The 144,179-nt window shown below is 41.0% G+C and overlaps 2 protein-coding genes across 21 annotated transcripts; one reads left to right on the top strand and one right to left on the bottom strand.

The window, feature by feature from the left end:
* The first annotated feature begins 13,504 nt into the window (after positions 1–13,504).
* LOXL4 (lysyl oxidase like 4) lies at positions 13,505–34,165 on the top strand. Of its 4 annotated transcripts, XM_045361331.2 has the most exons (16): positions 14,022–14,085; positions 17,386–17,771; positions 19,097–19,405; positions 19,936–20,114; positions 20,985–21,190; positions 22,693–22,731; positions 22,874–23,093; positions 23,821–24,004; positions 24,182–24,336; positions 25,033–25,200; positions 26,243–26,405; positions 28,174–28,417; positions 29,504–29,619; positions 30,265–30,401; positions 30,784–30,895; positions 32,979–34,165. In XM_045361331.2, the coding sequence occupies exons 3-16, from the start codon at positions 19,129–19,131 to the stop codon at positions 33,047–33,049; spliced, it is 2,271 nt and encodes a 756-aa protein (XP_045217266.2). In that variant the 5' UTR covers positions 14,022–14,085; positions 17,386–17,771; positions 19,097–19,128; the 3' UTR covers positions 33,050–34,165. The 4 variants fall into 4 exon arrangements, 3 of the variants coding, with proteins under 3 accessions (XP_045217267.2, XP_045217266.2, XP_045217265.2); XM_045361332.2 differs by lacking the exons at positions 14,022–14,085; positions 17,386–17,771 and adding an exon at positions 13,505–13,659; XR_012418050.1 differs by lacking the exon at positions 17,386–17,771 and having other exon boundaries at positions 27,854–28,417.
* Positions 34,166–37,032: 2,867 nt separating this feature from the next.
* Positions 37,033–138,910, bottom strand: R3HCC1L (R3H domain and coiled-coil containing 1 like). 17 transcript variants are annotated; one of them, XM_065521241.1, is made up of 11 exons: positions 138,862–138,910; positions 111,456–111,564; positions 88,134–88,230; positions 86,667–86,758; positions 64,518–66,316; positions 63,070–63,111; positions 50,348–50,523; positions 47,428–47,498; positions 46,429–46,524; positions 45,786–45,926; positions 37,033–37,837 (listed from the first exon to the last, which is right to left on the bottom strand). In XM_065521241.1, the coding sequence occupies exons 5-11, from the start codon at positions 66,300–66,302 to the stop codon at positions 37,770–37,772; spliced, it is 2,379 nt and encodes a 792-aa protein (XP_065377313.1). In that variant the 5' UTR covers positions 66,303–66,316; positions 86,667–86,758; positions 88,134–88,230; positions 111,456–111,564; positions 138,862–138,910; the 3' UTR covers positions 37,033–37,769. The 17 variants fall into 17 exon arrangements, 15 of the variants coding, with proteins under 15 accessions (XP_065377313.1, XP_073858491.1, XP_073858494.1 ...); XM_074002390.1 differs by lacking the exon at positions 138,862–138,910 and adding an exon at positions 115,547–115,597; XM_074002393.1 differs by lacking the exons at positions 63,070–63,111; positions 86,667–86,758 and adding an exon at positions 115,547–115,993.
* Positions 138,911–144,179: the final 5,269 nt, after the last annotated feature.

Here is a 144,179-nt window from a genome sequence, read left to right as displayed (position 1 = left end):
GACCAGCCTGACCAGCATGGCAAAAACCCCGTCTCTACTAAAAATACAAAAATTAGCCAGGTGTGGTGGTGCACAACTGTAATCCCAGCTACTCAGGTGGCTGAGGCAGGAGAATTGCTCCAACCCACAAGGCAGAGGTTGCAGTGAGCCAAGATCACACCACCGTACTCGAGCCTGGGTGACAGAGCGAGACTCCGTCTAAAAAAAAAAAAAGAAAAAGAAAAAAGAAAAATAAGTAACTCAAAAAATCCTAGATATAGTAAAGAAATTCACAGTAAAAAATCTTCCAACAGAGAGAACCACAGGCTCAGGTGGCCTCACTGGAAAATTCTACCGAACATTTAAGGAACCATAATACCAATCCTACATAAACCCTTCAGAAAATAAATGAGGAGGAAACATTTCTGCCTCTGGGAGGATGAAATAGAAGTACTTTTTTCTGTCTCTCTGGGAATTTAAGTATTAATACAACTGAAAATCTTGGGCATTATATATAAAATAAACATAAGGAGACCTTTAAAGGTGGAAAGAATAAGGCAACCCAGCTAGAGACCCTGGGGCCCAAGGAACGAATGATGGTGAGTTCTCTGGGTGTTATGTTTGCCTCATGTATATCCTAGACTTAGTGCTGAAGAGGCAAGCAACCTGGCTGCACCAATGTGCATAGAAAAGAAAAGCAAAGTGGTCAAACAAAAACCTGCTCTCTCCAGCTAAAAGATCAGGAAAAGGGCAGCTTAGCAAGACAGAAAATGTCCAGATAATGACTGCTGTACTCTAGCCAGACATCACAGAAAAAACTATGACTCTGTCCCCTACCCCCACCACTGGCCAACACACATGTGTACACACACACACACACACACACACACACACACACACACACACCAGCAAAGACCAGGCATGGAGTCTGGACCTCCATTCTTTCCCAGCTATAACAGGCACTCAGTCCCTCCACCACAGTGGTATCAGAAAAGGCTGAGTAGGGAGCTGGGACTTCCATTCCCAGCAGGTGGTAATGAGCCTCTCGCCACCACTGATACCCTTGACAGTATCAGTGGAGCCTAATTTCCACTCCTACCCAGCAGTAATAAGGCACTCCTTCCCCTCCTCACCAGTGTGGTGTCAAATAAGGGCTAGTGGAGAATCAGGACCTTCACTACCACTGAGTAATAATGAGGCCACCCCCTTCCTGTGGGGTCAGTGAAGGCCATGTAAGGAATAGTGACAAGAACTCCTACTCATCCCAGTCAGGGAAGCGTCAGGGAAGGCACAGTAGAAAGCCAACCAGCCATTCCTACCCAGGAGTAATGAGAAGCTCTCCCCCTCATGCATCAAGGGAGGCTGAATTGGGAACCTGGACTTATACCTCCACCTAGCAGTAACAAATGATGCCACTCTTCCCCAGATGGAGCAGTATCAGAGAAAGCTAGTTAAAACAAAAGGTTTAAACAATATCCAGAGTGTCATAACACCCAAAATGTCTAGGTTTTGATGAAAAATCACTCATCATGCCGAGAACCATGAAGCTCTCCAATTGAATGAAAAGGACCATCAGGAGATACTAACACTGAAATATCACAGACGTTAGAATTTTCTGACAAAGATTTTAAAGCAGCCGTCATAAAAATGTCTCAACAAATGACTACAAACACAGTTGAAACAAATAAAAAAGAAAACAGTCTTATCAAAGAAATAAAAAGCCTCAGAGGAAGAAAAATAGAAAATATAAAGAAGAACCAAAAGGAAATTTTAGAACATAAAAATACAATAACTAAAATTTGAAAACTCAATGGATGAGCTCAAGAACAGTATATAGGACACGAAGGAAAGAATCAATGCATTAAGAGATAGAGAAATAGACATTAACTAATCTAAACAATATACAGAAGGTAGACTTTAAAAAAAGAAGAAGAACGAGTAAAGCCTCAGGGAACTGTAGGACTATAACAAAAGATCTAACATTCACCATTCTTGTCATCAGAGTCCTGGAAGCAGAGGGGAAAATGGGGCCAAACTGAAAAAGCACTTGAAGAAATAGTTGCTGAAATTTTTGTAGGCAAAATACATAAACCTCTAAATTCAAGAAGATGAATAAATCCCAAATATGATAAACCCAAGTACCTCCATACCAAGATAAATCATAGTCAAAGTTCTGAAAACCAAAAACAAGGAAAATTATTGAAAGCAATGAGAGAGAAATGATACCTTACCTATAGGGGAAAACAATTTGAATGACAAAGGATTTCTCATCAGAAATCATGGAGACCAGTAAGAAATGGCACATTCTCAAGACAGAAAATAACTAAAAGAAAAAACTGTCAACTCTAAGTTCTATATCAGTCAAAAAATTCCTTCAGGAATGGAGGGATAATCAAGATATTTTCAAGTGAAGTAAAACAGAGAATTTGTTGCCAGAGGACCTATCCTAAAAGAATGGCTAGCAGAAATTTTCTAAACAGGCAGAAAACAATGAAAAGAAGAAATTTTGGAATGTCAGAAAAAAAGAAAAAGAAACAGAAAAGTAAAGAGATTAATAAATACCCATTTTCCTTCTGTTCTTGAGCTCATGCATTGAGATTTCAAATTTTGATTACTGTATTTTTATGTTCTGAAATTTCCTTTTGGTTCTTCTTTGTATTTTCTAATTTTTTCTCTGAAGCTTTTTATGTCTTTGCTAAGACTGTTTTCTTTTTCATTTGTTTCAACTGCGTAATCATTTGTTGAGACATTTTTATAATGGCTGCTTTAAAATCTTTCTCAGAAAATTATAACATCTGTGATATTTCAGTGTTAGTATCTCTTGATGGTCTTTTTCATTCAGTTTGAGGGCTTCCTGGTTCTCAGTATAATGAGTGATTCATCAAAGCCTAAAAATTTGGGGTACTATGTTATAACACTCTGGATACTGTTTAAACCTTTTGTTTTAACTGGCTTTCTCTGATACTGCTCCATCAGGGAAAGAGTGGCATCATTTGTTACTGCTAGGTGGGGGTATAAGTCCAGGTTCCCCATCCAACAAAACACTGCTGTGGTTATAAATATTTAAGACAATTATATAAATGGGGGAGGGGAAAGAGACATAAAAGGAGATTTGTTTCCCCAGTTCACTGTAACTGGGAAAATGGCAATACCAGTAGATTATAATGAATTAGATATATATAATATAATACCTAAAGCAACCACTTAAAATAGCTTTGCAAACAGATACACTGAAAAACTGTATAGATTAATCAACACTGAATTCTAAAACATGTTCAATTAGCCCATAAAAAGACAGGAAACAAATGTATAAGCAAAAAACAGAGAGAACAGAAAACAAAAATAAAATGACAGACTTAAGATGTATCAATAATTACATTAAATGTAAATGGTCTAAATATATCAATTAAATTGCTCACTTGGAAATTAAACAACACACTTCTAAATAATTCATGGGTCACAGAAGAAGTCTCAAGGGAAATTTTAAAATGCTTTGAACTGAATGAAAATGAAAATACAACATATCAAAACTTGTGAGACAGAGATAAAGCAGTGTTGAAAGGAAAATGTATAGCACTAAATGCTTACATTAAAAAAGAGGGAAAGTCTCAAATTAATCATCTAATTTCCCACTTTAAGCACCTAAAAACAAAAAATAAACAATAAACATAGTTTTAACAGAAGAAAGAAATAATAAAGATAGGAGCAGAAATCAATGAAATTGAAAACAAAAACAATAGAGAAAATCAATAAAACAAAAAGTCAATTCTTCCAAAAGATCATAAAATTGACAGTCCTCTATCAAGACTGACAAAGAAAAAGAAGACGCAAATTACTGGTATCAGGAACGAAGCAAGGGATATAACTAAAGACCCTGCATGCATCAAAAGGATAATGAAAGAGTGCTATAAATAACCCTACACACATAAATTTGACAACTGAAGTGAAATGGACCTGCAGGTAACATACATATATAATGGTAAAACACTGAAAGCTTTTCCCGTAAGATTGAGAGCAAGGCGGGGATGTTCGCTGTCCTTCCTTCTCATCTTTATACTGCAGGGCCTAGAAAGTGCAATTAGCCAAGGAAAAGACATGAAAGGCACACGAGTGGGAAAAGTGAAATAAAACTGTTTCTAGTCACAGATAACATGCTTTTCTATGTAGAAAAGTTCAAGGAAAATACAAGTTACTAGAAATGAATTTGGCAATTTCACAGAAAATATATAGTCAATACAAAAAAAGTCGATTGTATTTTTATGTACTAGCAATAACCAATCGGAAATTAAAAAAAATTTTAAGCACCATTTGCAATCTTACCAAAATATGTAACACTCAAGCATAAGTCTAAAAAATTATGTTACATGTGGGATCTTTATGCTGAAAACTACAAATCACCGATTAAAGAAATCAGAGACCAAACTTTGTTTGTGAATTGAAAGACTCAGTTTTCTTAAAATGTCATCTCTCCTCACACTCATCTATAAAATCAGTGCAATCCCAATGAAAATCCCAGCAGGCTTTTTTTTTTTTTTTTTTTAAAGAAATTGACAGGCTGAAATATGTATATGGAAAGACATTCTAAAATGTATATGGAGGCTGGGTGTGGTGACTCACACCTGTAATCCCAGCACTTTGGGAGGCTGAGGTGAGCAGAACACTTTGGGTCAAGAGTTCAAGACCAGCCTGGTCAACATAGCAAAGTCCCATCTCTACTAAAAATACAAAAACCAGCTGGGCACGGTGGCGCACACCTGTTGCCCCAGCTACTCAGGAGGCTGAGGCAGGAGAATTGCTTGAACTCAAGAGGCGGAGGTTGCAGTGAGCTGAGGTCGCACCATTGCACTCTAGCCTGGGCGACAGAGTGAGACTTTGTCTTAAAAATAAATAAATAAATAAATAAATAAAATATATATGGAAAGGCAAAGGAGCTAGAATAAACAAAGCAATTTTGAAAAAGAACCAAGTTGGAGGACTCACACTATCTGATGTAAGACTTACATGGAACTATAATAACCAACATGGTGTGATATTGGTGAAAAAACAGGCCATAGGCCAGTGGAACAGAATAGAGTACAGATGGCACACTGCAAGCACAGGGTGGAGTCAGGCACTTTCCTCATTACGGAGGAAACGTAGCACCATTCCATGCCTTGAGAGGTGAGGTGGCAGCTTTAGGAGCTGCTAACACCCTGGCATGGACAGCAGCAATTTTTTGCAGTGGGCACTAGCCACAAATACTTGAAGTTTTTTTACAAAGCTTCTCAGGTAATGAACATCAAGGGTTGGGGAGGGAAGTGTGCAAAGCTGGGTGGGAAGATTATGGAAGATGCTGCAATCTAACCGTGGCTTACAGCCTGCTTTATGAGTACATGTTGGCCGCCTTTGAAAACTCCTAGATGCAAACTGAGTGAGAATTTGATTGGAGCAGGGGGTTGGGGGGCATGGTGCTGGAAGTGCTCTCTGAATAGTAGAGACACAAACCCAGGAAATATGGCCATTATCATTAGTGTGACCCCAGCACTGTCCTGGAGCCTGAGAAACATAGGTTATGTTGACTTTTCTAGACCCCCAAAGTGGCTACATAAATCATGGGTGCTCAATAAATATGTGCTGAATGAATAAGTGAATGAATGATCTCATCTATACAAATAGATTTCACTGGTTTATGTAATTCATATAGTGATATGAACATAATCCATGACTTAAATCGAGGGAAGGAACTGGGTCTTTCCCTCTTGGTGTCCCCATAGTGCCTAGTAAAGTGTTTTCTGTACAGATACAATGGCTCCATGCCCAAGACTTAGCACAGAGCAACACCCACCTTGAATGAGACACATTCACCTATTAGCTCTGATGTAAGAATCATTGCCAGAGGCCTAAGGCGTTACCCCAAGTTCCCATCACACCACCTCACCACAGTGACAGCAATTCAGAGTGCTGGCGGGCAGAAGCTTGTGTTCATTAATTGGTAATGAAGAGGAAATTATTTCTCCTCCGAAGTTATGTTTCTGCTGATATCTTGGTGAAATTCCTTCTCTCCCACCTTGTTTATTAGTATGAAATGCTAAAAAGAGACATCATTTATCTACATTTTTTTCTGGATGATCAGTCAACACTTTAGAGGTCAAGCTGTCCTAGGAAAAGTGGTTTTCAGTTAATGGCTAGGAAATGAAGCTTTTCTTGTCCTTTCTGAGCAGTTTTCCTCCTTTTTTTTTTTGTAAACAAATCAACAACCTTGAAGCTATTTAACTCTTTTTTGGCCACAAAGATGTATCCAGAATGGTCTATGACGAAGAATGATATATCCAGAATGGCCCAAGACTAAGAATTATCTCTGCAACTCTGGATCCACTGTGAATTATGAAAGCCAGAACCAACTCCAAGAAGAAAGAGAAGGCATTTGTAGCAGGCTCCAGGTCTCTTCTGCCTGCCCAGAGCTGGGCATCAATGACACCTTTTGGTCAGCTGGTCTCCGGGAAGATCTCAGCCTTCAGTCTGATGTTCACAGTGGCACTGACTTTTCTGGTGTTGAATAGATGTTGAAATTCCCATCATGCAGGAAGATTCTGTCAGAATCTAGATGCTGGCCTGACCTCCCCTTCCTGATCCAGCACAGGTAGGGCCCCCTGAAGACAACAAGAGGAATTCCCACCACCACAGTGATGGGCTCCTTGGGGACATGGAGGTCCTTACAGAACTCTAAGCAGGACATGGCTCTCCCACTCCACCATGAAGAGGTTGGAATCCGTTTGGAAATAACTGGGATGTAGAAGGCTGTACTTCCCTAAAACTCAGCCTGACATCTGTGGAAGAGCTTCCTCAGAATGCAAGAGGGCACCTGCCTGCCAGACGGGTCTGGGGCTCCAAGGAGAATGGCACCTGCAGGGCTCCAGACGCTGTCAGACCAAACAGTGTCTAAAGGTGTGGTCTAGACAAGAGGTTCTCAAATGGTAGCAGGAGTTAGAATTATCTGGAGGATGTGTTAGAACACAGATGCTGGGCCCCATTGCCACCAGGTTTCTGATTCAGTGACTCTGTGGTGGGGCCTAAGAATTGGCATTTCAAACACAGTCCTGGGCCATGCTGATGTTGCTGACCCAGGACTACACTCGAAGAGCCTCTGGACTAGAAGTGGGGGTTGCCTGCCTCCTGCTCTGTCTGGTGGCATCTGAACAGGCTCGTCAGACTCAGCCCTGGCTTCTGACAGGGCTTGTCCTTCTCCCCTCCACCCTCGGTCCTGACTTCTGGCTTGGTCTTTGATAACACTTTGATGTCAATGGCTCTACATCTCGCTCCTGGCTCTCTGGCTCTGGTCTTGGCTCAGGTCCTGCTTGATCCAGGGATCTCCCTTGACCTCTGTGGCAGGTCCCCTGCCTCTCTGCCCCTCCAAGCCAGGTCAAGGGAATTCCCCACCAGGACAGCTCTTGGCTGTCCCTTCCTGGTTCCTGGAAGCTACAGATGAGCTGTTTACATGAAAATTAACCCTTTGGAATCTGTCAGTCCCAGTCTTGAAGGCTCATACATTCTAGCTGGTAGATAAAACCAATTCCTAACAAAGAGTCTTTAAAATGTTCACAAAGCTCTACATCAACAAACCAAAATGCAAGATAATACAAGACTGGGCCAGGCATAGTGGCTCATGCCTGTAATCCCAGCACTTTGGGAGGTCGAGGCGGGTGGATCACTTGATGTCAGGAGTTCAACACTAGCCTGGCCAACATGGTGAAAACCCATCTCTACTAATAATACAAAAATTAGCCGGACACAGTGGCATATGCCTGTAATCCCAACTACTCAGGAGGCTGCGGCAGAAGAATCGCTTGAACCCGGGAGGCAAAGTTTGCAGTAAGCCAAGATCACACCACCGCACTCCAGCCTGGGCAACAGAGCAAGACTTCATCTCAAAAAAAAGAAAAAAAAGAAAAAAAAAAAGAAAAAGAAAAGAGAAGAAAAACTAAGATAATACAAGACTGAAGATATCTGCGTTAAGTTCACGTGTCACTCTCTTTAATCAATACCTCTGTTCCTGAAATTACTTCCCATGGAATATCTCAATTAATTCCAGACATAATTCACCAATAGTGGATCTGGGGTTGGGAGTGGTTCCTAACACTTAAGCATTCAGTTTGGCTATGCCCCCAAATAGTCAGTGATCTTCCCAAAGGGGCCAAGAAGAAGCAAAGCCCTGGGCTAGGAAGAACACTGTTCCCCTGCGAAGAGAACATTGTAGCCTGCAAAGTTCCCAGGCTAGTCCACTAAGGCCTGTTGATCTCATCCGCCATGGGCCATGGGAGATGCAACACAGTTACTACACCAGTCGCTTTAAAGCACCCAGGAAAACAGCATAGAATAAGAAATGTCTTTTAATTTAACTTGTCTGGTGTTGCTTAAGGAAAAAGGGGTTCAATTACTGGCAGGTGAGAAGGTCAGTGCAGACTTGCATGAGCTCCTGAAGGGGCCTCTGGGGCTGCGTGGCTGTGGCACTGAGTCTTCATTCCACCTCATTTCCTCCCAGAACTTATGACTGTAATTTACCTGAATAGAAGCCCATCCAGGCGCTGCGCCTGTGTCCAGCTGCTGAGACAGGGAAAGCGGGGCTCTGCAGGTGGCACTGGGGGTGGAGGGGAAAGAGGGAGATTGGCTGGGGGAGATATATTTTTAAGGGAACTGGAGAGGGGTTGGAGGTGAGTTTAGAAAGGGTGTGTGGCCAGGAGGGAGACGGGGGAAGAAGAGAGAGGGTGGGGAAGGCAGCAGGGCAGGAAGAGGTCCTGAGGGGAGAGAGGAAGAGGAGGAGGAGGGGAGGAGAGCCAGGACACCGAGCTTCCCTGAGTGAGGAGGAGTTACATATGAGAAATGGGGTGACAGCGTGTGTCTTCCTGAGGCGCAGGAAGAGGCTCTGGGGAAGAAATGCGCGTTGAGCAATTGATCTTACAGAGCTCAAACATCTCTGGGAATTCAGGGCATTTGTGCCAGGATTCCTGGAGGTGGAAGTGGGGAATCTGAGTCCTATTCTCTGCCTTTCAGTAGCTCACAGCTTGTTAAACACCTTCCCATCCCCTCACCCCAACCCCCTTATCAGTTCCTCTCCCCCCACCTCCTACAAAAAGGTATGACTGTGAAGCGTTAAACCAGCTCAGGGCAGTACCTGGCAAGATTAAGGTTCCTGTAGCCCAACTCTAACCAAATCCCACCCCTGCCCCAACCCTTTGGGAAAGCTGCAGCGGCCCCTCCTACCTGCCCAGCTAAGGCCCCTGCTCAGGTGGCCCACAGCTCTCTAAAGGTAACCTGGCTGGGCTGCTCCCTCTTCAACCCTCTCCCTGCCAGGATCTTCCACCTGAGCCCAGACCAAATGCCTCTGCCTTCCTCTCCCGCCTCGCCCACGCCCCGCACTGGGGCCATCCTCTCCCGCCTCGCCCACGCCCCGCACTGGAGCCATCCTCTCCTCTCTTTCAGCCGCGGAGCATTGTGTGTGACTCTAAGGAGGGTGAGTGACTGAGTAGCCCCCTCACTCTCCCCCAGGGCCCACCTCTGAGCCACATTCCCACCTTCATGTCACATCCTCTCCCTTGCCCCATACACACATACACACAATCCCACTTCCATGCTGCCCTTAGACCTGGGCAAGGGTCCCTGCTCTGGTCCTCCTGCTATAGAGGGCATCACCATGGCCCTTGTCAATTACATCCCCCTCCCCCCTGCCAGTCACAGGGCAAGGAACTTCCACTGGATTTCCAAACCCATGCTCTTGGAATTCTTTGCCCAGGAGGCCGGAGCCCACTTCTAGCCCTTCCTCTTGAGTGCGGCCTGTGCCTGTGCCAAAGTGTGCACCCAGGCATGGGGCAGTCACAAGACAGCTGTCTGTGGGAGTTCTGCACAGAGCCGAGGGTGCTGCATGTCTTTGTCGCAGCAGAAGGCCCCTTGCTGTGTGGGATGGGGCAGGATATGTTGCGAAGGAGCACACCAGGGTGCAAGGCCAGAGGCAGACACTCTTGTCATAGCGTGTTCCATACAGAACTCCGAGGAGTGGAGAGTTCTGAATGCAAACCTGACCTTCCAGGTCTTTCCAAAGGTGTATTTGTCAAGGTAGGAGGATAGACCATGACTGACTTAACAACAGGTTCATTTGGTTGATGGCTTTAAAATACTTGACTCATGGCATGAAGCCTCCCTTGAGTCTTGCCCTAGGCCCTGCAAATGCTGGGGTGGGCCTGTCCAGCTCCAAACTTGATTGACTTATGCAGGGTTTCTGAAGCTTTCACAGGAGAATAGGGGAGAGGGTGACTTTGCCTATCACAAACCCAAACTTCCTAGAATTTCTTTTTAACTAGCTCTGCTCTTCCTCCGAATTTCCTCTCCTTACTGCAGCCAGCCCATCTCTCCTTTCTCCCTAGAAACCATATCCTTGACTAGCCCCTCCAGCCTTCCTAGATCCACCCTCCCCACTCCCCCAACTTCATGATCTTACAAAACCCCCTCAGCTCCCATCTTCTGCCTGAACAAAAGCCCTGTTCCTCGCTAAACAGCTCTCAATAAAGGAGAAGCCTGTCCTTGGCCAAAATGGCTTGTTCTCCCCTTTTGTCCTACTTTCTGTTATCTCAATCCACGTTCCATCAAGCTATGTCTTTGAGTCATCTCTCTCACTAGGCAGTGAGCTCCTTGAGGACAAACACTGTATCTGGTTTGGCTTTATGACTTTTCCAGCACCTTCTACTTTGAGAGCATTCATGCAAGTTTTCATGGGAGAAATCGTGGAGAAGTTGGAATCTGAGTTAGGCCTGAAGGGTAGGTAGAATATGGAAAATGAAGTGAGTAGAGGCAACAGGAGATTCCTCCTTTCCTGCAGGCAGTAGTGAGCAATTGAAGATTCTTGATGTAGAGCAAGACGCTTTAGAAAGACTGATGTCAGGAAGAGTGAGACGCAGGGAAAAACTGAGAGCAGTGTGGGGGCTACTGCCACAGCTCTGAATGTTAGAGGGGGCAGGAATGCAACGGCAGGACAAATAGATGCAGGACAAATAGATTTCACCTTAGGCTCAGTGAAATAACTTACCTGAGGCCACACAATTCAGAAGCACAACTAGAACTCAGGTTGCCCAGTTTTAAAGCTATACAATTTCCTCCATACTGAGTCACAAAGGAGGTGAGGCTGGAACTGAGTCCTGAAGGCTGCTGAGGAGGAAGTTTGCAGCAGGCGTGGGCACTGGGCACTCCACCAGGTTCACTACTAGGTTCACCCAGATGCACCTTGGAGGCCACCGCTTTCTGCAGGAGATTCTGGCCTTCCCACTTGGGAGGAAAGTAGAGACCCTGGCTTAGGCAGGAAGGGAGGGTTGAGAAGCAGCCCATGGGGAAGAGATTCACGTTAGCTCCTTTCCCTGGGAGGAGGCAGGGAGAGGTGATGTTACACACCCAAGTCCCTGGGTACTAGCTGAGGGATGAGGGGAGCTGCGGTAACTCCAGACACCTGCATGATGCTTCACGGCTTCCGCAGCATCGTCAAGTGTTATTCCTGACCACCCCACTTTCCCACCTCTCTACCCAGTGTATCCGATCCACCTTTCAAGGCACTTCTGGGAAGACTTCAACCCTCAGACTTCCCTGCTCGGCATCCACGCAGCCCCGTGCTTTCGATGTCATTGATCACTTGCTCCCCTCTGCAGATTACAGCTGTGTGATGTTGGCCAAGTCACTTAACCCCTTTGTGTCCCAGTTTCACTGTGTAAACAGGAGGTGATGAAAGCATTGTCCACGGGTTTTTGACCCCAGCCAGCCATGATGATGATAATGGTGATGATGCTTTGTCCTGCTGGTTGATTGTGGCTCTGTCTCCCCCACCACTCTGCAAATTCCTTGAGGACAAGATAGGAATCACCTCTGGCTTGTCTGTATCTCCTTGGGGACCAGAAACCGGCACACACTACTAGGTCCATTTATTCAATCCGTGAGCACTTCTGGAACACTTGCTATGTGCCAAGCCCTGTGACAGGATCTGGGTTTAGAGGCAAATAAGAAGCTGGGGGGAGGGGGTGGGCAGAGTTAAGGCAGACACAGACCATTATACAAAGAGCGTGGAGAGGGTCACAGGTGCTGGGCTGAGGCTGGGTGAGCATAGCCAGGTGGGAGGGAAGAAGAGGGCGTTCTCAATCAAATCAAAGCTGATTGAGATGAATCCAGTGGTCCCATCTGACCCCTACAGCAATCACATTTAAGGATGAGGAGATGACGACTCAGCTGAGAAAATCCCACTGCTAGTCTGCCATGGGCTGGGGCTGGGACCAGAGCCCCTCACTTCTTAGGGTTGGGGGCTCACAGCGCATGCCTTAGAGATCCCCACTTCCACTGCTTCCCAGCCTTGGCCTCTGCCCAGAGTTGTGCAAATTAAAGGACTTCAGGGCAACATCCATTCATTCCCTGGTCTTTATCCTCTGCTGGCCCCTGTGCTCCAGGGTTATTTTTAGTTCTGGGCAGCCAGGCCTGGTGAGCGATTGGCAGCAGGCAGAGCCCACGTTTCTGAGCCCTCTGTGTTGCTTCTGGCTCAGCATGAGAGGTGGCTGAGCTCTAGGAGGGGGCTTAGGCATACCTGGCACCCAAGCCCACAGCTGCCTCATTGTCCCTGGGGGAGGAGCTGGGCTGCTGCCACTGACCCGAGGCTGGGAGCATTCTTTCCTGTTGATTCATCACAGGGAATGTTTTGGCCCAGCTGGGGTGGGGCAGGGGCACTAGGGGGACGGACATCTTGGACATGGGCGGCCAGGAGTGGATGGCAGGTCCCTGGCAGCAGGGTCATTAAGACCTGGCTGTCACCCAGGATCGAAAAAGTCCATCTCGACATCCTAGCTCTATCACACTCTGCCTGTCCAGGCTTATTCTTATTTGCACATCTGCCTTCTCCACCAGACTGGGAAGGCCCCCTCCCATCGTCTAGCACTCCAGGACCCTGTCTAGCATGTAGGAGAAAATCAATAAAGGCTTGTGGAATGAATGAACCTTTGGAAGGACATTCAGGCAAGGTGGGGGCAAGAGGGGAGACCAGGTGGGGCAGTTCTGGGCCTACGGAGGAAACCAGGAGGCTAGAACCCTCTGTCCATTTTACAGATGGGGCCACTGAGGCTCAGGGTAGGACCAGGTCTAGGGTAAAGAAACTGGGGGCTGGGACTGGGGTTCAGGCACCTAAGTGCTCAGATCAGCTGATGGGACTCCTCTCCGTCAGCCATGTCCACATTTCTTCAATTCCACAGTCCCTGCTCCCTGCACTAACACCCTCCTCCCGTGAGTCTGACAAGGGCCAGGACTACATCATTCAGCTCCGTGAAGCGGTTCTCGCATTCACTGTGTATTTGCTGATCACAAACCCAAACTTCCTAGAATTACGTCGCCTGGGGCTCAGTGTTCCCAACTGCACAATGGGCAGCGCGGAGTTTCACACAGAGGGCGGGGGACGGTATTCAGTACAGTAAACTTCGGGGGGAATCGCGTGTTCCTGCAGTAGGGCACGGCTGCACCGCGCCACCTCGACCTCTCTGAACTGAGCCCCGGGCCTCCCCGAAAGAGCGTCCACATTGTCCTAAGAAACCGCGCTCGTGGGATTCGGCCCCTGTGACAGCCGGGCGCACCCGCGCGAAGGGCGCTGTGCCGGGGGCCCTGGCACTCAGCAGGACTCACGGACTGGGACTCTAGGTGAGCGTCACTACCTCGTTCGGCAAAAGAGGCAACTGTGCCTGGGAGAGGGACTCCCGAGGCCGCAGCGGCCCTCCCTGCAAAACAGCCGCAGGCCCCGCGCCGCCCTTTCCCGGGAACTCCGCTCCCCCCACCCCTGCGGCTCCCGCCCCCGGGACTTCCCGGCCCAGCCGGCTGCGGCTGGGCGCCCCCGCCACCTGGCCCGTGTCCCGACGGGGGGCGCCGCGCGGGAGGCCGGGCGGGGCGCCCGCGGACTCCACGCCCGCCCGGGGCGGGGCCTGCGGGGCCTCCTCCGCGGCCAGCTGGGGGCTGGGGGGCCGCGGGCGGCAGGCGGATAAAAAGGCCCCAGGGCGCCCAGGGAGGGAGCCCGTTAGCGCTGCTCCGCCGCGGCGCCCGCCCAGCCCCGGACCGTCCGCGCTCCAGCTGGTGAGCCCCCGCCTGGCCTGGCCCTGGCCCCTGGCCCCTGGCCCCTGGCCCCGCGTCTGCCTCTTGGTCTGCCTCTTGCTGTCCCGTCTGTCCTTCTGTCTTTCTGTGGGTCTGCAGGCCTCTGAGGGTTCGTGGAGACTGGGCCTAGGGGGTCCCATGGACCCTCAGCCCAGCCCTCCAGTCGCTCACCAACCTGCTTCCAACTGGACAAGTAACCACGTTTGGGAGCTTGGCCCAAGGCCCGCCCTGAGTGGTGCGCCCAGGCCTCAGGGGTGCTTGCATGTCTTGTTTGTGGCCGTGTGTAACCATTGCTCCACCTTCTCCCAGGGAGGAGACAGGGAAGGGGCAAGGCGGGTTCAGATGTCACACTTATGACTTGGGGGACAAAGAGCCAGGGCTGATCTGGGCTCTCCAGCTATCCAGACCGGAGCTGATTATGTTGGGGGTCGGCGTGTGACAGAAACACGGCAGGGAAGGGGACAGAAGACTTTGAGCCCCCCCTTTCCTAGCCCGGACAGGTACAGCTCAGAGACCATTTGTTGACACTGCTTCAGGTCCACAGAGTCGGTAACCCCGGGGAGGCCACAGGGCTGAGAGGAGGCTGCTGAGAAGAGCTGCCGAACTGCAGAGAAGAGATGAGCCATCCCAAAGTTGCTGCGCCCTCAGGACAGCACCCCCCATGCTCTCTCTTGAATACAGGCATTTGCTGTCTTCCAGCCCTCCCTACCTGTGCTAGGTGAGGCTAGGTCCCAGCATCTCCTGGCACACCTGGAGCAGGTGCCTCTGTGCCTCAAGCTGGCAAGGTCTTGGATCTGTCACTCGATGGCATTCAGCAAAGAGCACCCTGCGCAGTGCCCTCACATCAGGGCCTGGGTCATAAATCCTCCAGAACACGGTGGAATTTCAGTCTGCTCCCTGCCTTCCTTTCCTCTTTCCCCTCTTCCAACATTCATTCTTGGTGGTTTTGAGAGCCCGGCGTCTAGCCAGGCTGCCTGGGTTTGAATCCTGACTGGGCAAGTTACCTGACTTCCCTGGACCTTATCTTCTTGTCTGTAAAATGGAGATAAGTATTTAATCTGTATTTTTAAATGTGTAATTATTATCCTCACTTCCCTCCCCTCCTCTTTCCCCTCCACCTTCTTTCCCTCCTGTCCTCTTCTCCTTCATTTGGGAAAGTAACGGCCACTTTTCAGGCTGCTTCCTTCTCTGAGGGAGGATGCACAGCTTGGTTCTCTGTGCTCAGTGCTAGGGGAACAGATACGTGCAGTCTGGTTGTGGCATCAGGAAGCAAACACACAATGTGCTTTGTGGAAGGCTTTGTGGGAGGGCTTAATGGAGGGGGTGGCATTTGAGCTGGTGCCGCGGGATGTGTAGGAGTTTAACAATCTTAGAGGGAAAGGAACAGAGAGAGCAAAGGCTTGGAGGCTGGGAGATGAAGGCTATAGTTTGGTGTGAGCAAAAGCTCTGGGGGGCCTATAGTGGGCAGGAAGGCCGATAAGAGGGGCTCTCCCTGCATCTGACTCTTGGTTCCCTCTGCCATCCCCCCACCTTCCAGCAGCGTTCATGGAAGGCAGCTTCCCTGGCCCAGACCCCAGGGTCCTACAGCGGAAGCCCTCCCGTGCCCTCAGGTTGGTCCCTTGGAGAGGAAGGAGCTGCTGGCCTGGGGCTGTCCACAGCCTGTAATAAGACCTCCTCAGCGTGGCGCGGACTTCAGCCACGAGTCAAACAGCAGACCTGCCCAGCCTACGCTGGGCCCCATCAGAGCATGTCGTATAGAGGGGCCCTCGAGTGCCACCTCCTTATTTTATAGGTTTTGCAGCTGAGACTCAGAGAAAGGAAAACAATTGACACCAGACACAATTTGGTGGCAGAGATAGGAGCTTCCTGACTCCTGGGGGTAGCAGAGGAGGTGTGGTCATCACTCAGCCGAGACCCAGTGTGACCACTGGGTCCTAACAGCTGAGGGACCTGAGCCCGATCCATCCCATCCTTTCTTGCCATCTGGGGAGTGGTTTGGCTCAGTCCCTGGCTATCTACCTCCTCTTCCGGGGAGCACGGAGGAGGGAATGGGAAACAATGGAGAGCACTCTGCTCGTGGGACAGCCAGCTGGGAGCCCCCACAGGCCCTGACATGCAGAAGACAGTGTTTCAGTCTGGAAAGGAAGCGTGGGAGGGGTCAGAGGGGGACAGCTGCAGAGGTGAGAATGGGAAGGCAGCCCCTACACAGTCTCAGGGAGTGGAGAGGGGAGCATCTAGGCTCTGTAGTGTGCGTGGAGGGAAAAAGGGCAAATCTAGAGAATGCCGCAGAGAGGACTACCAAAGACTTGCAGTTGAGATCGGACGTGGCCTCCATTTCCTTCTTTGTATAGAGAGGAGGTGGGACCAATCTAGACCAATGGTTCTATCATAGCTCTCACAGTAGCTGTTAATAATAGTTCATTGTTGGCCGGTGCGGTGGCTCACGCTGGTAATCCCAGCACTTTGGGAGGCCAAGGTGGGTGGATCACCTGAGGTCAGGAGTTCAAGAGCCGACATGGTGAAACCCTGTCTCTACTAAAAATACAAATAAATTAGCTGGGCGTGCTGGCGAATGCCTGTAATCCCAGCTACTTGGGAGGTTGAGACAAGATAATCCCTTGAACCCGAGGGGCGGAGGTTGCAGTGAGGCAAGTTTGTGCTATTGCACTGCAGCCTGGGTGACAAGCAAAAATCCATCTCAATAATAATAATAATAATTCATTGTTACTGAATGCTTGCTCTTCTAAGGGTTTAATGTTTCTTCATTTAATCTTTACAAAAATCCTATGAGATAGTTGCTATTATTATCCCCACTTTTCAGAGGGAGATACTGAGGCAGGGAGAAACTAAATCGCTGGCCCAAGATCACTTAGAAGTGAACTGGTGGAGGCAGGATTTGAACCCCAGCAGTCTGACCGTCCAGCCTGTGCTCTCAAGCACTGTGCTGCCACCTCCCACCAATGCAACCACAGATATGAATGAGTGCCACCTACACACCTGACACTATTTTGGACACTGGGGACACAGCACATCCCCACTCCCGTGGAGCTTCATTCCCAGAACTTGTCTAGTGCACTTTTAGGAGCCCACTCCATCCGGCCCTGCTGGCCAAGGCTGTTGAGAGGGAGTGGGGCAGATGCCATGCATGGAAGTGAGAGTGGCAGGGGCCTGTGAGAGCCTTCCCACTCAAGCGGATGAGCTGCATGATTCCCCCATGGCCGTGGAAGAGGCAGGTCTCATCAGAATGAGCTTTCTTAGCCCGTCTTCTCCATCCCGGTCCAGGTTGGCCTCAGCTCCCCTCGGCAGCAGAGCCTCGGGGTGAAGGAGCTTCAGCTTTGGTGGCTCCAGAGGTCTCGGACAGCTCTAACCAGCTGTGACTCTCTCCTCTACGCCCTTCTCCACCTGCTGGTCCCAGGACCAAGGCTGCTCTGTGAGGGGGAGAGGAACTGCCCCCAGCCTCATCCTCTCTCTAAGGACCCAAAGAACATCTGATTACAGCCTCCTGGAGACAGAGGCCCTCTCTGTTTACTGCCTGAAACCCTCCGCTGGCGCCTCATTTCCTACAGGATGAAGGCAAACCCTCTGTGTGGTACACAAGGCCCTTGATCATTGGCCCCAGCTCATCCCTCCATCTCTTTCTCCTCCAAGCCCCCACACTGTAGTCTGGGGTAAGAGAAGGGCACTTCCTGCTCTTGCACAAACTCACCTCTTTCCCTCTTTCCTAGTCCTCTTCTCTCTACCTTGAATGCCCCTGTTCTCACCTGGGAGAATCTTATTCGCCCAATAAGGCTCAGGTTAAGTGTCCCTTCTTTGAAAGGCTTCCCTAATTCTTCTTGCTTGAGCTTCATGAAGGTAGGGAGGGTGTTTGATGTCTTCATTTCTGTGTCCCAGCACCTGGCCTGAAGCAAGTATTCAAAAAATGTGTATTGAATCTGCATGAATCATACACCTAGATGGATGCGAGGCTATCATAGGCTATCCAAGCTGCAGGAGGGATCAGATGATATGTGGTTCCATCTCCTCACTTTAGAAATAAAGAGTCAGGGCCGGGTGCGCTGGCTCACGCCTGTAATCCCAGCACTTTGGGAGGCTGAGGCGGGTGGATCACGAGGTCAAGAGTTCAAGACCAGCCTGGCCAAGATGGTGAAACCCCCGTCTCTACTACAAATACAAAAAAATTAGCTGGGCATGGTGGTGGGCACCTGTAATCCCAGCTACTCAGGAGGCTGAGGCAGAGAATTGCTTAAACCTGGGAGGCAGAGGTTGCAGTGAGCCGAGATTGCACCACTGCACTCCAGCCTGAGCAACAGAGCGAGAGACAGTCAGGACTTAGAGAGGTGAAGAGATTTGCCCAACCCACACAGCCAATGAGTGGTGGAGTCCTCGATGCCCCTCAGCCCTTTCTGCTCCAGCCTTCCATGTGCCTTCTGGGGTGAAGGCGACATTTCACACATTTGATTAGGGTGCTAGGAACATCAGAAGGTGGTGGCAGTGCCCCTGGGGTAGATAGTCTTGACCTGAGGGCACTCTGGGGGCTCCCCCATGACTCAAAGGGTGGGTGACCTCGTCTACCTACACATAAGACTTTAGGTATGTAAGAGCGGCTGTTTATTGTGTACTTGCCATCGCTAGGACTTTGCTAAGCACTTTCCCTACGGTGTTTTATTTAACACTCAACAACACTGTGAGATGGAGATTACTATCCCCATTTTACAGATGAGGAGACTGAGACTCAGTGAGGTTAAGCTTAAACTTCCTCAGGGTCGCATGGCGAATGTGGTGGATTTGAACCAAATCAGCTAAACTGGCCCAGACTCAATTAATGCCACTATGCATGCACACACACACACACTCTCTCTCTCTTCCTCTTTCTTTCTCTCTCTGTCTCTCTCGGGGGGTCTTTCGTTTGTCTTGCCAGGAGCTGCCAAATTGCTGAAGAGGCCTGAGATCTGGGTAGAGGTGGTGATCACTGTCATGTTTACTCATTCCTCAGGTATCTTGGCCTCAGCTGTCCTTGAAGTCACCATGGCGTGGTCCCCACCAGCCACCTTCTCCCTGTTCCTGCTGCTGCTAGGCCAGCCGCCTCCCAGCAGGCCACAGTCACTGGGCACCACCAAGCTCCGGCTGGTGGGCCCAGAGAGCAAGCCAGAGGAGGGCCGCCTGGAGGTGCTGCACCAAGGCCAGTGGGGCACCGTGTGTGATGACAGCTTTGCTCTCCAGGAGGCCACGGTGGCTTGCCGCCAGCTGGGCTTCGAAGCTGCCTTGACCTGGGCCCACAGTGCCAAGTATGGCCAAGGGGAGGGTGAGTGACTGGTGCCGCCCAGCGGGGTGGCAAGGAAATGGTGACAGTCTTCTCTTGGGTTGGGCTCGCTGACACTCACCCATCCTTTGATACCCTGCTCACGTGACCTCCTCCACAAGGCATTTCCTGAATGCCTCAGCTGCACAGAGCCGCTGCTCCCACCCTCCCATTCTCTCCTGTGATAAGGCCACCGCCGTCACCACCACTAAACTCCAAGTTCCTTGAACATAGCAATTGCACACAGTGGGTGCTTAGAGAATGTTGAATGAAAAAATGGGCAAATGGGTAGGTCTGATTCCTACAGCTACCTGGCATTTTCCAAAAACAGATTCTCTAAGACCCAGTGCCCAAAGGAGGTAGCAGGCAGGGTTATAAATACGAATTCCCCAGGAGACCCAACCTTCCTCCTCTCTGCCACTTTCTCCCAGGGTTTGGAAGAGGTAACTTGGTAAGTGTGGGATCCTATGCAGGAGGCAGAGCCTGTGACCTGCCTCTCTGTGCCATCTTTGAGCATCACCCCCACTCCACAGGACCCATCTGGCTGGACAATGTGCGCTGTGTGGGCACGGAGAGCTCCCTGGACCAGTGCGGGTCTAATGGCTGGGGTGTCAGTGACTGCAGTCACTCTGAAGACGTAGGGGTGATATGCCACCCCAGGCGCCATCGTGGCTACCTTTCTGAAACCGTCTCCAATGCCCTTGGGCCCCAGGTGAGGGGGCTGTTCAGGCTCTGGTCTGAGCCAAGGGCTGGGTCAGAGGACAGAGAGCCTCCCAGAAGGTGGGCCTACAGGAGCAAGGGGAAAAGGTGCAGTTTGCACTGAGCATCATCCCTGGGGCCCCGATTCCTGAGTGTGCCCTGCAGCAGGTGCATAAATAGAGGGCCCCAGCCTGAGGCAAGGCAGGCCAGAGGACCAGAGCTGACCCCACTGGGAATCACAGAAGCTGCTCCCATAAGGGAGACAGCAGTGGGGTAAGGGGCTCCCTCATCCACGAGGCCTGGCCACAATTGCTGCCTCTTCCCAGCACAAACAACCCTGAGCTAAAAACAGCCCAAGCCAAACAGGAGCGGGCAGGGCTCTGCTGCCAGGCAGCCTCCAGCCTCAGGACAGCTGGTCACTGAAACACGTTGTGAAGGGGACTCTGTACTGGTCTAAGTCATCCCAGGGCTAGGGCTGGGGGGTCTTGTGGGCCAAAGGATCCTGCTATGGTCTCAAGTGGCTGGTCTATGCCCATCTCAGCGCTCTCAGGGTGGCACAGAGAAGGCCCTTCCATGCCCAGCAGAAGCCTCCCAAACTCCAAGGGCTCCCATCCTGATCCCAGGGAGGGCTGGATCTGCCTAGTTCTCTCCAGTTGGACAGATTCAAGGAACTGAGGGAAAGGGCTTAGACAAGCTGAGGTTCTGCCTTGCACTTACTCTGTGGCCTTTGATAATGCCTCCCCCTCTCTGGGCCTCAGTTTCCTGGCCTGTTCAATGATGGGGCTGGGTGGGATGGTCTCTACAAGCTCCAAGCCCCAGCCTTTCTGCATGAAGATCTGCAGCAGGGAGTCCCGAGGCCCACAGGTGACTGTGCACCCTGCAGGGCCGGCGGCTGGAGGAGGTGCGGCTCAAGCCCATCCTTGCCAGTGCCAAGCAGCATAGCCCAGTGACCGAGGGAGCCGTGGAGGTGAAGTATGAGGGCCACTGGCGGCAGGTGTGTGACCAGGGTTGGACCATGAACAACAGCAGGGTGGTGTGCGGGATGCTGGGCTTCCCCAGCGAGGTGCCTGTCGACAGCCACTACTACAGGTAGGAGCGCGGCTGGTGTAAGCCCCACAGGAGGCAGGGTTGTGGGGCAGGGACTGAGTGCGTGTGCATGTGCCTGCATGCGATGTAGGGTGTGTGCATGAGCCTGAGTGTGGACTCATGTAAGGGGCAAGTAAGTGTGCACACAGGTGAGTGTGTGATGTGTGTGGCATGTGGGACCTCGCAGAGTTCAGTGAGGACTGAGTGGCAGTGGTGTTGTCTGTGGCAGGACATCCAGCAGGTGTTGGGACTCGGGGAGAGAAAACAGGCCCTACTGAGGAATGTGCCCAGATTTCCTGCTTCATGGGGGCCTCAGAATAATAAATAGGAAAGTGAATGAGGAGGACCTTTAGGATCCTGGGAAATACCTAGAAACAGTCAGAAAGTAAACCCTGCACTGTTGAATTATGTAAACAGAACTGACTAGGTACAGAATGCGCGCCCCCTCCCGGCCCCGTGAAAACAATCGAACATAAAACTGAATGTCCCTGGTTAAAACCCTAGACTTCCCTGCAGATACTTTCAGTGACACCCACATGTAGAGTTTAGACAAACTGTTCTGGCCTCAGTTCAGCCAGTGGCTGGTTTTAGGGCTTTGGGGAGGGCCTCTGGGCCTCCATCCTCAATTCCACTGTGAATATCCCAACTCTTCCCTCATGAATTTCCTCAGCTCTGGTCCAAGCCAGGCTGTGACTGGGTTGCGTGTAAGCGAGGCATGGGGTGGGGGCCTGGAGAGAGGAGACATAAAAATATTGTCAGAAACATGGCTGAACTGTCACAGCTGATTCCATCAACCAGTAAACGACAGCCACAGTCACGGTTCTGCCAGATCCGTGTCAGGGAAGACTTGTGTTTCTCATCAAGGGAGAAATCTCCCATAGTACATGTGAGTCATCTGCTTCATCCACCCCAATCAGTTTGATCCTGCTTCCCTAAAGGGTTAGAAGGCCCTTGTTGCAGTGTCCTTGTGTCTTTGACTTAGAGGACCCCTGTCCTGAGGAAACATGGGTGGTGGCCAGTCCCTGGCTCCATCCTTGGGGATCCTGGGATGCAGCCCGACTCCCCCTGCCTGGTAATTGCACGCCTAGGTCTCGCTGACTCGCCTGCCACCCATGAGGAGGGCAGGCCTGATGATAGCCTGGGTGTCTCTGGGGCCGCCCCCACTAGCAAGGCCTTCACCTCCCACCTGTCCCCAGAGGGCCCCTTCTCTTGGGCCCTCCCTAAATGCTCCCCTTCCTCTGGATTTGGGAGAGGGCAAGCTTGATCCGCCTGTCCCCACTCTAGGCCTGGCTGAGGGACCTTGCTTGCCTTCCTTGTAAAATTGTTATTTGTGAGGTGGCCACCCCATCAGGGCTGCTGTGAAACTCAGTATTGAAATAAGATTTATGAACAAGTTTACAAACGTAAAGTCCTGTGCAAACTTAAGGACAACTATGAGGAACCAGGTGGCAGGGGGTGGGACTTCCACACCCCTTCCATCTCCTATCTGTTTTCTCCCATAACAGGAAAGTCTGGGATCTGAAGATGAGGGACCCTAAATCTAGGTGAGGAGCAGCACCCTAGGGGGAGGAAGCAACAGGGTGTGGCATGAAGGGCCTCTATCCCCTCCTTTCTACCTTGGCCTGCCTTAGTCCTGAAGCTCTTCCCTCAGCCCTTCCTCCACCTTCAATCTCCGTTGTCTTCTAGGCTGAAGAGCCTGACGAATAAGAACTCCTTCTGGATCCACCAGGTCACCTGCCTGGGGACAGAGCCCCACATGGCCAACTGCCAGGTGCAGGTGGCTCCAGTCCGGGGCAAGCTGCAGCCAGCCTGCCCAGGTGGCATGCACGCTGTGGTCAGCTGTGTGGCAGGGCCTCGCTTCCGCCCACCGAAGACAAAGCCACAACGCAAAGGGTCCCGGGCAGAGGTGAGCCCTGGGGGCCCTGCACTCACACCACAGCTTGGAGGCACGGGCGGGACCCTGCCTGGTGAGGGGTGCAGGGAGGTCCAGGACATGCAGGCGAGAGGAACCAGACTGGGAGGAGGAGAGTGAATCACAGAACTGTAGAACCTTGGAATGTATTTAAAAGGATCATATATAGCCCTACCATAAATGGAAAGCTGACATCACCCGCCTTGAATAGAAGGTGACTGTAAAAACAGTAATTAAATCTTAACTACATCCCGCTGAGGGCCAGTACTGAGCCTGAGCCTGCTCCTCTGTTATAAAGAGGAGATCAGCAAGTGCTTGTGAGGCAGTACAGACGCCTCAGCACCACACTGGGGTGGCCTCGTGAGGTGGTACAGACGCCTCAGCGCCACACTGGGGTGGCCTCGTGAGGTGGTACAGATGCCTCAGCGCCACACTGGGGTGGCCTCGTGAGGTGGTACAGACGCCTCAGCGCCACACTTGAGACGACATCCTTGATGAGGCTGTGGTGGTGATTGGTTATTGAAGAAATGGAGCTCAAAAAAAACAGCTTATTCAGGGTGACAGCTATAGGAAGTCAGAGGCAGGACTGGAACTCCCCACCCTTGGCTCTGGCCACCGCCATGGAGCATGAAGGAGTCCCGTTTGGGATTCTGCTGTGGTGGCTCAGCCCCTGCTGGCTGCCTCCTCCTCGGCCGTCCCTGAAGCAGGTTTCTCCCAGCAGGAGCTGAGGGTGCGCCTGCGCTCCGGGGCCCAGGTGGGCGAGGGCCGGGTGGAAGTGCTCGTGAACCGCCAGTGGGGCACGGTCTGTGACCACAGGTGGAACCTCATCTCTGCCAGTGTCGTGTGTCGTCAGCTGGGCTTTGGCTCTGCTCGGGAGGCCCTCTTTGGGGCCCGGCTGGGCCAAGGTGAGTGAGGTGGCCTGGGGAAGGGTGAGAAGGCCTGGGTATGCCACTGGTCCATGTCTGGACAGCCCGGGGGTGACAGGGCCGGGACAGAAAATTCTCCCCCTCTGTGAAGGGGAAGCCACAAGTGTGGGGTTACGGAGATGGAGCCTTACACACAGCACCTCTCTCCCTGTCTAGGGCTAGGGCCCATCCACCTGAGTGAGGTGCGCTGCAGGGGGTATGAGCGGACCCTCAGCGACTGCCCTGCCCTAGAAGGGTCCCAGAATGGTTGTCAACATGAGAATGATGCTGCTGTCAGGTGCAACGTCCCTAACATGGGCTTTCAGAATCAGGTGAGTTTGGGTCTGAGCATGGCCTCAGGCTGGGGACCGGGAAACCCTGGGGAGCCCCCAGGACACATCAAGCTAGCAGGGAGAGGTCCAGGAGAAGCAGCTAGTGCTTCTGCTTTGGGCACCAGTCTCCTTCCCTTACAGCCGGCCTGGCTGCAGCCCCTCCGAAATGTCAGAGGTCACAGGGGCTCTGCAGATGGATGTGCTCTCCCACACCCGTCTCGGGTCCCCTGTGAAGCCGAGAAAGAAGGTGCCTGGGAAAGACGGCCACAGGGCTGTCAGCACGAGGGAGTCTGTGTGGGATGCTCAGGGCAGTGTCAGTGCTAATGTGGACTGTGAGCAAGTCGCTGGTGCCGCTGTAAAACGGGGTTCACACTCTCAGGGGGTCACTGTAAATGAGGCGAGGGGCATGAAAGCCCTTGGCAAATTGCCAGTTGTCATTAATGGTGGAGGGCAAGTGCCAGAGCAGGAGGAAGAGCCCCTGGTCCAGGCACTTCGACTCAGATTTCTCTAGTAGGCAGGGACGTTAGAGACTACCTGCTACACTGTCCTCACCTTACAGAGGAGACCACGGCAGAGAAGGGGACTATCTTGTCTAGGGTGACACAGTGAGTTGGTCTGGGCAGCTCTCCAGGCTCACAGCCCTGAGCTCTTCCCTGCAAGGCTACCCCACTCCTCACACACCCCTCACCATTGCAGGTGCGCTTGGCTGGTGGGCGCATCCCTGAGGAGGGGCTGTTGGAGGTGCAGGTGGAGGTGAACGGGGTCCCACGCTGGGGGAGTGTGTGCAGTGAAAACTGGGGGCTCACCGAAGCCATGGTGGCCTGCCGACAGCTCGGCCTGGGTTTTGCCATCCATGCCCACAAGGTAGGTCCCTGTGTTGTTTCTTCCGCATGACCTCTCACCCTCCTGGACTGAGGCCCAAAACTTCCTGTGCTAAAGCTGCTGCCTCTTTACCCATTTGACAATTCATTACTGAGTGAAACTATGAGCTGACATGATGCCGAGTGTTGGGAACAATGTGGTGAACAAGACACAGTCCTTAATGAAATGGTCAATGAGGGACACAGTTGTGTCTGCAGGAAAGATGAATAGAAGTTAGACAAGGGGGAGGAGGAATGAACAGCTTATGCAAAAGCCCTGTGGCCAGAGAAAGCTTGATTCGGCTGAGGAGATCAGGGCCAGGGGTTGTAGAGTGGCTCTGGAGAGAGTGCTGTCAAGCATGAGGGCAGAGGAGGCAGGGGCAAGATCACTCAAAGCTTGCAATCCACATGCAATCCACATGTTTAAAAGATTTCTTCCTTTGCTGTTTGGAGAACAGTTGGGTGGAGACTCACATGAATGCAAGGAAACACACTCAGGAGGCTACTGTAGTAGCCCAGGTGAGAAATGAGGCTGGACTGGACCAGGCAGTCCAGGGGAAATAAGTGGATAGACCTAAAATACGTCAAAAAATAAAATCAAGAAGACTCAGGCGTGACTGCAAGAGAAACCTCTGTACCTGCACCCACACTGGGCTGCCGCACAATGCGGACTGGGCAACCCTGAGCACAAATGACGATCTGGGCCGCTTGAGGAGCAGCTAGGGAAATGGGAGCACAGCCCCCGGGCAGAAGAATGGGGAACAGGACCCTCCTCTGCCGTCTGGAAGAGGGAGAGGTGTAGGGCTAGTAGTGGAAGCCACGGTGGGTGGATTTTTACTTCCATACGTGGAAGGGATTTCTAACATCAGAAGGGTCCAAATGTGTCAAGGACTGCCCCAGGGAATATGGGTTCTCATCACTAAAGATTTCGGGCCCAGGCTGGACACAACCTGGTGGGGGTGGTATGACTGGGGCCACACCTCAGATGGGAGTCAGGAGGTGACTCCAAAGTCACGCTGATTGGGTGACACTGGCTGTTTTCTTAGGAAACCTGGTACTGGTCGGAGATGCCAAGGGCCCAAGAGGTGGTGATGAGCGGGGTGCGCTGCTCAGGCACAGAGCTGGCCCTGCAGCAGTGCCAGAGGCACGGGCCGGTGCACTGCTCCCATGGCGGCGGGCGCTTCCTGGCTGGAGTCTCCTGCATGGACAGTGAGTGACGGAGGGCTCACAGGGCTGGGGACAGGTAGGCCTGTGCTCCTCCTCAGGGAAGGCCCTGCATGCTGGTCCCAGGCCTACGGCCAGCAGCATGAGGGAATGAACGTACCAGCTCTGCCATTTCCCAGCTGTGTGGCCCAATCACCCGTCCCATCAGGATCCATACCCTTCCCCCTCATGAAGTTACTGTGAGAAAGAACACTGAGAACATGAGAAAGCACAAGGACACAGAACGGCCGTTTTCAACTTTGGGTTATGAACAACAGTTTCAAACTATGGAACAGCACAGGACATAGCAAGGGCAGTTTTTCCTTGGAACTGTGTGTGTACTGGGTTACAGCATAAAATGTATTTCTTACTGTGGTTTGTAGTCAGAAAAGCAGTTTGAAAGCTGTCGTAGAGGACATACAAATATGAGCACACTTGGGGCCAAGGCCCAGCTGTGTGTTCTCTTCCTGAGCTGTGGGATTTACCCAAAAGGTTTTGGGACAAGGCCATCTGTGGCACTGCTCTGCCCCACAAACCCAGATTCTTAAGGCAGCAGCATCTCTGACATCTCCCAACCAGGTCAGTGCCAAGATGGACTATACCCGGTCCAAAGGCTACAGATAGCATCAACCCAAGTGGCCACTTGACGTTCTTCTTGGCCAAATTTCAACACCAAGACATCCTTAACCTTTGTCAGCGAGCTCTTGGCTTCCTTTCTGTCCAGGGAACCCTGGTGAGAACCCTGGGCCCATCCATCAGACCCTCCCCTGCAGGGATGGGGCATCAGAACGGTTCTCCTTATCACCAAGGCCTCCCAGCACGTGGGGAGACTGCTCCCCACTCAACTCCCCTTCCTGGGAACCTCGAACCCCTCCCTGCTCCACTGCCTACAGTGGCAGCTCTCTTCTTGAACACATTTGATGGATGCTTCATGACAGCTGGGCACAGCCAGCCAACCTGCAGCCTCTATAACCACCTGTTTTTCCTCCCTGGCTTTTCACATTGCTTTCTTTCCCTCTTCTCATTCTTTCTGAAAGCTTGCCTTCTTTCCCTAAGGAACTCTTTGTCAGTGGGCACTTCCTGGCTGTCTCCAATATATACCACAGGACCCCACAGGGCCAACTGCCAGGAGCAGATGGCTCCAGCCTGGGGCAAGCTGCGGCCGGCCTGCCCAGGTGGCATGCACGCTGTGGTCAGCGGTGTGGCAGGGCCTCACTTCCGCCCAGGACTACTTTAGTGATAATGATTTTTAGTGACAGTACAGGCAAAGTATCCAAGTTAGGTATCAGCAGAGCTTTCTGAGGATTATATGAACTAAGCTACATAAAGGCACTTTACAGGCTTAAAAGCATTTTACAAAAGAAATACTAGCTTACTTCAACCGCATGTTTACTGTGGGCCAGACATGTTACAGGTGTCATCACATTAATATCACTATTATCTTCATCTTACAGATGATGAAAATGAGAGACAAAATGGTTAAGCAGTTACACAGCTGGTGAATTATACAGTCAGAAAGCCAAGAATGAACCCAGGTGGCCTGGCTCCAAACCCAGCAAGCTTAACCATGACACTGTAGCTGCCTCCCAGGTTAAGGTGATAGACTTCCTTTAACTGTTACTAGAACTCACCATCTCCTGACTCTTAAAACTGCCCTTTTTTTGTGGGGTCCTCCCGGAGGGTTTAATCTGGGGGCAAGCCTGCCCTGTGCTGGAGACTAAGACTGGCTGCCTTTCCACCCTCTGAGTCACTGCCATGACCTCTGCTGCCCCAGGTGCACCAGACCTGGTGATGAACGCCCAGCTAGTGCAGGAGACAGCCTACCTGGAGGACCGCCCGCTCAGCCAGCTCTATTGTGCCCACGAGGAGAACTGCCTCTCCAAGTCTGCGGATCACATGGACTGGCCCTATGGATACCGGCGCCTACTGCGCTTCTCCACACAGATCTACAACCTGGGCCGGACAGACTTTCGTCCAAAGACTGGACGCGAGAGCTGGGTTTGGCACCAGTGCCACAGGTTAGAGCCTGCCCATGCCTTGGCACTAGAGGGTTAGGAACAAAAAGCAGGGTCCAGGGAGCAGTTTGGTCCTTCCCTGGCCACAGGCAAGCTTTCCTGGGAGGGGTGTGCGCTCTCCTTGCTGGCCTTGCCTGCAGGAGCCAGTGAGGACAGCGGCATCCACCTGCCCCTCCATCGCTCTCGCCTTCACTATGTCAGTGGTGCCCGTGGGGTCTGTTTCCCACAGCAACATCCCACAGAGGCATCACCACCAGCAGACTTGTTCTGTTAGAATGGTATTTGACACTTTTCCTATGTTGGATCACAGGCCTTGCCTTCAGAAGCCAGGTAAAGTGGGGACTCCCAGGAACCTGGAGCCCCAAAATAGACATCCCATCCAGGGTGCTGGCTCTGCAGGAAAAGCTCGCTGGTTCCTTCAGCAGCAAGGCAAGGCCCTCAAAGAACAGCATGAACAGACTGGCACTAAAAAAGGGACAATGAACATTCTTTCCTATCAGGAGCTTCCAGACCAGAGAGAGGGAGAGACAATGCCTGTGACAAAGGCAGCATTTTTTTTTCTTCAGAACACAGTCATGGGTGGAGAAAGTGGAGAGGAATGGGCAATGACTTTGGGACTTGGTCTCGCCTGAGATAATAACCACCTTTCCCTGTAGCATGAACAGAGCTGTCATTATCACTGGATTGGAAACAATGGTAGCAATTTGGTCTCAGGCTGACAGGGACCCTCTTCCCAGCAGCTCAGCTGCTAGGCTGCTCATAGACCTGGTGCCCCACCTCTCCCTCCAGTTCAGGCCTTGCTGTCAGGCACCAGCCTCCTGGAGGCGATCAGGGCAGGGCTTCTACCTCTTGCCTGGGTTGAGACCCTAGGTGATGGGGGCAGCTGTGCTTGCTGCCTGGCAGGGATGCCAGCAAAGTAGGCTGTGTGTCATACTAATCTTGGGTTTGGGAGGGAGAAGGGCACTGCCTACTATTACAACTTTCCTCTCGGGTCATGATGGGGCCTGGTGCCTGTCTTCCCTACCAGCCCCTCCAGAGAGGACCCTCTCTCCTGTTGCTGCCGCACTGACAGCTCTATCCCTTCTGCAGGCATTACCACAGCATTGAGGTCTTCACCCACTATGACCTCCTCACTCTCAATGGCTCCAAGGTGGCTGAGGGGCACAAGGCCAGCTTCTGTCTGGAGGACACAAACTGCCCCACAGGTATGTGGTTTCCTGTCAGCACCTACCAGCATCTCCTCTTGTTATGTTCTTCAGTCCCTTTGGGATCAGGCTTCTCTCTGCTCCGTTCAGCCGCCCAAGGCACCTGGAGACCCTGGCTTGAAAAGTTAGCAATCAAGGCAATTTCTTACCTTCTGAAATCTTACACGGGAGGTTTTTACTTCCTCTGAATTCCCCACACACATTGTTCTTCTTTTAAAACACTCAGCACTTTCTGTCTTGGAGAAGAGTTGCAGACCTGTCCTATCTCTGCTGAGCTCGCAGAGGGCAAGCATTGTCTGCTTCCTGTCTGCATACCCGTAGTCCCTAACCCTTAGGAACTGCATGGTAAACACCGGATCTTTAGAAGGCTGGAAGGATGGATAGGTGGATGCACAAATAAATTAGCACAGGAGGGTTGGAATCTTCCAACCACAGTTCCTAGTTCAACAGGAGCAGTCAAACAAATCAAATGAATCATACCTTTGTCACAAATGTGGTTTGTTTTGGTGCTGGATTCATAGCAAGATTCTAGCTCTGACGGTCCTTAATCTGTGAACCAGGCATGATGACACGGAACTGGTAAAGCAAATAAAAGACCTAGCAGAGTGCTTGGTCCTGTCTCAAAAGCTGTCCCCTTCCTTACAGGACTGCAGCGGCGCTACGCGTGTGCCAACTTTGGGGAACAGGGAGTGACTGTAGGCTGCTGGGATACCTACCGGCATGACATTGATTGCCAATGGGTGGATATCACAGACGTGGGCCCTGGGAACTATATCTTCCAGGTAAGGTGGCTGGGGGATTCCCCACAGAGCCCAATTTCCTCCAGATGTTCTAAAACTTTCCCTGAGGGCAAACGAAGGGAGAGAATTTCCCATATAGGGTTTCCAACAGGCCTGTCACTAAAAGGAGCTAGGGAAGTAACACTCAAGCTGGATCCAGCGAACCTGGGTTTGAGTCCTGATTCAGTGAACACTGGATAAATCAGCTTCTCAGTTGGAACTTCTCAGTCCCTATCTGTAAAATGGGAACATCAGTGCCTACCTCCTGGGTAATTGTAAGAATTAATGAAGCAAACAGAAACACATGTAAGGGTTTATCACAGCCACAGTCAACTCATTCAGAAACCAAATCATCCATTTTCAGTTGTCCCCTCTTTCACTCCAGGTGATTGTGAACCCCCACTATGAGGTGGCAGAGTCAGATTTCTCCAACAATATGATACAGTGCCGCTGCAAGTATGATGGGCATCGGGTCTGGCTGCACAACTGCCACACAGGTAACTCCGAGCCACTGTGGAACCAGTCATGTATAGGCTCAGGGAGCTGGAAGACTATAAATGTACCCTCTGCTCCCACACTCCAGTGTGTGACTTGTATGTGTGTGGTTTGTAAAAGGCAATGGATGGAAGAGAGATGCATTTCCTTTGACATCTTACAAGGCAGACTTCTAGAACTGGTCAGACCATTGGCTTCACCCAATAACTACATCTTCTACATCCCTGTGTGCGCTTAAGGCTGTTCGATTGTAAACTCAGTTTCCAATCTGTCCTAGAATCTTTCCTGTCACCTCAAGCCATGTCAGTATTTTCTTTTCAAGTCCATTATTTTTCCTTTCTCTTTCATGTAGAAGTTAGGGTTAGGGTCCTCACAGGTAAAAGTAGAAGTCCTCTTGCTCTGTGTTGCTGTCTCCAGCTGTGATCACTGCTTACAAGAAGGGGACCATGGAAAACAGGGCCACTTAAAGGATTGGTAGCATCAGTCAAAGGAAGCATCATCATCCAGTGGGGTCAGAGAAGAGGGGCTGTTCTACCTGTCAGTAAAGACTCCCTCTATCTTCAAGGGTTAAAAATGCCTATATTTGCTCTGGGATGTGCATTCACACCCATACTTGCATATGTGCGGTGGGATGGGCAGAGTTGTTCATTCAGTCAACAAACATTTATTAAGGCTCACTGTTGTGTTGAATGCTGTGCCCCAGACACTGGGAATGTAAGTGTCAGATGAGGTATGCACACATGCAAATAGCCCCAGTACTACTAATGTGTGGACTGAATGCTGAGCAAGCGGACAGAAAGCAACCGGATGGGGGCTAGCACAAGCTTCACAGAAGTAGTATTTGAGCTGAGTTTTGAAGGAGGGGCCAAAGTCAAAGATGGCAGGAGTAAAGAAGGAGCACAGAACTGGGCTTCGGAAGGTGTCACTGGTTCCCGAATCAAGTCCCACCACTTTCTAGCTGGAGGACGGTGAGGAAATCACGACCTGAGTTTTCTGTTTTGTAAAATGAGGCTGTATACTTCAAACCTACTAAGTACTAGAGCTTTTTGCAGGGAGGGTTGTGATAGTTCTAAGATAATGGATTTTATCCTGTGGGCTTCTGGGAACTATTGACAAATTTCAGTCAAGGAGGCAAAAGATCATTTAGGTTTTCAAAAAATAACCGTGGCAATAGATGGACGAAAATGAGAAGAGGAAGAACAGTCTAAGGTTTTGAATTTGTGTGGCTGAGTAGATTATGCTGCCACTTAAATGAAACAGGGATATTGACAGGAACCAGGAACTAGAATCCAAGTCTACACACACGGAGACAGCAGATCCTCCATAATGCTGGAATCAGGCTGCAAGGGTTCCCAGGCAGTGACAAGGACAAGAAAAATAATGCAGTCCTGCAGGTCATCTTGCCAGTGTTTAGGACCCAACAGGGTCCCTGCAGAAAACAAGGCACACTCGGGTGAGAGTCTGAGGTTATTTAATTAAAGGACTATTTATAAGGAAACAAGGGGTGTTGAGATATCAAGCATAAATAAAGTAGAAAACTGTTACCTGCTTTAGGCTTGAAGAGGGGCAAGGGCTGTTTTGCAGCCAGGTGCAAGCCAGAGTTGTGAAGGAGGGTGAACCTAGCTGGAGCAGGAGTCAAAAACCATCACTGCCAGAACCACAGGGCCAAAGTAGGGGAAAGAATATTTGGCCTCTCTCCTTCCACCCTCTGACCTTCTGCTGTTGCTTTCCATTGACCCAACTCAAACAAAAAAAAAGAAGACAAAGGAACCAGAGTGATGTAATCGCTAGGGGTCAGCTTTCTAGGGCACAGAGGAAAAAAAGGGCAGAGAACGAACCTGGGGAGGGAGGCAAAGGAGAATAACTAGCACAGCCCTTTCCAATCAATAGCCTGTTCTTCCTGATGTTCCTGAAACCACACAACGGTCCCAGGCCTATTTCTATAGAATGACTGGTGTCTGTGCCCACGCCATGACTGACTTGATATAAAGGATGAGCTGGGCAGAGTGGATCTATGTAAGTTGTCAGGGAAGGGATGAGACTGTGGTAAGGTTGGCTGCTTACCTGTTTTCCTTTGGCCCACAGGGAATTCATACCCAGCCAGTGCAGAACTCTCCCTGGAGCAAGAACAGCGTCTCAGGAACAACCTCATCTGAAGCCCTCACTGCACACTCCTAGCTACTGCCAATACACCAGATACCTCAGCTTACTGGAGCCATGCCCTTCACAGAGTCCCAACTCAGAGGAAAAGGGCCAGTGCCAAGGGGCACCAAGAACCTGCTCAGGAAGCCTTTTGATGGCAAGATCACCAATCCAGATGGTACTGCTTCTTCAGGGTGGCACTGGGCCTACCCCCTAAGGGCCTGGAATATGGCTTCCAGGCTTTGCTCAGCTGAGCTCCTCTTCTATAAGGAAACCCAGTCATCCCTGAATCTTGCCACAGAGATGCGGGGTTCAGGAGCTTTCAGTTCTTTAGGGATGGACTATGGTCCAGTCCCCCATCTTAGTGGTGCTTTGCAAATGTCTTGGAGGAGTATAGGACAGAGTACCAAAATACACAGCAGGTAGTGTCAGCTCTCTGCTAGGAGCTCAAAGCAACACAACTTGTATCAAAATCACAACTGGCAGAGAAGCTGGTGGATCCAATCCTTTCTTCATCTGTTATTATTTACAACTCACCTCTCACACTCTGTTCTTTAGTGTCCTTACCTTTATCCTACCACACACATGGGTGTTTCTATTATCCTTGGAAGCACAGACCTCGGGCATCCCCTTATTGCCTGATGGGCCAACACCAACAGTTACTGAGTGCTTGAGAAGGGGCAAGTTTCACAGAAATGGCCAGATAGGGCCTTCCTACAGAGCAGCAAGAGTAGGCCAAGCAGAAAGACTGCTGAGGTAACATGGATCCCAGGCCCTGTCAGGGCCTCTGCCAAGGAAAAAATATGGACGATTTACCTGGCAGGCAGTCTGATCTCTCAGGATCACCACGCATCTCAGGATTGGTCTAAGCTTCAAGTCCCAACCAAGTGTCTGAAGTGAACTTTGCATTGAATAAATTTTTGCCATGGAAAGAACATCAAACAAGCTACTCATCTCTATGGAGATATGAAAACAAGTCTGGCAGAGTGAGAGACAGAAGACCATGGAGAAATCAGAAGGGGGAACAGTCAGTGTAGTTAAGGATGGAACCTGGGAAAGGCCACCATTCCTGCTTGATGGGGCTGTGATTTCTCTCACTCAAGTAGAATAAAACCCCATGGTCTTCTTGACATGATTCTTGATCTTTTCTCCACTGAGACAAACTTTAGTGATGATCCTTACAGGACTGACACCCTAATGCCAAAAAAGGTTGCTCATTATGGACTGCTACAAAGACCAGACCAGCTGTGATTATGTACACACCCCAAAACCACAGTCCTACCCTTTTCCCTCCCACAGAGCCAGGGCCTGGGATGCACAGGGCACACATGCTTCTCATGACTGCCCATCTACATTTCTCGAATCAGACATAAGTCTGCTTCCCAGTCAGCCTCCCCAGGCTCAGAGCTGAAACACGGGTTAGAAAGGTTAAGGGGTGAAGGATAGGGACAAGAAGGTAAAGTCTGAGGATTGTAAACTTTTATAATCAAGGCTGCAAAGCCAAAATAAATGGTAGCAGATGGAGCAGATTTACAACAGCACTACCCCCACCACATCACAAGAGCTACCCCCTCCTTAGGGAGTAAAAAGGGACATGTTCTGGGGAACCCTCTGTGAATACAAAGAAGTGCTTTCTTCCTTCTCCCCGACCTTACCTCTCCTCAACTCCCTCGTCTCCTTCATTAGGCAGAGGGAGCATTATATTTTGGCATGACAGTTTAGGTAAACAAGGGAAGGACTGATTTCCTGTTGGATCCAGCAAGCATCCCCCAAACAGTAACAACATTATGCTCACACATGCAGCTAATGGTCTGTGAAAGAATGTGCAGCTAGCAGGGGAGCATGTGGTGACTGATGACTAGATTCAGGCAGGGAGGTTACCCGCCGCTGCTTGCTGGATTCAGTTTCTAAGAGGGCCCAAAAAAGCAGGCCAGGCAGCCAGCCACCGGCTCTGGTCTCAGCCTTGCTGCCACATCACACGTTTGGTAGGTGCAGTCAGTTCTAATTCTTGGAAAAGGCCATACAAGGGTTGTGCTGTTACAACTCTGAGCTGAAAGAGAAGGACATGGGAAGACTGGTGGCTGGCATGACTTATAACTAGATGAGGAATGTTAACAGAATACCAACCACCAAATTCCAGGCAGAACCAAAAATGTCAGAAGACTTTCACCTCAGCATACTTTAGCCTCAGGGACACTAAGGTGCTAAGAATGTCAGCTTACTCTTCAGAAGCCTAACTTACCTTTATTCTACAAAGACTTTCACTCTATGAAGAGCATATCAGAACTCATGGGAAATGTACTTTTCTACTAAATTCCAGGTAATCCTGAGATTTAGATGTTCAACACATATGCACAGCAGAGTACATTAGCTATCTTCCTGAGTATTTAACAAGGGCGCCAGTGGCAGCTACAGGGTGCTCTCCAGCTAACTCATCTTGAGAAAGCATGGCTTGGATGTGCCCAAGGATTTATTTCCCATCTGGAAAAGCTCAATATAGTCTGTGTTGGGTCATAGCAGGAGCTCTTACCTCCAGCTAGCATACATCAATCCCAACTGCTTGAATAATGTAACTAAAAAGCACATTCTCTACTAATGGTAGAAGCAGCAACACTCCATAATTTTCAAGTGTAGGCGAAAAAAAAAAATCCTTTCTCTGGGTCTGGTTATAAGGATAAATCTGAAAGAGGTGGCTGACTACTGGCTGAAAAACAGGATAGACTACTAGCATACAGCATTAGAATGAGAACCAAAGTAAGTTACTGAAATTATGAAGATTACAAGAAAACTGGGAAATAAACACGCGGCTCTATGTTACCACTAACAATGCCTTTAAAAGCTAAAGTGTAGCCAGAAAGAGGCATCCTCACAGACAAGTGACAGGGGTAGTCATCTCTTTTGTACTGCCCAAGGTCACTCTTGGCCTTGAAGAATCAAAACAGAGCAGAGGTATAACTCAGAGGTATACCATTCAGTATGAAGTCAGGCTACAATTCCCTGCATTTCCTTTCAAATGGGGCCGTACTGTTCAAACAGAACTATCTTAGAGAAGTCTATTCCATAAAGACAAAGAGCAGAAGTCTTGTTGCTAAAAGCCAAAGAGAGGGGCACCTGGACAAAGTATTAGTGGAGAGGGTCAAGAGAACAACTTTAAATCTGGAATGGAGTCACTGAACATGAACAAAGGACACTAGTAGAACCGACCACGAATGAGGAAAACAATGCTGAGGAACTGGGAGAAGGCTATAATATCTCAATAGCAGCAGGCATAGTTGGGTAAGGATCAAGATCCAAGGCCAGTGTCATTTGAGAAACATCTGAATAGAGCCCTACTCCACCATGTTCTAGATAATGCTAATAATCCATCATTGTCATGGGCACTAAATCATTAAAACATGAGGCTGTTGCCCTAGTTGAAAGCACAATGAGCCACTATTTCTTGCCACCTCGGCACCCTAAGGTCTAGTGCTACCATTTCTTCAGCACGGAACTACTTTCCAAAAACACTGAGAATGCCAATATGAGATGGATAAAGCCTGAGTTGATGGCTTTGACTTGTCCACATCCTTTAGGAAATCTCTCAGTGCCCAGAGGTGTTTATTTTATTCTGGCTGCTTGTCATCGTAATGGATGGTCTGGTACTGCTTGCCAAGTACCTCTGGCATAGGTTGAAAAGATCATACCAAGAACACGCTGGCGTGCCACATGTCTTCTTCAGGGTATCAGAGTTGCAGAGATGGCAGAAGGCAAGAAAAAGGTTGGAATGAGGGTGCACAAGGAAGATATGAAGGGGAGAGGAGCTACCAGATACCAGTCCCAGGATAATCACTTTTGTAGTATACTGAGGCAGAGAGATGATCAATTCTCTACTCACTGGGATTCAAGAAAAACAACAGATCCATTTAACCTATGCACAGCATTATAGGCATGAGGATAAGAAGAAAGCTCCTCTCCTATTTCTTGTTGGAATGACAAAACCCAACAAACGCCACAGTGATATGTCATAAAATGGGCTTTAATGTCCGCTCTTACAACATGGTATTACTGCTTACACTGGAACTGGCACACAGCTCCCAAGGTTGGTTTACTCTGAGGAATGAAGCTGGCATCCCCCCTGGCTGCAGTACAGCTGGAACAGTCCCAGGCACTGAGCTCAGTATAAACTTTGGAGTCTAACTACCCACATCTCCTGTAGTTCACCAACTTTGGAGTTCTGGAACCAACAGTGTAGATTCTGTGTAGGCCAAGTAAACCAGACATTGTTCTGTCTCTTTGTACTAACCATTCTCTATACACCCCCTACTCTGCCTCCAGTATTATTCTGTTTTGTGAGGTACTAAGGAATGCTCTGCCTTTGCAGGGCCTAAATCTCCCATTCTTGCGGTTTGAATCCTCTGCTCTATTTTGCATTTGCTTTAAATATCTTGGAAGTGTGACCCACACTAACATGACTTGCCCTGTCCAGGGGACTCCTGGAATTCACATCTCCCACGTTTCTTCCTAGTTGATGGCTCCCTACTATGCCCATCATAGTAGGGTGATTCCAAAGAACTGCATTTAGGAGTAAAGACAGGAGTCTGTCTTCCTTCTATACCCAATCAGTCCTTGTCTCGATCACTTTATCTCTTTAACATGCACATCTGCATGTACACAGAGCTCTGGAAGGATCCTCTTATCTGAAGACTATGGAAACATTTTCTGATTCATGGAATTATCCTTTTCATTGAGTGATGTTCAAACTGCAGACTGGTCTCTGCCTTCCCAGATGTCTTCTCGTTGCTTGGCTTCCAACCGCTTTCTCTCTGTAAATAAGAGCAGTGTTAACCATGGTTGTCTATTTCATATAATCAATGACTTTCCCTTAATCCAAATTACAAGGCAAACTTTCGTCATGAGACAAGTGGATATCTTGGTCTCTCTTACCTGATTCCAAGAGTTAATTCCTTTAACTTCCTAAGTGCTTTGTAAGTGAAAATGATACTACTATAAGTCATTACATTTATTACTATATAATAAAAAATATCTGAGGCTAATAGAAGTATATGGAATAAGTCAGAATCTAGTAGGACTCAGATTCCAGTCTTGCTAATACATATTTAAATTCTACTTTTCAACTATGTTTAGTGCTTCAACACAATTGCCCATTATTCCCAGCTTACTGATCTTTATAAATATTTCAATAGGTATCAAGGATATGTATTGATATTCTATTTTGTTGCTTAAATGGAAATGGTAGCCCCTGGGCTTTACTCATATCTCCCCTCTACAACTTTATTGAAAAAATATTTCAGAGGTAAACCAAATTTCAGTATTTTCAGAGCACTTCCAGGAGCCAGAAATCTTCTGGAATATACAATTACAATATGGAAAACTAAAACTATTTCTAAAAACAAAAAATATACAAATTTGGATAATCTATCTTCAATTTTTAATATGGAAGCTTGGTTCTCCATTTAACACTTTCACAAAGGTCTGAGAAAATACGGACCATACAACAGTCTGGTGACTCAAGCACTCCTTTAGGTGCCACAATACCAGTTCCAATTGCATGGCTAGTCATTTATCTTGAAACCATAAAATGGTGATAAGCCTACATGATAGATGGTAAGCCTAAATGTTTCCTTCTTATTGTTCCAAATTGATAATGCCTGTATAAGATTCAGCAAGTCATGAATCAGGGAGATTACAGAAATCGAGATGAATTTAGAATAAACACTTGCTATTCTGATATCTTTCCTCATCAGCAGAATCCCTTACAACATTCCTACCCTATATCTGACTATACTTTAAGGGCAAAGAAGTTGGTTACGAAGCTGACTGGCACTTGGAAATATGAGAAAAAGAAATTCACTGCTATTTGGGCACCATCTTGTGGCATTATCTGAATACAGCAGCAAAGTTGAGCCAAAAAACAGTGGTCTGCAAATTGCAAACTGATTGAAGGCTGGTAGAGTGCCTTGGAACTGAGGCAGGCTTGAACTGCACTGGGGTTCCCTAGGAGACACAAAGGATAACTGGCTGGTCTAAAGGATTCCAGAATTTCTTAGGAAGGCAGCATGGTCTTGATTCTTACAAACATGGAGAAGTTAGGAGGGGATCTAAAGGCAATGGATGAAAGCAATCAAAATCTGGTTCTATATCCCAAGGAAAAATGAAGAAACCAGAAAAGTAAATTATTAGAACTCCAATTTTTCAATAAGGTGTGAAACTTAAATCATAAGAGTAATATGAGAAGATGGAGGAGATCCAAGAGCAGTAGAAAAATATGACTGCCCATAACACACAATTCCAAAATCAAAACAATTCTGAAAACAAAGTTATTGCTTTCTTTAAAGCTTGGGGCCAAAATTAATTGATGGAGGCAAATCTAACCTGAAAGGATACGAAGCCATTTATAGTCTTAACATATCCCATTTAATGTGAACAGTCACACACTCTGCTGCAGAAATATTAATGTGTCTTGATTTTGGTGTTATAAGACACAGATACCATATTAGCTTTCTAAAATCTGGAAAGTTCAGAATTCTGAAAATTTTTTTTTTTTTTTGGAGATGGAGTCTCACTCTGTCACCCAGGGTGGAGTGCAGTGGTGTGATCTTGGCTTACTGCAACCTCCGCCTCCTGGGTTCAAGCGATTCTCGTGCCTCAGCCTCCTGAGTAGCTCTTGAGTAACAGGCATGTGCCACCATGCCCGGCTAATTTTTTTGTATTTGTAGTAGAGACACGGTTTCGCCATGCTAGCCAGGCTGGTCTTGAACTCCTGAGCTCAGGTAAACTGCCCGCCTCAGCCTCCCAAAGTGCTGGGATGATAGGCATGAGCCACTGTACCCGGCCTGAAACATTTCCTAACACTTTCTAATAAAAGTAAGTAGATTCTAATGGTAAGCCATATGAAAAAACTAGTAGGAGTAGGAAGACAAATTGAGAAGCACAAAGAAATAGTGAAAATGTGAGGTGTAAATTTAGAAATACAAGAACATGAATAGAATAGAGAAATGTAGGTCAGGATAGGAAATAATAATTTCTTTATTTTAAAGACAAGGAAACAGAAGCTCGGAGAGCTGAAATGACTTGCCTAAGGTTACACAGCCAGTGAAAGAACTGAATCTAGGACCCAGATCCTTAATTCTTCACCAGCACACCTTCTACTATCCTGACATCTGAAATATCTACAAGGGAAAAAATACGAAAAAAACTGTATGAACAGAAAGACAAAGAAACATGCCCCTTTATTAAAGAGAAAGGAAAGCAGATAATAGCTGATAAACTGCATGAAAGAAAGCTCCTACTAACTTGACCTCCAATAATTAAAAGAATCAATCAAGAGAAAGCCCAACAGTAGACATGAGGGCAAGGAATTAAGAAAAAATAGAAAATTCAGCACAAAGTGATTGGCCTAAAACATTCACATCGGCTGGCCCTGAAAACTTTCATTCTCCAATATAATAAATCAATCAACAGAAATGACTATATTAAATGAGCTGCCTGCAATCACAGTGCAGTCAAGACTTTACATAAGAGAATGTGAAGCACTGAAGATTGTAAAAGGGCCAGTTTGGTGTCATGTTTTAAAAAAAGCAAAGACAGAGGATGTAAATTAAAGACTTTCAAAATTTACTTCTAGGTCTAGGTCTATGAAAAATAATCACAAAATCTACTGTAGTCACCTACAGAACAAGACACAACATGCTTCGTGAAGAACACGTCTGGTCAAACGAATCTTATTCCCTTCTTTTATAGAGGGACAGATGTAGTAGCTCAAGGAGAAGTAATCTAACCTCTTAATTTTAGCAAAGTTTTAGATTTTAAGTTTACCAAATATTTATATAATCATGATATATGGAAAAATACAGTCTGAATCCAATAAGGGGGCATTTAACTCTAGAGTGTGGAATAATTAGCAATGTATTAAGTGTCAACACAAGGAACCATGTACTATTTATTTTAGCAACAGCTGGTGACCTGGTCAGTTAGTTAGTACTAGGTTAACATTTTCATCTCTGATCTAGGCAAAGGTAGTAGGTTTAATAAACAGCAATTGACACCAAAAAATGAGTAAATGCTACATCACAGAAAAAAAGTCACATTAAAATGAAAAAAAAAAAAAAATGTAGTTAGAAATGAACTTCAGACATCAGGGGAGAAAAGACACCAAGAAAATACCCTAAGACCTAGATTATGAATCAACAATGCCGCACTGCCCTTTAAGGCAGAGTAATGGAAAGTCTAAAAAGGGTTCTCATAAGGTATCAACTATGATTAAATTTATTACTATCTTATAGAGATGGTTTGAAGTTCTTTGTGATTTAATTAATTAAACTAGGTAAGCATATTACTATTTACTTACTTTGCCTTTCAGGCCTGTGACCCAAAAGATGGGCTTTCAGAACCAGCCAATTAATCACCTACCTTCAAGAATAAAATGAAAATAAATAAAATTGTAGCGGGCTTTGAAAATAAGAAGGTAGCTTATTCTGAAAGGTAATGATATCTATGTCCAGTTTTAGGTGGGAATCAAATATTTGTATGAGTAGAACATGGGAAAATTGTATATACATTCCTGAGTTTGGTCTTTATTTTGTTTTTTATTTTTTTGAGATAGAGTCTTGCTCTGTTGCCCAGGCTGGAGTGCAATGGCGCAATCTCGGCTCACTGCAACCTCCGCCTGCCTCTCAAGTTCAAGTGATTCTCCTGCCTTAGCCTCCTGAGTAGCTGGGACTACAGGTGCATGCCACCACATCCGGCTAATTTTTCTATTTTTAGTAGAGACAGGGTTTCACCATGTTGGCCAGGCTGGACTCAAACTCCTGACCTCAGATGATCCGCCTGCCTCAGCATCCCAAAATGCTGGGATTACAGGAGTAAGCCGCCATGCCCAGCCCTGAGTTTCGTCTTTAAAATGTGGTTTTAGGCTGGGCACAGTGGCTCAGGTCTGTAATTCCAGCACTTTGGGAGGCCAAGGCAGAAGATCACTTGAGTCCAAGAGTTTGAGACTAGCCTAGGCAACATAGAGAGACCCTATCACTACAAAAAGGAAAAAATTAGCTGGCAAGGTGGCACATGCCTGTAGCCCCAGCTACTCAGGAGGCTGAGGTGAAAGGATTGCTTGCACCTGGGAGGTTGAGGCTGCAGAGAGCTGTGATCGTGCCACTGCACTCCAGTCTGGGTGACAAAGTGAGACCTTGTCTCAATAAATAAATAATCAAAGTAGAGTGAAAAATGTAGCAGAAAAGTACTTAAAACTCAAAATCACAAATTCAAAATTCATTAATTAGGAAGGTTTCACACTCTAGGTTTTATAAAGCAAAACATGGAGGGCTTAGCATTCAGAATAGAGTCAAGATTTACAAAGAAAAATTAGAGTAACCAATGTCATCCATGTATTTGGTCAATGAACATGTATTGAGTGTCTTTTTATGTACCAGGCACTGTTGCCAGACAGCAGAACTATTCAAGTGGGAGAAAGAAAGGCTGGGAGATTATCATACCATATTATAACAGGAAGATATAGAGATTTCAATTCCCATGCTAATTCTGATCCTTTGGCAATGGTCATGTAAAACTCACCAAGAATGTCATGAGTGATTTAACAATATCTGCCATGTGTAATGGATGGAGAGTAGCAGTATATAATACATATTTGTTATTACAAGCTCATATTATAATGAACATTAAATTCTTAAGTCATATCAATAATCGTATCCTGAATTTGTAAAGCACTTTACCAAACATTTTTACATATGTTAACTTATTCTGTGCTCAAAACATTCTCCATGATTAGGTAGGCTGAGGAGTACTTGCACTTTGCTGGAAACCAGGGGGTGCAGAGAGGTATCTGACTCACCCATGGCCACACAGCTAGGTAATGGCAAAAGCTCTATTAGAGCCCAGATTTCCTCATTTCTAAACAATCTGCCCCTGATCTTTATAGTTAAAGTTGTTAGAACAAAACGGTACACAGATATTCTCTATTTCTACTAAGGAAAAAACAAGAGGACACTGGTTTAAACTATCATGCAGATTTAAGTCAGACCTAAGGAAGATTTTTCTAAGAGTGAAAAGCTGCTAACCATTGGTACAGATAATAAAGAAGTTTGTCATATTTTATTCCTGGAGACTTTAAAAAATGTTTTATGTAAGTATTTTTTTCTGGGAAAAAATGTCAGTAACTCCAAAAGTCCTTCAAGAGGGATTACAGTATTACAGAAGAAGCATGGGTTTTATTAATCAGCGGTACCTACATTCAGATGCCTTCTCTTTCAGTTTACCAGCTGGGTGACTTTAGGCCAGTTACTTAACTTCTCTGGGTCAGCTCTAAACTCAAGATGGTATCATTGGTCACAGAGTTATCATAACACAGAATCATCATAACCTGTAAGTTATGATGGAGTTTCCTTCCTGTCCTTTTAATCAACAAAAATCATTTATGGTTTTTAATCTTAAAATCTACAGAACTGAAGTGAGAGGAAAAACAACTGCTTAAAATGCCCAAAAGAGGAACATATTTTCTTCCCTACTCAAGGCAGATTATCTCCACTAGATTGTAAGGCTTAAGGAGAGGAACAAAATCTTGCCACCTTTCTAATTCTCCTAAATAGGGAACACAATGCTTTGCACAGGGCAGGTGCTCAGTGAATGCCACATGGAGCTAATAGACGATTATAGGAATTTTAAAATAAAGAGTAATTAATGACAAAAGTATGCACTGAAATCTGTGCTGGATTCACCATATAATGATACTACTATTATTACTAACAAAAACAATAGCAGCTAACACTTATCATATAACTCATTATAGGCCTGCAGAAACAGGAGCAAGAGAGTACCTATGGTTTTTTGAAGATGACTAAGTATCCTTCATGGATTAACTCGCTTGAGTTCCATTTAAGTCTGAAAAAACAGAGGCCTCCAGAGAGTAAGTAAGTTACTTACCTACCCTCTCAAGGTCACAGAGACAGTAAATGGCAGACCTAAGATGTGGACCCAGGAAGTGCGATTCCAGAGTCTAATACCTAAAACAGTAAAGTTTCTACCGAAAAAAAATCTTTAAAGCCTGGGCTCCATGCAGGCAAGCATGTAAGTATCTGCCCAACACAGAAAGAGGCCAGAAAGAGACACATCGGGACATTTTCCAGATGCATTTCCTCAGATACAAAGAATGGTAGCACTCTGGAGCATAATAAAGGAAGAGTCCTCTAGAATCCATACAGCCTCAGCACCAATAGGTAGGAGGAACTTATCACAGTGGGTCTCTATTCACAAATAAAGGCCTTCTTTAGGAAAGCAATAGAGTACCCACTTAGTCAACAGTCTCAATTTTAATTGCATCACTGAAATGTCCTTTGTATAGCCAGACATTTAAAACAAATACTTCAAGTGGAGCTGCATGCTGATGCGCCTAGAGAAAGAAAAGGGAATACTCAAGATGATAGCCACGCAAAACCACTGTTGCAGGATCTGTAGAGATGCAGGTGATATACACCCACAGAGAAGGATGATAACATGGCAAAGGGAGTCATATCCCTTTTTATAGATATCACTGTTATCACACAGAAATCATTTTCTTCAGAGACAACCAATTAACAAAGGGTTAAGGACACTGCACATTCATCTTTAATCTAGTTCTGTTATTGCCATCTATAAAAACCCAAGGAACCCAGTTATGTTTCTATAGTCCGTAGGAGGCCTTTGAGTAAACAATGATTGGAAAACATCAAAACTGCCTCATTATAGTCATTAAGGTTTCAAAAATTAGTTGGGTTCAACTCTGAAACTCTAGCACTTGCCATGACACACTCTGTCACTGGTTATCTGGCCAGTGCAGCTGAGAGTCTGCAAGCTGCCTGCTATCACCAAAGCAGAGAGGACAGGAAGTATTAATGGCCTTGTTAGGCCAGCAATAAACAAGGAGTTTGAAACTTCAATTCGTTTAATGGAAAAATGAAGTTACTTTTCGGTAAGTGGAGTTTTCAGAATAAATTGCCTTCACAGATTCCAGGGATTGTGGGCTAAGGCAACGAGACTGTCTAAAGCCTGAAGGTTGATAAAAAGTACTTAAGTGCCACACCAGAGTCCCAAGCCTTTACATACAATTCAACAGCCTACAGAGGAGACAGAGAGATTTTAACTTCAACCCCAAACTATAAGAAAATAAAAACTCTGCTTGTGGATCAGGGGAAATATTTTTCTGAGAATGCTTGGATAATGGAAAATAATCAGAAGACAGGTAAATCTAGATGTACTCTAATGGAGCCACTCAGGACTGTCTTAAAAAGACAAAAATACCTCCTACAGTTATCATCATCAATGTCAGTTGCTGGTTTTTCCTAAATTTGTCTTCTACCTCAGATCTAAACCATTTGACAACATTAGGGCAATATCACGGCAATCGTGGCCCAGTAAAACCATAGCAAATGTTTTCTGCCTAGGACACTATAAGTTTTCACAGGAAAATTTTTCTCAGAGAAAAACTGTAGGAAAAGCCATGGATGGGCTGAGAAGACCAAACCTATCTCTTGGAAAACAACAGTAGGAGTGTGGATTAGGATGTCTTGGTGTGTGAAACAGGCAGATAAATCCTGAAACGTCTTCTCCTGAACGTAAGGCATGAGACTTTCTACACACTTAGGAGGCTTCTAGGAAACAGAAATGACAAAATGGAATGGGCTTCATTCTTTTTTTTTTTTTTAAACACACGCCTTATAGTGAGCTATAAAGGGACTAGAGAAGAACGCCATCCTTTCAGCTCACCTCTGGCTTCTTGCAGTTTCTTGAGCTCTGCTTCTCGTTGGGTTTTGCTCTGCTTACTTCGAACCCCAAGGGCACTGATGACTAACCTTCTGGCTAGGGCTGCTGAAGTCTCAGGACGCTCCTTTGCTGGCTGGAGGAACTCTGAATGGAAGAAAGGAAGGGAGTAGGAGGGAGTAAAGAAGAGAGAGCACTCCAGCTTCAAGTGATTTAACTCAGTAATTAACATACAAAATAGACTAACAAGGGCTGCATCAGCAGTAATTAATACAAGCCTGATAGATGACGATCAGAGAAAATTAACATGGCAAAGCACAAACAACCCTGGCTTCATTATCTGCATTAACACAGTATTTTACAGTGACTCTATCAGGCAGTTAAACACAGAGGTAAACTAGGTAGGGATGTCATCAGAAACTGGTTGCTGCATTGCCTGCCGTTAGTTCTCAGACCCTCCAAGTGGCTGCTCAGATGCCATATTTCCAACATGGTCATTTCTCTTTTATTTATTTTTTCTTAAAAACATACTTCTTTCAACACTAAAAATAAAAGTGATATGTCTTTAGATGTCTGGATGCTATAAAACTGCTGGAAAGAATAATAATACCACCATCAGCAAGAAAAAACCCTGAGATTATAGACTCACCAGCATAAGCTCTAGCTTTGGCCTTGGCTGCTCTTGTGGCCTGTGACAAGGGACGAATCTTCACCATGGTGTGTTTAATACCCAACGCATCACGAGCTGCAAAGAGGAATAAAAGGAAGCAGAAGACATGAAGTACAGTGATGCAAAGGAACAACTAGGGATGGCTCTTAGTATTTCCTAGATGTTATGCTTTTTTTTTTCAAAGCAAGCAAAAGAGACTAAGATCTAGAGGCAGTAATTATTTTAGATCAGGTATCAGCAAACTATGGCTCTGTGACCAAATGCAGCCAACCACCTGTTTTTATATTTATTTACAAAGTAATTTTATTATTTTACTGAAACAGAGCCATGCCCATTTGGCTTGTATATTGTCTATGGCTGGTTTCTTGCTCCAACAGCAGAGTTAAGTAGTGACAGAGACTGATGCTTCACAAAGCCTAAAATACTGTTTTTACCGTTTGGTCCTTTATATAATAATTTTGCAGACCCATATTCTAGGTGGTTCAGACAGGAACTAACATTTTAATATCTCTATTTTCTTTGAATGCCTCTGCATCAGATCTGTCATGAGGCCAATGATGTATGTAAAAAGGCCCAATCATATATTCAGAGAGTATGTATTGTAACTTCTAACTAGATAGGTTAAAGTGTTACTTAAATTCACTTGTCTGGGATGGGGAAAAAAAAATCACCAATATTGTAAGAGTTAGCCCCATTGGATTCTTCAATCTCTACCTTAATCTGTTTATGTACTATCATGACAGTTATGTGTACAAATAACCTTGAAAGGTGTTGACTCTACCTCTCCAAATACCACTGGACTCACATGAAAGAGGAGAATGGGTACCAAAGTATCTTACTTCAAAAAAACCACTATCTGTCCTATTACCTACACTGGCTGAATAAAATGCCAACTTTCTCAAATAGAAGGGAAATAGAAAAAGTAGCATGAGAAAATGAACAATAAGAAAGGAAGATTGAAAGCCATTGGGTGAATACCTGTAATTGGACTGGAGAATACTCCTAGGGCATGTGTATCATCCACCCATTTAATATCAAATCCTTTCTTTCTGCAACACACAAAAAAAATTTTATTTCCTAAAATAAAATTTACTTTTATGAAACATCTCACAAATAGAATCTCATAAAGCATTTCACAAGATAGAAACACTCAACGAGTGCACAGGTGGAATGGGGATAATGACACCAAAAACAGCTTGGAGGACAGAAGAAGCCATTGAATTTTAAAAGCAATAATACCATCATAAAGAACTACCCAGGAGTATTTTACGTTCTCAGCCATTTTATAGACATCAACTAATTAATCCTCACAAGTCCCTCGGGGATGTAAAGTATTTAATGCACTATTTACAAGAGACGTTCTTATGGGCAGGGAATGAGAAGAAATGGAAAGAGGAAGCAGAGGAGGGTTAGAATATAAGAAGAGTAGGTAGGCAGGGAAGGTCACCTGGATTTAATGCAAATGTAAACTCTGTCCTTGAGGACAGAGACAGAAACAGAATGTGAGAATGGGGTAGGGGAGATTATACTGCAAGATGTCATTCAATTTTTTTTTTTTAAAGTCAAGTAATGGGGAAAAAAGGGGGCAACTATAATCAGAGAGGCTGATCTGTTCTTCACTTGTTGCAGAAGGGAGGTTAAAAAAATAAGAAAAATATAGGAAAGAATTGTGTGGCAAAGTCAGAAAAATTCAGGATGAAAGAAATCATGATAAGAGAAATATTAGACCAGATTAGAAACGATCAAAAGAATGAACATTTAAGTACTACAGAAACACTTTTATTTTGGAGAAGAGCTACCTAGTGAGCACAAGGAATGTCAGGATGATGACATAACAGTTATATTTTTCAGCTAAGAGCTTAAAAATGCTCATGGACTCAGGGTTCTGCCCCCTTGAGACCTTGGGCAAGTTTAACCTCTCTTGAAGCTAGGTTGGCTCATCTGTAAAAATGAGCAAAGTATGTCCCCCACAGAGCTGTTGTGAAAATGGAAATGAGATCATCCATGACAAGGCAAAGAAGATGGTGTTGAGCACTTCATGGGCATCTAATAAATTAATGGTGTTCATTACTTTTATTATTAATAGCAATGTTCATCAATATTAATATTGATGAAGATGGTGATTAAAACATGAAGCTGACTCTGTAATTTGACTCGCAGGCATTATTACAGGTTTTTGCACCATGACCTTTTTTTTTCATTTTTATAAATCACAGATGGGTTCCAGAGGGCCTTTTCTACTTCAAAATTTCATAACCCTTTAAAATTTTTCTCTTTGGAGAATGTTTTTAAGTTTGATAGAAAAATGGTCTTGCAGGTGAGATTATCAAGAAACAAAGCAAAGGGAAGTAAATAGTTTTTTATAAGAGTTAACTAATCTTCACGAAATTCTAGACATCAACAAAATGATCCTTGGTTTTATGAATCATCATTTATGACAGTCTAAGGTAGTTCTAATGGGACTGGATCCCTCTGACTGCTTTTAAAAAATCTATTATGAATTTTATGTTGAACAGGTTCTGATACTAGATCTAAACCTAATTCTAATAAATAAGACTGACCTACACACTCTACATTTAAAGTTTATGGCAGAGATTAACTGTCCTCCAGGATCCATTCACCCTTTCTTTCTGTTAGTTATAGAACTGATGCTCCCCGCCGAATTACGTTTAACTGATTAAACAAGTACATGGCTGCTGGTTTTGCCTGTTCTAGAACTTCATATGAAAACAGAACACTTGTTCTTACAAATAAAGTTTTAGTTTACAGCCATGCTCATTTATGTACTGTTTTTGCTTGCTTCTGTTTAACAATGGCAGAGTTGTCTAAAATATTTACTTATCCTTTAAGAGAAAGTTAAGGGCTATACCCTGACTTTTAACAGAATCTTACACATTCAAGGTGAATTTTAAATTTAAATTTGTTATATCACACTACAGACCTGGTTCATTTTAAATATCAGGACTGAAACATTAAAGTATAATCCTTCTTGATACTGATTTTCTTCCAGACCCTGAAAATCTTCTTAATAACTTTCTTTCTAGATTATCATCTCTTTATTCCTGAAGCTTATTTTTTCTTGTAAGCTAAATATACAGAGGTATATACTTCTCTTTTAACGTCTCCTATATAAGTATCAGCTATACACACACCAAGGGTTAGGGCAAGTGTTCTCAAACCCACTTATATCAGTGTGAGTTGATATTTTCACCATGGAATTAAATAAAATTAAACCAATGAAACAGGTGCAGAGCATAAAAAAGAAGAGTTATTGTGTCTGTAAAAACTTAGTTGAGGCCAGGCGTGGTAACTCACACTTCTAATCCCGGCCCTTTGGGAGGCTGAAGTAGGCAGATGGCTTAAGTGGAGGAGTTTGAAACTAACCCAGCAACATGGTGAAATCCTGTCTCTACAAAAAAAATACAAAAATTCGTTGGGCATGGTGACACACACCTGTGGTCCCAGCTACTTGGGAAGCTAAGCTGGGAGGATTGCTTGAGCTCAGGAAGTTGAGGCTGCAGTGACCCCAAAAGAAGGCAAGAAAGAAAAAGATGGGACAAGTAAACACATAAAGATGGCAGGCAATTTGACAATACATCCAAATATATCAACAATTACAATAAATATCAATGGACTAAATGCACCATGAAGTCATCACTGATGACAGTCTTCTTAAATGCTAAAATGGGGGCTAGAAAGGCTTCTGACATTTTTAAGGAACTTAGAACAGTAGTTTAATATAGAAAGTTTCTACTGGACCTGGAAAAGACAATAAACCAGCCTGATGCTAAAATATGAAAAACAGGGGATATGAAAAACAAGAGATGATTTCTCAGAAAACATTTTTTAAAGACTTCATCTCACACTCCCTAACATCCACAATCATTTGCATACTCACTGATAACTGCAGAAAACCCGTAGAAGGTCTTCAGTACGAAATTCTTGGGGAAAGTCATAAATTTCAATGACATGTGGGAATTCACAATCACTGAGGTCAATATCAGGAACTTCATGGTTGTAGTAATCAAATCTAGGTTCCTGGATGCTCTCTCTGCCCTTCGTATTCCCTGATAACTAGAAAGGAAGAAGCACATAAGTGCCGGTTACATTAAACCTGGCTATTGTAAAATATATTCCTATATATAAACAATCCTCCTCCCTTTCTCTACATGTTCTTATTCCTCAACCTTTGGCATAGTCTCTGTATTAATTCTGCTGATAGATACAATAATGATCAGGTGCTTATCACCCAGTTTATACTATACATATGGAACAGTTGAAAAAATGTTAAAATTCCAGCAGACAGGCAATGCATGAAACTCAACTTGCATCTCTAACCAGCACATGAGAAAACACAGACTGAATACTGTGATGAGTTATAAATGGTACATCTTGGAAACTGATGCTCAGATAATAGCTGAAGAGATTAATTAATAATATTTGTTTTAATTGAGCTTACTGACCGGGCTCATATCATAGTTTCTTTTCTGGAAGTGAACAAAAATGAAGAAAATTTAAAAATAAAAATAAAAAAAACTTTTTTACTTCACTTTTTGTTGAATGTATTAAAGGGTGAGGAGACAGCTTACAAAGACATTTGTTGAGACAAATTAAGTGGTACAAGTAGTTATACTTAATGTCCTTAGCACGAGACCTACCTTAAGGAATGCGCATATAGCAGGCTAGTGAAGGAATTAATAAAGGAGGTAACAAATTAAAATTCTACCACCCTATAGAAAAAGTTGAACTTCACACTGGAAGCAAAAGAAAGAAAACAGGAAAGTGAAAAGTGGCTGCCTTGGGAGGCCCAGGCAGACAAATTGCTTGAGTTCAAGACCAGCCTGGGCAACATGGCAACATGGCAAAACCCTGCCTCTACAAAAATTACAAAACATTAGCCGAATGTGGTGGCACACACCTGTAATCCCAGCTACTCGGAGTGGGAGTGCAGAGGCTGGAGGATAGCTTGAGTCCGGGAGGTCAAGGCTGCAGTGAGCCAAGACTGTACCACTACACTCCAGCCTGGGTTACAGAGCAAGACTTTGTATCAAAAAAAAAAGGGGGGGGGGGTAATAAAAAGGAAAGAAACGACAGGATAGTCTGGTAAGAAAATTTGATTATGCTCCTTTGCTCTAACCTAGTCAGCAAAGCTAAACTTGCATACTTATATTTCATTTCTGAGGTACCTATTAAACATCTGGCTTCTGACACTGATTAAAAACTGTTAATAATAGCAAAAACCATAATTCTTATTCTACATTTCATGAAACAACTGAAGGCTACGAGTTACATACTTCTGATCAGTTCTTCCTCTATCACTCAGAATCCACTATCACTAGAGATTCCTAACTTTTCCTAGAGGAGGAAGAACTTCATTTCCCCCAGGGTACTGATATTGTTGGGATCAGCTCACATTTCCTCAGTAACACATTTTTTTGTGTGGAGGTAGGATATCATACTGTTAATGGAACTTTCTCTCCTAAGAATCTCAGCAAAACATGCAAGAGAACTTGACAGAAAGAAGGAGAGGATATGTGGCATAAAAGGGAGAAAGTGTCAAAGAGAGGATAATATGGGATGAAGATGGAAGTGAGGCAGAGAAAGACTGTGAAGAGGGATGGCGAGATAGGACCACTGACACAGAGGGATGAGACACGGCAGTATGGAAAGCTTTAAGAAAAAGCTCTACAATCTGATGTACTGATTATGCACTTTTGCAGTAGGCCTGGACTATCCAATACAGTAGCTGCCTGTGGCTAGTTCAAATTGAGATATGCTATAAGTATAAAATACCCCTTAGATTTCAAGACTTAATACAAAAAGAAATATCTCATTAATAATTGTTAATACTGATTACATGTTGAAATATTTTGAACATACTAGTTTAAAATATATTATTAATTTTACCTGTTATTACTTTTCTAATATGGCTACTAGAAAATTCAAAATTATACATGTGGTTCACATTTGTGACTTGCATTGTATTTCTACTGTAGACAACAGAAACATTTACCTTAAGAATCACATGTATTTGGGCAATCCCTCCTAGAGTCAATGTCAAACCTTCATAATACTTTTTATTAGGGCTAAGAATGTCTGATACAGCAAAACCAGAGGGTAGAGGTTTAGAATTTCATTCATTCTGATCTATCTATTATAGACCAAGGGAAAATTTACAAATGATTCAGAGAAAACAATTTTGAGTTATGAATCACAAATATTTTTAGGATTTTAAATAGTGGTCTGTGTTGCTATTTATAAAGCATAAATGATATGTGAGTATTCCTTCATATGCACAACCAGCTTCCATAAAACCATTCAACTAAATCAAAATTAACTTCCTGAAATAGAGGGTTTGAAGACACTTAGGGCCTAGCAGTCTGGTCTTGAAAACAAGTCTATAAACTATTACCCAACTAGTAATGATGTTATTGCCCCGATGCCTATTTGCAGAGGGATAAAAGGATAGGGGAAAGAGCACAAGGTCAACAAGGCATGCATCACTGAGTTTTTATTTTTTGTATTCTGTTTATTTAATACTTAGTTCTTCAATATATAAAAGGAAAATACAAGAAGTTCTGAAGTCACATGCCAATTATTCCCCACAGACAAAATTTATTTATATATATTCATATATGCATGCTACATTATGCCCTCCCTAGCTGCTGCCACTGGCACCCACACACACCATGAGGGGAACCTGAAAGCAGACCTGCCCATCTGTCACTCGTGCACACCTTCCTGGGGCCTAAGGATGAGCCTACACAGCTTTCCACTGCTACAACAACGAATGGCACCCAAGCACGCTGTCTGAGGGCTAGGGATTAGCCTACCCTACTCGCCACAGCCTGCACTCAAGTGCACCATCAGGGAGCCTGGAGAATGACCCACCCCAACCCCCCACCTGCATAAGCATTCTGCGTGCTGCTTGGGAGCCAGAGGGATAGCCCACTGCTGCTCCTACCATCACCAAAACACATTGCCCAGGGGCTCAAGGACCCATCTGCTCACCCAGCACACTGCTGCCACTGCTGGCACCAAAGTAAACTGCCTGGAGGCCTAAGGATCAGCCTATCCAGACTCACTACCTTTGGTGCACAGAACGCTGCCTGAAGCCCTAAGGATCAGCATACTCAGCCTGCTGTTGTCCAAGGACTGGCCTCTACCTGGTGTCCTCATCCCCAACAAAGTTCTACTACAGCTTCCACTAACCACCACAGCCTAAGCCATTGAGAAGCTCACAGACACAAATGACACTGATTACAGCCCAAGAAATCATACAGAAACTATGCTATTGTACCCACCCAGAATCAAAACCAAAGTGCTGGACCCAACCAAAAGAATAGATATATCTATAGGAAAAAGTATTTTCCCTATGAAAGCCAATCCATAAAATTTGAAGAAGTGACTATTATACTAGATGCACAGATACCAATGAAAGAACACAAGAAACATAAAAAAGCAAGGAAACATAACACTTCCAAAAGAACACAGTAATTATTCACCAACATTCCAATGAAAAAGAAATCTATGAAATGCCTGACAAAGAATTCAAAAATATTAAAGGTCAGTGAGATTCAAGAAAACATAGATAAATAATACAAGGAAATCAGACAAACAATTCATGACCTCAATGAGAAATTCAACTAAGAGTTAGAGTTCATAAAGAACGAAATCAATCCTGAACTGAACAATTCAATGAATGAAACAAAAAATACAATTCAGGGCAATAGTAGACTAGATCAAGCAGAAGAAAGAATTTCTAAACTTAAAAGACAGACCTTCTGAAATAACCCTGTCAGAAAATAAATAGAATAAAGCAAGCCTATGTGAAATGAGGGACATCACAAAGTGACAAATATTTAAATTTTGGGAGTTCCAGAGAAGAGATGGCTAAAGGCACAAAAAACCTATTTAATGAAGTAACAGCTGAAAATGTCCCAAGTCTTGCAAGAGATATAGACATCCAAATATAGGAAGCTCAAAGATTCCCAAATAGATTCAACCCAAAAATGTCTTCTCCAAGGCACACTGTAGTCAAACTGTCAAAAGTCAAAGACTAAGAATTCTAAAAAACAGCAAGAGAAAACCTTCAAGTTATATAGAAGGGAATTCCCATCAGACGGGAACAATAAAGTTGTTCCCAGACAAGCAAAAACAGGGAATTCATTATCTTGAGACTGGACCTACAAGAAATGCTTAAGGAAATCTTACACCTGGAAGTGAAAGGATGCTGTCTACCATCATAAAAACACATGAAAGTATAAAGCTCACTGGCAGAACAGACACAAATGAGAGAAAGAAGTCAAATGTTACCACCACAGAAAACCATCAAACTGCAAAGAAAAATAAGATAGGAAGAAAGAAACAAAAGATACATAAAACAAACAGAAAACAATAAAATGAAAGGAATAAGTCCTTACCTATCAATAACAACCATTATCAATAATAACCTATCAATAATAACCATATTTAACCATTTTAAATTCTCCACTTAAAAGATATAATTTAGCTGAACAGATTAATAAACATGACCCAACTATATGCTGCCTACACTTCACCTGTAGACACATATTGCCTAGAAGTGAAAGGATGGAAAAATATATTCCACACAAACAGAAACCAAATGCAAAGCAGGGATAGTTATATGAGATAAAACAGACTTTAAGTCAAAAACTTTAAAAAGGGCTGGGCATGGTGGCTCACACCTGTAATCCCAGCACTTTGGGAGGCCAAGGCAGGCAGATGACTCGAGGCCAGGAGTTCGAGACCAGCCTGGCCAACATGGCGAAACCCTGTCTCTATTAAAAATACAAAAATTAGCTGAGCATAATAGCGTGCGCCTATAATCCCAGCTACTCAGGGGGCTGAGTCAAGAGAATTGCTTGAACCCAGAAGGCAGAAGGTGGAGGTTGCAGTGGGCTAAGACCATGACACTGCACTCCAGCCTGGGAGACAGAGCCAACTCTGTCTCCAAAAAAAAAAAGGAAAAAAAGGAAAAAAGAAAGAAAAAAGAAACAAAGAAAGTCATTATATAATGATAAAGGGATCAACTCAGTAAGATGATATAACATTGTAAATATATATGCACCCAACACAAGAGCATCCAGATATATAAAGCAAATACTATTAGATCTAAAGGAAGCAATAGACTCCAATACAATAATAGTTGGGGGCTTCAACATCCTACTCTCAGCATTGGACAGATCATTAGACAGAAAAATCAACAGAGAAACATTGGATTTACACTGCACTGTAAACCAAATGGACCTAACAGACATTACTGGAACACTTTATCCAACAACTGCAGAATACATTCTCATCAGTACAACCTAATGAAGCACCTCAAAGAATTAGAAAATCAAGAACAAACCAAATCCAAAATTAGTAAAAGGAAAGACTTAATACAGGTAACAGTGGAACTAAATGAGAGACTAAGAAAACACAAAGGATCAATGAAACAAAAAGTTTTTTTAATGCAAAAAACAAAATCAATGAAACACCAGCTAGACTAACCATAGTGAAATCATTATATGATTTGCATATATTGAATCATCCTTGCATTCCTAGAATAAACCCCACTTCATCATGATATCTTTTTTTTTTTTTTAATGTTGAATTTGGTTTGCTAGTATTTTGGTGAAGATTTTTGTAAAAAATGTGATACATTACGTCAACAGAATGAAGGTCAAAACCCATATAAACATCTCAATAGATACAGAAAAAGCACTTGATAAAGTTCAACATCCCTTCATGATAAAAAAAAACCCTCAACAAATTAGAAATAGAAGAAACATACCTCAACATAATAAAGGCTATATATGACAAACTCACACCTAACATTATGATGAATGGGAAAAGCTTTCCACTTTTCCTCTAAGGACGGGAACAAAGCAACAATGTCCACATTCACCACTCCTACTCAATGTAGTACTTGAAATCCTAGACAGAGCAACAAGTAAGAGAAATAAAGAACTGCCAAATTGGAAAAGAGAAAGTCAAACTGTATCTCTTTGAAGATGAAATGATCTTACAGAAAAATCTAATGACTCCACCAAAAAACTCTCATAACTGAAAAAAAAAAATTCAGTAAATTACCAGATACAAAGTCAGCCAATATAACTCAGCATTTCTATACACCAACACCACACTAGTTGAAAGAAAAATTAAGAAAGAAATCCCATTTATAATAAATACAAAAAATGAAATAAAATACCTAGGAGTAAATCTAACTAAGGAGGCAAAAGCTCTCTACGAGGAAAACTACAAAACACTGATGAAAGAAAACTAGAGAGAACACAAACAAATCGGAAGACATCTCATGCTTATGAATTGGAATAATTAATACTGTTAAAATGACCGTACTGCTTAAAGCAATCTAAAGATTCAGTGCAATCCCTATCAAAATACCAACGACAATTCTTCATAGAAATAGAAAAAACAATACTAAAATTTGAATGGAACCACAAAAGACAAAAATTAGTCAAAGCAATGCTAAGCAAAAATAATAAACCTGGAGGTATCACACTACCTGATTTCAAAAAATACTGTAAAACTGTGGTAACCACAACAGCAAGGTATTGGTATAAAAACAGGCACACACACCAATGGAACAGAATAGAGAACCCTATTCTGTTCACGCGTTTACAGCCAACTGATTTTCGACAAAGGCACCAAGAACATTGGGGAAAGCACACCCTCTTCAATAAACGATGCTGAAAAAACTGGATGTCTATATGCAGAAGAATGAATTCAGATTCCTATCTCTTACCACATATAAAAATCAACTCAAAATGAATTAATGACTTAAACATAAGACCTGAAACTATAAAACTCTGTTATGACAGCCCTAGCAAACTAATACCTTATTCCAGTAAATAAGGCTGGAAAGGAAGAATGGAGTTTCAATTTCTTCACCAACATTTTGATTTTAAATTCAACTATAACTGACATGTCATATTTATTCCTATATTCCCCCATTGATCATATTATCTTGCAAACTAGGCAGTTAATATATATTTATAGAATGAATAAAATGCACATGCTTCAAGTTAATTATTCTGTCCAAATGCATGCTTAACAAGACTTATTCTAGGCTGGGTGTGGTGGGTCATACCTGTAATCCCAACACTTTGGGGGGCTGAAGTCAGACGATCACTTGAGGCCAAAAACCAAGACCAGCCTAGGCAACACAGCAAAAGCCCTCCTCTACAAAAAATAATTTTTTAAAAATTAGGCAGGCGTGGTGACATACACCTGTGGTCCCAGCTACTCGGGAGGCTGAGGCAGGAGAATTGCTTGAGCCCACAAGTTTGAGGCTAGAGTGAGCTAAGATCATGCCACTGCACTCTAGCCTGGGCAACAAAGTCAGACTGTCTCAACCCCCACCACCTAAAAAATAGATGAACAAAAAAAACCCAAGACTTATTTGATTTATACAACAACAAATATATGTATGTTGAGACAGGGTCTCATTGTGTTGCCCAGGCTGAAGTGCAGGGGTATGACTTGGCTCACTGCAGCGTCTGCCTCCTGGGCTCAAGAGATCCTTCCACCTCACCCTCCCCAGTAGCTGGTACCACAGGCACATGCCACTACGCCCGGTTAAGTTTTGTATTTTTTGTAGAGATGAGGTTTCGCCATGTTGCCTAGGCACTCAAGCGATCCACCTGCCTCGGCCTCACAAAGTGCTGGGATTACAGGTGTGAGCTACCATGCTCAGGTAACAACATATATTTTTTAAATGATTCTAAACGGCACTCTAAAATTAGGGGAAAAAATTGATACTTTTTTCTTTCCCTTTACCAATCAACTTTAATTGCCCTGGTTAATAAATCATGAAGAAAATTCAGAATAAATTATAAAAAGAAAACAAAATTTCAAAATAAATCATCTGTACTTCTGATAGTGACAAACTCAGGACTTGATTCTGGAAGGAGTCTGTATTTTTCACAAGCTGTTCTCACAACCTGGAATGCTTTTTCTGCTCATGTTTCTTCTTCTCCCAAGATCCAGCTTCAATCTTTAACTCCTCTTGATGCTTCTTTCCCAATTTTACTCCAAATTTGGCGATCTTTCCTTTCCTATATTGCTATTTCCTAACACTTAGCAGTTGGATATATATTACATTTCATCAATTCTAAGATATATCCTTTTTTTCACATTTTAATATCACTGACATTAGGACGCATCACAATCAACATATTGTTATTGCTCCCTGCACATGCATATCAGAAGCACCAGTACCGAAACTGGCAGAAAGGGTGGTCAGTAATGTGAAGGAAAATTCCAGATATTAGAACAGCTCTACATAAGTGCAAAGGTGTCTTAAGAATCCAGCAACTAAGATTTTTGGTTCTTTTATGTATTAAGAAATGCTGCATCATCAAAGTTCTTAATGGCAAAATGAATGACACTGAATAGAAAAGCATCAATATCAGTGGCTGAATCAAGAAATTATTAGAAAGAGTTGGATTGTGAACGTGAAGTATTAGGAAAATCTTAACCAATTTATTTTACTACATTTTTTATGTATGAAGATGAAATATGACAAAAAAATTTATGTCCAATTAGGAGAGTTGTTTCAATATGTATAAAATTCAAATTCTAAGGGAAAAGCACTGTGTCAAAGATTTTTCTATCTTAGTAATACATAAAATAACGAACGGTATATTTCACAATCAAAGGCATTTCCAATTCATTGAAATAGAATACTTTTTTTTCTAGTCATTCCTGAGAATAAATAAGTCTCATTAGTTCCACAAGACTGTACACTGCTTACTGTTATCATTCTCTTTTACCCCCAACATCACTAAGATCAGCGCTGGGCACAGAATATTTATTCAATATCTGTTGACTGGCTGAGACCTGTCAGGTAGAGACAAAGGCTTAATGTCATGGGAAGAACAAAGGGCTAGAAACCAGGAGGCACAGATTCTAATGCCAACTCGGGCATTAACTTACTTTAGCTACAACCCTTCTGGGTCTTAGTTACCTCGTCTGTAAAATAAGAAGGGGCCAGCCTAGTTTGTAGGCTAGACTGCTGAATCCATGTTTAAGGAGTTGACAATCTTGTGGAACTAACGAGACTTATTTTCAGAAATCATTTTAAACACTAACATTCCACTTTTTAAAAATGACTTGTGCAGTTCTATCTCTAAGACAGGATAAAGCTCTAGTTCTGAGTCCTTATATATCAAGGACTGTAATATAAATTCTGGCTCATCTTGGAAGACAGGAATAAGAACATTTTTGTGGGTACTTTTAATTAAACACAATTAAACATAATAAACCACTTTACAGTTACAGGTATAACAAATTTAAATGAGAGGCACTAGGGGTTACAGGAACAAGGACAACAAGATTTGGGCACAAGTTGGTGGTGTAAAATTACTACAGTTGCTTCAAAAATCTATTTACACATTAACCCATATAATCAATTCTCAATTATGTAGGTGAGGTTATTCAAGTCCTTCATTTCTGTTTTTCTCTTCCACTTAACTGCTTGTTAACTCACTTTCTATTGAAGAAAATCAATTTAAAATTTTATGATTTACTATAAACCCTAACAAATTAAAAAATGCCCTAACCATACTCCACATGCCATCTCTCATGGAATTCACTGACACAAGCACTGTCAAGGACAGAGCAAGGTATACTAGGAATCTCTGAATCTTCAGACAAGAATCCTTAAATAAAAGTTTCCTTGTACTGACAATATAGGCCAAGAACTGTTCACCTTTCTCCAGTTTTGAAAGAGGATCAGAAATTAAAATGCTGCTGGCTTCTATGCTGATTCTGAGGAAAAAATGTTATGCAACAAATATAACAGAGCTCAGAAGGGGGATTTTTAATTTTAGGAGTCACCTGGTTACAAAAACAAAACAAACTATGAGCAATGGAATCTACTTAATGTTCCCTCTTTCTGTTTGGACCAGAGATCTAGTCATCATTCACTAATGGATTGAACAATAAAAACAGAGTACATAATTCACTTAGATTCTTCACTGGATGTCCCAACTGACTGCATTAGAATATACAGCATCTGGAAAGTGAGTCTATAAATCCCCACTTAGGCAGTCAATAACATGTCAATTCAGACATTTTTATAAAAATATGAATTATAAATCTGTTAAAATGAGCTGCAACTATTAAAAGACACTGTGAAAAAAATTAGAACTAGACAGGTGAGGGGGTACATGGGAACTCTGTACTCTGTTCAATTTTTTAAATAAATCTAAAACTACTCGAAAATAAAGTCTATACATTTTTAAAAAATAGAATAGAAAACAGAAATTAGAAACATAGAACAGCATAGTAAAAGTGGGAACTATAATCTCTTGTTTAATTCTATAGCCTCACCAACATGAAACTGCATCAACCAGTCCAGCATCGGGGGATCGAATCTCCTTTTGTCCTTTTTCCCCCATCCTATCCCTCTAATCTCCTTTTGAAGTCATATTCTGTGTCACTTATCAGGCAATGAAATACAGTTTTAGTACCTCTGTTATAAGGTTGTTTTATATTAATTACCCTGCAGATTGCTGTGTAACTAGTCACATAGTTACACATTGTCTCTCCAAATAAAACATGAACAACTTCAGAGCAAAATATGGCATGCAGCACAGTGCCTTTAACATAGCAGTGATAACAACATATCTCTAGCTATTTGGGATTTATAGTTTGTCAAACTCTAAGTGTTCAATATTTGCTATTTAACTGAAAGGTGATGGGCTACCAAGTATTTATGAGGCATCGAGGCGTTGGGATATGAAGGGCTTTCCTCTCTTTGTATGGTTATATAATTTGCTTTTAGTGACTGGATTGTAAGTTTTTCCTTTCAGTTTTGGGTTCTGCACTTAACATGGACACCATTTTTGCAAAATACTATAGGGAGATAGAGAGAGTATAACAATGTAAGTTAGCACACACAGAGAAGTAAGACGGGTGGGATAGGATAGTATTCCTTTTACTCTTCTCTTTCCCATTATGGTCTACATACTATTATAGAATATGGTTGTATAATATTAGTGGCTTTCTATAACTAAAAGAAGGCCTCAAATTCTTACAAAGTTTGGGAGATACCTACTTAAATATTTACCCCATCTAAAAATTCAAATCAGTGCCACAAATGACAACGACAGTGACAGATGCTGGTATCTATCAACACCAATGTTACGTTCTTGGTATCCCATTAATCCTTCTACCAATAGATTTGCTGATCAGTACAGATGGCAGTAGGGGCTATGAAAGTTTTTTCTAGTGAACAATAACTCCTGTGTTCTTCTACCAAGAATTCAGAAGGCTAAAAAAAGTCATGCCAATATCGTGTCCTTCATCAATTACCACCTTAAGTTTCTGGGCATTCCATACTAAGGCTTTAGGAGACTAAGTGTGATTTTTGGAGACTCATCAAGAGTTGCAGTTCTGGGAGCTCAATAATGACCTACTTATACTCTAACCCCCTAAGGCAGTTTTGGAGGTTCAAATGTCACAGGAAATTGCTTCACAAGCCAATGGCTGTCACACCTTGCTCTACAGCATACCTGACCATTAGAAGTATTAGACATACCTCCATATGTCTAGCTGTTATCATATCAAGAAACAGGCCAGCTGGGATGATAGCCAAAAACCTTTGGTTGGAAAGGTTTCAAGGTAGGCAGGCACTCACTCTGGTTTAGCACTCAATAAAGTATGTTTGGAGCAATAAAAATAATAAACCAGAAGTCATCAAAGGGTTATTAATGTTGCTGGATTTATGACATCTTTTAATAACATTATCACTATTACATTTTCTAAAACTCAAAGCAGAAGAGCCCATAGTTTTGCAGTTGGATCTGCTACTTGCATCCTCAATTTCCTTCCTTCCTGCTCTTATTTATGCTCATTCCTCAACACAGACTCTACTCTCTTCCAAGTACCTCCAAACATAAGCCAAACACAACAACCAGACACTGTCCAACTTCAGCTTAAAATACTGTATTATCTGTTTTCCTCCCAATCCCAGCTTTAGGTCATCCCAATGTCCTTTTTAACTATATTACTATGCTCCTCAAAATACTGAGTTGTTGCCTAAATTATTTTACACCTACTCTAAACACTGCAAAGACCTGAAAAACTAAGTTGTACACCTGAACTCCCCCTCTTCCAATACACAAGCCATATCCATAAGCTACCCCACCGAATCCAAGTTCCAGCCCCTGATGTTTTGAAAGCCCCTGGAGGCCACCCTAAAAAGACAGAGTCCCCAACTCTGCCCTATCAACTCCATCCATTGGATAAATATTTACTGAGTACTACACCATGTGTAAAAGGCCATGAGAGCCATGCTCTTCTTTTGGAAGAAGCTGTTCATCTCTCCTCCATGTTCATGTGCTCTCTATTCCTCATGCAGTCCTTTCACCAATTCTTGCAAACACTGTTTCTTTTCTCAGTCTAAAGCCTTCTCTCAATGCTTTAATTCTTAGTAACATCTCCATATTCACCTAGCTTCCCACCTTATTATTATTTCTTAACCTGATTTGGATCTCAAACCTCTACTGAACAGTATGTTTCTAATTATGGGCTGACAGTCATTTGTAGTTCCCCACTCACATTCTCATACAGATTTAAGTGTATTACCTTTGAGCAGTAGTTCTCAAGCTTTATGTGCATCAGAATCACCTGAAAGAGTTGTAAATAGTTTGCTGGGCTAAATAAATTGCATTTCTGACAAGTTCCCAGATGACACTCATGCTGCTGATCTAGGGACCATACTTTGGAAATCACTGCCTTTGAGAATCTGATGAAAGCTATGAAAAAACGCACATACGTACACATAATTTTGCATGTAATTTCAAGGGGCTCATGGACGCTCACTCATAGATATTCTCTGCTCTATATTTTGTTCTGAGGAATGTTTAAGATACAGTGTTTCCTGACCTGACTGTAGGATGTGCTCGTTTGTGGTACAGGGAAATTCTTTCTCTGCAAACACCTCCCATGAACGAGGTGGGATGCTTGGTATTGGAAAGTCAGTTCTGTCCAATGAGCTGCCCTCTTCAGTATCATGTGGCTCGTTTACAGGCATGTGATAATTTTTCTATACTTCTAGCTTAATTCTCAGAAACAAAAGACTCATCACTTAGTAATTCAAAAGGGTCTTTGGAATGCCTCAAAAGAAACCCTTTAGGTGAGGAAATGGTATCGTAGAAAGAACATAAACATTGGATTAAGAGAGAACTAGACTGAAATCTTGATTCCACCTTTCCTAAAGGTGTGACCACCAAGCTTCAACTTCCTCATTTATAAAACTGGTGCTCTTATAGGAAAAGAATTTTTTCCCTTCCAGGCAAAGGTTATGTGAACCAACTACAGGGAATGAAAGAGGGAGTCGTTCTACTAGTTAAAACCAGTGATTCTTATTTATGGTAAGGAATTTAAATGTTGGATACAGAGTAAACATTTAAATTAAGAAAACAAAAAGACTGAACTAATTTCTAAGATGCCTCAAATCTAACATTTATTTATGAATTCTAATTGGCCAGCATATCATTATTCACTTACATTTTCTATTTATGCTAAATAGCTAATTCATTCTTCAATTTAACCCAGTATAAACTCCTTAAAAAACAATGATACTTTCTTGTATTTTACCTTTCCTTTCTCTACTTCCTTCCCTCTACAGTGTCTAACATTCCAACATCCACAAGAAAATAAAATATAAATAACAATAGTAATAAATTATTCTCCTTCCCTTAAATAGGCCCATGTAAAAGATACCTTGTTAAAACAGAAAAACCTTTTTGAAGAAGTTTTCCTTTGTATTTCCTCAACAGATAGCCAAAATCCATTAAATTCATCTTTATTCAATAAGATCTCCCAGGGCTTGGCTATTATAAATATAGCTCAATGCTGTATATTTTATTTTTTAAAGATCTATCAGATATTCTCTTCTCAATCTACAAGTCTATTAGTTTATTGCAGGAACTCTCAAATATCAGTGAATGTGCATCAATGTCTATCAATATTACCACTGAAATCCTAATTTATAAACTGTCTAAGCATCAAGCAATTTCAATTAAACATACCTCTTGTAGAAGACGTGGATCCAGGCAGTCACCATCATCGTTAAACATAGATTCCCAGCTCTCCTCAGTGGCAGTAATTCCCTCTGTGTGAGAAGTTTCATTTGCTTTTGGTTCAATGGATGTTTCCACAGATAATGATTCCCTATCAGGAAAAGATACACCAAATTCTACATTCTCTGAGACATCTTGCTCTTTTGTTTTGAACTCTTTGGCAGTTCTTAGTTCGTGCGATGCTTCTGTTGTATCACCAGCACTACCCAGATCAATGCCCACGGCACTGTCTGAAAGTACTTTTGTCCCATTTAACATACTGAGTTCAGAGTCCAAAAAAGTGTTATAATTACTACCAGCAATCTTTTTTATAGGTAAGGAGGAAGCACAATCTGACAAGCTCTCTATCAACTTTCCTGTTGACTCTGTAAAACAAGATGAAATACTCTCAGCATAAATACCTGAGCAAGCAGTCAGGTTGCTGAAATTTTCAGTGTCATTCCCACTTCCAGCTACATGAAGAGGGATTGCATCTGCACTCATTCCTATAAACTTTGAGAAACTTCGTGTATTATTAGAGATCTCATCAGCTATTCTAACTGCAACTACATAAGAGCTATCAACAGTTACATGATCACTACAGGACCTAACTGTGGTGTCCATCATACATGCTTTATTGGTAATGTCACCTACATTCTTAAATTCATTACCTCTATGTGTTTCATGAGCAAAGACAGTTGTATCAGGAGGTTCGTGTTTTACATGTAACTCATCAGCAGTAATGTCATTCTTCTCACATTCTCTAATCATCACTGGACTAACAGTGTCATTTGTGCTCTCTGACAGAGAGATGTGACCCATAGTTTCAGGAATGGAATCTGTATCTTTTTGATCTAAGATGAAACCTGTACTATTGGCTATACCACCTACATTCTCAGCTTCAAAATCTATGCAAGTTTGATCAAAGACACCATCTGGACTTCCAGGAACAGAAGTAGTGGTGATGCCTCCGCTGCTGGGCTTCAATATTCCATCTGATGTTTGCATGCTTTGTTGCACAATTTCAGAATCAGAGCTTAGTTTTATTGGTACAATCATATTCTCAGGTTTCATGACAGAACTAAAAACTCTAGGAAACTCATATAGTATCTCCAAAACCTTGGTATTAGTTTCAATTCTGCCTTCCAAATCTTTGTGTTCAAATGTTTCCCCATCAGGTTCATGCCTACTGAAGTCACAGAATTCCAGATTTTGGAATGGTTTGCTTGGAACCTGAGCCTCACTGATTTCTGAACAGGCCTGTGACAGAAGTATCCTCTCATGTCCTGTCACATCTGTAGTTTCAACTTCCAAACACTCCACTTTCTTTGGTTTACAATGTCTCTGTAAAGGTGCATTAGTTATAACCCCAGCATTTGGGGCTCCCTGCTGATGTCCTTGTGATAATACTTCTTTGGATTCAGTGGTTCCTCTCTTAGGACAAACTCTATTTGTTTTTTGAAGGCATGTGTCCTTTCTTAATTTTGTTGAAGATTTTTTTCCTTCTCTACAGTTATGCTCCTTTCTATCAGGATTGATACCTAGTCTTCGAGCCTCTGGTTTGTCTCTAAAGACTTCTTTTTGGGAGAGAGAGCTTTCTTTTTGCTTTTCTTTCACCACAGAGTTAGGTGAACCACAGCTTTCTTCTTCATCACCTGTCCTAAGGAGTACTGCACCCCTTCGAGCTTTAGGTACATAAAGTGCCATGTCAGGCCTTCTGGCTCGAACTCTGCATCTCTCTGCTTCTTGCTGCATGGCATCAACACAATCTGCAAGAGAAGAATGATTTAGTTATCAGACACTAATTACAATGTATTGAACCAAAGATTTTCTTTTTTCTTTTTGAGACAGAGTCTCACTCTGTCACCCAGGCTAGAGTGCAATGAAGAGATCTCAGCTCACTATAACCTCTGCCCTCCCAGGCTCAAGTGATCCTTCTACCTCTGCCCCCCGAGTAGCTGGGACCACAGACACATGCCACCGTGCCTGGCTTTGTGGTTCTGTTTGTTTGTTTTTGTATTTCTGGTAGAGATGGGGTTTCGCCATGTTGCCTAGACTGGTCTCAAGCCCAGGCTGAGCTCAAGGCAATCCACCCACCTCAGTCTCCCAAAGTGCTGGGAGTACAGGCATGAACCACTGTGCCCAGTCTTTTTTTTTTCCTTTAATTTTTTGTTTTTGTTCAACATAAATATATATGCACATAAAGTGATTTTTGAGAGTAACTTGAATGTTGGCTAGAAAATGAAATGACTTATCAGAGAATGCTTTCTAGAAGATGTTGCTTTTGATATTTTTTAGAAAAGAGAAAGTAGTGAAAAAGAGAAAAGTATTATTCTATTAATACCATTTAGTCAAGTGACTTGCCATGAATTTCCCTTGCTTCCAGCAGTAATAAAACAGATCTGGCTAGGATGAAGGAGGGTAGAAGACGGAGGAAACTGTGATGAGACAATTCACTCTAGTAACTTCCTGACAACCTCCACCATGGTAGCTCAATGGAATTTAACAAGAAGAAATATAACAAAAGTTAAACCTTTATCTACTATCTACTAAATACAACAAAATGTGCTAGGGAATTTCATATTGAATTATTCTTTTAATTTTCAAAATAATGCTATGAAGTAGGGATAAGTTTGTCCAGGACAGAGTAAGGAGGTGCAATACACAACAGAGAAACACTCACATACATGCAGATGCACCCACTGTTAACATTTCACAACATACATTTCAAAAGGAGATAATGAGAAGGTAGAGAGGAAAAAAGGCTAACACATCCTGTCCACTCTATTCCAGACCCCTAAAATTTCACCTGGTCCAGAATACTTCCTTGGTGAAAAAGCTCTATTCTCATGGCACAGGTTATTTTCCTTTCAGCCCAAGTAATACCGTGGCCCTGATCATTAAGTATCTCCAGTGATTATCTTGTTCTTTTTCTCTTTTGATATCTTAGTTAATATCTAGCCCAACATTCTTCATGTATTTTATATATTCCATTTGAGGAAGAATATGACCTTAACATTTAGCCATGCCAGGATTTTTCAAAAAACGCCTAATTACTGATTTTTCAAAAAATGCCACACTAAGTACTGAAGTGTGTTTCATAGGAAGGGATACCAGAGACACAGCACACCTGGATTACAGTAAATAAAACAACTGACAAAATATATCATAATGAACTTCTGGATATAAAATGATGAAATGGGGATTACTTAGCAAAACTGATAAGTGGACTCACAAAAGATTAAACAACAAAAAATAATGGGTAGAAATGAATTTAGAGATTAAAGGATTATATAGCCCTTTGAAATTCAACATTTTATACAATAATTTAGATGTAAACAATAAACAGGGTGCTTATCAAATCTGCAACTGACATAAAAATGACAGAATACCAAAAATTAAAAAATTAAAATTCAGTATCATTTCTATAATCTGAAATGCTGTACTGAAAGCAATATGAAGGTATAAAACAGTAAACGCAAGGATCTCTTTTGGAGTTTTTTTTTTTTTTTTTTAAAGAATCAAACAGAAGACAGAAGACGTGACTTCTGTACAATTTGCATAAAGAAAGACCTAAAGGCTTTTATTTTGTTCACAAGGTCAATAAAAGCCCCAAAATAGTGACGTGATGTTTTAAAAAGGCAACACACTCTTAGATTACAGAGTTTAGAAAATATGTCACACAGTGTAGAGCTAAAAGAACTAAAGGTATAACTCTTGCCCAAAGAGCCCAAAAAACCACAGCTAACTTTATACCTGAAAGATTGGCCGCTCTATAAAAGACACAAAATTTCTTGTTTATGTTTCTATGTTTCTCCAGAAGTCAGTACCAGAACCAAATGTTAGAAATAAAAGGAAAACAAAAATTAGTTCAATGTAGGAAAGAATTCTACTTCTAGATTTCTCCAATGTTATTATCAGAAAATGAGCTTTATCTCTAGCAGAATTTAGATAAAGGCTGGATGACTGACATATACTAGAGAAACTCTAAATTCTATGATTCTATTTCTAATCTGCAATAGACCTATCAAAAGCCTCAAATTATCTACTTTAAAATTATTATGTGCCACAGTTAATGACTTTACAAATTCAACCTTTTTTTCTTAAATAATGCTCACACACAGTCATACTACTACTTCCTGTAGCTGAAAATCAGTATAATAAATTTGTATTACTATCTATTTTCTACAAAAGCAATGATTTCAACTGTGCCATGACTAGCAGTGTGCTGGCAAATATTCAGCAATCGGCTTCCCAAGTGGCCTTCGTAGTATTACTTGATGTTTTTCTTTATGTCATTGATGTCAATGATATGAGTGACTTCTTAGCTGAAGTAATCATTTTTTAATAATGGAAGAACATATACTTTTTTTTAGTTACAATATAATAGCTAAAGGCATGATACATTTTTATTAGCAGCATTCTCTCTCTCACTTTAAGTACAATCAAGAAATAATAAATAAAGTCCTATTTATGGCATTTGACAATCTCTGTAGTGTAAATATTCTTGCCATAGCTAATTTCTAGTTATCACTATGACATTACCAAACACAGAGTTGGGGGGAAAAATGTACAAAGGCACACCATTATAAGTATTTCAACCAGAGATAGGATATACTTACATAAATAACTTCAAAAGCATAGATCATAATAAAATGTAGTAAATAATTAGGAAGTGAGTAGTTTGGAGTATTTATTAGCTTTTAAAAATGTAATTTTAACAGTAAGCCTATGTTCTTTAGTTTTTAATAATAGCTGTGTTTAACAATCAGTTTGAAGAATTCCTAAAATTTTAACCATCAGTTCTCAGGCCAGTAGGAGACACTCCAATCCACCACTATGCCCATTCTTTCGTAACTCACAGACACAAAAAAGGAGAAGCATCCCCATTCTTGTGGACTGTCAAGATACAGTAGTCCCCACTCTTACCTGCGCAGGGGATATGTACCAAGATCCCCAATGGATGCCTGGACCATGGATAGTACCAAACCCCATATATATTGTCTTTTTCTACACATACATACCTATGATAAATTTCAATTTATAAATTAGGCACAGGAAAAGATTAACAATAACTAATAATAAAACAGAACAAGTATAATATGTAATATTGTTACATATAATATATAAAAGTTACATGAATGTGGTCTCTCAAAGTATATTATAGTATGCAATATTTTCACACCATGGATGACTACAGGAACTGAAACTATGGAAAGCAAAACCGTGGAAAAGAGGAGAACGCTATACTGCCAATTTAATTTAAAGCCTTGTTGCATTTTTATGAATTTCTTTTGCAACTATAGGCATGAAAGGCTTTTCACATTGGGAGTGGGGCTGCCTGCCATACAATTTTTAAAAATGTACCTTGGATTAAACTTTTCCCACCCTGCTACCTGCTATTAGCACTTGATATTCTCTCTCTCTCTCTTTTTTTGAGATGGAGTTTCGCTCTTGTTGCCCAGGCTGGAGTGCAATGGCGCGATCTTGGCTCTCCACAACCTCTGCCTCTTGGGTTCAAGCTATTCTCCTGCCTCAGCCTCCCAAGTACCTGGGGTTACAGGTGCCCACCACCATGCCCGGCTAATTTTGTATTTTTAGTAGAGATGGGGTTTCTCTATGTTAGTCAGGCTGGTCTCAAACTCCCGACCTCAGGTGATCCGCCCGCCTCGGCCTCCCGAAATGCTAGAATTACAGGTGTAAGCCACCGTACCGCACCGGTATTTTCTCTCTTTTAACACAGTTTTAACTTTTTTACAATGTTCTAAGTGCTTTTTATCCATCTAATTTGCTTCCTAACTAGACAGAATCCATTATTTGGGGTGCATTTTGCAGCTAATTTATCCTTGAAGGACCATCAGCATGCACTCTGTTCAAAAAAATTACACTTTCTAAAGGGGATAAAAATTCAGATTCCTTCATAATGGAGGTCAGTCAATTGCTAACGCATGCCTTTAAAATATTTTAGGCCAAATCATTTTTTTATATTATACTGTTGAACACTGGGATCATACCTGAGCACCTGTCCAATTGCTTCTACAGTTTCCAAGGCTCCCTGAGAGAAAATATTGGTAACTTCCTTTAAGTACCTCTCTGATCCATCTTCATGAGAAATTGAACAAGCACAAAATAAATTGAGCTTTCATATTTTCACAACAGAACGTCAACGGTGTTTGTCCCATATTTGGTGTCTAAAACATATGGATCCCTCTTCAATCAACAACTGAGTATTGGCACTTAAGGCACTCATTGGGTAATTCAACCATGAATTGATTTAATCCAGTATTCACCAAAGACTCACATGAGACATCTGATATTTGAGAGAAACTGCCTAATGGGCATACTAACTATTCATTCTTCTAGAACAAATTTGGTATTTGTTAGTTCATCAGAATGCACCATAGCTAAACTATATATATTGACTTAACATTTTATCTGGGAATAATTTCATACCTATAGATGTTACAAAAGTAAAAATAATACAAATAGTACCCTTACACTGTTTACCCATATTCACCAATGGTTAATATTTCACCTCATTTATCATTTGCAATCATGCATATTCCTCCTCCTCTTCCTCTCTTTACATACACACACACACACACACACACACACACACACACACACACACACACACAGATGCAGTTTTTTTCCTGAATATTTTTGAGGGCAAATTACAGACATCATGGCCCTTTGCCCTAAACACTTCAAAGTATAATACATTTCCTATAAATAGGGATATTCTCTTACACAGCCACAACACAGTTATCAATGTCAGCATATTTAACACCAATAAAATACTTTCATTTAACATAAGTATTCCAATTTTGTCAAGCAATCTTGTAATGTCCTTTATAGAATATTTCCCTTTCCATACAGGATCCAGTTAGGGTCAAGTAGTCCCTTTAAGTGCCAGGTGTCTTAGGTTTCCGACCTTCTAGAACACCTCCACAGTGAAAGCTGTCATTTATGATGTTGACATTTTGGGAGAACAGCTCCCCTCCCACTCATTTTTTTTTTTTCCTGCGACAGAGTCTCACTCTGTCACTCAGGCTGGAGTGCAGTGGTGCAATCTCGGCTCACTGTAACCTCCGCCTCGCAGGTTCAAGTGATTCTCCTGTCTCAGTCTCCTACGTAGCTGGGACTACAGGTGCCCACCACCACACCCGGTTCATTTTTGTACTTTTACTAGAGACAAGGTTTCACCATATTAGCCAGGCTGGTCTTGAACTCCTGACCTTGTGATCTGCCTGCCTCCGGCTCCCAAAGCGCTGGGACTACAAGTGTAAGTCACCGCACCCGGCCCCCACTCTATTTTTTAAGAGAATGCTCCTATGTAAGTATGTCTGATGTCTTCCCGTGATGAGACTGAGGTTACACATTTTCAGTCAGAACACTTTATGGTGGTGATGTGTCCTTAGGGCATCACATCTTGAGGCACATGATTTCTGCCTGTCCTTCAGTGATGCTCTTAACTTTGATCATCCAGTCCAAGTATTGTCCGATTTTTCTACTGTATAATTACTACGTATTTTCTCCCTTGCAATTAATAAGCAGTGTGTGGGGTAGTACTTTAAAAGCATGCAAATTCTCTGCTTCCTCATCAAAACCAGGTAACATCCTAAATCTGATTATTCTTATCTGATTCCATCTTTACTATGATGGTTGCAAAACAGATGATTTTCCAACTTGAGGGGTCCCTCCACATTTACCAGTCAGGCCTTGGAATTTTTCTGAAAGCAAAAGTAAATCATTTATCTCAGCTCACTACAGATGTTAACATTCCCTAAATAAAAATTTAATGTTAAAATCTCAGCCAGAGGCATGCGCCTGTAATCCGAGTTACTTGGAAGGCTGAAGTGGGAGGACAGTTTGAGGCCAGGAGTTCAAGGCTGCAGTGTGCTATTACTATGCCTGTGGATGAACAACCACTGCACTCCAGGTTGGGAAAGGTAGCGAGAGCCCGTCTCTTTTTAAAAAAAAAAACTAAAATCTTATCTTTCATAGTCATTGGTCAACATAGAAAATATCTATCTGAAAAACATTTCCTAACTTTTGCAAAATCAAAGCTAAAGGCAACTATCATCTTTCCAGTGTCTCACTTATAAAACAAAGGAAAGAAAGCATGTCTCTGAGACAAAGTCACATAGTTCCTTTACCAGACATAGCGTAACATATGTCCCATTCTGCTTTCTTTTCTAGAAAACACAGAATTAAGTTTGGTGTTCAAATGCAATGACTAGTCCATCTCAGGTGTCTGATAATATTTGCTTCTCTGTCCCTTTATAAAGTCATCTCCAATTCCTTTGGGAAGGAGGCAAGGCACATGGGAGGGTATGGAAGGAAAACAATTTTGTGGAAAATACTTAGACAATATATTTATTTCAAATCTATTTTCTGAATAGTATCTTTAAGTTTTATCAACTTAAAGTTGTTTGAATGATGATATATTCTTTGGAATTACAAAATGTCTCAAATGAGGAATTCAGTATATTGAGTTCTAATCCTGGCATCCTCTTCAAATGATATGCAAAAAATTATGCGACAGAAAGATATTTATATAAAGCATACACTACCAGACCATTACCAGACCATTACAATTCTCATACATTTAAATGCCAATGCAAATATCTTGAATGTTAAGATTCAACAGACAGGCTTTTAATTCAAGATGACAGATTAAGCACACAAGTAAACCCCCCTAAAATGGATCCACATCTACATGGAATTCATTTTATAATAAATGTGGCACTTCAAATCAATGGAAAAACATGGAACATTCAATGTCAGGACAAATGGCTGGCTGTTCATTTGGCTTGTCAATATTGAGGGGTTTGCATGTATATTCAAATGAGACTGGTCTATGATTTTCCCTCCCAGTACTGGGAGTTATATGATTGGGTTACCAAGGTTACTGCAAGACACACTATGTAAGTTAAAGATTTATAAAATAAGGCTGGGTGGGCTTACTGTTGGTAGAATTCCTTGGCAGCACTGTCTGGGACTCATACTTTTTGGTGAAGATGTTTAAAAATGATTCGTTTTCTAAGGTCTATTCCAGTTTCTCTTTCTTCTTCTAGAAAATCTGCCTTTGACCTAGCTTTTCAAATTTATTGATATAAAAGTTATTCACAATAATTTCTTGTTGTTGCTTTATCTCTGCTGTATGTCCCCTTTTTTGTGCTTAATATTATTTATTTGGACTTTCTTCCTTTTGTGTTGAGCAGTCCCGACAGAAGTCTACTTTATAAGTCTTCAATGGGCCAGATTCTATACTACAAAAGTTACTGCTCCAAGCCTTAGTTTACTTAATGCATAAAATGGGGATAATAACAGACTTATAGGCACACTGAGCAGATTACCTAAAAATATGTGTGTACAGAAATTTGCCAGGCATGGTAAAAGTCTCCATAAAAGTCAGCTATTACTACTTAAATGGACATTGAATCCCTTAAGTTACAAGTTTGCAGAGGGAGTCAAGGCCCTTATGATACATCAGTATTCTTAATGTCCCCTGATATCTGTTTCTACTAGACACTAACACCTACTGCAACCATGTTTCCTGGTTTTGTTTATCAATTTCTCACTAATGGCCTAATGCTGTAAATAACCAATTATACAAAGTAAATACAATGCAACTCAGTTGTAATGTGGAAATACAAACTCTCAAAAGAATGCAGGATTTCATAAAGTCTATGAAAATAATATTAGAAAATGCTCATCTCACAGCAAAATCCTTGGATTCTGACAGAATCAAACCACTCAACAACTAAAGATAGGACAATTCACTCAACAACTAAAGAAGGACAATGACAGTAAGAATTAAGAAAGGGGTAAGAAAAAATCTTGAGAAACTGGTGAAACCCTCAAGAGTTTTGATAAAACTGATGTACAACTCTATTTTATATAACAAATGCTAGATAAATGAAACACAAAATGAAGGATGCTATCAGACAATTATACAATTTTACTGGAAAAATTATGCCAAGAAGGTATCACATCATTCTTTGTTAATTCTGAGAATTAGCATAGCTGCAGTTACAATTTAAATTTTGTTAAACATATAGAAAAATACATATACTAAAATGTTTTCATTTCTGAATACTGTCCCTAACAAATCTTTTTCATTAATAACTAATAAATCTTGTCTCCATTTTTAATAGGTTTACTTTTAAGAGGTATTTTCCAAATACTAATTTTCTCAATTAGCAAGAATTTCTCTTAAGTGTATATTCCTAACGAGGAAAAAAAAAGCTATTATCTAAACTGCTAACACTGATTACAACTGGGAGAGCAGGAACTGAAAGAGGAAAAAGAATTATAAAGAATTATTATCTTTTTATACAACATATGCCACAGTATTGTTTAAATGTGTTACAAAAAGAACAGGCAGTACTCTTGTAATTAAAACAAAATCACTAAAATTTAAAGATAAGCTATTGTTTTAGCCATAATAGGACATTACTATAAACGTGTAAGAGAAAGCAAAGGCAATGAATATTGATAAGCAGATATTTATTGGACAAAATTACTGTAAGCAGGAAAATGATGACAGGACAAAAGAAGAAACTCTTTAATACACTCAGGAAAATGTAACAAGCAGCACATAAATTACTCCATGTTGGACAGATACTCTCAAATGCTGCAGAATGCCGAGCAACCTCTACTTTTTAGTTTAAGAATGATCTAGGACTATACTGTCCAATTAGTCACAAGTAGCTATCAAGCACTTGAAGTGTAGTTAGTCTAAACTGATGTGCTGTGCATATAAAATATACTTGGATTTCAAAGACTTTGTACAAAAAAATACAAATTGTCTATTCCTTTTATACTCATTATACGTTGAAATGATACTATTTTGGATATATTGCTTTAAATAAAACATTAAAATTAACTTCATTTGTTTACTTTTGTACTTTTTAAAGTGGCTTCTAGAGAATTTAGAATCACCTATGTGGTTCACATTTGTGGTCCACATTAAATAATGCTAATGGGTTAGCACTGGTCTAAGATCTTGCCATATCCCTAATGCCACAGGACAAATACAATCTGCTTTTCTCCTTCTGTTTTGTTGGCTTCAGCAGCATGGGAACATACCAAATCAAGAAATCAACTAAACCACGAATGTACAGATAAGCTTATCTGCATACAAACACTTTAGTTCATAATGATTTTTTTAAAGGATCCAAAGAAGTAAAGTCTACTCATGTTCCATAAATCAGAAAACAAAACCAATTAGATAACAATCTGAGAGGTAAAAGTCAGCTCCAACAAATTTAGGAGCATTTTTCCCAACTTGTTATTTTTTTTTCCCCTGAAAATCAAGGCTTTTTATGTATGTTTGAAACTGTGGAAGGCCCTAAATTTCAAATCATTTCTTTGCATATTAAAAAAAGAACTTCTTTGGTTTCACTACACTACCAAGAGCATTCTCTCTTCTCTTTGGTCTCCTTACAAACTGGCAAAACTAAGAGATGTCCTGGTCCTTCCATTCAGCAGTGTATATGTCCGTTTGTAAAGGAATGGAAGTATCCTAAAGACAAATTTAGTATGTTTGTAATTAGGTGTAGTATTAAAAATTATATTAAGTGATACAAGTAAACCATAAGATTTCTGAGCACTAAGATAATTATATACTTCTAAATTCTAGCCATCCTCTCAAAAAAAAAAAAAAAAAAAAATTCGCTGCTCTCCTCTCCCCAACTTCATAGTTTGGTGAACAGTATCACTGTCAGCCCAGTTGTTCAAGCCAAAACCCAGGAAGTCACTACCCCTGATATTTCAATCAATTACCAAGTCCTACTCATCTGCCTCTACACTGCTTCCGGTGACTTTCTAAAATACCAATCAGATTCTCCTGTTCATTTCTCTGTTCAAAATTCTTCAGTGGTTTTTCACACACAAGCTTTTTTGCATAGCAAATACAATCCTACATAATTTAGCTCTATTGCCACTCCCAAAACTTCTTATCTGCCCAGTCTCATCTCTGGCTATTCCTAATTTCAGACTTTATATTCCATCAATTCCAACTTCTGGTAGTACCAGACACATGCCCAGCTGACCTCTCATACCTCTGTGGTTTGAAGCATACTATTTCCTCAGTTGGATGTCTGCCTGATAGTCTCCTATTTATCCTTCAAGTCTCACGTGAAAGGTTACCTTTTCTGTAACTTCATTACTGACTCTCCTTAATAGTCTAAGCTCCTTCCTATAAGTTTCCACTATACACACATCTTTACATACATACACTTTCATTAAAGCAATTAACATATTGCTTTATAGTTAGTTGTTTGCACATCTGCCTCTCTTCTTCAGTGTAGAGTTAGTGTCTTTTTGTCTTTGTATCTACAATGCCATAACACTGCATTTGGCACTAAATAAATATCATTTATTTGTATCACTAAATATTCATTCATTCCACAAATATTTATTAACTACTATGTGCCAAGTCCCATCTCAGGCATTGGGAACACAGTAATGAACAAAGCTCCTGGCCTCATGGAGCTTACTGCTGAAGACAATCAATCAACATTTAAACATATCCTATAATGTATAAGGCTACAGAGTAAAATGGAACAGAGATGAAAATACAGAAAACACAGGGAAGACCATGTTGTAAAGTGAGGAAGACCACTCTGAGGAGTTAACACCTGAGCTGATGCTTAAACTGAGTCAGAGAGACACATAAATTATCAGGGAAAAGAGAAATCCAGGAAAAAGAATGAACACGTGCAAAAGCTCTGAGGCAGGACAATTTTGGCATGGACAAGAAGTAACAGGAAAACAAGTGTGGTATCAGCAGAACAGGAAGGGGTGGAGAGGCTGGGTATGGTGGCTCGCATCTGTAATCCCAGCACTTTGGGAGGCCGAGGCGGGTGGGTCACCTGAGGTCAGGAGTTCAAGGCCAGCCAGGCCAACATGGTGAAACCTCTGCTCTACTAAAAATACGAAAAATTAGTCGGACATGGTGGCACACACCTGTAATCCCAGCTACTTGGGAGGTAGGAGAATCGCTTGAACCTGGGAGGTGGAGGTTGCAGTGAGCTGAGATTGTGCCAATGCACTCCAGCCTGGATGACAGAGTGAGAGCCTGTCTCAAGAGAAAAAAAAAGGGCGGAGAAGTCAGTAAGAGAGCTAAGGGACAGAATGAGTAGTGGCTAGTAGGTTATGTCAAGAGCTTTGGATTTTATTTCAGAGTGCTGGGGAATTATTGGAAGGTTTCAACATGATCTGACTTACTTTTGCTAAAGATCATTCTAGCTAATATGTGAGTACAGGGGAACAAGAGTAGAAGGAAGGAGACCTGTTAGGAAATTATTGCAGCACGTCTAGGGTGGTAGCAGAGAAGGTCATAAGAAGTGGTCAGATTAATCATAGAATCTGAAAGCAAAGCTAACAAAACTTGATGGACTGATGGTATGAGATATGAAAGGAAGAGAGGAGAAACCCTTTCTCTACAAAAAAATACAAAATTTAGTTGGAAATGGTAGCATGTGCCTTACAGTCCCAGCTACTCAGGAGGCTGAGGTGGTGGAACACCTGAATCCAGCAGGTTGAGGTTTCAACCCTATCTCACATAAATAAGTACAAATAAAATAAGATAAATGCTGTTGGAAGACCAAGTAGGACGAACTCAGAGTTTCTACTGGATTAGCAAGATGGGGCTGTTGGTAACACTGGAATGCTTCATGGAACTAGGGAGATAAACATCCCACTGGAACAGTCTAGGAAGCAAGTATGAGGGGAGGAAGACTAATCCAATAGGAAGGTAAAAACTGATGATGTAAATGGGAGATAAATGGGTTAACTGTAATAAAGGCATAGATAAAAAAATTTTAAAACCTGGAACAAAAAGTGAGCAACTATGAGATTAGAAATTCTAACAATACCTGCTTTGTCATACCTTTATTAGAAATGCAAGGGTAGTATTAAGTAGAATATAGTATTTTGCACTCCTCTATTATTCACCACATGTCAATTAAAGCACCTTGAGACTCAGTATTTATACACAAATAAAGGTCACATATTCAAAATCTTCCTTAAAAGCTATTCTTGACTTAGCAAAGTTCAGTATTAAAGCCTGGACAAAATCAGTTCTCCAGTCATTTGAATTCAGTCTAAGGAACACATATTTAAACAAACTCTGCTTCTTTAGCAACAGCCAGTATACAGTTTTAGAGTACTGGCTCACTTTATGGATGTAGCAGCTAATATTTACTGATGAATTTTTATACAGTGCTTAGTGTTCTGATGACGAAACTAGATACAAAGTTATTTTACTTGGTCACTACAGGCTACTTGAAGAATGAGGTCTCCAAGTCAAACAAGATGGGGTTTAACAGGGTACAGTTTTAAAAATAATAGATGGCTCAAAGGTCTACAATGGAAGGTATAATCTACTTTTAGGAAAAGTTTTAACAATATAAAGCTAACAAAAAAAGGGTTTGTTTGTTTTTGTATTTTAATTCAAAAGGACTTTACAATAAACCTAAAAGCAAAAACTAAAAATCTGTATTCTTATTCCAGAGAAAACCACTGATAACATTTTGTTTTGTATGCTTATTGACCTTTTGTGCATTTTCTGTAGTAAAAAAAACCATAAATTTACCTCTTCACAATTTTCAAGTGTATAGCACAGTATTTTAACTACATGCACATTGTTGTACGACAGATCACTAGCACTTTTTCATCTTACATGACTGAAACTCTACACTCACTGAATAATTCGTTTCCTTGGCAACCACCATTCTAGCTTCTGTTTCTATGAGTTTAATTCCTTTAGATACCTCATATTAGTGAAATTATGCAAGTATTCATCTTTTTGTGATTGGGTTATTTCACTTAGCAAAATGTCCTGAAGGTTCAACCAGAGGCAGCATGACAAGAATTTCTTCCTTATAAGGTTGAATGATATTCTGTTTTATGTATATATTGTATTTTCTTTATCCATTCATCCACTGATGGACACTTAGGTTCCACATCTTGATTACTGTGAATAATGCTTCACTGAACATAGGAGTGCAGATGTATCTTTAACATCCTAATCTCATTCCCTCTGAATATATACCCAGTAGTGGGACTGCTGGATTATATAATAGTGCTATTTTTAATTTCAGGAAGAATTTCCATACATTTTCCATAGGAGCTGTGTCACTGTACAATTCCACCAACATTGTGCAAGGGTTCCAATTCCTCTACATCCTTGTCAACACTTGTTATTATTTGTTTCTTCTTTGATGGTGGCCATCTTAACAGGTGTGAGATAATATCTTATCGTGGTTTTGATTTGCATCTCCCTAATGATTAGTTGTATAGAGCATCTTTTCACATGCCTGCTGGTCATGCACATATCTTCTTTGGAGAAATCTCTATTTGGGTTCTGCCCATTTTTTTATTCAGATTATTTGTTAATGAGTTGTCAAGTTCTTTACATATTCTCAATATTAACCCCTTGTCTAATACATGGTTTACAAATATCTTCTCCTATTCCTTAGGCTGTGTTTACACTCTGATGATTGTTTATTTGCTGCATAGAAGATTTTTAAGTTGGATGTTTTTTACTTTTTTAGTTTTTTAAGTTGGATGTACATGTTTTTGCTGCTTTTGCTACTTGTGCTTTTGATGTCGTATCAAGAAACCACTTATAATTCCAATATCATGAAGCTTTTCCCCTGTTTTATTCTAGGACTTTCACAGTCTCAGTTCTTATATTTAATCCATTTTTAATTAAATTTTGTATATGGTAAACCTCATTCTTTTGCATGTGGATATCCAGTTTTCCCAACACAATTTACTGAAGAAACTATCCTTTTTTCCATTGTGTAGTCATGGTACGCTCATCAAAGATCATTTGACTATATGTGTTTATTTCTGGGCTCTCTAGTCTGTGCCATTGGTCTATATGCCTGTTTTTATGCAAATACCACACTGTTTTGATTACTATAGCTTTGTAATACGCTATGGAATCAGGAAGTGTGAGGCCTCCAGCTTTGTTCTTCTTTCTCAAGACTGCTTTGGCTACTCAGGCTCCTTTGAGAGTCCATATGAATTTTAGGATGGTTTTATCTGTTTCTGCAAAAAACGCCATAAGGATTTTGCCAGAGATTGTTCTGACTTTGTAGATTGGACAGTATGGACATTTTAACAATATTAAGTCTTCCAATCCACGACATATTGCATCAATATTCATCAGGAACATTGGTCTTCTTGTACAGATTGAGCAGCCCTAATACGAGAATCCTAAATCCAAAATGCTCCAAAATCCATAACTTTTTGAGCGCTTACAGTGCTCAAAGGTCATACTCAAAGGAAATGCTCATTGGAGCATTCTGAATTTTGGATTTTTGGAGTAGAGATGCTCAACCAGTAGCATTTGTCTGGCTTTAGTTTCAGCATAATAATATCAAAGGTATGTTTTTCCATTTTTTTGTATCTTTATTTCAGCAATGTTTTATAGTTTTCAATGTATGTCTTTCCCCCCTGATTAAGTTTACTCTTATGTATTTTATTCTTTGTGATGCTACTGTAAATGAGATTATTTCCTTAATTGTTAGTGCACAGAAACACAACTGATTTTGGAGAGTTGACTTTGTATCCTGCAACTTGGCTGGATTTGTTTATTAGTTCTTAAAGGTTTTGCTTTTTTTTTTTTTTTTTTTTTTTTAGAATCTTTAAGGTTTTATACATGTAAAACCAAGTCATCTGTGATTAGGGATAACCTTACTTCCTCCTTTCCAATTTGGATGCTTTTTATTTATTTTTCTCGTCTAACTGCTCTAGCTAGGATTTCTATTACAATGTTGAAGAAAGTGATGAGTGGGCATTCTTGCCTTGTTCCTGATCTTAGAGGAAAAACTTCATTTTTCACTAATGATTATGTTAGCTGTGAGCTTTTCACATATTACCTTTACTATGTTGAGATAATTTCCTTCTATTTCTAGACCGTTGAGTGTTTTTATCATAAAAAGTTATGTTTTGTCAATGCTTTTACTGAATCAATTGAAATGATGTGATTTTTGTCCTCAATTGTTAATATGGTATATAATCTATATTTATTGAGTTTCATATGTTGAGCCATCCTTGCATCCCAGAGATAAATTCCACTTGGTCATAGTGTAAGATCCTTTTAATGTGTTACTGAATTCATCTTGCTAGTATTTTGCTGGAGATTTTTACAATATTCATTAGAGATATTGGCCTGTAGTTTTCTTATAGTATCTCTGGCTTTGGTATCAGGGTAATGCTGACCTCATTAAATGAGTCTGGAAGTGTTCCTTCCTCTTCCATTTTTTTGGAAGAATTTAAGAAGAATTGGTGTCAATTCTCCTTTAAATGTCTGGTAGAATTCCCCAATGAAGCTATGTGGTCCTGGGCTTTTCTTTGCTAGGAGATTTTTTATTACTAATGGAATTTCCTTACTGCTTATGGGTCTGCTCAGATTTTCTATTTCTTCATTATTCAGTCTTGGTAAGTTTCTAGAAATCTATCAGTTTCTTTCAGGTTAGCCAATATGTTGGCATATAATTGTTCATAATAGTCATTTATGATCCTTTGTATTTCTGTGGCATCAGTTGCAATGTCTCCTTTTTCATTTCTGACTTTTAGTTGAGGCTACTCTCTCTTTCCTTAGCCTAGCTAAGGGTTTGTCAATTTTACTGATCTTATGGTCTTTTCAAAATGCCAAACTATTAGTTTCTTTAATTTTTTCTATTATTTTCCTATTTTCTATTTTTTTAATTTCTGCTCTATATTATTTCCAAGACCTTCTTTTCTTAAGCTTTGTAAGACTTACCTAAAAGCACAGGTTCCTAAGCCAGTTTTTCCAATTTTTTTCCTGCATTCCATAGTAAGAAAAGCATTTCATATAATAACACAGTAAACAGACTCATACATATACGTGACTTAAAAAAAAAAAGTCCAGGCTGGGCGCAGTAGCTCACACCTGTAATCCCAGCAGTTTGGGAAGCCAAGATGGATGGATCACCTGAGGTCAGGAGTTCAAGGCCAGCCTGGCCAACGTGGTGAAACCCCATTTCTACTGAAAGTACAAAAATTAGCCGGGCATAGTGGCGGGCACCTGTAATCCCAGCTACTTGGAAGGCTGAATCAGGAGAATTGCTTGAACCCGCAAGGCAGAGGCTGCAGTGAGCCGAGATCGTGCCACTGCACTTGAGCCTGGGTAATACAGTGAGACTCCGTCCTTACCTTACACCTTATACAAAAATTGATGCAAGATGGATTAAAGACTTAAATGTTAGACCTAAAACCATAAAAACCCTAGGAGAAAACCTAGGCAATACCATTCAGGACATATGCATGGGCAAGGACTTCCTGACTAAAACACCAGCAATGGCAACAAAAGCCCAAATAGACAAATGGGATCTGATTAAACTAAAGAGCTTCTGCACGGCAAAAGAAACTACCATCACAGTGAACAGGCAACCTACAGAATGGGAGAAAATTTTTGCAATCTACCCATCTGACAAAGGGCTAATATCCAGAATCTACGAAGAACTCAAACAAATTTACAAGAAAGAAACAACCCCATCAAAAAGTGGGCAAATGATATGAACAGACATTTCTCAAAAGAAGACATCTATGCAGCCAACAGACACATGAAAAAATGCTCATCATCACTGGTCATCACAGAAATGCAAATCAAAACCACAATGAGATACCATCTCACACCAGTTAGAATGGCAATCATTAAAAAGTCAGGAAACAATAGATGCTGGGGAGGATGTGGAGAAATAGGAACACTTTTACACTGTTGGTGGGAGCGTAAATTGGTTTAACCATTGTGGAAGACAGTGTGGCGATTCCTCAAGGATCTAGAACTAGAATTACCATTTGCCCCAGCAATCCCATTACTGGGTATATACCCAAAGGACTATAAATCATGCTACTATAAAGACACATGCACACATATGTTTATTGCAGCACTATTCACAATAGCAAAGACTTGGAACCAACCCAAATGTCCATCAATGACAGACTGGATTAAGAGAATGTGGCACATATATACCATGGAATACTATGCAGCTGAAAAAAAGGATGAGTTAATGTCCTTCGCAGGGAAAAGGATGGCTGGAAACCATCATTCTCAGCAAACTATCACAAGGACAGAAAACCAAACACCACATGTTCTCACTCACAGGTAGGAACTGAACAATGACATCACTTGGACGCACAGCGGGGAACATCACACACCAGGGCCTGTCAGGGGGTCGGGGGCTTGGGGAGGGATAGCATTAGGAGAAATACCTAATGTAAATGATGAGTTGATGGGTGCAGCAAACCAACATAGCACATGCATATACCTATGTATCAAACCTGCAGGTTGTGTACATGTACCATAGAACTTAAAGTATAATAATAAAAAAGTCCATACAATACTTACCCTTAATGTAGGCACTACTCTTACTTTTAATCTAGAATTCTTCTTCACCTTTTACAATTTAAGGCTTTTAAAATTCTTATAATTTAAAATCAATTTATTCACTAAGTTGATTTCACCTGAACAAAAGTTTTAAAATACTTTCTAAACAGTATATTCAATGTCAGAAATGCATACAACAGGCATAGAAAACATTTTCTGTTTCAAGTAATTTGTAATTCTGGTTGTAGAGCAAGGAAAAGGGAAAACATGAGTAAAAAATTGGAAGATTCTTTGGCAGTATAAAATCAGAATAATAAAATAATAAAATTAAAAATATACCCAATCCTTTCCACACTTTCAAGGTCTTCCCAGTTCCAATGTCAATCACAAGTACAGTACAACTGGCCCTCCATATCCGTGGGATCCATATCTATGGATTCAACCAACTCACAGATGGAAAACATTCAGTTAAAAAAATTTTACATGTTAAAAAATTCATGTAAAAATATTTTAATTACATGTTAAAAAATATTCAGTTAAAAAAATCTGTACATGTACTGAACATGTATAGATTTTCCTTGTTATTATTCCCTAAACAATAGAGTCTAACAAATATTTACCTAGCATTTATATTGTATTAGGTATTATAAGTAATCTAGAGATGATATAAAGTAAAAAGGAGGATGAACATAGGTCATATACAAATACTGCCATTTTATATCAGAGACTTGAACATCCTCAAACTGCGGTTTCCAAGGAAAGTCTCAGAACCCATTCTCCAGGGATACTGAGAGTCAACTGCATTTGCAATCAAGAAACCAAGAAACGTCCTTCTCTTGGCATGGGAGCTTCACTTTAAAAGAGATTCAATACAAACACAGCACAGAGGCACTTGCGTGCAATATAATAACATAAAAAATTATACTGGGACAGCAGAGAAATGGCTTCATATTTTAAAAACTATAAAATCTGCTAATGAACCACAACTGATTCTGCTGTAGTTTTCTTAATGCATTCTTCCGTAAATGCAGTTGCACTAGTTATTATAATACAATGATATATTTCACACTTGAAAACACAAAATAATTCCTATATCTGCTTGGGGATTCATTTTTACTTCTATTCAAACCAGGTTACACAAAATATATATTACAATTTAAGTTGACATAATAAGACAGTAATTTCTAAAATTAAAGTCTATAGTGAAAGAAATTACTTTATAGGTCTTCTCTTTAACGTATCTGGACTAAAGAGAAATAAGTTTTTAACCCGGGTAGACACTCGTTATTGAGAGACCTTACATAGATAGACCTTACTAAAAGGCATTCAAGAAATTCAATCACTAGTAGAAAGCAGAATGAGAAGTCAAACAGTTCTGTTCAAACCGCCAAACTGTGCCATGTATAAGGTGATGACTCAAGGCCTTCTTCATTGTGAAAGGCTGTCCTCACCCCACATGTAATGCACAGCTGTACTACAACCTCCAGATCACTATTTTTTTTTTTCAGTAGAGTACCTGATTTTTATTGTTTCTTTCTCTTTGCCATCTCTCACTTTTTGCTACTCTAGGCATTTCTATTTCTCTCAACCTAAAGGGCACTACAAATTCCAGAGTGTCTAAATTACATACAAAGTAACAATAAAAGGCTTCTAAATAAGGATCTGAGGTGTTTCCTAATTGAGCAAAGTATATGAACTTAAAAACACAACCTTTATATTTATTTTGGCCACTTACCAGATCTTACTTGCTCACCTGACAAATAACTCACTTGACTATTTTATGTTCAAAATAGTAGCATTTCATTTGATTCTCCCAACAACCCTATGAAGTGGAATTATTACTAGTCCAATTCGACAAATGAGAAAACTGAGGCAACGAGGGTATTAAATTGTGTCCCCCAAGGCCAAGGGACTAGAATATGGCAGAGGATTATCTAGATCCTAACCCAGATACTCTGAGTCCAATGTTTGTGCTCATAAATGCCTGTGGCAATATGAATGTATCAGTGTGGTTAGTACTCCCCACTTAAATATCTTTAACAATCTTATGGGAAAAAAATACAGAAATAACTATATCAATTACTTGATGTCTAGGAGATGAGAAGCCCTATAATTGCCTCCTTTCACCTCTCCAAAAGCTACTCTGAAAGATATAACTGAGGCAGAGAAATGAAAAGCCAAAGGAACACCAATCGGTCAACAAAGCTGATAAGGAAGTTTTCCAGGGTCTAGCCTTATTTAGCATTACGCTGAGCCTATCCTATAGTGGATCCAGACACAGGACTCTCCATTGCCATTTGAAGACTTACTTACCAAGGATGACTTAGGGCTGTTCCTTTTGAGATGTAGTTCTAAATGATCTCTGAATGCCTACCGAATACTTGTATATTTTAGCTTTCAATAAACATTCCTTGAGTAAATGTGGGCTTGGTATTCTAAGCTCTCTGCTGCCATACCAAACTGTAAGCTTGTCTGACTAACAATCATACCTACAGCTCCTTGAAAGCAAGAAATACCTTACCATTTTTAGTTTCTCAATACCCAGCACCATTCCTGGCACATATGGCATTCAATAAGATGTTTGGTAAATAAATGAGCGCAAAAGCAAATGTGCCTGGCACAAAGCAGTATCAATTCAGATGTTTCTCCTTAATTTGAGATTCTGTGTGTGTGTGCATAAAAGGTATGTGCATTCTTGAACAACATTAAGAATTCCTTTGGCCAGGTACAGTGGCTCCTACCTGTAACCCCAGAACTTCTGGGAGGCCAAGGTGGGAGGATCACTTAAGTTCAGAAGTTTGAGACCAGCCTGGGCAACATACCGAGACTCTATCTGTACCAAAAAAAATTTTTTTAATTAGCTGGGTATGGTGGTGCACATCTGTAGTCCTAGCTACTTAGGAGGTTGAGGTAGGAGGATCACCTAAGCCCAGGAGTTTGAGGTTACACTGAACTAAGACCATGCTAATGCACTCCATCCTGGGCAACAGAACAAGACCTTATCTCTTTAAAAAAAAAAAAAAAAAAAAAAAAGATTTGTTATATCTTATCTCTTTGACTCAACTCACTAGCTATTTTCCTACTGAAGCAAACCTTTCTCAATTTGTATATATGATACATATCTATTTATAGAAAGAGACCTTATGTGCAAACTAATGATAACAGCAAAATTAAACCAGAGCCATATTTAAGCCCCCCATCCAACACCTACTTCATTCTTGTAAACCATAATTTCCTGCCACCATCAAAGAAATGATACTCTGTATTTTTACATTACTAGCCCTTTTTACAGATGGGAAATATGTAAACATAATCCAATTATGAGAAATGTTTAAGAGACCTAAGATTATGACTGTTTCTTAGATTATAAACACCTTATATGGGTTGATATGCCCTAATGTGAAAATCTGCAATCCAAAATGCTCCAAAGTCCAAAACTTTCCGAGCACTGACACGACACTCAAAGGAAATGCACATTGGAGCATTCCAGATTTCAGATTTTCAGGTTAGGGATGTTCAACTGTTAAATATAATGCAAATATTCAAAAACAAACAAAAAAATCAAAATCAAAAACACTTCTGGTACCAAGCATTTCAGATAAGGGCTACTCAATCTGTAGCATGTTGGATTTAACAAACTGTACACGGCAATATAATTTAAACTTGTACCCTATCAAATAAGTCAATGAACAAAGCACTGGGTTAAGTGCTTGTATACATCATCTCATTTAACCTTTGTAACAACTCTTCAAGGTGTATATAATTATTATTACCATTTTACAGACAAATAAATGAAGACTCAAGGTTGTACACCTAGCTAGTAAGTATAGAAATCAGAATACACACCCAGCTTTAACTAATACCTGAGTTATTTAGCTACTCACAACTCTATCCCACAGTATACCCTCAACAAAGCAAAAAATTTTCTAAATCGTAACTGCCTAACTCTAACATTGTAATAATACACCATACTTGCTTTTAACTACATCCATCATTCTGAGAAGGAAAACTGATCGCCTCCATAAGCGCCACACCTACTTTCCCACCTTAACCACTGAAATCTTGAATCATATGAGAGCTGTTTATTACTAACATCCTTTTTCTGAAAACCATACTGTGCCCCTCCACTGCCATGAAAAACACTATTGGCACCCACAGCAATGCTCTGTATAAAACTTGTCACAGCTATTAGTGGTAATTATCACTACCTTAGGTGACTCTGGAGTCTCAGAAGACTTGAACACTCTAATGTAAGTTTTAAAGGTTTATGTAAGATCCACCACACCAAATGCTGAGTAAAACCATCTGGAAAAAACAAGGAAATTACATGATTAAATATAGTTAAATGTCTCTCTACACGGAACAGCTATTTGAGAAGATCAATTGTATGCTATTTTTGTTCCAAAAGAGCAAGGTTTGCAGATTTTGTTTATATACCCATAGGCTAAACATCAAAACTGAAGGAACCAAACTGTCCTGTTTTTCTCAACACTCAAAGACAATCAGGCAAGAGAAGTTCATTTACCATGACTTACATATTATTTACATATTTTTTTCCTTTTCCCTTTTTCTGACTTACCTCCATGGCCTCAATGAATTTTGGGCCATACATAAAAGAGAATTATTAAAGTAAAAAGGGGTCATTTCTTCTACTCTCCCTCTGAAAGAAGGAAGGAAACTTGGAGGTTCTTCAGAAACATACCAAGATTTTTACTGGATACATCCCAAGTCTTCCTTCTTCCTCACTCTCTGTATTCAATCAATGGAAAAGTTCCACTGATCTTCACATCTGAGTAACTCTTTAATTTGCCTAGTTGTCCCTATCTCTAATGCCACTACTCCAAGTTAAAACAACACATGCAAATGCCTGGATTACTGAGGCAACCTAACTAACTAGTCTTGGTAACTGCTTTGCTTCTTTCCATTCACTCCTCACCTTCCATCCAAAATGACTTTTTCAAAACCATTAGCTACTCAGATGTCACCCTCCCTAAAGTCTTTCAATGACTTGCCATCGTTTTCATGATAAAATCAACTTAACATGGCTTAGAAGACTCTTCTTTCTAACCTGGCTCCAATCAATTTCTCCAGTCTTACCTTTTGTCACTTCTGTCTTCATATGCTTTATAGCCACATAGCTCTTCTTCCAGATTCTCAAACTCTTCATGTTGGTTCTGTGGATTTGTTTTGCATCTTAGCTACTGGATAATCTCTTCCTTCCCCATGTACTCTGCTTCCCCACAGCCTCCCAGCCATCTTTAACCTCATTCCTACATAACCTTTATGTCTACATCACAGTTCTTTCTCTGAGAAGCCTTACCTAATCATTCTAGGTAAGACTGGGTGCCTCCTTCCGCATACTTCTCCTATTACAGCTCTTACCATTACTTTAGTATAATTACTTCTTTAATTATCCAGTCTTCCTCATTAAACTACATGCTCATTAGAAAAGGGATTATTATGGGTACTTGCCCATCCTTATATCCCCCAACACTGAGCACAGTGCCTAGACACATAGCACAGACTTGACGTTTTTATATTGAATAAATGAGCAAACAAAAATAAAAATTTGGAGGAAAAAATTGAAAGGAACAGATTTAAAAGATATTTTAACCATCAAATATCTCATATCAATAGACATCCTCAAGAAATAAATGGGACTTCTAGATTCTGCTTAGGATGTAGAAAGGTAGAAAGTATGTCATTTTCACCCTTAAAACAAAGTAAAAGATGGATGCTGTGCAAAATCACAAATTTTCTTGAACCCAGCACAAAAGGTAACTTTAAATCTAAGTAACCGATCTAAAATCTAAAGACAGACAGGATTTCGAAGGAAGAGATGGGACATGAGCACTACTTTACCTATAGTAAACACCGGACACCATACAAGCCAACAAGAACTTGGTTAAACAAATTTTTTTAATTACTGCAAGCCAAATGTGGACCTGCAGCTAGGGGAAGCAAACGAAACAAAAAAACCCTCTACCCCACTTAAAGAAGGGGCAGGATCTTTGAAAAAGCCCCATACCTGAGACCCAGAGAAAATGGAAACATCTAGCTAAAACTGAGACTAGAAAAATCCAACACAAAATGTCCTCCCCATCTCCCATCAAAAGCAGGCTAGTAAGTCTCAAACAACATGTAACAGCAATGTACTACAGTCAGGTGTCACGTAATGACAGGGATATGGTCTGAGAAATGCATCATTAGGTGATTTCATTGTGAGAACATCACAGAGTATACTTACACAGACAAAGACAGTATAGCCTGGTACACACCTAGACTATACAGTATAGTATAGTATTGGTCTTAGGCTACTAAACTCTACAGCATGTTACTGTACTGAATACTGCAGGCAACTGTAACACAATGGTAAGTATTTTGTTTATCTAAATATAGAAAGGTACAGTTAAAATATGGTATTATAATCTTAGGGGACCATCATCATATATGCAGTCTGCTGTTGGCCAAAACATTGTTATGTAGCGAATGACTGTTCGTGAGCAAAGAGCTAAAGCATGGAGAAATACCTTCTCTGAGATGCAAGTTCAAAGGGAAGACCTAAAGCTGAGGGTAGAGCAGACATTAAGAAAAACTCTCTGGCAAACTAAATCCTACCCTAAACACGAAGTAATGCTAGAGAAACTTGAAGCCTGTGGTAAATTAAAGGTAACCTAGCAATAACAATCCCCCAACACTCCTTCCCACTATACACACACACATACACACATACACATACACACACGTCTCAGGAAAAGACAAAGCATGTCCATTTCCAGGCATAAATACTATTTAACTGGCTCTCTACACAAAATGTCCAGATTTCAACCAAAAAAAAAAAAAAAAAAAACAGAAAAGAAGCAAAGAAAAAAAACAAAACACAAAACCACACTGGCAAGAGACAAAACAATCAATAGAACCAGATTTGGACACAACCATCATGTTAGAACTATCAAACACAGAATTTATAGGTTAAATGCTCTAACAAAATATGTAGATAACATGCATACACAGATGTGTAATTTAAGCACAGGGAAGGAAACAGTAAGAAGAAATCAAATGGAAATGCTAGAAATAAAAATATAGTAACAGAGATGAAAGCTTTCAACAACCTTATCAGAAGACCAAGACAGTCATAGAATCAGTAAAGACCAACAGAAACTACCCCAAAAAAACATAACAAGAGAATGAAAAACAGAGAAGAGAACATCCAAGTGCTATGGGACGATATCAAATACTCTAACATATGTGTAACTGGAATTCTAGAAAGACAGTAAGACAGAAACAAAATATAAAGAGATAACCAAAGTTTTTCAAAATTAATACAAAAGAATCCAAAAAGCTCAGAGAACACGAGGTAGCATCAAATAAACAAACAATAACAACAACAAAAATTCACAATTAGACACATCATATTCAAACTGATGGGGAAAAAAATCAAAGATAAAGAGAAAACTTTGAAGGCTGCCAGAGTTTAAAAAAAAAAAAAAAAAAAAAGACATAATACAATGGAACAGGATAAGAACTTTCAGAAACTATGAAAGCCAGATGCCACTGAAGTGCTGAAAGAAAAAACTCTCAATGCAGAAATCTATATCCATGAAAATATCTTTTAAACTGAAGAAGAAATAAAAAATGTTCAGGCTTGTGGTCCATTCCAAGATGGCCAAATAGAAACAGCTCCAGTCTGCAGCTTCCAGTGTGACTGATGCAGAAGATGGGTGATTTCTGCATTCCCAACTGAGGTACCTGGTTCATCTCACTGGGACTGGTTGGACAGTGGGCGCAGCCCAGGGAGGGCGAGCCGAAGCAGGGTGGGGCGTCGTCTCACCCGGGAAGTGCAAGGGGTCCGGGGATTTCCCTTTACTAGCCAAGGGAAGCCGTGACAGACTGTACCAGGAAAACTGGGACACTGCCACCCAAATACTGCGCTTTTCCAATGATCTTAGCAAATGGCACACCAGGAGATTATACCCCACGCCTGGCTCAGCAAGTCCCACACCCACAGAGCCTTGCTCACTGCTAGTGCATCTGAGATTGAACTGCCAGGCGGCAGCCTGGCTCGGGGAGGGGCATCCACCATTGCAGAGTAATGGTAAACAAAGTGGCCAGGAAGCTCAAACTGGATGGAGCCCACTGCAGCACAAGGAGGCTTGCAGGCCTCTGTAGACTCCACCTCTGGGGGCAGGGCATAGATGAACAAAAGGCAGCAGAAACTTCTGCAGACTTAACGTCCCTGTCTGGCAGCTCTGAAGACAGCAGAAGTTCTCCCAGCACAGTGTCTGAACTGTGAGAATGGACAGACTGCCTTCTCAATTGGGTCCCTGACCCCCGTGTAGCCTAACTGGGAGACACCTCCCAGTAGGGGCCAACTGACACCTCATATTCATACTCATACTCAGAGGGTGCCCCTCTGAGACGGAGCTTCCAGAGGAAGGATCAGGCAGGAATATTTGCTGTTCTGCAATATTTGCTGTTCTACAGCCTCCACTGGTGATACCCAGGCAAACAGGGTCTGGAGTGGACCTCCAGCAAACTCCAACAGACCTGCAGCTGAGGGCCCTGACTGTTAGAAGGAAAATTAACAAATAGAAAGGAATAGCATCAACATCAACAAAAAGGACATCCACACCAAAACCCCATCTGTAGGTCACTATCATCAAAGAGCAAAGGTAGATAAAACCACAAAGATGGAGAGAAACCAGAGCAGAAAAGCTGAAAATTCTAAAAACCAGAGCGACTCTTCTCCTCCAAAGGATCACAGCTCCTCGCCAGCAATGGAACAAAGCGGGACGGATAACAACTTTGACAAGCTGACAGAAGTAGGCTTCAGAAGAGTGGTAATAACAAACTTCTTCAAGCTAAAGGAGGATGTTCAAACCCATCGCAAGGAAGCTAAAAATCTTGAAAAAAGATTAGACAAATGGCTAAGGAGAATAAACAGCATAGAGAAGACGTTAAATGACCCGATGGAGCTGAAAACCATGGCACGATAACTACGTGACGCATGCACAAGCTTCAGTAGCCAATTCGATCAAGTGAAAGAAAGGGTATCTGTGATTGAAGATCGAATTAATGAAATGAAGTGAGAAGTTTAGAGAAAAAAGAATAAAAAGAAATGAACAAAGGCTCCAAGAAATATGGGACTATGTGAAAAGACCAAATCTACATGTGATTAGTGTATCTGAAAGTGACGGGGAGAATGGAACCAAGTTGGAAAACACTCTTCAGGATATTATCCAAGAGAACTTCCCCAGCCTAGCAAGGTAGGCCAACAGTCAAATTCAGGAAATACAGAGAACGCCACAAAGATTATTCCTCGAGAAGAGCAACTGCAAAACACATAATTGTCAGATTCACCAAGGTTGAAATGAAGGAAAAAATGTTAAGGGCAGTCAGAGAGTAAGGTCGGGTTACCCACAAAGGAAAGCCCGTCAGACTAACAGCAGATCTCTCGGCAGAAACTCTACAAGCCAGAAGACAGTGGGGGCCAATATTCAACATTCTTAAAAGAATTTTCAACCCCGAATTTCATATCCAGCCAAACTAAGCTTCATAAGTGAAGGAGAAATAAAATCCTTTACAGACAAGTAAATGCTGAGAGATTTTGTCACCACCAGACCTCCTAAAGGAAGCACCAAACATGGAAAGGAACAACCGGTACTAGCCATAGCAAAAACATGCCAAATTGTAAAGACCATCAATGATAGGAAGAAACTGCATCAACTAACGGGCAAAATAACCAGCTAACATCATAATGACAGGATCAAATTCACACGTAACAATATTAACCTTAAATGTAAATGGGCTAAATGCCCCAATTAAAAGACACAGACTGGCAAATTGGATAAAGACTCAAGATCCATCAGTGTGCTATATTCAGGAGACCCATCTCACATGCAGAGACACATACAGGCTCCAAATAAAGGGATGGAGGAAGATCTACCAAGCAAATGGAAAGCAAAAAAAAAAAAAGCAAGGGTTGCAATCATAATCTCTGATAAAACAGACTTTAAACCAACAAAGATCAAAAGAGACAAAGAAGGCCATTACATAATGGTAAAGGGACCAATTCAACAAGAAGAGCTAACTATCCTAAATATATATGCACCCAATACAGGAGCACCCAGATTCATAAAGCAAGTCCTTAGAGACCTACAAAAAGACTTAGACTCCCACACAATAATGAGAGACTTTAACACCCCACTGTCAATATTAGACAGATCAACGAGACACAAGGTTAACAAGGATATCCAGGACTTGAACTCAGCTCTGCACCAAGCAGACCTGACATCTACAGAACTCTCCACCCAAAATCAACAGAATATACATTCTTCTCAATACCACGTCACACTTGTTCCAAAACTGAACACACAGTTCGAAGTAAAGTACTCCTCAGCAAATCTAAAAGAACAGAAATCACAACAAATTGTCTCTCAGACCACAGTGCAATCAAATTAGAACTCAGGATTAAGAAACTCACTCAAAACCACACAACTGCATGGAAACTGAACAACCTGCTCCTGAATGACTACTGGTTAAATAACGAAATGAAGGCAGAAATAAAGATGTTCTTTGAAACCAATGAGAACAAAGACACAACATACCAGAATCTCTGGGACACATTTAAAGCAGTGTGTAGAGGGAAATTTACAGCACTACATGCCCACAAGAGAACGCAGGAAAGATCTAAAATGGACACCCTAACATCACAATTAAAAGAACTAGAGAAGCAAGAGAAAACAAATTCAAAAACTAGCAGAAGGCAAGAAATAACTAAGATCAGAGCAGAACTGAAGGAGATACAGACACAAAAACCCTTCAAAAAATCAATGAATCCAGGAGCTGGTTTTTTGAAAAGGTCAACAAAATTGATAGACCACTAGCAAGACTAATAAAGAAGAAGAGAAGAATCAAATAGACGCAATAAAAAATGATAAAGGGGATATCATCACTGATCTCACAGAAATACAAACTACTATCAGAGAATACTATACATACCTCAACGCAAATAAACCAGAAAATCTAGAAGAAATGGATAAATTCCTGGACACACACACCCTCCCAAGACTAAACCAGGAAGAATTTGAATCCCTGAATAGACCAATAACAGGCTCTGAAATTGAGGCAATAATTAATAGCCTACCAACTAAAAAAAGTCCAGGACCAGAAGGATTCACAGTTGAATTCTACCAGAGGTACAAACAGAAGCTGGTACCATTCCTTCTGAAACTATTCCAATCAATAGAAAAAGAGGGAATCCTCCCTAACTCATTTTATGAGGCCAGCATCATCCTGATACCAAAGCCTGACAGAGGCACAACAAAAAAAGAGAATTTTAGACCAATATCCCTCATGAACATTGATTCAAAAATCCTCAATAAAATACTGGCAAACCGAATCCAACAGCAAATCAAAAAGCTTATCCACCAAGATCAAGTTGGCTTCATCCCTAGGATGCAAAGCTGGTTCAACATACACAAATCAATAAACGTAATCCATCACATAAACAGAACCAAAGACAAAAACCACATGATTATCTCAATAGATGCAGAAAAGGCCTTCAACAAAATTCAACAGTCTTTCATGTTAAAAACTCTCAATAAATTAGGTATCGATGAAATGTATCTCAAAATAATAAGAGCTATTTATGACAAACCCACAGCCAATATCATACTGAATGGGCAAAAACTGGAAGCATTCCCTCTGAAAACTGGCAGAAGACAGGGATGCCTTCTCTCACCACTCCTATTCAACATAGTGTTGGAAGTTCTGGCCAGGGCAATTACACAAGAGAAAGAAATAAAGGGTATTCAATTAGAAAAAGAGGAAGTCAAATTGTCCCTGTTTGCAGATGACATGACTGTATATTTAGAAAACCCCATTGTCTCAGCCAAAAATCTCCTTAAGCTGATAAGAAACTTCAGCAAAGTCTCAGGATACAAAATCAATGTGCAAAAATCACAAGTATTCCTATGCACCAATAACAGACAGAGAGTCAAATGACGAGTGAACTCCCATTCACAATTGCTACAAAGAGAATAAAATACCTAGGAATCCAACTTATAAGGGATGTGAAGGACCTCTTCAAGGAGAACTACAAACCACTGCTCCACAAAATAAAAGAGGACACAAACGAATCGAAGAACATTCCATGCTCATGGATAGGAAGAATCAATATCGTGAAAATGGCCACAGGGCCCAAGGTAATTTATAGATTCAATGCCATCCCCATCAAGCTACCAATGACTTTCTTCACAGAATTGGAAAAAGCTACTTCAAAGTTCATATGGAACCAAAAATGAGCCCGCATTGCCAAGACAATCCTAAGCCAAAAGAACAAAGCTGGAGGCATCATGCTACCTGACTTCAAACTATACTCCAAGGCTACAGTAACAAAAACAGCATGGTACTGGTACCAAAACAGAGATATAGACCAATGGAACAGAACAGAGGCCTCAGAAATAACACCACATATCTACAACCATCTGATCTTTGACAAACCTGACAAAAACAAAAAATGGGGAAAGGATTCCCTATTTAATAAATGGTGCTGGGAAAACTGGCTAGCCATATGTAGAAAGCTGAAACTGGATCCTTTCCTTATACCTTATACAAAAACTAATTCAAGATGGATTAAAGACTTAAATGTTAGACCTAAAACCGTAAAAACCCTAGAAGAAAACCTAGGCAATACCATTCAGGACATAGGGATGGGCAAGGACTTCCTGACTAAAACACCAAAAGCAATGGCAACAAAAGCCAAAATACACAAATGGAATCTAATTAAACTAAAGAGCTTCTGCACAGCAAAAGAAACTACCATCAGAGTGAACAAGCAATCCACAGAACGGGAGAAAATTTTTGCAATCTACCCATCTGACAAAGCGATAATATCCAGAATCTACAAAGAACTTAAATTTGCAAGAAAAAAATCAAACAACCCCATCAAAAAGTGGGCAAAGGATATGAACAGACACTTCTCAAAATAAGGTATTTATGCAGCCAACAGACACATGAAAAAATGCTCATCATCACTGGTCATCAGAGAAATGCTAATAAAAAGCACAATGAGATACCATCTCACACCAATTAGAATGGCGATCATTAAAAAGTCAGGAAACAACAGGTGCTGGAGAGGATGTGGAGAAACAGGAACACTTTTACACGGTTGATGGCAGAGTAAACTAGTTCAACCACTGTGGAAGACAGTGTGGCAATTCCTCAAGGATCTAGAACTAGAAATACCATTTGACCCAGTGATCCCATTACTGGGTATATACCCAAAGGATTATACATCACGGTACTATAAAGACACATGCACACGTATGTTTACTGTGGCACTATTCACAGTAACAAAAACTTGGAACCGATCCAAATGTCCACCAATGATAGACTGGATTAAGAAAATGTGGCACATATATACCATGGAATACCATGCAGCCAAAAGAAAGGATGAGTTCATGTCCTTTGTAGGGACATGGATAAAGCTGGAAACCATCATTCTGAGCAAACTAACACAAGGACAGAAAACCAAACACCTCATGTTCTCACTCATAGGTGGGAATTGAACAATGAGAACACTCGGACACAGGGCAGGGAACATCACACACTGGGGCCTGTCATAGGGTGGGGGCGTGGGGGAGGGATAGCATTAGGACAAATACCTAATGTAAAAGACGAGTTAATGGATGCAGCAAATCAACATGGCACATATATACATATGTAACAAACCTACACATTGTGCACATGTACCCTAGAACTTAAAGTATAATAGATAAACTAATTAATTAATTTTAAAAAGTTCAGGCAAAATATAATTCACCATAAAAGACTAAAAAAATAAAATACATGATTATTTCAATAGATGTACATAAAATATTTGACAAAAATCAACATCCATCCAGTAAACTAGGAATAGAACTTCCTCATCCTAATAAATGTTATCTACAAAAAAAAGCAGAGCAATAAAAACCTATAGCTTATATTATACTTGAAGAACCAAATTCTTTCCCCATAAGATGCAAAAACAAAGTCAAGATGACCACACTTGCCACTTTTATTTGACATTAAAATGGAGGTTTCAGCCAGTGCAGCAAGGCAGAAAAAAATATAAAAGACATCCAGATTGGAAGAAAGAAGTAATACTGTCTTTATCTGCAGGTGACATAATCTTCTGCATAGAAATCCCATAGAATCTATAAGAAAGCTACCAGAACTAAGTAAGTTTAGCAAGGTCATAAGGATACAAGCAGTTCCATATTCTATCAATGAAAAAAACTGAAAATTGAAGAGTATCATTTACATTAGCACTCAAAAACATGAAATGCTTAGGCATAAAACTAACAGAGTATGTGTACAATCTACCCTGAAAACTAAAATACATTGATAAGACATCAAAAATCTAAAGAAAGATAATAAATGAGATGCCTCAATATTTAAGATGTCAGTTCTCCCCAAAATGATCTTTAGAATTAAATCAGAATCCAGAAGGACTTTCTACAGAAATTAAGAAGCTGATTCTAAAATGGATATGAAGAGGCACAGGAAATGGAATCACCAAAGTAACTTTGAAAAGGAACAAAGATAGATTTCAAGTTCACTATAAAGCTACAATAATCAGGTGTCATAGTGGAGAAAGGATAAATATATAGATGAATGAAACGGAGTAAGAGTCCAGAAAAAGACTCGCACATATATGAACAACTGATTTTCAAGACATGTATAAAGGAAATTCTATGAAAAAGAGAGTCCTTCCAAAAAATGGTGCCAAAACAAGTAGAAATTCATTTCCAACAACAAAAACTGTATCTATACCTCACACCACATATAAAAACTAACAAAATGAATCACAGATCTAAATGTAAACCTACAATTTTAACACTGCTATACATAAATATAGAACCAAATCTTTGGGATTTTTGGTTTAGCAAAGGTTTCTTAGACATAACATCAAAAGCATGATCCATAAAATAATTTTTTTTATTATACTTTATGTTCTAGGGTACATGTGCACAACGTGTGGGTTTGTTACATATGTATACATGTGCCATGTTGGTGTGCTGCACCCATTAACTCGTCCTTTACATTAGGTATATCTCCTAATGCTACCCCCCCCCACTCCCCTGACCCCACAATAGGCCCCGGTGTGTGACGTTCCCCTTCCTGTGTCCAAGTGATCTCATTGTTCAATTCCCACCTATGAGTGTTAAATCAATGAACTCGACTTCATCGAAATTCAAACTTCTGCTCTTCAAAGACAGGTAAGAGAATTGTAAAAAGCCACAAACTGCGAGAAAATTTGCAAATCACATCTGATAAGGAACTTTCATCCAGAATCTCAAAACTCAGTGTCAAAAAAACAACAAAATAATTTAAGAATACTTCACCAAAGAAGATATAAGGATGGCAAAAAAGATGTTAAAAATCATTTATCATTAGAGAAATACAATTCCAATTACACAACATCCTGGAAAATACAAAACTGTAGAGACAGCAAACATACCACTGGTTGCCAGAAGCTTGGGATCAGGTAAGGGGCTGACTATAAAGTGACAAGGGAATTTTTTGGATTGATGGAACTGCTCTCTCTGCATTTTAATTGTGTGGGAGTTACACAACTGTATGTTTGTCAAAATTCACAAAATGTACTCCACGAAAGGTGAAGTTTGCCATATATAATCTTAAGTTTTTTAATGAAAAAAATGACACCTCTTTAAAATTCCTGCCAAAATATAGCTGACAGCACTGACCCTTTAATTTCTGACTCTTGGCTTTAAAACATGCCTATCTAGTAGCCAGTGAATAATCAGTATAGCCTTAATGAAGTTATCTGTAAGACTGATGGTTTCTTTCTTAAATCTTGAGGCTATAGTCTTTCCCAATTTAATTCTGCAGTCATTACTTAAAACTTAATTGACTGACTCAACTTTGCACGTGTTAACAATGAGAACCTTGGTCTCCTTTGACTGTCAACTCTATCATCTCCTCCATATACAACCAAACTACAAAATCCTTTGCACTGCAATCAGGCACATATACAAAACTGTATTTTTAATTTGAACGGTTTTATTTTGAACTATAAAGGAAAAGAGGGCTCCAAGAATGCCGAGGTAATTTGGCAATTCCAAATAACATTAGGAACATCAATATGTAAGAATTTTTTCTAAAATACATTTTTTTCCAAACTTTCTCACTCAAAACCTTAGATTCACCACCAAAGCATACAAATAAAAACTAAGCTTACCTTGCATTCAAGATTTTCCATGATTTGGTGTCAATCTACTATTTCAATAATGTAGCTATCATTCGCAGACACAAAGTCTCCATTCTAGGCAGGATGGCCTCAGTCTGCTCCTTCCAACTTCTGAATGCCCTCCTTGATAATGTGTAATGCCCTCCTAAATGAGTTGGGTTTAAACTGAGATACCTCATTGTCGTTATATCACTCTCATTATATACTACTTTATATTCTTATTCAACTGTTTCATTTATGAATGCTATCTCACACTCTATAAGTTTCTTGAGGGCAGATAGTATCTTTCATACGCTTCTTTTATCCCTGGGAATACAATAAATACTCACAGAAAAATTAATGTAAGAACTGATTTTAAATTACTTTAGATCTTATACTAATTTAAAATTAACTTGATAACTTCCTGGAAGTTTATTTTGTACTTTGAGAAACTGAGGCAAGGGGCACTACACTTTGTTCCCTGAGATCTCAGCTGTATCACATTCATCTTCACATCTCCAGAGTTGAATACAGTGTCTGACACATGAAAAACATTAATTAGTTAACTAAATTTCACTTTCTAAGGCCACAAAGTAAGAAATGGAATCCTGAAGTTATAGTCCAATTCTCCCAATATTATATTAGTACTTTGAAATGTTCTCTAATTTCTCATATTTGTTCACATATTCTCCCTGAATATACTACAAGTATAGCAAACACAAAAGTTGTTCTATCTCCTCTTTTTTAAAGCTCAAAAAGCAACCATTACAGTATTGAGTGCATGCATAGTAGGTAGGCAATATTCCTATCAGATTTCTTAAAAAGCAACATACAGGCAGCTCACAGACACTTCTCTGCCCCATGTAAAAACATGTTAGTTACTCTTCCTATTGGGAAGATTTATTTCTCATCATCTTTGGCACAAGTTCTAGAATGCTATCTGCCAGGCCCCATGCCCCAATAAATACGCATCCACAAGCAATTGTGGAGATAGATAGCTTATGAGGAGGGGGCACTCTTTGGTCAGGTCCCAGTGCTAACCTGTGGTTAGGGGGAAAAAAGAGTAGGGGGAGGGGTGTGGCCCTGTGATTAATCACTGCCCACTCTGCTTCGGGGTATTTATCACAGCCCGCTGTCAGGTAAATCACTGGAAAAACACCTCTTCAGTAATTAATGTGAAGTGACGGATGGACAGCCCCTGGGCCCATTAATCAGGAACATCAGCAGCCTACTGAGATTATGAATGTCAGGATGCATAAACTGCCGGTGGATCAATAGGCCCAGGAATTCATCCAAGGCTCTCATTTCCGAAGCATCTCCGGTACATTAGGCTCCCTCTACCCTTCCCCCAATCTGAAGTGAAAAGCAAGGTTTCAGAACAAAGAGCAGGAGCTGAGGTCTAAAGTGACCAGTGAGAGAAAGCAGTCAAGGAAGCTGGCCATGACTAGGGATGGTACCAGGACAGGCAACATGAGCACAGAGCTATACTAAGAAGCTCTCTCGGAAGGCTCAATGTTCCTGCAAAAGAACCAGGGAAGACATGGTACACAACCAATTATTCAGAGCCTAATTGTCCATTTTAGGGATCATCAGTTTCTTGCTTCGAATTTTTTACCCATTTCCCCATCTACATTTTCTTGCCTTTCATATTAGCACCACCAAAGAGAGTAGAGAGAAATGAGAGAATGAAAATTCCATTTTTGCAACCTAACAATCTAGGTAAAAATTTGTATTTACGAAGAAAAACAAGAATTTATATAAAATGAAATCAGTAAATTACCTTTACCTCATCCCTAAATACCACAATGACAGAATTACTAGAAGTACCCCAAGTGTTAAGCAAAAATATTCCCCACCAAAAGGCTCTGCTCAACCTGTAAAATAGTCTGGAGCTGAAAGACTATTTCTGTCTACTTGTCATCCCAAGTTTAGTCAAATTGTGTATGGGAAGTAAGCTTGGGCTACAGCCTCATACTGAATACATTCTAGGCTGGCAGTGACGGGAAGGAGGCTGCACTTGCTGCCACATCCCGCCAAACCCCAGTGCTGTGCTTCGTGGTCAGACTCAGGCCAGGGCTGCAATTGTTGGTTAGAAAGTAGCTCAGAGTTACGGCTGCCTGTTCCGCTAAATCTCATTTCATCCTACTGATGGATGGATGGACAGATGGCTGCCTGGTGAAAGCAGCATTATCAGCCAGCTTCTATGGAGCCTCTGGATGATGGATAGCCCTCTTTCTACCTTCTCCAAACCACCATCGATCCAAGCCATATTTCAGCGGTCAGAAGCCCAGTAATATTAAGACACACAATCAAGTTAAGTTACTTGCAAGTGTAAACCTCAGCTTTGCTGTCATGAACCAAACTAAAAACGTTACAGTTTCGTTCTTTCTAGCTGCTAACCCAATGAATTCCAACAGCTCAAGCCCAAAGGGAACAGCTGGGCTCCATTCCTAGCAGCTTCCCGAAAAGCTAGTTTGTCTGCCAAATTTTTTACTAGCCAGTTCATTTCTGTGAAATGAACTCTGCAGCAGTAGTGAACAGATCTGTGAATATGTGTATATCCCGTGGAGTATAAAGCTATTAGAACCATCAAACAACCTAGAGTTTGTCAATGATATAATCACTAGCCTCAAACATGTGTAGAGCCTTAGACATACCAAATAGACCTTCTCTACCAACACCAACGATAGTGATTAAAACCAGGACAGATTAAAATTATCTTTTGAACATAATCCTAAAATGTTGTTTCTACCCAATCAGCTTGACTGGCTTCTACTCTCTTGTGTACATATCGTAGTAAGTACTAATCCTTGCCTGCTTTCACAAGCACACTTCTGAGTCCATTTGCTTTGTCACATTCTAGACACTCATCTCAGCTTGTCTGGGTATTTAGACTACCATGCCTTTCCTTGTTCCTTCCATCTTATCATCCTGAGCTCTCAGACAGCAACTTGGACTTGTGTAACTGAATATTGTGTCAAAGTTATTTCCACTGGTGTGGCTGGAAGAAATAGATTCTGACTCCAGCTTCATGACATAGGTTCCCAGAACCTACATGCCCTCTTTTGCTAAGCTTACTTATCCCCAAATGACGACTTCTCAAAATGTCTCACTATTAACTATACCCGAACAGCTTGGCCTGGCTCCCCCTAGTCTTGGCCCCTCTTGAATGAACCACTGCCATCCTGAGCCTACATTCACAGAAAATTAGTTTGTATTTGTTTATGGGGCTAAAAAAATGCCACGGTGGAGTAGTAACTGTCTTTCTACTTGGTGTTATGGTAGTTTACTTAATACTTTAATATTTAAGCCTTAACAACATCTACAGCTCTGTTTCTATCAAAAAAGAACATGCTATTGTTGAAGATACTACTTTATTAAAGTGTTGTATTAAGAATAGCACTGCCCTTCAAATAAACTTTAAAGAATTTTTACAGAGCCTTAGAATTAGACTTACTGAAAGGGACTGTATAGGTCAGAATTCAACATCCTAGTTTTTCAGATAAAGATACTGGAATTCAAAATTGTAATGTCGGTGGTTACATAGATATTAAGTGGCAATGCAAGACTGGAACCTTAGTTACAATTATAAGGGCTGTACTCATTCTGCTATATTTCTCAGACATTCTGTTTTCATCCTTGGAATTTCAGAAAGAGTGAAGGCAACGAGGGTTAAGTGTTGTGTGCGTGCCTATGTGTTTTGGGGAAGGAAGATGGCCACAAATAATTAAGTGTGGTGACCTATACTATTGTGCTTCCCATCGAGGCTGCCCATAGGTCATCTGAAAGCCATTCATTATTTTATAGAACAAAACTGGATGACTACTTGACAATTAGATATGTCTATTCCTTTCTTCTCCTTTCTTTAATATCTGCCCCAGTCCTACCCACAAAGTTTTGAGAAGAAAAAAGCAGAAAGATAATAAATGCAAGTAGAATCAGACAACAAGAGGCTCTATGACTTAACATAAATGAACAGAGGAGCAATGTGTCCTCTTCATTTCCAAGAACGCCACATTCTGGTCAAATACAGAGCACAATTTCAATGACTGGACTTCACCCTCTGGTGGCCAAAATGTGTCACTACTACATTTCCCAGTTTCTAAGCTACCTCCATACCCATCTTCAAATCTTACAGCTGAAGCCAGGCACAGTGGCTCACGCAGGCAATCCCAGCACTCTGGGAAGCCGAGGTGGGAGTACTGCCTGAGGTCAGGAGTTCAAGACCAGCCTGGGCGACACAGCAAGACTGTCTCTAAAAAATTAAAATAAGATAGAAAATTAGCTGAGAATGGTAGCGCATATCTGTAACGCTCACTACTTGGAAGTCTGAGGCAGGGAGACTGCTTGAGCCCATGAATTTGAGGGTGCAGTGAACTATGATTGTGTCACTATACTCCAGCCTGGGTGACGGAGCAAGACCCAGTCTCAAACAAACGGACAAAAAGCTTATAGCTGAAAAGAGCCTTTGAAAACCATCTGGTTGAGGGATTTATCTAAGACTATTTGAGTGGTAGTAACTAAGACTAGAACCCAGATTGTCTATCAACTAAACTAGCAGTTTTACCACTAATATAGCTGTATTATCAGTTTTCCACCAAGTATATGCTCAAGATATAGGAAGTTAATTGTGCTGAAAAAATAATCACATAATGCACATCAAATCCAAATATATTATCCACACTAATGCTCATTACCATCAAGGATAAATGATTGGGGTGATTTTTCCATCCCATTCCCTCAAAAATGTGCCTCATACACTGGACAAGACTTCTACCGTGACTATCTTGGCACAAGAAAAAAACTTCAAACAATTCCCCAAAAAGGCACTCACTCTGGGGAAAAAAAAAAAAAAAACAAATAAGGTTATGTTAGGTGAGAAATAAGGAATGACAATTCTTTGAACTGTTAGTTTTATATATTCCCAAAGCTCATATAAAGGCTGATTTATTTGCATTAAGCAAATACATTTTAGAAAAAACAGTTTTTTAGACTCATTTGCAAAGCTATCTTAAACCAAGACAAAGATTCTTATCTTTCATTTTAAATAAAAAGTCTTTTTATAGTTTCTACTTAGTTAAGAAAGAACTATTAAGCCATGCCCAAGAGAACAATGACATATTTTTCCAAATCTGCCGCAATAAACCATGTCTAATTGTGTTTTCTGTTTCATTACAGTTTAGGCCCTACAAGCAAAAGTGAAGTAGTGGTAGAGTAGTGCCATTAGTAGTAGCAGAGGAAGAGAAAGAATAATAATCAGCTACCATTTACTGAGTGCTTACTATGTGACAGGGACTGTGGTAAACATTGCATATTCATTATCTCATTTGGTTCCAACTATAGTACTACGAGATAGCTATGATTAACCCAATTTTATATCTGAAGCTTAAATAACTAAAGATCACACAACTTCTAAGTGTTGGTTGGGATTTCAAAGTCTCTGCACTTAACTACTATATTAGACTGCCTGATACTCAGCAGAATGGTCTCACAATGATGCATTAGTTTCATAAATATTCACAATTTGCTTAGAATCCATGTAACTGCAAAGCAACCAAAAAGAGTTCAAAGACTGCTGCCGTAAAAAGAGAAAACCAAGTAAGATAAGAATGAAAGACCTTTAATGCTTTCATAGTATGCCTATTTCCAATAACCTTCCAGACTTAAAAAGGCTGACAATAATTCACTATTGTCTCTGAAACTTACTCATTCACCTTGCCTCACCCTCAAAGCCATATGGTAAAGAACCTCACCAGGTGTCAGGAGAGGAACACCCTCTCTTCTATTCCCCATAAGAATAATCTCTATACTTATTCCTACCAACTCCTCCAAGCATTTGAAAATGCTGTCCTTCTCTATGTCCCTTCTCCAGAGGCACATTTCAACATGGGACCACCAACCAGTGAAACTGGTAACACAGTTCTCACACTAGCAGAAGCTCAAAGTAGAAGGCAGAGTATACTTTCAAATCTTGAGTCTAAAACAGAAGAAACCTGTATATCAAATACCAACTGCAGATGGTATTTTCAGATGCAATCTTAAACAGAATATAATACAGTATTTTAATATTAGTCTGCCTTGGACATTTGTATTTATTGCCTCTGCCTCTCTGCCTGCAGCTGGACAAAGTATACAGCTTGCACAACTGGAAGAAACATTTCATGAAAACACTGAGTATCAAGACAACGAAAGATACAAGATACATGATTCCAGCAGGATCTTGGAGGTCCCAAAATACATAAACTGGCACAAAAAGGTCTTTCTCACAACATAACACAATTCATGCCCCCAGCGTATTTTATACTCCACTGGCTATAGTCGCCATGCATCAGCACCAACTGATTTCACGCTTTATAGGCTGGGAAACAGTCCGCAGCTTAGTCTTTTTCACACTCCACTGACAAGGTAACCCCACAACTCACCAATTTAACTGCTCCAAGTTTAATGTTAGCACCTATTATTGACCACCTCAAAAGGCAGTCAGATAAAAAGCTTTAATATACTGAACAGCAATATGATATGTAATAGAAAGGTAGAGAGAAAAGTTTGCTTCCTACTCTGCATATGTAACTGGTGGTAGGGGGCAGGGAGAAAAGAAAAAAACTCCCTCTTAAAAATTCTTTCCCTCATTACACATCTGGAGGTTGGTCTGTTTCTACAGTTATTTGAAATTAGTTCCTCTCCTGGGTCTATTCTGGCTTTAACTGACATCCTATAGTTGACAATAAAGGAGCTCAAATGGATAAGGCTTTGGGAGCTTTACCTCAACCTTGACATGCATTAAACTTGATTTTTTTTTTCCTCTTTAAGATTCACAGAGTAAAGCTAATAAACCACTGGGTAAATTTTGAAAGTAGAGGCCACCAGACTCAATCTCAGCTAAGTGTCATATATATTATCTCATTTGATCCCAACTACAATACTAAGAGGTAGCATTATTATCCCAACTTTACAGATGAGAAATCTGAAACTTAAGTTACTTAAGATCACACAGTTTCCAAGTGTTGGACAGGACTTCAAAGTCCCTGGATTGGATTTCAAAGTCCCTGCACCTAACTACTGAACTAGACTAAAACATGTACCTTCTAAAAATTATGTTGGGGTAAAAATGCACAGCACAGAATACTAGTCTGGCTACAACCAAAGGTTCATTGTAGCAAAGCTCTTTACTTTGTATGTATGTTTGTAAAAATGCATAGCACAGAATAGTTTAATTTTTAAAATACCAAATCACAATAACGACAAAAATGAATAATTATAAATGAGGTAGAGTCTGTCTGTTACAGACATAGCTACAGCTCCGTATCTATCACCTCCCTCCTTGGAGCTATACCAGCAAGTGTGAAATGTGCCTGGTGAGAAACTGAGAAACCAAAAGCAACTTTCAGACAAAGCATTAGCAAGTTAATAAATTTAAGAGTTTCTCTTCTATGCAGTTTCAAAGTTTATTAATTAGAGTTTCAAGAATAACAGATAATTACAATACAGTAACATCGTCAAAGCAACGTTACTTTAAGGAACAGAACGCCTGTACACAGGGCTACAGAAGGCTTTCAAAGAAGAATCATCTCCTGAACGAACATGGCTCAGGTATTTAAACTCAATTCTTATCTAGTATTCTTATGATACAAAGAGAAAGATAATTGTTAAAGATGGGTAAAAGCTAACAATAGGCAATGGCATTTTTTTTTTTTACCATTAAATATTTATTAAGTGCACATATTGTACTGACATCACTGTTGGGATAGTAGAAATTATAAAGTACGGGCCAGGCACGGTGGCTCACGCCTATAATCCCAGCACTTTGGGAGGCTGAGGTGGGCGGATCATGAGGTCAGGAGATTGAGACCATCCTGGCTAACACGGTGAAACCCCATCTCTACTAAAAATACAAAAAATTAGCCGGGCATGGTGGCACGCACCTGTAGTCCCAGCTACTCGGGAGGCTGAGGCAGGAGAATCGCTTGAACCCAGGAGGCAGAGGTTGCAGTGAGCCGAGAGAGTAAAAATGAAGTTTCCCCTTAAGACGTCTCTCTACCTAATTGGAAAGATTGTTTTCATGTTGTTTTAAGGGACTATATGTCTCTAACTGCCAAATAAAAGTAAATGATAGAAACCAGAGGAGAAAAATATCACTAAGGGCTTGGAATGGGTGAGAAAAATGTCATAAAGTGGGTGGAACTGAGGCTAGGCCTTTAGAAGCAGATATTCAGACACAGAACTGAGGGGAGACATTACAAGTGGAAAGAACACACTCAACATGTGAAGAGGCAAAAAGTCGGAAAGTGTTATTTTGGAGACTCATAGAAACTGGTTGTCTTAGTTCAGGCTGCTATAACAAAGTACCATAGACCGGGTGGCTTAAAAACAACAAAAATTTTTCACAATTCTAATAGCTAGAAGTTCAAGATCAGGGTGCCAGCATGGCCTGGTTCTGGAGCAGGCCCTCTTCCAGGTTGTAGTAGGTTGATTTCCCATTGTATTCTCATATAGCAGAAACAGAGCAAGCTAGCTCCCTGGCTTCTTCTTGGTTTGCTTGTTTGTTTTTTGAGACAGAGTTTTCGCTGTTGTTGCCCAGACTGGAATGCAATGGTGCAATCTTAGCTCTACCTCCAGGTTTAAGTGATTCTCCTGCCTCAGCTTCTGAAGCAGTTGGGATTACAGGCATGTGCCACCATGCCGGCTAATTTTTTGTATGTAATAGAGATGGGGTTTCACCATGCTGGTCAGGCTGGTTTCGAACTCCTGACCTCAGGTGAGCCACCTGCCTTGGCCTCCCAAAGTGCTGGGATTACAGGCATGAGCCACAGCACCTGGTCCCTGACTTCTTCCTATAAGGGAAGTCATCTCATTCATGAGGGCTCCACCTTCATGACTAAATTACACCCTGAAGGCCCCATCTCCAACACCATGACACTGGGGACTAGATTTCAACATATGAGTTTAGGGGGAACATATTCAGTCCCCAATATTAGTCTGGCTACAGCCAAAGGTTCATTGTAGCAAAGCTATTTACTTTGTATAACTACTCTCATACTGAAAGAAAGAACTGAACCATAACTTGCCCACATTAAATTCTACTCCACAATCCAAATAATATCCAGAAATTTCTGTCTTTGATGTCTGACAATGCTTGCTATAGAAACAGTAACAGCTGATAGTATATGTATCAAATCAATCAAATAAATAAATAAATAACAAGCTGTACATCTGTCTGAGATAAAGGCCTAGCCATTGTGGATCTAGATATGGTAACTGGCCTTACTACTACTATAATAATTCCTGGAAAAGATAAGCCCTATCCCCATTACCCTTACCTTTATAGTTTCATTTCCTGGTATGATGTGATATTTCTAGTCTCCTCAAAAGTTTTAATTCCATCCAACCCATACTCTCATCAATACAACACAGAACCTTACAGGGTTTTTTGTTATTTGATTTTTTGAGACAGAGTCTCATTCGGTCGCCCAGGCTGGAAGTGCACTGGCGCAATCTCAGCTCGCTGCAACTTCCGCCTGCCTGGCTCAAACAATTCTCACGCCTCAGCCTCCAGAATAGCTGGGATTACAGGCGTACACCACCATGCCCAGCTAATTTTTTATATTTATAGTAGAGATGGGGTTTCCCTGTGCTGGCCAGGCTGGTCTCGAACTCCTGAACTCAAGTGATCTGCCCAGCTGGGCCTCCCAAAGTGCTGGGATTACGGGGGTGAGCTGCCATGCCCAGGCAACCTTACAGTTTTGATGACAGAATCAATAATACCTTGAAAGGAAAGGTGAAATACACTATTTCCACCCCACCCTCTAGCTGTTTATTTCACAGCTGTATTAGCAGAACACAACAACCAAAACACCTTCCATTCAAATTGCCCACAAAACTTAGAAGCTGCTCTGCTCTTCTCTCACTTCTTCCCCTCCCCACCTCCTCTAACTTACACACAACCACCTCACCCTGCTGTCCATCTTCCCCAACTGCTGCCCAACAATTCACAGGCTGTCACAGATTGTCAGCACTGCGTTTGGGGACTTGAGAAGTACTCTTGTGGGACAGCACAGTGTGTTAGTACAGCATTTTCCCAGACACAATGTCACTCTTTATAGCCAGCTGCAAATTAGTTCCTTCTTAAAAAAAAAAAAAAATACTCCTAATAAGACAGGTACAAGGAGATTTCAAATAACCAAGATTAAAACTCACTTTGATTTGCTCTGAGATGCAGGCCTTTTCAGTCATGTACAATGAAATCCTATGTTTCTACTCACATGAGCCATGCAAAACATCCAGAAATACCTAAGACAGTTTTCTGACGCTAACAAAAGCAAAAAGACTAAGAAAAAACAAATCTAAGGATAATATTGTTCCTCTCTTTTTTCAGTGCCTATAGCTCCTCATCCCTGGATTCTATTTGAGACTACTTTGTTTGAACTCAGCTCTCAACATCAACATGTATTTCTTACTGTGTTTAGCTGCACAAAACTATTTGAGAGAAAATTCGGCAAATCACCAGTATCATGTCATACTTTCCATCCAATTTTTGCAACGTGCGTCAGCAGCACATGAGTATATTTATCTTCTGACAGTTGCTGTGACCAACCCTCTGGTTACCACTAAAGCTATCACCCTACGCATCGGCTGGCCCATTGTCACTGGCCATACAGGAGAGTCAGAAGTTGGAATATACTCAAAAGATCATCAGAGGATGTGAGTAAGAAAACCTCTCACAAAACAGCAGGTCATATCAACTTACTAAATTTTCCTTGAAAAAAAAATTTTTTAACTGACAACAAATACCTATAGGGTAATATTTAAAAATTAAAATCAGTTATCTTTTTTCATTTCTAAGTTATTTAATAACATTATTCATTCTGTTTTATACTTTACTATTTAAATGACCACCTATTCTTCCTGAATCAGTTAATCAAACCCTTAAAATAACACTGCATCTTTGCTGCTCACTATATGAATTATAGTGAAGCCAGGGCTTGACAAGAAGGATGTTAATTCTCAGCTGTTACAGTGGAAAGAGACAGACCAAAGCTAGTGATCCAACTTTGAAAACTAATCCCAATATTTAAACAGCCCTTGTTCTCCTCTCTACTACAAACAACAAAATTAAGACAGATAGTAAACAGAAGAAAATCTTCAAAAGACCCTACACCTTTCAGGAAACTGCCATTTTCAAACTTGTTTTACATGACAGTTACAAAATAAAATGACACTGAAGAAACAAAATACAAACAAATCTTTAGAGTAAACAGACAGTATTTCTATAAAATATGCATAAGTAAAGGCAACTTACCATATAAGTAACATTTATTTTCTTAATAATAAAACTCTACAACATGCAGATAGACTGTCTCTGAAGGCAAACTATATAAAAGTTCCTTTCTGACAGACAGCAGCCTCACCTGAAAAACAGTAATAATAAAAGTTATTTTTATAAAAATATACAGTTATTTCTTTGACACCTGTCTAGCCACTTAACTTTCATTAACTCATTTTGTAAGTCTGCATTTAACACAGTGACGTGCCACAGAATGTGCAATGAAGACACACATACAAAAGCACTTTTTAGAAGCTCATCAACCAAACAGAATAAGGAAATGCCATCTTCTGTCATTCTCAGACCTGAGGACAGGAAAGTCTACTAACTGTCACCAAAAAAAAAGACATAAGACACAAAATAATAAAAATCACAAAAAGACGCCAGGCATGGTGGCTCATGACTATAATCCCAGCACTGTGGGACGCTAAGGCAGGCAGACCACTTGAGCTCAGGATTTCGACACTAGCCTTGACAACATGGCAAAACTCCATCTCTACAAAAAATATAAAAATCAGCCAAGCATGGTAGCATGCACCTGTACTCCCAGCTACTCAAGAGGCTGACGTGGGAACATGGCTTGAGCCCAGCAGGTCAAGGCTGCAGTGAGCTGTGATGGCACCACTGCACTCCAACCTGGGTGACAGAACGAGATCCTATCTCAAACACACACACACACACACAGAGAGAGAGAGAGAGAGATACATACAGATGTTCAACTTCTAGTCATTATTACAGTTTTAATACATGGGATAGCTTATGGAACATGGTGGATACTCAACGAGTATATGCTGGTCAGCTGAATGGTAGATGGATAAAAAATAAAACTCATCAGTTAGCAAAGAAATGCAACATAAACATACTTTGTTTTGCTATCAAACTGGCAAATATTAAAAAAGAGCAATAAGGTTCTGTTTTGCTGAATGTCAACAGAATAGGGCTCAAACACAGTGTTAGTGGAAGTATACATTTTATTAATATGGAAAGCTGTTAGCAATATGTTTCAGAAACTTTTATGTGTCAAAAGACCTTTGACGAGGCAATTCTCCTCTGATAAATTTATCATAAGGAAGTAACTAGACTTCTACAAGGATACTTACTTATTCCAGAACTGTTTGCAATAGTGAAAAATTTTAAACAACTTTAATGTCCACCCATATCAGCCAGGTTAAATAAATTATGGTGCATCCACACTGTAGAAAACTATGTAGATATACAAAAGAAAGATCTATAAGATATATTATTGAGCTGAAAAAAAAGTGGAATTTATCAAGGAGTTAAATGTAAAGAAAACTTTAAAACGTTCCTGAAAGATACAAAAGTAGATCTGAACAAATGGAAAGATATTCTTTGTTCTTGGACAGAAATCTCAGCACGAAACAACAGCATTAAAAAGTCAGTTTTCCATATGTTAACTTATAAATTTAACATAACCCCAATAAAATAACCTGCAAGCTTTTTTATTGAGACAGACAAGCTGATACTAAAGTTCAACAGAAAAATAAACATGCAAGAGTAGTCAGGAAAACACTAAAAATTTAAAAAGCTAGCCCTTGATATACTATCAAGCCTTTATAACTGAAAGTGTGATAATGGTATAGAAAATAGAAAGTCCAGAAATAAACCAAATAGAAATTTCATATATGATAAAGGTAGCATATCAAAGAACACTGGCGCAAAATTGGTCTTTTTATTCATTTTTAAAGAAACCATACCTCCAAATGGATCAAAGATCCAAATTAACAACTAAAACCACAGAAGTACTAGAAGAAAACATAGGTGAATTATTTACCGTAGGTCCAAGGAAAGCCTCTAATTTTAATCCAAAATTCAGATAAAACAAAAAACTCAAAAACTGGACTACATAAAGGTCTAAACATTCATACCCACGCACAAACACTACAAACTGGGAGAAAATATTTGTAACATACATCACCAGTAAAGAGCTACTATTACTCATATTTAAAAACTCCCAACAATTGAGAAAGGGGAGGGGACCAAAAACCTGATGGAAAAATGAAGATATATATTTCAAACAAAAAGATAAAAAATGACCCTTAAACATATAAAAAGATGTTCAACTTCACTGATAACAAGAGAAACAAACATTAAAACTATACTGAGATACTATTTCTTACCTATCAAGTTAGCAAAAATTAAAAAGCACGCCAACACACTCTGATGATGAGGTTGTGGGGAAACTAACCCTCTTATACACTGCTGATGGGAATTCAAAATCATACAACCTCTGCAGAAAGGGATTTAGCAATATTTAAGAAAACTACATATGCTTTTAACTTCTGGCCCAACCATTCCATTTTGAAAATTTACTCCAAAATACACCTCCAACATACCAAAATATATATGGACAAGGTTGCAGTACTTTTTGTAAATTCAAAATATTAGAAAGAACATAAGAGTACAAAAGAGTATTTATAGTATCCTACCTTTTGTGTAAGAATGAAAGAAAAATAAGAAAATGTGCATCTACATCCTCAATCCTGAGGGGAAAAAAATGCATGAAGGATAACTGGTGGAATCATTAGACTGGTAACCTGCAGAGGACAGGTTAGAGAAGGACAGAAGGAACGGGTGATAGTGCCCTGAGTATAAACATCTTTGTAGAGTTCTGACTTTTGGAAACATGCTGATGTTTCACATACTGAAGAATAAATAAGATCAATTAGGATCAAGTGAAAAAGACAGAATACAAATAGAAATAAACAAAGTACACTGTATTTCAAATGAATAACATAACCCCAGGGAGGAGGGAAAGAATGTTAGAGAAGGAAAATTAATCCAAGTAACTTTTGAACATGGTTTTTATATCAGCACATTCTAACAGAAATATAACGGAGCCACATACGTAATTTAACATTTTCTAGTAGTCACATTAAAGTGAAATTAATTTTATTAATATATTTTATCTAATACACTTAAAATATTTCAACACATAATCAACATAAACTATTATTAAAATACCAGTGAGATATTTCATATTTATTTGTAGTAAGTTTTCAAATCCAATGTACATTTTATACTTGTAACACATCTCTATTCATGTGGCTAGTAGCTACCGTATTATTACACAGTACAGATTTAGACTACATGTCCCTAGGCTAAAGGAAAAACACTATAAACAAACATTGAATTCTACTTACGAGGTGTCTTTTAAATGGTGGTATGAGTTAATAATTCTTAAACTATTTTCTTGCATTTTAGAATTGAACCAATAAGCAAAAATATGAGTAATTTCTCATTGTTGGAAATCAGAGCTACAAATATGGAATGAGGAAAGGACAGAATAAACCCTGTAGTGTTGGGTCAGAATCTGAGGTACCTGTATAAACTCACTGCTTTTAATTAAGATACACTAGTGTGTGCACACATACACACAAACACACACACTCTCTCCTCTCACACATACCTATTTCCTAGATGTCAGCTGAGAAGGCCTAGAAGCAATAACAATCGCAACCAGGACATCTAGAGTCCAGACTGTGGCTTTTAAAGTCATTATTAAAAGGAATCAGGGCTTCGAGAAGAAATTCCTTATTCCAAGGCTGGGGCTGGGAAAGTGCAAGATGAGCCTAGAATACGTGCTCCAAGAATGACAGGGTGTGTCAAAAGAACTGAAGGGGCTCCCACTGGCCACGTCAGGGACAGTGTCAAAATAAAGTACTATTATAAATAAGCGTAGAAGGAATAATGGAATTAGAATATCACCACTCAAGAACCATTATGAAAATTAGGCAGAAACCACCAACGGATACTAAAATTAGTGAGCAAAAGTTCAAGGAGTAACAAGATGTTTACAACAAATGGATACTAAAATTAGTGAGTGAAAGTTCAAATAGTGACAAGATATTTACCAAGTATGTATTTTTTCACAAAATACTTTAAAATTATTTAAAGGTACTGTGAATGTGAATTACAAAGAGAATATAATGCCACTAAGCTATACACTTAAAAATTGTCAAAACATAAAAATAAATGATGTGTATTTTACCACAAAAAAATTACAAAAGGAAAAACAGTAACAATCAAGTGATCCAAAATCATATTACCAGTATTTGAACATCTTGTGCCTCCTGATACGATGCAAAAGCATAACGATCCTTTGTGGTACTCCTGCCAAAAATGAATAACCTTAATCCAATCATAAGAAAACATCAGATGAACCCAAACTGTACATGTTCTACAAAATAACTGTCTTGCACTCTTCAGAAATATCAATGTCGGCTGGATGCAGTGGCTCACACTTGTAATCCCAACACTTTTTGGAAGGCCCAGGCAAGAGGATCACTTGAGCCCAGGAGTTCAAGACCAGCCTGGGCAACACAGGGAGAATCTGTCTCTACAAAAAATAAAAAATTAACCAGGTGTGGTGGTGGGCACCTGTAGTGCCAGCTACTCAGGAGGCTGAGGCAGGAGGATTGCTTGAGTCCGGGAGTTCAAGGCTGCAGGAAGCCATGATCACACCACTGCATTCCAGCCTGGGCAACAGTAAGACGCTATCTCCAAAAAAAAAAAAAAAAAAAAAGTCAATGTCATGAAAAAAACAGAAACTGCACCAGATTAAAGGAAACTAGAGATATGACAACTAAATGCACTCTCATGACCTGGAATTTTCTTTTGCTATAAAGTACAATGGGCCAATGGGTAAAATCTGAGTAAGTCTGTAGGTTACATAATTAACATTAAATCAATGTTAATTTCCTGATTTTGACAACTATACTGTGGCTTATATAAAAGAATGTCCTTGTTTTTTAGAAAGTGCACACTTAACTATTTAGGTATAAAAGGGAGTAAGGTCTACATTTTACTCTCACGAGAGAGAAATAATAAAGGGAATGTAGTAAAATGTTAACATTTGGGGTATTTGGGTGAACTCTCTATACCACTCTTGGAATTTTTCTGTGGTCTGAAATAATGTCAACATAAATTAAACAGAAAAAGATGTCAGTCAGCACAGTGCTTGGCACATAATGTACAATCAAGCAAATGGGAGTTAGATGTTGTTAATGAGAATATAATCTCTAGGATTCTGTGCAAAAAAATTTTCGACTCAAGAGCCATATACTTTCATGGTTGGAAAAAATGGGGGAAGGAACAAAATAATACATATAGTATGCCCCATTTAAACATATGTCCATAAATACATAGGCAAATGCATAAACAAAGACTAGAAAAATATATACACTAATCTGTTAATAGTGGGCAGCTCTGGGTAGTGTAATTAAAGTGACTCTTATTTTATTCTTCAGGTTTATCACTGTATTCTAGTTTTCCTATAATACAGATGTAACATTTTTGTGGGTTTTCCAATGATGATTTTTAGAAATTAAAGGAATAGCTCACAATCAAGGAAGGTATGACTAGTCTCTGTAGCAGTGCCCTCTCTGCAGACCTATGTTTAGTGTTACTGCATTTGAGCAACATATTCTGTTACTCTACCTTTCACATATCAGAAATATAATAATCATGTAATGCTACTGTAATATTATTTCACATAAGAATATTGCAGTTAGGGCCGGGAGTGGTGGCTCACACCTGTAATCCCAGCACTTTGGGAGGCCGAGGCGGGCAGATCATGAGGTCAGGAGATCAAGACCATCCTGGCTAACACGGTGAAACCTCATCTCTACTAAAAATACAAAAAATTAGCCGGGTGTGGTGGTGCACATCTGTAATCCCAGCTACTCCAGAGGCTGAGGCAGGAGAATAGCATGAACTCGGGAGGCGGAGCTTGCAGTGAGCCAAGATCGCGCCACTGCACTCCAGCCTAGGTGACAGAGCAAGACTCCGTCTCAAAAAAAAAAAGAATATTGCAGTTAGTCTTATAGCTGTTTTTCTGTTAAGAGAATGGAATGCACATATGCATATAATTTTGCTTCTCTCCAAAAATTCTACTGAAATAAGTCAATTTGTTTTGTCTTAAAACATAAATCCACAAGGATAGACAGCGGAGAAGAGAAAAAAAAGTAACAAAACTTTGGAAGTTATTGATGTATTGATGAATGCTCAATGTGTAGCAGAACTTAAAAAGCCAAATTCCAAACCAGCAGTAGAGAAAGTTGCCACTCAACCCAATTTACAGTCAGAAATCCTCATGAGTCAGGGACTGGCCATACCAACTCTGGAACTGGAAGTGAAACGCAGGGAGGGCACTGGGTGAAAGGAGCGATCCTGAGATCCCCTCCTCCTCTGTGAAAAAGAGTTTGGGATTATCTCTAAAATGTAGAATAGACCATCTGTAGATCAAGGGCTGACTGGAAGTGCAGAGGTCTTTAAAACTGGGTGATTAAGTAAGCATATTGAACCTAAAACTTACTGCCCCACCCCCATTCCATACACCAGGTCCCAGAAAAATGCCAACTGTTCTACATTGAAAGGTACCCACAAACACCCAGGACAGTAGATAAAAATAAACACAGACCCACACCAAAGCACATCATTGCGAAACTTCAGAACACTGGGGACAAAGCAGAAGTCTAACAAGTTTCCAGTGAAAAGATCCAAACGAAAGAGAGTCCACACTGGCTTAAGACTTCTCAAAAGCAATAAAGGATGAGGAGAAAAAAGAAACTATGCCTTCAAAATTCCGAAAAAAATATTTCCAATCTAGAATTTTACACTCACCCAAACTGTATTAATCAAATGTGAAAACAGAAATCAAAAATATTTTCAGACATGGAAAGGCTCAAAAAATTACCTACCTGTACGCTTTCCTAGAGAGTTACTAGAAGATTGAGAATTTTAAAGTTCTTACAAATTTAGGAAAGACTGATTGTTCGTAACTATAGTAAAAAGTTGCCAAAGACTACTTATACCCATTCCATTGTAAAAACAACTTACTTTTCTTTTACAAGCTAATCAGTGTTAGCTTAGCCCCTTACTTCTGAAAGTCAGCCAATTTAAAGTTAGGGAGAAAGTCACTACAATAAAATACCCAAATGCCAACCAATCGACAATGGTCTCAACTAATCGACAATGGTCTCACCCAAGTAACCATTTGTCTATAGATTATGTTAATCTGCTTCTGCTGCCTCTTAAAATTTTCTAATCCCTGAGCACCACACTCCCCCAAAACACTCTATAAAACTAGCAATCTGCTTTGTTCTGGGACATTGTGCCTGATTAGATATTTTAGATAGTGATGATCTCATCATCCTTTGACAACAAACAAGGAAACAAACCAAAGGAAAGAAGAGATAAGATACAGAAAACAAGACATCCAACACAAGAGAGAAGTGAAGGAATACTAGTGAATGGGACTCTAGGATGACAACTGTGCACCAGCAGCAGAAAGCAACCAATCCAGATTGAAGCTATGTGAGAGGGTAGGCATGCTGAAGGCTGTCATCCTCATGCTGTCTGGCATGGTATCATCTTTTGAATCCAACACAACTACTAGAGGATGTGCTCCACCTAAGCAAGAGGTAAATGAAGCCTAAAGAAGATAGGAGTTCTAACAATATTCGGAGAATCAAACCCAGCAGAGAAAAATCTAAGGATAACAACAAGGGGAAATCATACTAGGAAAAGAGCAATGCAGCAGGTCGAGAGAGTAGGCTTCAATAGTAGGACATTGGAAGTCTCTAGAAGAGAAATTTCCAAGAATTAAAAAAAAAAAAAAATTCTGACAGTTTAGCGTGATTGACCTTGTGGAAAACTGCACTGAGGGGCTATTTAAGACACTATCAGCAAGTAAAATTTGCACAGGCATAGTAATGTAAACATAACATTATTAGACTTAACCAAATATTTTAATAGAACTAAATTAAGAAGCTAGGGAGAAGCAGTAGTGGAGATGGTATTTAATAACACTAAAACTTTCTCTACCATTATAGAAACTCCATATATAATGAAAAAAACTGGTAAATCAAAAGATAGCATTGTACATACATTACTTTTAAATACAGAGATAGGCTGATGCCAGAAGAAATAGCTTAAGAAGAAATAGCTTATTAACTGTTAAATTATTAACAGTTAATAAAAAAATTAACTGTTATCTACCCTGTATCCTCTAGGGAGAGGACTAGAGAGAATGGGAAGTGGTGGGACAAAAACTACTCACTATATTTTGTTATAAAACCTTTTTTCACTATTGGACTTTTTAAAACATGTCTATTTTAAACTCTACATCTATTGAGAAAATATTTTAAATTATTTTTAAATTTTTTTTTGGAAAACCCAAATAGCACCATATAAACTTAATTGTTCATCATTCAAAAACATGTCTAAAGAAAACATTTTCAACCGAAAGGGACAGAATATCCTACAGAAAAAGTTTCCTTTTTGTTAGAAGATCTTTATATTTCTAATACTGAAAGAGCATAAACACACAAAATATAGAAGCTTTAAAAATAAAAAAAAAAATTTAAGCAAATAATTACCAATTGAGTAGACAGTGAAGATTCACGAATTGTAATACTAGAAAGATTATAGATCTGACCTTACTTACAAATTCATTAATGATCAGGAGACAGTGCAAATAACACATTTAATTAAATTTGTTCATTTATCTATTTCAGGAAGTATAATTAACAGCAGTGAGACAGAGTAGTAATATAAAAGGACAGAGACAGATTAAAAACATTGGCCAAAAAAACAACCAAATTGGAGAGTATTTACCAAATAGAATACTGGGTAAAATTACAGGCTTAAAACAACAGAAGAGGGTTATCAGCAGCTTATTTACCATCAATTTTACTTCACACTGTTGTCATATGAAATAATTTTGGCCAACACTAATGTTAAATGGGGGGATGTGTACACACACATGCACATAAACACATACATATGTATACATACAGATTTTTTATGAGAAACTGATAATCCTAATTAAGCAAGGATTCATGAACAGATTACACCCTAAAAACAACATACTGTTGATGCAATTTGACAAGAATGAATTTGTACTTATATTTCAGTAATTATAAAAACTCTATCAAGAATAACCAATAATGAATTAAACTGTCCTAAAGACAATTAACTGTTATCTACCCTGTATTCTTCATCTAGCTACACTGGGATTATTCTCACTGTTCCTGCTTTTTATTTGAATGGCCAGGTACTGACCATTCAAAATAAAGTCTACATTTCCCAGCCTCTCCAGCAGCAAGGTGTGGCCATGTGACTAAGTTTGACCAATGGAATATGAGCAAAAGTAGTATACATGGAACTCCCTAATCCAAAAATCTATAATGCTACAAAATCTAAAATGTTCTGAGTGTCAAAATGATGCCACAAGTGAAAAATTCCACTCCTGATCTCATGTAACAGGTTGCAGTCACAATGCAGGCACCCAACACATAGTTTATTCAGTGTCCCCAAGGAAAGAAAGACCCTCCCAGCCCCCATCAGCTGCAATATGTATCTGCACACACCCGGATTCCTCTTCACAAGCATGCCCACAATGGGTAATAAAACGACATGTGTATATGCCAGATACACCAACTGTAGGCTCCCCACAATGCCTCACATGGGGCCAAGATGTACTGCATTACTATTACTCACTATGCTCTTTTTTTTTTTTTCTTATTCTCTGCTCTGTAGTATAACGATATGGTTGAAAGTATCGACAAGGTCTGCTTGATATCCACAGAGTAATGCAAACATTCCAAAATGTGAAAACAATGTGAAACCATTCTCTGGATCTAAGCATATTGGATAAGGGATACTCAACCTGTAATATATAACTTCCAGGAAGTATCCTTAAAGGAAGTGAGATGTGTTCTTCTCTTTCTCCTTCTGATGACTGCAATGTAGGTGAAATAGCTGAAGTTAGTAGCTCTCTTAGACCATAAAGTGTCTTTGGAAAATAACAGAATCCGAGCACAGTGGGGAAATGTGACACCATGGCAAACCATGAGTCCTAAACTGACTACTTCTGGAATTTCTAACTCGACAGACATGAACTTCTATCACATTTAAGTCTCTGGTACGTGGTTGCAACGAAATCTAATTCCAATTCATATAACCTCTACACGAATATATGTGCCTTATTTTCCTTCTTTCTTTTTTTTTTTTTTTTTTTTTTTTTTTGAGACGGAGTCTCGCTCTGTTGCCCGGGCTGGAGGGCTGGAGTGCAGTGGCCGGATCTCAGCTCACTGCAAGCTCCGCCTCCCGGGTTCACGCCATTCTCCTGCCTCAGCCTCCTGTGTAGCTGAGACTACAGGCGCCCGCCACCTCACCCGGCTAGTTTTTTGTATTTTTTAGTAGAGAAGGGGTTTCACCGTGTTAGCCAGGATGGTCTCGATCTCCTGACCTCGTGATCCGCCCGTCTCGGCCTCCCAAAGTGCTGGGATTACAGGCTTGAGCCACCGCGCCCGGCCTTCCTTCTTTCTCTAAACAATCTCTCTCTACTCTTTTACTGGCTCCTTTTCTGCCTCCTGCACCCTTACTATGGGGGTATTCCCTAATTCTTCATCCTTAGTCTTTTCTGCTCTTCTCTAAGGTTTAGGCCAAACATTCTTAAAAAAACATCTCTATGTCTCATCTATTGAGCTCCAATTTTATATTCAGCTGCCTATCATTCCACTAGTATGTGACATAATTATATAGGAATATAACTAATTTTTAAAACAAAATAGATAAACAGACAAAGTGGTGGTAGAAACAATAATAGTAGTTGTGGTGGTAATAAATAGCTAATATTTACTGAGCTCCTAGTATTTGCCAGTCATTGTTCTCAGAGCCAATCCTCACAACAATCCTACAAAGTAAAGTTTTATCACCATCTCCATTATACAAATGAGGAAATGAGGCCCAGACAAATTAAATAAATTGCTCAAGACACAATGTACTAAAGAGATCATTCAAACCTAGGTCCCCAGAACCCATCCTCTTAACCAGCACACACTAGACCTTCTTCCAAAGTACTATCACATATTCTTCCAGTTCCAAAATGGCAGCATAGAAGCAAGCTGGCTTCATTCAACTGCCCCACAGAAAACCAAAAACAAAGTGCTGAGATTATCACCAGCAATGTCCCAGAATTCAAAATGAGGAGGAGACAGTTTCAGGGCCATGGAGAAGTGAGAAAACCTAAGCAGGAAACAAAAACCGAACTTCCATAACCATGATGCCCTTTTCCCCAAACAGCTCAACACCAATAATGCAGAAAACTTCCCCCACGACTCACAATCACTATACTGGAAAAAGAGAATCAGGTGGACAACCAGCTTCCCACCATCTTAGGATCTCCGGCAGGAGAACTGTCCCTGCCTCAAATTACAGGAAGTGTTGGGAGTATGTAAAGGAAGAAGTATCCCTGAGGACAGCCAGAGACAAAGAGGGGAGGGAGGACTACTATTCCCAGCCCTAGAAACTCTGCTCTGTGACTCCAAATCAAAACAGCTGTTCAGCAGCACCACACTGTAGGAGGTTCATTCCACAAGTCACCTGGGCATGAACCCATAGCCAGTCTTCCCACACTACTGGAATATCTCCTGTGGGACGCCCCCATGCAGGAGGGGCAGCATACTGACTAGTTACTAGAACCGAGGCAAACCTGGGCTTAAGGTGCCAGCTGGTGCCGAAAAAGAGGCAGCAATCTAGCAGGAGAAAAAAAAAGAAAAGAAAAAGAAAATCAAGAGGTATATTATAAAGAATCACTAAGCAAACACATAATAAAAACCAAAACAAGTAGATCCAAACAGGGGAGCTTGCAAAACAGAAAACAAGGCAGAAAGAAAAGACTGGAACAAAGAACTATCCTTCAATGTAAAGATACAGATGTACATCCACAAGAAACAACAGCAAAGAGGGAACCAAGGCCTCTTCGAACAGCAAATCCAGGAACCAGTAACTGACCCTAGCAAGACAGCAATTTGGGAACCCTCTAACCAAGAATTCAAAATAGCCATTTTAAGGGAATTTGGCGATCACCAAGATAACACAGAAAAGCAATTCAGAAATTGATTGGAGAAATTTAACAAAGAGACTGAAATAGTACAAGAAATCAAATCTTGGAACTCAGAAATACATTTGTGAACTGAAAAAGTCATTAGAGGCTCTCAACAGCAGAAAGATCACACAAAGGAAAGAATCAGTGAACTTGAGAGGCTATTTGAAGATACACAATTAAAGGAGAAAAAAGACGAGCGCTGCCAAGTATAAAATGCAAATGTTAACAGATCTTAAAGGAGAGGCAGACTGCAATACAGTAACAGTAGGGGACTTCAACACTCCACTCTCAGTAAACGACAGATCATCCAGACAAAAAAATCAACAAAGAAACATCAGAGTTAAACTATACACTAGAACAAATCAGCCTGACATTTCTAGAACATCCAAGTGCACAGAATACACACGCTTTTCATCCAGACATGGAACGTTCTGCAGAACAGACTATATCTTAGGCGACAAAACAAGTCTGAACAAATTCAAAAAAGCAGAAAGCATGTGAACTACAATGAAACAAAACTACAATGAAACAAAAACTGACTACAATGGAACAAAACTAAAAATCAGTAACAAGAGGAAGTTCAGGAAACACAAACACATGGAAATTAAGTAACACCTGAATGATCAATGAAGAAATTACAAGGAAATTTAAAAATTTCTTGAAACAACAAAAATGAAAATATAACACACTACAATCTATAGAATAAAGCAAAAGCAGCAGTAAGAGGGAAGTTATAGCAATAAATGCCTACACCAAAAAAGCAGAAAGACTTCAAATAATCTAATAACGTGCCTCAAGGAACTAAAAAAGAACAAACCTAAATATACCAAAATTAGTAAAAGGAAAGAAATAATAAAGATCAGAGCAGAAAGAAATAGAATTTAGACTACAGAAAATCAACAAAATAAAAAGTTGTTTTTTTGAAAAGAGAAACAAAATCGACAAAACTTCAGCTAAACTAAGAAAAAAGTGAAGACCCAAATAAAATCAGAAATGAAAAAGGAGACAAAACAAGTGAGACCATAAACACAAAGAATCATTAGAGACTATTTTAACATCTATATGCCAACAAATTGGAAAACCTGGAAAAAATGGACAGATTCCTGGACAAATTCCTGGACACATACAACCTATCAAGATTGAACCATGAAGAAATAGAAAAACTCAACAAACCAATAAGGAATAGCCAGACTGAAGCTGTAATAAAAAGTCTCCCATTAAAGAAAAGCCCAAGACCTGATGGATTCACTGGTGAATTCTACCAGACATTCAAAGAATACCAATTCTGCTCATAATCTTCCAAAAAATTGAAGGAGAGGGAATACTTCCCAACTCATTCTACAAGGCCAGCATTACCCTGATTCCAAAACCAGTCAAGGACACAACAAAAAAAGAAAACTATGGGCCGGTATCACTAATGAACATAGACGCAAAAATACTAGAAGACCAAATTCAACGGCACACTAAAAAGATAATTCCCCATGAGCAAGTGGGATTCATCCCAGGGAGGCAAAGATAGTTCAACATGTGCAAATCAATAAACATGACACATTAACAGAACCAAGAACGAAAAACCCTATGATCACTTTAATAGATGCTGAATAAGTATTCAATAAAATCTAATATCCCTTTATGATAAAAACCCTCAGCACATTGGGTATAGAAGGAATATACCAATAATAAAGGCTATATATGACAAATCCACAGCTAATATCACACTGAACAGGGAAAAATTGAAAGCCTTTCCTCTAAAATCTGGAACAAGAGAAGGATGCCCACATTTACCACTTTTATTCAACATAATGCTGGAAGTTCTGGCCAAAGCAATAAGGCAAGAGAAAGAAACAAAGGGCACCAAATTGGAAAGGAAGTCAAATTGCCCCTTTTTGCAGACAAAATGATTTATATATAGAAAAATCTAAAGATTCCACCAAAAAATTCTTAGAACTGATAAATTCAGTAAAGTTGTAGGACACAAAAATCAACATACAAAAATCAGTAGATTTATATATGCCAATAGCAAACAATCTGAAAGAGAATTCAAGGAAGCAATCCCATTTACGACAGCTACAAAGAATCAGTTTAACCAAAGAAGTGACAGATCTATACAAGAAACATTATAAAACACTGATGAAAGAAACTGAAGTCGATACCAAAAATGGAAAGATATTCCATGCTCACGAATTAGAGGTATTAACACAGTTAAAATCACAATACTACCCAAAGAATGTACAGATTCAATGCAATCTCTATCAAAATACCAACGATATTCTTCATAGAAACAGAAGAACAAATACAAAAATTATACAGAATCACAAAAGAACCTGAATAGCCAAAGCACTCCTGAGCAAAAAGAAGAAAACTGGAGGTATCACACTATCTGACTTCAAATTATACTACAAAACTCTGGTAACCACATCAATGCGGTATTAAAATTAAAACAGACACACAGATCAATGGGACAAAATAGAGAATCCAAATATAAATCCATACATTTAAAGCCAATTTATTTTTGACAAAGGCACCAAGAACATAAAATGGGTAAAGAACACAGTCTCTTCAACAAATGGTGCTGGAAAAACTGGGTAACTATATTGAGAATAATGAAACTAGGATTTATGTTTCACTGAATACAATAATCAAATCAAAACGGATTAAAGACTTAAATGTAAGGCCTGAAACCATCAAATTGTTAGAAGAAAACATTGATGAGTTGCTCCAGGACATTGATCTAGGCAAAGATTTTTTGTGTAAGACCTCAAAAGCACATGCAACCCAGGCAAAATAGACAAATGGAACTAAATCAAGCTAAAAAGTTTCTGCACAGCAAAGGAAACAATCAAAGTAAAGAGATAACCCACAGAATGGAGAAAATATTTGCAAACTATCCATCTGGCAAAGGATTAATAACGAGAATATATAAGGAGTTCAAACAACTCAACAGCAAAAGAACAAATAAATCAGATTGATTTAAAAACAGGCAAACGATCTGAATAGACGTTTCAAAAGACGACATTCAAATGGCCAACAGGTACATGAAAAAAATGTCCAACATCACTATTCATCAGAGAAATACAAATCAAAACCACAATGAGATGTAATCTCACACCAGTTAAAATGGCTTTTATAAAAAAGGCAGGGCATAACAGATGTTGGTGAGGATATGGAGAAAGGGGAACTCTCCTACACTGTTGGAAGGAATGTAAATTAATACAGCTACTATGGGGAACAGTATGGAGGTTCCTCAAAAAATGAAAAATAGAATCATCATATGATCCAGCAATTCCACTACTGGATATATACTGAAAAGACAGGCAATCCATATTCTAAAGAGACATCTGCACTTCCATGTTATTTTTTTGCAGCACTATTCACAATACCCAAAATATGAAATCAACCTAAGTGCCCCTCAATGGATAAACGCAGGAAGAAAAAATGGTACATATACGCAGTAGAGTATTATTCAGCCATGAAGAAGAATGAAATTGGGAGTCTCTCTGAACCTATTCTGGCTCAGAAGGTTGCCCCCGATAAAAATAATTTAAAAATAAAACAAAAAATGTTTTAAAGGACGATATCCTGTCATTTGCAGCAACATAAATGGAACTAGAGGTCATTATGTTAAGTAAAACAAGCCAAGTTCAGAAAGACAAATATCATGTGTTCTCACTTACACACGGGATCTGAAAAGCACATGTCTTGAAGACAGAATGTAGACTGGTGGGTACCAGAAGCCAAGAAGGAGTGTGGATGGGGAAGATAAAAAGAGGTTGATTAATGGGTACAAACACAAAATTTGGTAGAAGAAATACAACCTAGTGTTTGATAGATCAGTAGGATGACTAAAGTTTACAATAATCTATTTACATATTTCAAACGTTTTTAACAAAACAAAACACAACTGTGTAAAGTGATGGATATCCCTATTTACTCTTATTAGATCTTTACAAATTATATAAATTTATCACATGTCCCCCCCACCAAAAAATGGGTGAATTGTATAGTATGCAAATTATTTGTCAACAAAGCTATAACCAAAATAAGATGCTACCACAGCTTAAGACTTTTAGCATCCCCAATAATCACAAGTCATTAAAATATCCTCCATAGTAATAAATTTGATGTTTCCGCAGATTAATTTTTAGAAACTGCCAATTATTACTTAGAAATATGTATGGTAAATAGATGACCAAGTAAGATCATATTCTTTTGAGGACAAGGGATATGACCATCAAGTTATGAGAACGGTGTTTTTTTTTTTTTTTTTTTTTGAGACGGAGTCTCACTCTGTTGCCCAGGCTGGAGTGCAGTGGCACGATCTCAGCTCACTGCAACCTCCGCCTCCAGGGTTCAAGTGATTCTCCTGCCTCAGCCTCTCGAGTAGCTGGGATTATAGGCGCGCACCACCACACCCAGCTAATTTTTGTATATTTAGTACAGACGGTTTCACCATGTTGGTCAGGATGGTCTCGATCTCCTGACCTCGTGATCCGCCTGCCTCAGGCTCCCAAAGTGCTGGGATTACCGGCGTGAGCCACTGTGCCCAGCGAGAATGGTTTTCTTATGTGGCTCTACAGGTTCTAAAAGCAGTTTCAAAAGACAAATTCCAGAGAACATTTATTTGCTAGAATAAATGCATGTCCCCAAAAACATTACTTTAAAAGGGGCAGCATTCATCTAGGTGAATAAATTTTTAAAGCACCAGACTTTTAAAACTACCACTTAAATAACCTAATGCCTAAAACTGAATATATTAGAAATTGAACTTGTTATCTTTCTCCAAGACCTATCCGAGATCCTTTCCCAATGCCACTATCAATGACACAGTATGCTTGATATGTCAGGCTCAAATTCTGTGGTATTCTGACTCCCAGTTCTAACCCCATATCTTACAAACAAGAGGTATCATGTTTTCTATGTTTACATTATTTCTATTTCCACATTACTCCACAGTACAATTGAAATACTGTACTCTTCAGTAACTCCCTCTACTTAAGTTTATCAAACATACAAAGTTGCCAAGGCAGCCTTAGTCAAACGGTTTTCATTGTATGACTCTCAACAGAAGTCCTGCCACCTATTGGATCAAATTTAAGTTTTTCAGCCTAGCCTTCAATATTGTCCCTTAATTCTCCTTCATTACCCCATACACAAACAAACTTAACAAATCATATCTCCTCACTACTCATCAGTAAAAATCATTCTATTTGTGGAATACTGTAAAGATCGCTTGTTCGTCTCATTCAGTTCACATACTGTACTCATTCTTGCTCCCAACTTCACATCATTCCCTCCAGAGTTTTCTTCTGTCCCCTCCAGTCAATTTGTTACTCTTTTATTTCCTTCAAGATCCTTCTGTTCCATTAGGCCTAAATAACCTGACATAAATACTGCTGTATTTTGCACTCCTCAAGTTAGAGATCATTCAGTAGTAGAACTGGAAGGATCTCAAAGATAGACCAGACTAGGACTTATTTTGTGTATGAATAATGTTCTAAGCAGAGGGTTAACTTTCATAAGACTGTGGTGTCAAATACTTTGGAAATCTGACAGCTGACACATGGAAGCCCAGACGTATCCTATAACTTGCCCTAGTTTTCAGTTCGGCAAGGACAAAGCCAGAATTTGAATCCCAGTCTCCTAGGTTCCCATCCAAAACGAAGACAAATCTAAAGATTACTGCCCCGGCTGGGCACAGTGGCTCACACCCATAATCCCAGCACTTTGGGAGGCCAAGGCAGGCAGATCACAATGTCAGGAATTTGAGACCAGCCTGGCCAACATGGTGAAACCCCACCTCTACTAAAAATACAAAAATTAGCCAGGCGTGGTGGTGCGCCCCTGTAATCCCAGCTACTCAAGAGGCTGAGGCAGAAGAATTGCTTGAACCCAGGAGGCAGAGGTTGCAGTAAGCCAAGATCGCACCACTGCACTCCAGCTCTGGGCGACAGAGCAAGACTCCATCTCGGAAATAAATAAATAATACTGCCCAGTAATATAATTCGTGCTACATTCCACATTTTTGTTTTTGTAGAGATGGGTCTCACTATGTCACCCCGCCTGGTCTCAAACTCCTGAATTCAAGCAATCTTCTCGTTTCGGCCCCCCTACAAAATGCTGGGATTACGGAGCCACTGTCCCAACCCATTATATATTTTTTAAAGCAGGATACAAAGTTTATATATAACAGCAAGAGATTCCAGTTTAAGTATGTGTGTGTACTACGGTAATAGACACACAGAAAATAGAATGGGGTAATAAACCCCAATGGTAACAGTTACTTCCAGGTGGTGAAAATATGGTTGTATTTTCCAAATTCTCTATAATGAATACATGTGAACTATTAATGTGTTTAATTACAAAGTACTGCCCTAGACCCTGGTTGGAATATTTTATAATATATGGTCATATACTGAATTTATGACAGTACTAATAACTCAAAAAGTTAAAACTACATGACATTATGAAGTCAAAGACACACTCCTCAACCTTGATTTTAATGTTTTCTCTCCACTGAGGGGGGCAAACTGCAAGTTAATAAACTGGCAGCCAAGATCTTATCCTAGTTTTTGAAGCACTGTCTCTCACCAAAGTGTTAGGAGCAATGAAAAGTTTCAGGATACCCAAGGAAGCAAATAAGAAACACAGTACAAAAAAAGAAATACTATGGCAAAAAGGGAAAGAACAGCAATGTCACAGTGACAATACCAGAGGCAAAAACAAAGAACTACATGGCTCCAGGGGCTTGTCAACTCTGGTACTTAATTTAAATCACTGCTTCTCACACAAGGATCAAGAGGCACAAAAGTCACTAGAAATTCTAAACGTATTGAGAGATGGTCACAAGTTTGAAACAGTTATGTGGGACGCTGAGAGAGAATTACTGATCATATAAACAAATCAAGACTATTTATTTTCCTTCTGGATCTTCTCCTGAAATGAAAATGTGAAATGAAAGCACAAAAGTTCTGGGAAGATTCATGTGATAAAAAAGTTCAGAACTACCAAAACAAGTTAATAAACTCATCTTTTCCTAACACTAGGTTTTTAATTGCAGTTCAAAATCCCTAATCCAAAACTTGTGGGACCAGACAAGATTCAGAAATTTTCAGATTTAGAAAAGGTTAATATGGTAAATGTTCCATATGTCACAAAATATTCCAACCAGGGTCTAAGCAAAATACTTCATAATTAAACACATTAGTATTTTTTCTTCTGTTTTTGTTTGTTTGTTTTTTGGAGACAGAGTGTTACTCTGTGGCCCAGGCCGGAGTGTAGTGGCAAAACCTCAACTCACTACAATCTCTGCCTCCCAGATTCAAACGATTCTCCTGCCTCAGCCTCCTGAGCAGCTGGGACTACAGGCACGTGTTGCCACACCCAGCTAATTTTTGTATTTTTAGTGGAGACGGGGTTTTGCCATGTTGGCCAGGCTAGTCTCGAACTCCTGACCTCAAGTAATCTGCCGGCCTCAGCCTCCCAAAGTGTTGAGATTATAGGCGTGAGCCACCACACCCGGTCTACCTTTTTTTTTTTTTTTTTTTTTTTTTTTTTTTGAGACAGAGTCTCCCTCTGTCACCCAGGCTGGAGGGCAGCGACGCGATCTCCACTCACTGCAACCTCCACCTCCTGGGTTCATATGATTCTCGTGCCTCAGCCACTCGAGTAGCTGGGACTACAGGCACACGCCACCATGCCCAGCTAATTTTTGTATTTTTAGTAGAGAGAGGATTTCCCATGTTGGCCAGGCTGGTCTCGAACTCCTGGCCTAAAGTGATCCGCTCACCTCAGCCTCCCAAAGTGCTGGGATTACAGGTATAAAAAAAGAAAAAAGAGAAAAAAAAAAAAAAAAGAAAGAAATTATGAACCTGAAACTGATTACATCTCACAGGTGAGATCATGAGTTGATTTTGTTTCTTTCCTGATTTTCTAAATTGTCTGCAGTGAACATGTATATCATTTACAAAACAAGACTTGTTTTATTAAATGGGGGTGAGGCAAGACCCAAGTATAAAAACTGATCAACTTGCAAATTCAGTTAAAAAGAAATAATAAGATCTTGTTCAGAGCTTAAAAGCCAAGAAAATAATTTAAAATAGTTTTAGGTTTAGAAATTTTTACTAGTACAAATTTTTTAACTAAACACCATTAGCAGTAGGGAAAAACCCTTACTTTCAATAGAACATTTATTCACTGACATTTAAAAAGTGATAATGTTTTATTAACTCATTTTTTTACTTGCTACCTCCCACCCCCAAAATGTTTTTCTCACAGTATGACTCTGACACTCCTGTGAGAAGCGGATCCCATGTAACTGTCACTCACTCCTTGAATCTGGCAAGCTTGTGATACCACAGAACTTCTACGGCTTGGTCACAAAAAGTTATGCAGTTTCCACCTGGTTCTCTCTAGATGCTCACGCGTAGAAAACAGCCGCTGTGCTGCAAAGAAGCTCAAATTAGCCTATCTGGGTAGGTAGGTGTTCTGAGGGACAACCAACATCAATCACCAGGCATGTGAGTGAAGAAGCCTCCAGGTTCTAAGTACCAGCCATAAAGTCACCACCAGCTTTTGAATCTTCCCAGCTAAGGCTTAAGCAAGCCATCTGTGCAGAAACTGTCCTGTCTGAATTCCAACAGATCCATAGCACAATAAAATGGTTGTTTTACACCATTATGTTTTGGAATGGCTTGTTACAAACACAATAAAAGGTAATGAGAAAAAAAGTGCCCTTTCCCAGCTCGGTAGCTTTACATTACACACACACACACACCACCCCTAAAATCAAGTTTTTCTCAACTTTAAGGAAGGTCCAATCCAATGTGCAATTTGGCAGACCTGTTTAAATAAGACAGTTTCTACTTAGGAGGCTTAACAATGATATGTAAGATACTTTGCTAGATTCCTAAGACACAAAGATGAATAACATATAGTCTGTAGTTAAAAGTTTACAATCTAGGGAGAGAAAAAAATGGGTACACAAATAGTTTATGAAAGTATCTAAGTGCCAAAATAGGATTATAAAGTGTTAACTCTGCCACAAATAGTTATAGCATCATTTTGGACTTAAAAACAGCATTTGGGTCCTTTAGGAAAGTAGATGGGCTTTAGTAAATGCCTAGGAAAAGGAAGACTGGAAAAAAAAATGAAAAATGTGGGCCTCGTTATATGTTATGTTTAGATTGTGAGATTATGAGTGTTTTCTGTTGTCCTTTTAAATTTACCGTATTTGCTGTTTTCTATAGTAAGTCATATATTAGATTTTTTTGAGGGAAAAAAATAATATTAATCTTAATTTTTTTAAAAATGTGTTTAAACTACACTTGAGAGGTCATTTAGGTAGTTAACAGGTAATACATAAATTGGCTTGATATTTGCATGCTGAATATGCAAAATAAATTTAGTATTTAAGGAAAAATGCTAGTGTAATAAAAATTTCATAAGTATGTTACTTGATTTACTATTAATATCTGCTTATTTTCCCTTTCCTAGCCAACTATATTTACATGTTCTTCTCAAATAACAAACACTCAAAAAGCTCTCCATCTTGGTCATGACATTCACTCTTTCTGTCTCCCTCCCTGTATCTGTCTGTCCTCATTTCTAACTCTGCCCTTCTCTCTACATCTCTGATTACCCTGCTTTCTAACTTTGCCTAGGTGACTGTCCCGCTCAGTGTTTTTGACTTCTCTGTCTCTGACTAACCTTCCTCTCTCTCTGCCTATTGCATGTGTCTCTATGACTATGTGTGTAGCTGTCTTTGAACGCCTCTCTTGGATTCTGCCTTTCTGTCTCTCCCCGTTATCCACCTCATTTTCAATACATTCTTGCATTTAATTTTCCTTTTAATATTTATAAACAAGCAGAGCTGGTTTTATTAACCCTATTTTAAAGATAATAAAACAGAAACAGGACTACTGGCATAAAATTTGAGAAGTCAGGATGTAAATCCAAGTGCTTCCCTTCTTTCTTTACTATTCTTCTGGCATTCCATGGCAAAGAACTTGAAACAGCACAACTGCAAGCCAATAGTAACACTACACACATTCAGATTCTTTTCTAAGAGACAAATATGATATTAAGGAGTGCTACACACCTTTTGCCCACATTATTCACTCTGCACAGGTTAAATGGTCATGAAGTGTCAGCCATCTGCCTATCCCAGAAATCCGTATCATCATGTTCAGTTTGACCTATGTTATTTGGAAACCTCACAATACTAGACACTAGAATCTATTTTCCAACAGTGCTTCTCTTCTTCTGTTTTTATCCCTAGTCCCAACCCAGCCACATATGGCATTTAAAAAAAAAAAAAAACAAGAAGGACAACAAATACTAATAAAACTGAAGGGTGAATTTGAAGAACGAAAAACTATACAGAAGGCTAGCATGAGACAGTGAAAAATGGACACCAAAACTCAAAGCAATTGGTCCATGTTTTATTAAGAGAAAAGAAAATTCTCTCCAAATGCAGGCTTACTACTGCTGAGTAACACCCTATAACTTTTCCTCTATCTAATGCTTTGACAACTGGAATTTCTCTGTAATTCAATAAGCTCTTAGGAGTTCCCCAAGCTTCATCCATCCTGCTGGGCTCATTACTGGATAATTCTAAATGTTTTCTGCACTAGCTAAGAGCACATTTTCTTGTGGGTAGCACAACAGAAGGAGGGTACTCTTTCAAGACATGAATAGCCTAGTTCCATTTCTTCTCACTTCTCCTATAGGTGAGAAGTCTACAACAAATATAATTCAACAACTAAAAGAAATGTCTAAATTATAAACTTAGGTTAGTGGAGTTGTCAAAGATCATCCTACAGGTCACAAGTTTCATACACAGTGTGAGGACTAATCATATATTTACATAAGCTAATGAAAAATCTATACTTTTGCTTCTGGCACTAGTTCATTTACTTATGTCTAATGAGTTGCATGAGGGCCAAATAAAAAATATACCAGCCTTTTCTTTCATTCTGGTGAGATTATTTGTGAATAGTTAGCTTATGGAGCTAATGAGGACAAGGTCACAGACTCAAACTCCATGCTGGCCAATTAGCTTTGCTGTGTGTTTCTAGGTTCCATGGTCACAGTCAACAACCTTAACCTTGGCTAAGAAACATACTGATCATTGCAGCATTAGGGGAATGAATATAGATGTATCAACAAAATCCATACTTTCAGAAAAAATAATACAAATTAAAAATAGTAATAACAACACCACTCCAATCTCTAATATTATACTAAACCTGACTAATATGTGCCTCATTCAAACAATCTTTAATCTTTTCAACCATGCAGGGTTAGTCTAATTTGTCTTACAGATGACGAGAAACTCAATTCAGAATGATCATATGAACCAAAGTTACATCTAGTGAACCTGGATTCAGACCTTGGTCTGTCTTAACTCCAAAGCATAGGTTACTGCCACAATGCTACATGGCCTCTCCAGAGCACCTCAGTGACCTAGGACGATCAACAAAATGTTCCTATTCAGAACTAGTCAGCACACTCATTACTGAGCATCCACTATGCATACTCACACACTATAGCTGAGAATTAGTATACTTTCCAAAAATTCCTTTTAAGCAAAAAACAGTCAAGGAACAAAAGTGTTGAAATGATTTTTGTTGTTGTTGTTAATTTTTTTATAGAGACGAAGTCTCGCTTTGTTGCCCAGACTGGTCTCGAACTCCCGGCCTCAAATGAGCCTACCTCAAAGGATCTCAAAGTGCTGGAATTACAGGAATGAGCTATTACGCCCCAGCAAAAAGTGTTTAAGATTAAAACATAAAGGAAAAAATAACACATAGCATACAAAGTAGATTTTAATGGAAGTGACTTTCTATTGTCATAGCTTTGTATACAAGTCTGGTGTGAAAAAATAGTTTTCTTGCTGATTCGTAACTAAAGGTAGAAAGAAGCTGGCAAAGCATAGCACAGGCATACCACATCAAAAAAAGAGAGTAAAGGAAACATTTCCTAAGCATCTGAATCTGCAGATATCTGGTAGTCAACATGGCACTTGAAGGAAGTAAAAAATACATACTTCAATTCTGAACTCCAAGACTTTGCCTTGACCAACAAACCATTTTTCTCTATAAGGCTTTCCTCCTTGGTTTTTCTCAACTCTCACTCCCTGCAGATACACACATACCAATGCCATCATTAGCATCAGTCACTAAGAAATGCCATCTTGAAAAAATGAAGGTCACCAAGTCTCCCAAACCCTACCCAACAGGCTTAAATTTTAAAGTCAAATAGTCTGGCTTAAAAAAAAAAAAAATAAGGCAGGAAGAAAAAACTGTTCCATAAACGTCTATCCTAGTCAATATCTGAGTCATAAAGATAGATAATTGTTCTGCCACAAGCTACAGAAGTGCATTCTTACCACAGGTTGTAAATGAAGCACCAGTTCAATTTCAACAAACAAGGTACAAATCAACATTTGGAATCTCTGGAAAAACAGAAACACAGCAAAGTCCAATAACCCTGCACAACAGCATTTTAGGAACCTCTAAAATTGAAAAAAATCTAATATAATTTTTATATAAAATGCAATTGCTAAAACACAAACTGCAATCTGAGAACTTCTATTTAGAGTATTTTGTAAAGTTTGTGAATTAAGGATGACTATCCTCATTTTACAGATAAATGGAATTTCAGGAAAATACCTAAAATTATCATCACTATTATCATAATCATCAACAATAGCAACAAAATAATGAGAACTTTATTTGTACCCAGCACTACTAAGCCATTTATGGTCACATCTCATTTCATCTTTGTAGACACCTTGTGACACAATGTTATTTACCTCCATTTTAGAGATTAGGAAACAGGCTCAGAGAAGTCAACTAATTGGCCCAAAATCAAAAACTACAGGTTGAGAATCCCTAATCCGAAAATCCGAAATCCAGAATGCTTAAAAACTTTTTTTTTTCTTTTTTTTTTTTGAGACGGGAGTCTTGCTCTGTCGCCACGCTGGAGCGCAGTGGTGCGATCTCGGCTCACTGCAACCTCTGCCTCCCGGGTTCAAGCCATTCCCATACCTTAGCCTCCTGAGGAGCTGGGATTACAGGCACACGCCACCACACCCGGCTAAGTTTTTTGTAGTTTAGTAGAGAAGGGGTTTCATCATGTTGGCCAGGATAGTCTCCATCTTTTGACCTCGTGATCTGCCCGCCTCGGCCTCCCAAAGTGCCAGGATTACAGGCGTGAGCCACCGCGCTCAGCCCCAAGAACTTTTTGACACCACCAGTGGAAAATTCCACACATGACCTTATGTGATAGGTCTTAGTCAAAATGCAATCCAAACTTAGTGCCATGCCCAGCAGGGTCTCACTCTATGGGCCAGGCCGGAGTGCAAAGGCGCAATCTCCGCTCACTGCAACCTCCACCTCCAGGACTCAAGCGATTCTCGTGCCTCAGCCTCCAGAGTAGCTGGGACTACAGGCGTGCACCACTACACCTGGTTAATTTTTTGTATTTTTAATAGAGGTGGGGTTTCGCTTTGTTGCCCAGGCTGGTCTTGAACTCCTGAGCTCAGGCAATCTGCCTGCCTCAGCCTCCCAAAGTGCTAGGATTACAGGCGTGAGGCACAGCGTCTGGACACAAATTATTAAATTATTAAAAATACTATATAAAATTACCTTCAGGCTACGTATATAAGGTATATATAAAACCTAAATGAATTTCATGTTTAGATTGGGGTCCCATCCCAAAGAGATCTATGTATATGCAAATATTCCAAAATCCGAAATTTGAGACACTCTGGTCCCAAGCGTTTCAGAAAAGGATATTCCAACCTGCAGTAAGACACAGCACTAGGATTTGAATTCAAATTTGCTCGAGTTTGTACACTAAGCTAATGCAACTTACTGTCATCCTCTCGTTTTTTGGACCATTTTCAAGTATTCTTCAATCAATAAATTCAGAATAAACACAGCCTGAAAGTATCTAACTACACTCTTACACCCTTTAAAACTTAATTGCAGAGGTCGGGCACAGTGGGCACAGTGGCAAACGCCTGTAATACCAACACTTTGGGAGGCCGAGGTGGGAGGATCATTTGAGCCCAGGAATTAGACCAGCCTGGACAACATAGTGAAATCCTGATTCTACCAAAAAAAAAAAATTGATTGCAGAATTACCATTCTATATAAGGGGAAAAAAATAAGACAATAAGCAACTTGCTTAGTCTCAAAGCTTAATGTCAAGAAAAAATGAAACAGATGGAATATTTGTCTATTTATATTCTGAATTTCAACTGTGACACAAGACACAAGACCTGCTGGGGACAGGTATTAGTTGTAGCACCACCCTATCTGAGGAACGTTTACTGCTTTATGCTTCCACCTGTGTGATACTGAAGGGAGGTTATAACAGCAAGAGACAGTTGTGTGTGCTGAGGAAGAGTTTAAATTCTGGTGGGCCTTAAAATCCAGATGAAGTTTTAAATTCACTCCACAGTTGGTAACGCCCTAAGGTCACCTCTTCACGAGGAACCTGGCATAAAAACATTTGCATGGTTCAGATTCGTTTCCAAAGACACTTTCCCCCTATTTCTTAACTAATTTGATCTTCGTATAGACATGAACCTGGTTTTAAAACTCAACTGACCTAGACTGGAGACTAGGGGATAGCAAGGTTATACCCGAAACATGCTTTAGAGTTCAAAGCTTTTGAAGGAATATCACTTCTGCTGAAGCCCACAATCCTGGAAGGCAGCAGGGGAAAGAACATTATCCCCATTTTTCAGACAAGGAAACTGAGGCTGGCGTAAACAGACTGCTGTACAATAGATCACAGGTCCAGCCAAGTGGTCGGACTGAGACTTCTCCCAGGATATCAGACTCCAAATCCTGTGCTCCTTCCCGTAAACAACCGAGAGGCGGCTGCACGGACAAACTTTAAAGACCGGACTTGGGATTTTTCGAAGGCCTGCCAAGAAAAAGCAGGAAGTACCTGCTCCTTTATAGATTGCTCACTCCCAGCCCGTAGCCCGGGGCTCCCGGGCAGCGGAGAAGACTCAAATGCGAGGCACGAAGCGAAGCCCGGAAACCGCCAGCAGACCCGGGGTCGTCTCGGGGGCAGCCTCGGCGGCCCACGTCCCCGCCGCCCCGAGGGGGTCGCCAGGGACCCCGCTCAATGCCTGCTGAAACCCAGAAAAAGCACGTCCTCTCCGCCAGGAGCATTTGGGGCGAGCGCCCAAAGCAAGCACGAGCCCGGGTGAAGGCAAGAGCCCCAAGAGGGTGCCTCTCAACCGCGGGCCCGCAGGGGTCGGAAGGCGGGAGATTCCCAGTAACCTCCGCCCCAGGCGGGGGGCGGCCCCTCGCGTCACAAGGGGGAAAAAAAATACCAGCAACAAACGAAGGAATGGAAGTCTTGTCCCGGGCTGTGAAGGGAGAAGCGGAGATTAAAAGTCCTAGCTTGGGGTACTCAGGGAGGGGATCTGGGGATGGTTGTTACCCGCGCGCTGTCGCTCTCCGCTTCCGCCGTCTCCGCGAAGCTCTATCTCTTCCGCTCGCGCCGCTGGGGCGCGCGCCAGGCCTCGGCTCCGCCCCCCAACGCCGCGGGGCCTTCTGGGGGTTGTAGTTTCCGCGAGGCCCGGCTGCGCCCACTGAGTTCAGGTCACGTGGGGAGAAGCTGGCAATATGGCGAGTGCAGGATGGCGTGTACGCTGCTGTCCCTTCAACCCTCCCTGATTCCTCTCAGCTATATACGTGCTCAAATCTCCTCACATCCCACTCAGTCATACCATCTCACTTATTCCGTTCACAGCCAAGTTTCTTGAAAAAGATAATCTACACTCTGTCTCTACTTGCTCATCTTGTTCACTCCACACTGCAGCTTCCGCTTCCATTGAAAATGTCTCGTTGTCCTAAGTGTCCTTGTTGCCAAACTGATTGGAGGTATTTTCGGACTCATCTAACTCAAGCTTTAGTCATTTGACGCTATTGGGCATTATCACTTATTTTCTATGACACTATCCAGGTTTTCCTTCTCTCAATTCATTCTGCTCGGTTTCCTTCAAGAATTGTTGTTATAACTTACCTCTAAAATACTGGTGTTTTCCATAGTTCTTAAAATTGGGGTGGGAGAAGGGACACTCCAGCCCCTTCTCACCTGAGCTCATTGTTTGTATTCTCAACTTCCTAGACAGACCTTTCCTCATCCATGCCCACAGGTATCTCAAATGTCTTTGAAAAGTGAACTACTGGGGCCAGGAACAGTGACTCCCGCCTGTAATCCCAGCACTTTGGGAGGCCGAGGCAGGTGGATCACCTGCGGTCAGGAGTTCGAGACCAGCCTGACCAACATGTCTCTACTAAAAGTACAAAAATTAGCTGTGTGTGGTGGTGGGCACCTGTAATCCCAGCTACCCAGGAGGCTGAGGCAGGAGAATTGCTTGAAAGAGAATCGCTTGAATCTGGGAGGTGGAGGTTGCAGTAAGCTAAGATTGCGCCACTGCGCTCCAGGCGCCTGGGTGACACAGGGAGACTCTGTCTCCAAAAAAAAAAAAAAAAAAGAAAGAAAAGAAAAGTGAACTACTACTCCTCCTCCCTACTTTTTAACCTGATTCCTCCTTTCTCACTTCCTCTTCCTCCTATATTCAAATAGTCACCAAATCTTGTAGATTCTATCTCCCAAGTACACCTTGAATCTGTTCCTTCTTCAGGACTCTTAACTCATGACTCAGCTGCTCCTGCGGCCCCACCCAGAGGGGACTCAGAGCATGAGGACTGTTTTCCACACCCCTATGATTTCATCCCCAACCCATCAGCAGCACCCATTCTCTAGCCCCCTGCTCACCAAAATGTCCATAAAAACCCTAACCTCTGAACCTTCAAGGAGATTGATTTAAGTGATAACTCTTCATCAGTTAAATTCTTTACTGCTCTGCCATGGTCTCAGTGAATTGGTTTTGTCTGTGCAGTGGGCAGGAAAAACTCACCAGGCAATCAGAATCCAGTATTGTGATTGGGAGGTTCAGTGAAGGAAGATTTATAGCAAATCTTATTGTAGGGTAGGTGGACATGGGCATTATTTTAAAAGTTCCTGAGGAGGCCTACTGTGGTAGCTCATGCCTGTAATCCCAGCAATTTGGGAGACTGAGGTGGGAGCATTGCTTGAACCCAGGATGTCAAGACCAGCCTAGACAACATAAGGAGATCTCATCTCTACCAAAAAAAATTTTTTTAATTAGCCAGGCATGGTGGCACAAGCCTGGAAGTCTTGGAAGGCTGAGGTGCGGAGATTGCTTGAACCCAAGAATTCAAAGTTATGATGGGCCATGATTGTGCCACTGCCCTCCAGCCTGAGTAATCCTGTCTCAAAAAAAAGAAAATTAAATATAAAATAAAGTTCCCTGGTTATTCAATTATTCAACAAAATATGTTTTGTTGCTTACTATGTACCAGTGCTGGGTACTGAGAAAACAACAGTGAACAGAATATTACCTGGCCTTGTGGAGTTTACATTCTCTTTGAAGAGACAGATATTAATCAAATGATTCCATACCAAAAATAAAAACCAACAAAAAATCCACAGTTGCCAGCTATAATAAGAATTATGGAGGAAAAGTATTGTAATTGGTCCCTTTCCCCTTCTCTTCCGCCTGACCCAGCCCAGATTGGGAATCAGTTTATGTTTCTTACCCTGTCAAACAAAGCCTGTCAGGAGCTAATCTCCTCCTACCCCCTCCCATGGACACCTTAGGTTTACCAAACTGCTGTGGCACTTGCTCTTTAACCTTTGCATAAGCCGTCCCTCTGTTTGGAAAACCCTCTCTCTTCTCCTTTGACTAACCTATACTGCTGTCTAATTCTCCTCTATGGGATTCAGAGGAAACCCAGTAGAACACCAGCCACATGAAAGGATTTTCTGAGGATTGTGCTGAGTCAGATGATAAGCCTCAGGCACTAAAGCAGTGGGCTCAGTAGGGGACCCAGAAACAGTGAAATGTGGCCTACAGGGACCTGGACTGTGTTATCCAGTTTAGATGTATCAGGCCAAAGCCAACATACCCACCCTTCAAAACACAAATCAAGTATCATCTCCTCCAAGAAGCCTTTGCTGAACTTTGCCCCCCACCCCCACCAAGACAAATTAGTGCCCCTTTCCTAGACACTCATCCCACCCATGTTGGCCTCTCTTCCAGTGATATGCTAGATCCAGCTCATACCAACTTTGTTATTTATTATTTATTCATTTAATTTTTTAATAGAGATGAGTTATCACTCTGTTGCCCAGGCTGGTCTCGAACTCCTGGGCTGAAGCAGTTCTTGCACCTTGGCCTCCCAAAGTGCTGAGATTACAGGCATGAGCCACCACCCCCAGCCTCATACCAGCTTTAAAGAGACAACTGTTAGATGTTCAGGAATTTTTGCAAGCCGGTTTAAGCCATTGGTAGTTTGAAATCAGCTGTGATTTGTAGTGTGTGTGTGTGTGTGTGTGTGTGTGTGTGTGTGTGTGTGTGTGTGTGTGAATACTCCATGGAAATCAGCAAATGACAAATCAGGGCTTCTTTTTGTTGTTGTTGCTGTTGAAGAGACAGTTTACTAGCATATCAGTGCCTTTGTCATATCACACATCTACATTATATTGTAATGTCCACTCCCCAATTAGAAGAATTCCTTGGGTCAACTTCATTTAGCAAATATGTATTAATTTTTATTACCATGCACCAGAGACTTAGCAAGGTGATGAGAGGGCACATGGTGGAGAACACACAAGCATGGTCCCTGCTGTAATGGAGCTTACAATCCAGCAGATAAGACAAGAAATAAGCAAAGAACTCTGTACTTTCAAATGGAGCAAGGCTGCTGTGCAGTAGAACATCCTGGCCATGAATGACAGTTGATATGGTTTGGATTTGTGTCCCAATCCAAATCTTATGTCGAATTGTAATCACCAGTGTTGGATGTGGGGCCTGGTGATTGGATCATGTGGGTGTATTATTTCTCCCTTGCTGTTCTCGTGACAGTGAGTTCTCATGAGATCTGATGGTTTAAAAGTGTGCGGCACCTCCCTCTCTCTTTCTTTCTCTTACTCCAGCCATGTAGGATGCACCTGCTTTCCCTTCACCTTCTGCCATCATTGTAAGTTTCTCCTGATGCCTCTTTAGCCATGCTTCCTGTGGAGCCTGCAGAACCATGAGACAATTAAACCTCTTTTCTTTATAAATTACCCAGTCTCAGGTAGTTCTTTATAGGGATGCAAGAACCAATGACTACGGTGGTGGACATAAAATACTACACTACTTTAACAAGATGGTCTAAGGAGACCTCTCTGGGTAGACAACCTTTCCACTGAGCACGGAAGGATGAGAAAGAGATGGAGAACCGGGGACAGTGTGCTCCAGCCAAAGGGATCAGACCGCACAAAGAAAGAGCCAGGCTGCTTGAGAGACAGAATGGTCCATTTTCCTGGAGTGGAGAGAGTGTGGGTTGAGTGGTCTAGATGACCTGAGGTGGTAATTACAGCCAGGGATGCACAGCCTCAAGGCCATGGTAAGAACCCTGGATTAAATTATAGCCATCAAAAAAAGGGGGTTTTAGAAAAGGGATGATGTTATCTGATTCACATTTTAATACAATTGCTCTTGCTTTGGTTTAGAAGACTGGAATAGAAGTTGGAGCCCATCTGTTGCAGTAGGCTAGGTGAGAAATAATGAAACAAAGTGCTTGCAGTGGGATGGAGAGAAGTGGATGGATTTGATCTTTTGAGTCAACAGGACTTGCTGATGGATTGAATATAGGAGAGGATGGACTGGTGAAAGAAAAAGAGGACCCAAGGGCACTGATAGGTTATATCCATCTCTGTATCTTCAGACCCTAGAATTGGGCCTTGCACATAGTAGGTATACTACAACTGTGTTGAATAAACTTATCCATTTTACGTGCTAAATTCTGTGCCCCATCACTGTCACATTCCTTAATACAAGGCCTCTACCAGTCCATATAGTAGTGTTACGAAAATTAGGAAAAAGTGTGCCCTTCCTCCAGATGGTCATGGCCCATCATCAGGGTGCAGAATATGGACTAGATTTCAGCTACCACTTACCCCCTTGGCTGGTGCCCTTGTGCAGTGCACAGTCTGCACAACCACATTCAGCAGCCCCAGCTTAACATCCCTGGGAGATGGTTTTGTGGCATTAAGCCCAGTATTTATGAGGAGAATTTGAGGTCCAGGGGAAGGAAGCTGCTTGCCTGGGGTCACCAGAGCTACTCAGAGCTGCCGCTATGACTGAGATTCAAACCTCTGCCCTCTGAATCTCTGTGGGCTCTTTAGCCTCGGAGCCACACTGTCTCTCCCAAATCACTCAGCCCATCAATAATACACTAAATTCAAAATGGTGACTTTACTTCCTTGAGTTTCTCATCTGTCTCAGTTACTATTGTTAGAGTAATTCACATTTACATAGTATCCAATATGTGCTCAGTGCCTTACAAAATACAATAAAGGAACATGAAACCAAAGGACCTTGTGTTTTTTTTTTTTTTTTAACAGAATAAATAAGAAATGGCTGGTTTAAAAGGCCCTTAGCTCTTGGATAAAATGAGCTGTGGTGTATTGGTTTACAGTGATGCTATAAGCAATATATATATTTTTAAATTGCTCATGTGCGAGCTGTTTTTCTTTTGCATCCTGGACAAGAAGGAAGAAATATTGGAGCAGCTGGCTTCAGAAATGTAAAGTAGGGAGAAGGTTGGGGGTGGGTCTCAAAGACATAAGGAAGAGAAGGAAACACCCTGGAGGAGGAAATGCACTGTCCCTTCGTAATG

The sequence above is a fragment of the Macaca fascicularis genome, chromosome 9 (genome assembly GCF_037993035.2).
Source record: "Macaca fascicularis isolate 582-1 chromosome 9, T2T-MFA8v1.1".
NCBI classification, from domain to species: Eukaryota; Metazoa; Chordata; class Mammalia; order Primates; family Cercopithecidae; genus Macaca; species Macaca fascicularis.
This window is presented reverse-complemented; position numbering and strand designations above follow the sequence as displayed.

Excerpts from the sequence above, each read along its gene's own strand:
- LOXL4 (XM_045361332.2), top strand. The coding sequence starts at position 19,129 with ATGGCGTGGTCCCCACCAGCCACCTTCTCCCTGTTCCTGCTGCTGCTA. Across the intron at positions 25,201-26,242 it reads TTGCCATCCATGCCCACAAG|GAAACCTGGTACTGGTCGGA; the intron begins GTAGGTCCCTGT and ends CTGTTTTCTTAG. Across the intron at positions 30,896-32,978 it reads GCTGCACAACTGCCACACAG|GGAATTCATACCCAGCCAGT; the intron begins GTAACTCCGAGC and ends TTTGGCCCACAG.
- R3HCC1L (XM_065521236.1), bottom strand. Across the intron at positions 66,317-77,525 it reads CCAAGTAGCTGGGATTACAG|ATTGTGTTGATGCCATGCAG; the intron begins GTGTGTGCCACC and ends CTTCTCTTGCAG. Across the intron at positions 37,838-45,785 it reads GAAACTGCAAGAAGCCAGAG|AGAGAAAGCGGTTGGAAGCC; the intron begins GTGAGCTGAAAG and ends TCTTATTTACAG.